The sequence below is a fragment of the Chionomys nivalis genome, chromosome 23 (genome assembly GCF_950005125.1).
Source record: "Chionomys nivalis chromosome 23, mChiNiv1.1, whole genome shotgun sequence".
NCBI lineage: Eukaryota > Metazoa > Chordata > Mammalia > Rodentia > Cricetidae > Chionomys > Chionomys nivalis.
In genome coordinates, this window is record NC_080108.1 from 8,936,949 (window position 1) to 9,059,417 (window position 122,469).

Here is a 122,469-nt window from a genome sequence, read left to right on the forward strand (position 1 = left end):
CACCCCAGACAATTGTTGTCCCTCAAGGACTATTACAAAAGGTTCTTGGAGATGGACAAGTTGGGAGTCCCAGACTGACCTCTGGCTCTTTTGTTCCTATGAAGTCAACTTTTAGTCCAGATGGAGGCTATTTTTAATTAATTGTCTTAGAGACACTATCTGTTATATTGATAATCAAGATATATTGTTTCCTTTGTATTTCCATTATCTTCCATCCATGTAGTTTTGTTGAAAGAAAAAGTAATTAGATTTGTTAAGAATGATTTGTTCTTTGCAAATTGTCTGCTTATTTTGTCAGATTCCATCTTTTTGTTGCTGGGGAACAAAAAAATGTCATCATCATTTAAAATGTAATGAAAGAGAACAAGGATATTCCCACAGAGTCCTCAGTAACACTATGAACTGAAGTAGAGCTGACATTTCTGAATAATACCAAATTTTCATTTTAATTATTTTCATTTTAATTAATTTTATTTTTGAGGTTATAATACAGTTAGTTACACAACTTCTTTCTTTTTCCTCCCTCTAAATCCTCCCATAGACCACCTCTTTGCACTTTTTGAAATTTATAGCCTCATAAACTGTCTCCATCCTCTCCAATGGTCTCTTTCTCTGTCCTTTCCCTATTCCTCCCAATCTTAAATTGATGACCTGCTTTTGATTATTGTTGTTACTTACATGACAGTTTTTTGATTCTTTCTTGGTATTTCTCTGAGAAATGGAAATTCTCTGCCATTCTACAGAGTGGTTCTTAGTGACAGTCCATTATTTAGTTGTTTTAGAAGCTTAGAGAGCAGATCAACATTTAAACCACAGCCTTTTCACTATTTGAAACGAGGCTAATAATTGTTACTTTAAAAAACCCTGTGAACATTCTATATTCAGCATCCTTAACAGATTATGGTAAACAGGAGAAGAAATTCCCACCCTCTCTCCAAGACATCCTTCTCAAAGGCATACCCCTAGGGAAAACAATAATCCGGGGCATGTCATCAGTCCCATGATTGTCTTATCTCAGTGACTGAAATCTGGCCCAGTTCTGAGAACGTTGCAAACCCCACAATTGTCTTGAATATTTTGTTGAATATTTATCTTTCTCAGTATGAGTAATCTTAGAGAAGTTAAGGAAATTTTTTTCAGAGATGCTGATTGTTGAAATTCCTATCAAATACATTAGCAAAATCTCCTTTGCACAAAGAGTTCCCTTTTGACCTTTGCTGTCTGTCCATGAATTAGTTGGAGAGCAACTCTTAACAGAGCTAGCACTCATTTACAGGGCTAGTCACAACTCTTGTACAGACGCGCCCCTTGTAGGACCTTTTATTTTTATTTATTTATTTATTTATTGTTTATTTATTTATTAAAGATTTCTGCCTTCTCCCCGCCACCACCTCCCATTTCCCTTCCCCTCCCCCATCAAGTCCCCCTCCCTCATCATCCCCAACAGTAATCCGGGTTCCCTGCCCTGTGGGAAGTCCAAGGACCACCCACCTCCATCCAGGTCTAGTAAGGTGAGCATCCAAACTGCCTAGGCTCCCACAAAGCCAGTACGTGCAGTAGGATCAAAAACCCATTGCCATTGTTCTTGAGTTCTCAGTAGTCCTCATTGTCCATTATGTTCAGCACGTCCGGTTTTATCCCATGCTTTTTCAGACCCAGGCCAGCAGGCTTTGGTGAGTAAAAGAGGAACATGGGATGTACTCACTCATATTTGGTTTCTAGCCATGAATAGGGGACGTTGAGCCTATTATGCGTGGTCCTAGAGAAACTAATTAAGAAGGTGAACCCAAAGAAAAACATTTAGGCGATGAAAGGAGGCAGAGACAAAGACCCACATTGGAGCACCGGACTGAAATCTCAAGGTCCAAATCAAGAGCAGGAGACAGAGCACGAGCAAGGAACTTGTAGGACCTTTTACAAGTCACTTGTGAGCATATTTGTTCAGCACGATGGTAGAATAGGTTAGCCTACAAAACAGCATGATACCAAGGTTCTTTTAACTAAAGTATCCCGGGAGTCAAGAAAATGTCAATGTGCATATCAATAGTTATGCATTGTGCTATTGAAAGAATGTCAGTTTGAGCTTCCAGAAGGAACATTGTCTGAAAAGTTGAGTGTTTAGTAACAGAATAAATCTCTCTACATAAACTATGAAGACAAAGACAAAGTTTGCATTGGTTTAGCTGATAATGATTAACATTTTGGACTTTACTTCCTATTTGTTTCTGATGCTATAACCTTTGAGTTAAACTGTGATTTTTTTTCTAAAAATTCATTTTTTTCTTAAAATCACATTGCAGCTTTCCTTGAGAATAAATTAATGCCCCAAGAAGTACCTCTACCAAAATTATATCTGTAAGTTACTATCATCAGTGCAAGTGACAATGTTGGTGTTTTACACACTAAGAAAAAAGTTAAAAAAAAATGAATAAAAATGGCAATAATCGAGAAGAATATTATACAAAAAAAGCCATTTAAAATGGCATAGTCCCATTTGTTTTTGCAAAGTCAGTTGCAGACTTGGATAGTTTTAAGGACATCTTTTAGCAAAATCATCATATGTCTACATAGAAATGTAGTTATCATAAAGAGAACTGTAATTTTTTATTATTAAAATTGTTTGCATGGATAGGACTGTTAGAAGATTTATTGACATGACCCCATAATATCTGGAAGAATTTTATTCTCTCTCTCTCTACACACACACACACACACACACACACACACACACACGAGTTTTCTGCTTCCTGGCTGGGCTAACAACTATAATCCATGGATGACCTTGCATTTTATATTTTACCTCCCAAATCCTGGGATGCGCTATCATTTTTGAAAGCATTTGCTAAGAAACAAATCTCTACATTTGATAAAAACTTAATCTACAAATGCTATTGTTTTAATTTTGATGTTAAAATTAATGATGAGAATTCCTTGAACAAATAAATGCAAATTAGCTGAATTTTTAATACGGATAGGATAGAAATGAATAATATCAGTTGCAGCTGATGAAGGACAAGGACAGTTCTCCCACTCTTACGATGTCAGGGCCAGCTCTTTCACCTGAGTTGGGGGTGACGGGGTGGGAGGATATGAAAAGGGGTGTATGTCTTTCTCCCCCATCTATGCCACCACATGACAGATGACTTATTCAATTCAAACCTCAATGAGAAGGTTCCACACCAATATATATACAACAACAATAGAAGAGTCAGAATTGTAATTCATTGAAAAATATTTGAATCTTACAACCATCATTACTTTCCTATTGTTATCATGAAATTAATGAAATTATAGAAGCCATATTATACAGGCTCATATTTCTACATTGTATGATGGCCAAAATTTCAGGGCACAATTTGCACCTGCCACACAGAAGGTGGTCACCTAGCCTTTTGAGACAAACTGATGCCATCCTAAACAAAGGGTCAGGATATGCTAATGTTGTTCAGCTCCTTCTTTATAATTTGGGAATTTTTCTGGGAAAGAGGTGTTAATTCAGTCTATGTGACAGTGCAGGCATACAGAGCAGGCATAGATAAAAAGACATGACAAAATGGACATAGAGAGGTGGGGAACATGACCACAATTATTCTCCTGGCTACCTAAAAAACAGAATGCAAATAAATTTCCCCCTCGGTTTACATTTTGTTATAAAAGCTGTTTGAAAAATAAACACAGGTGATTTTCAGGATGTAAACTCAGGACTTCATAAAGGATTCCTGAAAACTCCCTCCCAATAAAGTCATGTGAGTTGTGTCTTTATTCCCACACCTCCACTCTGGTTTGAGAAATAATTTATGCTGGGGCTAGGCCCTGACATAAGAGAAATTTAGATAGATTACAATACCAGATAGTAAGACACATGCTAGGTATATAAATATTTAGATACAGTCTTTGACATATTGGTGAACTAAAGTGTAAGATAAACATTTAGAAAATTAATATGGTTGTTGGTCTGTTTTGTCCTCAATCAATACTTTCCTAATGCAGTTGTAACCATTGGTTATAGCCTAAGTTACTATGGCAGTAAAATTTTCCCATATATACAGTTTTACTGTATCGAGGCAATACGTTTTTCTTCCTCTCATATTGTGTCCACCAGCCCTGCCTAAAAAAAACTTTTCTGTATGCAGTCAGTCATTTAGGAATCTTTTCCTGTTTGTTCGGGAACATGGATCCTCTTCTATTCGCAGTTTACCAACATAGTTTCGTTTTTGTTTTTTTTTTGTTTGTTTGTTTTTGTTTTTGTTTTCGAGACAGGGTTTCTCTGTCCCAGCCCATGGGAGGATCTATGAAGAGGAAAGGAAGTTCAAGCAATTTCTCCTTGAATGGCTGTGATTACAAAGCTTACCACATCATCTCTACTAGTGTACACAGTCAAATTGCTCCCACCTCCAAGGCAGGTTGGGAAAAGTGGAGTTTGGTTGGGTAGTGATAAGCTCAGATAAACCTCTGTTATTCTACTAGACAGTTGATTAGGGAGCAAGAGCCACCATGGAGAGTTTTATGTTTCTGTCAATTTGTCCTTCTAACTGTGCAGATATCTGTGATTTGTGCATATTTTCTTCAAAGATGCTCGCACAAAAACTCATTTAATTACCACCTCAGCTGAAAACCACAAATGGAGGTAAATACGGTCTTTTACATCGGGCCTGGAAGTTACAAGCCTACCCTGGCCCTGATAAATAATATAGGAGAGTATTGAATTAACTGCAATGAAAGAACCCACGTTAGGAATGTGAAATTGTAAATCACACAGTGAATATGTGTAATCTTGCTGGTGGGAGGAGTTGTCTGGTTAACGAAACTCTACTTCCTCTCTTTGTAAGTGTTTCTGTCATCTATTCCCCCACAGCTTTGACTTCAAGTAGTTGCAAATGGGCCAGTATTCCTCTACCTTGGTGCTGTGTTTCTTGTAACAACATTTTATATAAACTTCTAAATAGCATCCAGCACAGCTGAATGCTTAACATTTGAAATATTTTGTCCTCAGTAGTAATGTTTTCAGTATCATGAAGTATCCCTCTCTAATTTGCTTCTTTCTCTGCAGCATCTAGGATGCTGAATTATAAGTATAGGACATATGGTCCTCCTATTGAGGTATCTGAGTCCTAGACTTTCAGGGATGCACAGTCATGGTCTGCTAAATACCATGCCTTTTTGCCAGTTATTATGTAAGCACCAAGTTTGCAGGAACCAATTTCTGTTTTCTTCAATCTTAAGTATTTTTTTGTTTTGTTTTGTATTTTGAGACTTGGTTTCTCTGTAACTTTGGAGCCTGTCCTGGAACTCACTCTATAGAACATGCTGGCCTGGAACTCATAGAGACCTGACTGCTTCTGTCTTTCAATTGTTGGGATTAAAAAGCATGTGCCACCACACCCAGCCAAAATATTTTATTTTAATGGATTTGAGAAACCTACAAGTTTCTTTATATCACTTTCATGCTTTATATGATATTTATTTGTATGATTTATATATATATGATATAAATGAATTATATCATAATTCATTGTGATTGATTCTTTCCCTCATGGTTACTCAGTTCACAACTCTTTAACGCCTTTCCTTTCCTTGGGTAACTTTTCACTTCATTTTTTTCTTTTCTTCCACTTCAATATGTCCTGTATTATATTCTTTCTTTTATATTCCTTCTCATAAAGCCTCTTTTTTCTTCACCATGGCCTCTTTTCTACTTCCCTTATCTTTACTAATATCTGCTACCATCTAGATATATGTATTTAACACTTAAAAGCTGAGATCTTCATATGAGGGACAGTACACAGTCTTTGTCTTTCAAAGAACAGATAACCTCAATTCATATAGTGTTGTCTAGTTCCATACGTTGCGTATATTTTCCTGCAAATTTCATGATGTTGCCTTCCTTTTTTTCTTTTTCCTTTTTCCTTTCTTTCCTTTATTTTTTTTTCCTGAAAGACTTTCTCTGTATCTCTGGCTGTCCTGGAATTTGCTCTGTAGACCATGCTGACCTCAATCTCACAGAGATCAACCTGTCTCTGCTTCTTGAATGCTGGGATTAAAGGCACGTGTCACCACTGCCTGGCGTGTTGACTTTCTTTATTGCAGAACAAAACTGTTTTGAGTATGTGTGCTGAATTTCTATTATCTATTGATGGACATCTAGACTGATTTTGGGTCTTATCTTTACAGAAATAATATGTAAATGTAAAACCACAAGCTTTGATACTGTACCCTGAATAAAAAGGAACTGTGTCTCTGTCTCTCATAAGAGACACAAGATGAGCATATAGTTAGGGCAGACATGACTTATTCACAAGATGACTAAAATTTTAATGTCTTATTTCTTAGTTACTTCTTAGAGCATTGTCATTTAATCTATGTTTCAAGAATACTTCTAGCCTGTGAAAATGTCAGTTTTCATTCCTACCCTATCACCTTATTTTCCAACTTGTTCTCTAGCAAGTTCTAAGTCAAATCCTTTGACACCCTCTGAAAAGCTAGAGTACAATTTAAGGAGTGCTGAGTTTGCATTTAGGAAACAATCTAACTTTGTTTTATGTTTGAGGTAGTTGCCCATTTGTTCATGGCTAATTTTGATAACTTATATGCATCAGGCTTTCAATACAGAAGAAAAAAATTCTTGCTCCCAAAATATTTACAGCCCAAGTAGAGAAATGACCTAGAAGATACATCAAGAAATATATCAAATCAAAATTAACTGCTCAGAGACACAGCATCACAACAGACATAGGTTCATGAGGAGGCTTCTGATCCTGCTGAGCAGAGCTCTGAGGGCTTCTATGAATAAAAGATGCTTATTCTGAGTTTAAAAACTCAGCAAACTTCACCAGATTGATGTATCATGAAGCAAGAATAGCATGCAGGATGGATGAAGAAGTGAGAAAACAGGATATGTTTGGAAATTCAATGGAACTAAAGAAGCAAGATGGACAGAAACATCTAATTGTGAAAGAATTATTGGAACATAATTTTAGTAAGTCAGACTTTTTCCTGGCTTACAGTTTTTTCACTCAAAGCAATTGCTGAGTATATACTCACATTCCCAGCTGTGTGCTAGACTCTGGGGGAAATAGAAAAGAATATAAATAGACATAGTGTCTATCCTTGGGGAACTGATAACTTCAGAGAGAAATGGACATTAATCAAGGATACTCATCAACAAGTATATTAACATATGACATCAGGCTATGGAAAGGCCCAGTGATATGAGGAAATTTTGTGGCTGCAGTTTCCCTCATAAATACAATGGAAGCAATGAAGCCATCTAAGGCCTTTTTACATTCTGTGTTGCTGTTTGTTTGTTTGTTTGAGGCAGCATCTCTGTACACAGAGACCATACTGTACTCAAATGTATGATCTTCCTGTGTCAGCCTCAGAACTACTGAGGTGACAAGTATCTGTCATATCACATACCTGGGCAAATTTTGATGTTTTCATGTCTCTAAAAATCTTATCATTTAACATGAGTTGTAGTAATTTTGGCTTCCTATTTTCATGATATTTTTAGAAAGTATCATTTGTCATCCTGTGATTGACACTGACTCATCTTACCTTCCTAACATTTCAAGGTTGTCCAAGTGTGCAACCAGAAATGTGGACTTCGGTGGTAGGAATATTTTTTGACTTTTTGGAAAATTTCAGTTTAGAACATTAAAAATAATAGAATTCCACAAGCATTCAGGAATTATTCAGCCAATGGATGTGCTTAGGAAAACAATATGCCAAAAGGAAAAAATATAGCACGCACAATAGACCCAGCTCTCTTCTGAGAACATGCACTACATTGGTAACATGAAGGCCAGCTGGTACATCCCTACACATGGGGAATCACTGTGGAGATTGCACATCTGGAATCACTGTGGAGACTGCACATCTGGAATGACTGTGGAGACTGCCAACCACAGTCATACCTGTGGTATAAAGCAATAGAATTCACATGGAACTTCTGGCTCAATAACGATGAAATGATCTAGAGGGACAAGTAGGAATAGTTGCCTCTGGGAATCTACTACTTAGAGCTGAGGCACCATGGACCAGTTCATTGCTGTTAATGTACCTCTGTTTACTCATTTGTAAACTGAAGATGAAGAATGTTCCCTCCATTGTATGGAAGACACTTGGGGATGAAATGATAAAGGATCCGAAGTCTATTGTGGAATAACTGGAAAAGAAAGAGAAAATTTAGTTTCTATTAAAGTTGAAGATGGTCAATATTTTGTAGATGGTATGTTTGCTGTTAGATTTAAAAAGTTGCTCTAATTATAGAATATTTTGGTTAGTCTGTGCTGGTGGTTATTCATTTACTTATTTTGTAACTCAACGGGTGCATTACTGTGACACAAATGTGTGTGTATTTTATATGCATAAACTGATGTTTAGATCTTAATATATATTTAGAAGCAATAATCTTTTTGTTAATTATATTGGTCTATGAATTTCAGAAGTTTTCACAATTGTTTGGTAAAAAGTTCATCCTAAACAAAAATGGACTATAATTTTTTTTTTAGTCAAGAAGTTTTGATTGATTTTTTTTTCCTGGAACTCTCGACTTGCCGTCACATTGTAAGACTTGTTTTTCAGCACAGCAACTGGTCCTCTAGGGCATGAGAACCTTTCCAACATCTCTGTTCCTTGAGGAGCTGCCCCAGCCCTGTGAGTGCACAGGAGACATTCCTGAGAGATGACTCACATGGTGGTCTGCACTTGTTTTGTGTAGAAATGACAGTGAGTCACTGTCTGGAACTTGTCCCCACTCTTCAAAAGCCTCCAAGCCAAATTTCACTAGCCTTCTGATGAGATTTCTTCGTTGCTAAGGGCCTTAGGGATAAGGAGGATAAAGTACAGTTTTTCCTACTTCTTTACCTGTCAGTTGCTCAAAGGTCATGAGTTTTCTATCAGTTACACAGTACATGGGATAGGCTTTTCCTTGTTTCCTTCTTTTGTCCTCTTGGGAAAACACACACACCATTTTCTTCTTGAGTTTTAATACTACTGTGTCTTGGCAATAAGACATTTGCTAATAAAAGCAGAAAACTCAAGAATTCTTGTCTTCTCTGTCAATTATACTTCTGATATGTATTTTGTGGGTTTCTAAAAGAAATATTATTTGGAAGTGTTAAATTTTTATCGCTTAAAATGGATTTCTTCATAAGTCAAAATCTAAGGCTAACATCTTCAGTCCCCCAAAAAATTATAAAAAGGAAAAAGAAAATTAATATCAATTAATTTAAGTGCAATAATAGTAGACTGAGAAATGACTGCCCCTAAAAGACCTGGTATCAATTCTTGGAACCTATAACTATTATTGTTTAAAGAAAAAAATGCTTCTCAAGGTATGATTAAATTAAGGATCTTGCCATGAGGACATTATATAGCTGAGTTCTGCCCACCATCACATGTGTCTTTAGAGGACAGAGAATAATGGTAGTTGAAGGAAAGGAGAATACAATGACAATGGAGGCACAGACAAGGGCCAGACACACATGAGTCGAAGATTACTGTTCGCTCCTAAAGCTGGAGCGACACAGAGCAGATCTTCTTCTGACACCTCAGTCTATGGTCCTGTCAACACCTTGGTCTTGACTGGATCGTGCTGACTTCAGATCTCTGGACCTCAGAAGTGTGAGGGAACATGTTTTGGTGGTTGGGAATGAAGAACTCCGGAGTCATTTGTAACAGCAGCAGGAAATGAATGCAAGTGTCCACTTGTCACGAATGCCTCCTTTAACTGTGGGAAAGGGGACAACCACCTGGAGGTACCTTTTTCTATCCACCCTTCCTTGTCTGGTTGCTGATAATCAAGATGAGGAAAAACTTTCTTACTTTCCTAGGAAGTTACACTTGATAAAATGGGGTTTAAGAAAGACATAAGGCGAAAGAGGATATCAATATTGTGTCTCATTCTCCCATCGAATAAACATTTTATAAGTCCATTTAATATGTTAAGACTTGCTAAGACCTGTATTAAAACTGAACAAGACAGGGTGTTTATTTAAACAATGCCGAATTTATAAAAGAGATAAACACATGGGTGCGTAAAACGAATCACATAGAGAACACCCAGGGTACTATAAATACAGCAAAGTCATACATCCAGAGGAATTTGTGTGTTTATAGAGAAGAGTTTAATGAAAGCTTCTTGCTTTTTTTTCCTAGACAAAAAGGAGTACAGTAATGCCTGATGAATAAATTTCAGCAATCCTACCCATGTATCCCCACTGAGGACATTAAACAATGACTTCTGTGTTTATCAAGTAGAATATGATAAATCAAGAACATTTATAAAGCCAGGTTTGCGAGGCTTTATAGATGTAAGCTATGTTTATATCTGTAATCTCAACACTCAGGAAGCTGAGGCAGGAAGATTGCAACAAATTAATGGCCTCTTAGGGCCACACAGTAAGACCATATTTCGAAAGCCAAAGGGGGGGAAATAAAATGAGGGAGGGGTGGAAAGAGAGAACAAGGAAAAAGACTCAAGGGAGCCATTATGGAGCTAACAAGAAACCTGACACTAGCGAAATTCCCAGGAATTCACAAGGATGACCCCAGCTAAGACCCTAAGCAATGGTGGAGAGGGTATCTGAACTAGCCTTCCCCTGTAATCAGATTAATAGCTACCTTAATTGTCATCATAGACCTTTCATCCAGCATCTGATGGAAACTGATGTGGAGATCCATAGTGAAGCACCAGGCTGAGCTCCCAGAATCCAGTCAAAGAGATGAAGGAGCAATAATATGAGCAAAGGGGTCAACACCATGCTAGGGATACCAACTGAAACAGCTTACCTGAGCTAATGGGAGCCCACTGACTCTGGACTGACAGAGAGAGAACCAGTAGAGGACCAAACTAGGCCCTCTGTACTTGGGTGACGGTTGTATGGCTGGGGCAGTCTGAGAAGCCATTGGCAGTGGGGTCAGGATTTATTCCTGGTGTTGTACTGGCTTTTTGGAGTCCATTCTCTTTGGAGGAATACCTTGCTCAGCCTAGACATAGTGGTAAGAGCTTTGGTTCTGTCTCAAAGTGATGTACTAGACTTTGTTGACTCCCAATGGGAAGCCTTACCCTCTCTGAGGAGTGGATGGAAATAGAGTAAGGGGAGGGTAGAAGGAGCAGGAGGAGGGGAGGGAGTGAGAACTGGGATTGATATGTAAAATTTCAATATAATAATAAAATAACAACAACAATAATAAATTTAGACCCTCTGTCTAAAGAAATCAAACAAAATCAGCCTGGTCTACAGAGCTAGTTCCAGGACAGGCTTCAAAGCCACAGAGAAACCCTGTCTCGAAAAACCAAAAAAAAAAAAAAAAAAGAAAGAAATCAAACAAAGAGAGCAATCCCTAGTCATGAAGTGCTTTATAGGTAGATACCAAGATGACTGTCACACTGAAAGCCGAATACTATTACAGTCAGAAGCAAAGGTATTTATTACCTGAGTTTTTCTGGTGAAATTTTTAACTGGAAAAAAAGTATTATCACCAGCCTGGTCTACAGAGCTAGTTCCAGGACAGGCTCCAAAACCACAGAGAAACCCTGTCTCAAAAAACCAAAAAAAAAAAAAAGAAAAAAAGTATTATCTTCATTATATTTAAAACACACAGATGGAGCTACAGAACTCTCTTTTCATTACTATGAATGCACATGTGTGTGCCTATGTGTGTGTGCGTGTGTGTGTGTGCTTTTGTGTGTCTGGGAAGGCCTGAGGTTGGGGTCTTTCTTGATTGTTCTCCATCACTTTTATTTTATAAGTCAAACTGTATTCAACTTTATTAAACACACCTTTCACAAATGCTCACGGCTTTTCAGGCCGGACATGGGCAGACAAATATTAACACAATTTAGGTACTTTCAAATTCCCTTTTTAGGTGGACTACAAAATCCAGTGAAATCTGTAATTGATATGCTCTGAACAGGAGACGTTCAGAATGAAGGCAGACATTACAGGCAAGCCTTGTTCAACAACTTTCAGAAGCTACCATTGGCTCCCAGGAAAGGAAATGCAGAGAGAAGAATTATCAGTCTGAAAAACCATAGTCTTTTAGAGAAAGGGCTGCTGCCTGTCGAGGAAGATCATCTCAGTTCTGTCCCTGCAAAACTCAGTCACTTAACACATTAATTTAAACGATTTCAGGAGGTCAGTTCCAAACAAGTATCTCATTTTAAAGGAGTTAAATCTCTTAATGGTGGAGGGTGAGGAAGACGTGAAAAAAATAAGTTTGAGTTTTCCTACACCACAAAGCATTTTGTGCTAAGGTGACCAAATATATCAGCATCAGAGAATGCCACCTGGGAAACAAGAAGAACCTTTCAAAACATGGAGAATGAGGTGTTTCCCCCACATCAATACAACAGAGTAGACATTTTGTTAGCAACATGTTCCCTACCCTGCAAGCAATAAAGTGTGTTCTGTGTTGCTGGGAGCCGATTGGTGAACAACTCCATATTAGGCAATGCAGTGGAACTGTGCCTCTCCCATGCGCAGTGGCAATGATGTGCTTAGGGCCAATCCCGTGGCCAGGAGCATCGACAGGCGCGCATCGGCCAATCCAGGAACGACTCGTTTCCTTACCCCCTATATAAGCAGCCGCTGCTTGGCATTCGGGGGCCCCTCGCTTCCGCTTCCGCTCTCCCTTCAACCAAGAGGCTCCAATAAAGCGTGATTTGCAGATGAATTCTCTACTCGTGGTCGTCCTTCCCTCCTGGTCAGGGAGTGCACCGCACTGTGTGTTAACAGCATGGCTTAAAACAAAGCAGCAAATCAAAGCTCTGCATTTGCATAACACTTGATAACAATAATATTTCAAACTCTACAGTCACCAGAAGCACACAGCTACCAAAAATTCAGACAGTTTCCTGGACACCCCAAACCCCTCAGCTTTCTGTGCTATTGAGCTTTGCATGTCCATTTTTACAGAATTTTTTCTTATCCTTGCCAATGTCAGCTTTCCCCTTTTCCTTTGGGACACTGTCTACCTCTTCTCTGCAGTGGCCTTTGCAAGCCTATGCTCTGGATTTGGAGGAGCAAGTTTCACAGATAACCTTGAAGATGGATAAACCTCAGCTTTCACTTGGGGGCTTTGTCTCCTCTAGCGTTCTTCTGGGCATGGCAATAGAAACAAGGGTAAGTGTTGACTTAGCAGATAGAGTGGCCTTTGGCTTTGGACATTCTCATTTCTTCATGACACTGCTTCTGCACTGTATTTTTAAAAGAGAGGGTTACTCCTTGAACTGGAGTTCACTGCTGACTGGGCTAAACTGGTGGGCCAGTAAACCTCAGGGATATTTCTGCCTCTGCCTCCCCAGTGTTGATATTAAAAATGTAGGCTCCATTCATAGTTTTTTTTACCTAGGTGTAGGAAATGGATGGAAGTCAAGTCTTAATGCTTTGACAAGCATATTACTGAATGAGCTGTTTTACCAGGCCCTCAAAATTTTTGAGGGCAGTCTTTTTTAGTTCCAGATAGCAGGAGCTACTTACATTGAACCTTCTGGCCTAGAGACAATTTCATTGCAAAGAACCTGGTCAATAGTGTTCTCACATAACACATTAGTAACTCTGTCCCACGGGGATGGCTTGCTGTTGTATTTTTTATTTCATTGCATGTCAGTAAAAGCACTTAGATTCAATAACCTCAAAATAATAGAAGTGATTTGAATAATCAACTTTTGGGTGCAGCATTCTCTGGATTACAGGTTGAGTATTGGCTACCCTTTTTACACAATTGATGTGAGTAAATTTCTAGATGACCATCCTAATCTAAACATGTTCCTGCTAAATTTCAGACACTGACCTTTGCATCTGTACAAAAGTTCTCATTGGGAACTCTTTGTGGAGCTTACCTCCTCTAAAGATAAAGAAACAAAAGCTAAATTTAGAAGATTTTTTTTTTTTAAACTCACATCAATTGTGTAAAAAGGGTAACCAGAGGCACATGCCTGGTTTTTTTTCAGAGACGGCACTGCTGGGGGTTTCCACGTGTGACTTCCCTGTGTCTTTAGGTATAACAATGCCAATAAGACTTTAGTAATTACTTACACATAATATGGTCCCAGCCTCCAGCTGGGGAAGTTTCCTGATTCACTCATGCTTGCGACAGATTATATATTAAAATGAGATGATGGAAAGACACATGTGTAGAAGTCAACCAAGACTTGATATGGACCTTTTCCAGCTGCTTTCCAACTGAAGATTGAAATCATTATACGGTTTCTTAAATTAACTCAGATAAGGACACTGCATGAAGTAAGGACAGCATGATTTTATTAAAATTTAGATTCAACTATATGCCACGGCCAGTGTGATAAAACGAATTTTATTTTAAAAGAAAAATCTTGCAAATCACACGATTAAGTCAGGCATGTCAAATGACTTTCTGGCACCTGTGAAGTATATTAATAGTCACTGAACATCGATTATGCTACCCACATTATTTCATGCGGTTAACTGTTTAATTAACTATGCCCACTGCACCCTCCTTAGCGTTCCTTGAAGTTCTGGTATAAGTTTGAGAGGTTTTCTTTTTTACTAAGTTGGCTTTGCAATTAGGCAGCGTAAAGAGTACATTCCTAGAGGGAATCAGGGCCTCCCTAAAACTCCCGATAATGACGTCAGTGTTAACGCTTTGCCGGCCTGATTTGGTGGTTAGCAAAGTCTAGAAAGCTTTATCTCAAGATAAGATGGGATGGGCCAGGGAGAAAGGAGAAGCAAAGAGAGACTGGCCTACAGCTGTGAAGTGGTATTTGTTTGTAGGTAGGGCCGCTCACCTAGGACTGGCGGGACAGAGGACGCTAATACACGAAAGGCTACTTCCGCTCAAATTTCCTTACCAAGTTTCCTTCTTTTTGCTTGAACTTTTTTTTTGAGGGGGAGGGGGACAGAATCATTCCTAAGAAAGTAGGTGTGTGCGCGCCTGGATGCAGAGACCGTTCCCACATTTCCGATTCTTGTTCCCACATCTGGGGGCGGGGGTGTCGTCTGCAGCTGGACAGGCGGGGCTGGAAGCTGCAGGGGACGCCTCCACCTTCCCACCCGGGACGTCCTGAGCCGCCACAACAACAGGCTCGCGCGAGACAAAGGAGCCGGCACGGGGCGGCGCACGGGGCCAGGGGGGACGCGGGGAGGCGAGGGCGCGGCGCGGGTGGGAGCCGGGGCGGAGACCTCCTGCCCGGCCTCCGGACTCGGTCCAGCCTTTGACCCTCGGTCCCCCGCGGCCCCCCTGCAGGACTCGCCCCGGCAACCGCTACCCCGGCCTCAACTCGCCCCTTTCAGCCCCACGCACGGAGCGGAGCGCAGCACCCGGGCGCCGGCGGCATGGCGGTGTCCTGGAGCAGCTGGCTGGCCAACGAAGGGGTTAAACACCTCTGCCTGGTAGGATGGCGGGCCAGGCTGGCTTGGCGCTCTGTCTGTCTCGCAGGGAGTTTGATTCATTATTGGGAGTGTGCACGGGTGGGATAAAAGAAGTGGAAGTTTGGGCATGGGGGAGGGGAAGAGTTGTTTCAGACTTTTTCACCTAGTCTCAACTTGATGCATTACTAAAGATAACTCCTTCCTGCTCAACCTAGAGGAACTTCACTACAGAGTGATGGAGATTCTACGTGGAGGAAGGGGAAGCTAAAGTGGCTTTTCCTTAGCATTTCAAAGGCTTGCCTCCTCCTTTACTCTTCCAATTGCTTTAGTTCCCTTCTGCCATGGTGATGTCTGATATCTTAGTCTCAGTTTGCTCAGGGATGGATTTGCCACCAACCTTTATTTCAGGTGCAGAGTCTGGGTAAGGTCAAATGAGGGTCCTCAGAGTGGCTTTTCCACTTTGTGATTGAGCATGCTTTCCGTGAATGCTGAGGTTGCTTGTACAGTGCTGAGAGTCCGGTGAGTGACTTCTATGGAGTTGTGATTTTTTTGTAATTTTTGATTATCTCCCTTGACTTCTCTAGCTCATTTGGCTGTCCCTAAATGTCCTGCTTTTCTGGAAAACCTTCCTGCTGTACAACCAAGGGCCCGAATACTACTACATCCACCAGATGTTGGGCGTAAGTGAAACTGGGGTGACCTCGAGGAGTGGGTTTAAGGGAGCAGACAGCTACAGAGCTTTGTCAGCCTGCCCATTTCTCAGAGTAATACTTGTGTAAACATGTTTCTCTCAGAAGCGGTTTTCTAAAGACCAGGGGTAGTATCTGCTAAAGTGAGGCGAATGGACCTGTCAGACCAGGCTATTAGTGCCTGAAGGAAATTGCTGCTTTTTTGTAAATGGCACCAGGGAGCCCTGAAGGGTTTGCTTCTCCAGGAGGACCAACCTAGGACAGGCTGTTAGTCTACACTTAGCAAGGCTTTCTGCCTGCACCCAAGTCTGTCCAGAGGATTTCAGCTCTTTTACTAACAGTCCTCACAAAGTGAGCGTTTCCTTACTTCTGGGTAGGTCTCGGCTGGTGTCCTTAGGTGACTGACTGGATATGGTTCAGTCTGAGGACAGTATCGTTTATTTCATTTTGATGTTTCTCTTGGTTGTGCTTCTCACATCACTCTCCCGTTCTATGTCCACCTTACCTGAGCCTGTAAATGTCAGGATTCCTGAAGGACATCTTACTCTGTATAAGGAGACAGAATTTTTGTATGCAACGACAAAAATTAGAAATGTGTTATACAATCCCAGGGCACCTGAAGCAGCCGATCTATCATCGTCACTCCAAAGAGGAGACTTACTGCTTTGTTTTTCATAAATATGTAACTATCTAAAAAACTAACATCACTTGAGATGAGCTCAGGGTAACTGGCTCCCCTCCTGTGCCTGGCATACACACGCTCATGCTTTAGCCTTAGTACTCAGAGCCAGTCATTAGCACATGCCAAGCCTACAGTAAATTCAACTAATAGATATTTTGCAGAACAGACTACTGTATTTGTTATTGGTGGTGACATCTTTTAACATTTAGTCGCTCTAGTTTTAAGTAATGGGTTCAGAAAAATAGTTTAAAAAAACAACAAACGACCTCTTATTGAAGAATTCTGAAGTTAGCATGTTTGCCTTTCTTTCATCTGTCCAACTTTGATCTAGTTATTCAGGACCGCCCTTCAAATTGCTTTTTAAATGGACACAGGGATTAAAATCTTCCCTGATTTTCAAACGCCTTACATTCTAATGGAAACCAGCAACAAAACCCTACAAGCAAACAAAAGCAAGCAAATAGCTGTAGTCTAATAAAACAAATTAAGGAACTTTTCTCCCATGAATTCCCAAGAATGTTCAGCCTTTCATACCCATTTCTTGAAAACTCAATGCTCAAAGTGAATTAATAAGTTATAAATTTTTAAATGTGAGGCTTATTTTACTTAATACACAACTTGGTGGACCACCTGGACAAAATCCTGAGAGTTACACCAACAGAATGTCCTCTGATTAGGGCGCTTTTGTCACTAAACAAACCTAAGATCCGGAAAAGCCATAACTCCTCTTTGGATTTTTACTCTACACAGTGACAACATTTAGCAATTAGCAAACTAATTTTGTCCAAATCCAACAAGGTAGTCTTTATGTACTTGGATGCTGTGTAATTTAACTTCAAATTGATGCTGGTGGCAAATCAAATATGATTAAGATGGCGTGTTCAAGCACATGCACAAAGGAATAGACAAAATCCAACATATTTGAAGGACATATTAAAGTATGATCCACTTTTTTATCTTCATTCTACATTAGTGTTTTTGAGCAAATGATATTAAAAATCAGAGAAGTCCAAGAACTGTTGGTGCATGGCAGGAACTAGACACATGAATGAAAGACTCAACTACTTCCTTAGCTTTCTTGGAAACTCCAGACTAATCGTAGTGGGTGGACCTCCGAGCTACCTAGGCAGGTCTCAACATTTCAACAAAACTCCTTGTAGAAAGGAATGGTCTTTCTTGCCACTTCTCACTTTCTGAAAATTACCTGTTAGGAATTCTGTAGTATTAATTATCTAAACTATTTGGAATAGATATTTCAATGTACATATTAGTTTCTAATGAACAAGGACTTCCATCCATAGTAATACTGTGTACTTTGTAGAGGCATATGTAATGTGACTTTTGTCGATACTCTTTCTGGGCTTACCTTTCTCATCTTACAAAGATGGGGTATGGTATTATAGCGGAAGAACTTATAGTTTCTTCTCTATTACAAATACGGTGCACCAATGAGATACAATTAATTTTAAAATGCACATTTTGGTCTCCATGTTTTATATCTTTTTCATATTACTTGTTTAATAAGCTAAAATTATATATGTGAAACAGTTCCATGATGACACAAATCTAGAAATGCTGAAGGCTATACGGGTATTGTGGTGTTTTAAGCCACCTTCAGGTAAACAATAGGTTTAAACAAAACAAACAAAAGAACATGGTGATATTTCTAGAAATCATTTACATTGCTTTAAATCACAAATGGAGACTGGAAGATGGCACTTCTCCTACAAGCATGAATTCCCAAGTTCAAATGCCCAGCAGACACATACAAAGTAAGGAGTAACCACAAGCTTCTATAAGCCCAGTGCTGTGGGAAGCGGACACAGCAGGACCACTGGAAATTGCTGGATGTTAGTCCAGCTCCAGGTCAGTGAGAGTCCCTGTCTCAAGGGAATGAGAGTGATAGAGCCAGACAGTAAATATCATCTGGTATCCAAATACATGGACTCATGTACTCAAACACAGAAGCTTACAGATCCCATACTCACTTACATACACATAAACAAACACATACCAAAAAGGGGGAAAAAAAGCACTAAGGGAAATAAACCCATTCTCCAAACATTTTGATAATAACATTAAGTGCAAAGTTGCTCTCATTTATCTGTAAAATGTAGTAGCAAAGGTATCCTGGTATCATAAGCTGTAGGGAACCACTGATCCTAAGTACTTATCCCATTGGTTAATATTTTTTATCAGTGTTGTTCAATAGAAATATAATGCACGACAAAGTAAAAAGCTGCAGGAATTAACTGAAAAATACCTTTAGCTCAGTAAACACAAAGTATCATTCTTTTGACATATATTCATTATTTAAAAAATCAAAGTGATATTTGGCAGTTTATCTTGCCAAATATTTATATATTTGTAATAGAGTATGCATTCTATTCTCTTTTACATTATAATCTCATATTGATTCACAAAATTACTAGACTATTATTTAGATTTTACAAAGTTTATAGATAATGAGCAGATTCACACATGTAAATACACACACATAAAATTTTCTGCTAACACACATGAGCAGTATCAACTTTAAATTTAAAATATAGGAGTCAGGTGCCTGTGGCATGTACCTGTAGTGCCTACAGTCTCAACTACTTAAACTGTAGCAGGTGGGTGGCTTGAACTCTAGGTAGCATGGTAGTAAGACCCTGTCTTGAGAATAAAAGTTAATAAAATTACTGAACAAGAATAATAAATCAGTCCCTTATTAATCCTAGGCACAATTGACATACCAAATCACCAGATGTGACAAGTGGCTTGTTTTGGACATTTCAAGTAACAACTTTGGAGGTAGAATATTCTTACTTTGATAGTCATGTGACCTTACCATTCACCAAACTAGCTCAGTTACAGATGCCTCTGGGACCAATGAGATGGCTCAGCAGGAAAAGGGCTTGCTGCTAGACCTGGTGAACTGGGTCAATCTCCAGGACTCACCTGGTGGAAGGATTGAAATGACTTTCCTAAGTTATCCTCCACACACACATGCACGCAGGCATGCACACATGCACGCAGGCACACACACACACACACACACACACACACACACCATAAATGTAGAAACAAAACAAAACAAAAAAATTCATCTAGATCTGAATTTTGGTGTCTTTCTAGTTCCTTCTCCACTGAACAGAAGTTGACACTGAATAGGATGGTGTGGGATGTAATAATTATTGGCCTGGATCATAAAATACTTCTCAGAGTTCTGTGTCATGATCGAAACTTGCTGGTGAGAGCTCGTTAGTGTTATGGGAAAACCAATTCGCAAAACTGGAGTGTTTGTGTTTATGATCATGTGGTTGTTCTTAGAACAAATTTAAAGGTTAGGAAACTTTTGACAGAGAAAATAAGATCTGAACCACTGGAAGATTAAATAAAGGTGAGATTAATATACTTTGGTAGGATTTCTTAGGATTATTTGTTCCCAGACAGAGAGGCAACCTTGTTACGGCTGGTTTATGTTCAAGTTAATGTGCTAATCAGATCATGCACGCCTTTGGAGATGTTTAATTGTGACATGCTGCGTTTTGGAAACAGCCAAACAAACAAATAAGTAAAACCAAGATAACTTCATCCAATCTCCCATAGCAACTTTTAAAATAAAGGATACTTATGAATATTTAAGGTGAACTCTGTTTCCATTTATCTTTTTAAGGATGTAAAAGGTGATTACTTTTTTTTCACCACAATAATGAATACCAATGTGTTATGAGCCACCCTGAGCAAATTAGGTTTGTGTCTTTAGTTGGTATAAAGTCATTGTTTATAGTATTAGATTTCATAAACACAATTTCTTTCCAATGTATCATGTATTAAAAAAAAAGAATCTGGACCGAGTGATGTAGCTCAGTGGTACAGTGCTTGCCTGATATACAAAATGCCCTGAGTGCTATCACCTGCCAAGGGTGTTTTTTTTTTTTTTTGTTGTTGTTTTTTTTTTTAAAAAAAATTGGTATAAATAATATAATGTGAACAAGCACATATCTTCTAATAATGATCAAGTTCTCAAATTTCTATATTGTATTCTCTACGAATCAGTATCTTTGTGCAAAATATTTTCTCTGTAATTGTTCTTAGGCTATGATAAGAACTTTTTTTTTCTCTTTTTCCCCCACAAATATGTTTTAGATCTACTGCAGTGATCTTTTCCTTTGGAAAGCCTTAACTGAGATTTCCATGTTGAAAGAAATTTGTGAGTGTTCAGACTCTTTTTAAATCTCTAGTGATAGCTAAGGACATTTATCATCTCTTGGTGCCTAGGGCTATTCCATAACATTTTAGGAGGCGGCTGTCTGCCTGTTCTCAATGGGGTCTGTGGTCTCCAGGTGAAAAGACCTGGGGTTTCAAGTCAGTGTTAGTTCCACAGCTTTCATTCTGCTGAGGAAGGAAATATATGTTCTTTGAATTTCCAACCCAAGAGGGCTTAATCATTAACTTTTCCCCTTATTCTATAAATTATAAAAGTCACTGTCTAGACTTAGCCATGCATGGATTGAGCTTTCAGTTCAGCCATATCTCCAGGCAAGAGTTTTTGTTGATGTTGAAATGGGAGACCCTGGTCACTGACCAGTGAGATGGTCTATATTGCATTACTTTGACATCAATCACATGTTCTTTATCTGCTCTTACTAGATAGCAAATTTTGGTATTTATTTTTTATCTGAGACTGCATGGCTTCAGAGTTACTGCGTAGCCATGTCCTAGAGATCCTCCCTTTGAGTACTGTGATTACAGCCATGTACCAGTGGTGCCGTGTGTTTGCATGCATTATCGTAGATTTCCTTTTTTATTTTCCCAAATAGAAAATTGAAGTTTGAAGTGGTTCATTCACTGTCGTCCACTGAATCAGTGGCCTGAGCACTATTTAACCTATTGATTCTCAGGCCAGAGTTAGCCCCGCTGGAATAAATAGCATTAATTGGACTGTCAAGATGTCTATATACACTAGGCAACTTAAGTTAGAGCTTTGGTTGCACATGTGGAATGTCTGACCTCCACTCCCGTGCTGTGGCACATTCCACGTTCCCTCATCTCACACATATATCATGTATGCTCACACACATGTACACATGCAGAAACAATAATAATAGCCAAGATTAAAGAGAAAGAACACATTAAACCCCACACTGTGTGGCTACTAGCTTTTTATTTTATATGAAATGATACTTGAACACATATGACAGTTGAGGCAGCTTAGTGACTTGCCTTTGAGGTAAAATATATTTTCGGCCTTGTGCTTGTTTTTCACTCCTCTTAAATTGTTAAAGAAGTATGAGGTATTTTTTGTAGATTACTCCTAATTCCACGTATCGGAAATTTAGGGCTAAATCTTTAACCTCTGCTATATATCTAGCACATCATTCATTTTTATAAATATACAAAACAGCATTAAAGTGGAAGCTGAGATGATCTTAAACATTTTCAAATCTGTTTTCTTCATTTTGTGATGGAAGTAGTAATATCAATAACATTGCATCATTGAAGACTAGTGGAATCTAGGCCATAAATATATCATTTCATTGATTAATTGTTTAATCTTTTAAATTAAACCATGAATTAGAGGTTTTTCAGTTTTTGTTTTGTTGCTGAGAAACTGAATTATAGACTCTTTGACTTGCTAGTCACGCTCTTGGACTATAGCCCAGTGTTTCTAGCGGTGAATTTTCCTTCTTGCTTTTTTTAAAACTAGCTGACAGATAAAAACTGAATATATTTATTTTTCCAACATATTGCTATATATAGAATGGATCAATGAGATGTTTGATATATACATTATTGTTTCATTTTAGAGGCCAGAACAGAATATTTTCTTCGCAGTGTTGAAGAATATGATAGTTAGCTGCTATAGTCATCATAATGCCTAATATATCTCGACCTCTCAAAAATCTTCAGTTACTTCCTAAATAACTGAGAATTTGCATTTTTGAACCCTAGCTTTACCTATTGCCTCTGTTCTGGAAATCATTATTCTGTTCTTTGCTTCAGTGAGTTGATTTTTCTTAGATTCCCAACAGAAGTCAGAGCATCTGGTGGTGTTTGCCCTTCTGTGCCTTACTTGTCTCACTTTGCATATTAATCTCCAGGTTCGCCCATCACGTTGTGCAAGTGACAGGATTTGCCTTGCATTTTGTTTAAACACAGAATACTGTTTCATTGTACATGTTTTCTTTATGTGTTCATCTGGTGACAGAACTTGACCCATTGGTTTTTGGGCTCATCTGTATCTATGCATGGCAATATCAAGGTGGACCACGCGTAATTGCCATTTTTGTGAGTCAGTAACAATTAGATATCAGCTGTTTTGTTCGGTTCAACCTGTAACAACGGCTACCATTTATTGGCCCCACACAATGTCCCAGGTACAGTTCTTGACACATTTGCTTTCAAACATATCCAATCTTATATTTAATTGAAAATTTATAACAATCATAAAAGATAAGAATTCCAACACAATAAAATTTGAAAATCTTAGGTTCACAGTGGTTAGATAATATTCTGCAGATCGCGGTAGCTAAGAAATGTCAAAGTCCAGTCGGAGCCCTCACTGGAGTGACAGGGAAAAGCACAGTCTGCTCATTCCTTCTATTATTCAGACTCTCACATAGACTGTGTTACATATGGGATTCTCCTGTACTATTGTATGTAGACTGTATGTGTGTGTGTTGCGGTTGGGAGACACATCCTGTGGCACATGTGTGGAAGACAGTTTGTAAGAGCGGTTTCTTTCCTGCTAACGTATGCATGCATTGGAGAGATAAAGCTGGTGCCACCAGGTTTGGTAGGGAGTGTCTGTATTTGCTGGGCTCTCTCGGAAGCCAACATTCTCTGTCCTTAACTGAGGTTCATATGCATTCTCTCACAATAGTCCTGAATAAGATTTTTTGGATGTTTGTTTATATATTATGTATTATATCTTTGTATTTGTCAATAAGTACTTGATCAAATGTAAAGACTACTATATTATTCTGAAAATATTTTTAATATTTATTTATTTTATTTTGTTTATGAATGATTTGTCTGCCTGTATGTCTGTGTGCTACTTACATCCTTAGTGGCCACAGAGGTCAGAAGGCAGCATTGGATTTCCTGGGACTACAGTGTTAGAAGTCTGTGGACCACCATGTGGATGCTAGGAATCAAACCTGTGTCCTCTGGATGAGGAGCAAGTGCTCGTAACCACTGAGCCGTCTCTCCAGTCCAACTACCTTTATTTTAAAAAAATGTTCTTCAGTGATCCTTATACTTTCTTCATGTCCTTGAAAATCAAATAAATGAACTCTCCAGGAGCAATAGGATCAACATTTCATTTTGATAGCTTAAATGGCATTAAATGTGACTTCAGGGAACGAGCTTTGTGGATTCTGAAGGGCTGTTTGGTTTCACATGTAGTAGAGACCCTAGATCCGTTCTCTTGAGAATTAGTCAGCCTGCGGAAATGTGAGGGAAGACAGTAGTACTGTGATGTGTCACAGAGACTAAAGGGATTGTTACAGTCTTCCTGAACTCAGAGTAAAACTGAATGTGGGAAACTAATCTTCCAGTCAATGTTTCTTTATGTCCATCCTGCTAACTACTGAGTTTGCCATAGTAACAATTTTTAAAATTCCAGAGCTAATTCTGGAGAGGAAGAATAAAGATTACTTTGTAATTTCTTATTGCAAAGACTTTGGGTTTTAGAATTCTATGGAGATGAGTTTGGTTCAGGCTTTTTTTAATTATTTATTTATTTATTTATTTATTTATTTATTTATTTTTTTGAGACAAGGTTTCTTTGTATAGCCTTGGCTGTCCTGGAACTCGCTCTGTAGACCAGGTTGGCCTCGAATTCAAAGAACAAGTTCAGGCATTTTTATGCATTTAGGATTTGGGTAAACTAATGTTCTGAGACAATCTAATCTTTGAATTGAAATTTAGGTATTGAAGATTGCATAAGAAAAGGCAGGTGTAATGCTTAGCATCTGGTACATAAATGCTTAGAGTATAAGTATTGCTATAAATACTATATAATAGTGTTTAGTATTGTTGGTAGTGACACCGTAGATACCATTAAAGAGTAATATTGTGTATTATTTATGTTTATAGGTATACATGCTAAATGGGGTTCAATGACATAGAGATGAAAAGGATTTGCTGAGCATACAGTACATGGCTTGCAAGGCATGTTGGTTAGTCCCTTTATTCATTATTGTAGTGCTTATAGGATGCTTAGTAAATAGATACTCAGCGATGAGGCAGTGTTTCACTGGTCAGCTGGAACCTTTGACCTCTGCTTTCGTCCCTGCTTCTTTCTGAGAGGAGAAAGTTATGTGTTGCTTTTTGTTATGGTCGCAAAGTTTGTAGGAACTTGACTGATTCTTGGGTAGAATTTCTGTTTGAGGTAGAAGATTTTTTTTATTAGGAAGTCATTAAGAAGACCTATTACTATTATTAACTGAAGTTTTTTAGCAAATAAAAAATATAATTATTTCATGATATTGTTCTGATTCTTTAAACCAAGTTAAAGTAACAGAGCAGTGTTCATGGGAGTCTACTTATGGGCTTGAAATTGGTCTATATATATTTTTAAGTCCTGAATCTTCTTCAACACAGGTCCTATTCATAAGAGGAAGTTAAGAAAAGAATTTAAACATGAAGTATTGTGTTATTTTTAAAATCTTGAAAGATGTCAGTTTCCTTCTTTCCTGTATTCGCTTCCTTTACAGCCTTATATAGTAATTCATATTACTACTGGGTACCCGGGAAAACACAACTATGTTCTAGTCATATCCGTGCTCATGTTACCTTATATGTTATGTGGGTGTTTTGAGCTTTGTCAGATATTCTGGTTTAGAGAAATATGATCTTTGAATTCCATTTTTGAAGTACATTGAATTAGACAAAGTGAAAAATATCTTCTCTTTTCTTCCCCCATAGTTCATAATGTCTAAGGGGAGCACCTGACAAACATCAGTGGTTTGTATTAATGGCTTTCAGCGGCATGGAATGACTCTTCTTAAACCACAGGAATGTAGGATTTTAATGGGAGGTTTTATTCTCTATTTGAGAGATAAGATGGTGTTTGCTGTTGGGATTTGTCTGTATCCCATTTGTTACATCTCACTTTTCTTTAGAGTTGAATACGGGCTTGGACTCTAGAAACTTTCACTGAAACAACTGTTTAGATGTTTGAATTTTGTACATCTTTTCAAACATAAGATAGAAAATCCAATTCTTTGAAAAGTTTAGTTGCTGATTCAAACTGGATTCATTTTTTTTAAAAAAGTTTGTTTGAGTAAAACTGGTCTATTCTTGTAGTTGAATATGTCAAATGTAAGGAGAAAAAATGCATTTTAAAGGAAGATTTTTAGATATATAAAATTTAATTTGTTGAAGTCTTTTTGACATCCATTCTAACTTCTGTTGAAATGAAGTTTCTGCCATTAATGTTTTCTGAGCATGATGTGACTCTTAGTTCAAAGGTCAAATATGGAAATAACTACAGACATCAAGAGTATCAATGGTTATGGTATGATATTGCACAAATAACATAAATTTTTGAATGCTGACCAAGTTGTGAGCTTCAAATTATATTTTATATAAAATTTATTAAAACTACAGGGTCTGGTTCTTCAATTTCCAGTCAAAAATGTAGGTACTCGCTTTGGCTTTTAATTTTAGAAGAATATGGGAAAATTTGAAAATGAATTAATGATAAGGAATGAGACAAGGGTTTGGGATGGTTGTTTTGGATGAAGAATGCCTGTGAAGTCACTCTGCAGGTGATGATTGTTGTCAAATATGTTATGTCTATTCCATGAGAAAATCTGGGCCCTGCTGAGGGTTCAAGTCAATCATGCTTAGCAAAGTCAGTTGTACTCCTGACCATTCCCAGGTCCCAGATTACTGATGTTGAAGGAAGAAAATTTAGCAGTGTTATATAACCAACTACTCTAATTCTTGAAGCTTTTTTTTATATCTTAAAAGGTAATAAAGACTTAGGTGTGGGCACAAACATCATCATCAAAGATATCATAAAAAGAGATGATTCATCTCACTAATGTCTTTCAGCCAAAGAAGTGAAGTCACTTCATGGGTTTACTGTATGCATTTTTGTTCCTTAAAGCCAAGTGAAGGTGGTTTTTAATGCTCTTTAACTTCTTCAGTTCTAAGTCTTAGAAGCCAGTGACCTCAATTGAGGCCACAGGTGTTACCCGAGATCCACATTTTCTTGCTTGGCAGCTGCTGATCTCTTCCTTCAACAGCACTGTTTGTAGAATCTCATGAGCATGCTTATATGCAATCTTGAATTCCAGTCCTGTTGAACTTTAACTTTTCCAGACAGACACAGTCTAGAAGTGAATCACTGTTGTCCTAGCGGTTGGATACGTTAAAAGAGAAGCTAGATACAATCTGACAGAAATATCAAGCTCTGATACTGTTTTTTTTTTTCTGTACTTTAAAGAAAGAAACTTAAATTCTTATGTAATAGCTACATGCTCCATTGACTTGTAATAAACTTTTATGAGAAAAAAAAACATACTTGCATTGAACTTAAAAGGATCTTCACTTTTAGAAAGAACAGAAAGAAATACACTAGCATTCAACACAGGAGGGATTTAAGTTGGCAATAAGGAAATCTGGATACAGAGTAGGCTAGGTTCTTGCTGTTTGGTTATATATTTATTTTTATGAGGAAACAATTCTTAAGCCTGTTCTATTTATTCATTTAGCATGCATGCCTAATTAGTTTGTCTGTGAGTGTAAATGTGCGTGGACACTTTTGCACACGGGCAGAACCCAGAGACTGGAATCAAGGTGTTTTCCTCTGTCGCTCTCCACCATATTTTTTGAGACAAGGTCTCACACTGAACCCGGAGCTCAGCGATTGACAGGAATGTCTGACCAGGAAACTCCAGGGATTTACCTGTCTCTTCACTCTGGCACTAGGGTTATACACAGCAATCATTACACTCAGCTTTTAACAAGACCCTGGCTATGGTGGCAGGCATGTTGCTGACTGATCTCCAATCAGCTATTTCTCTGGAAATGATCACTTGTTTTGGAGATTTTCTTTTCCCTTCGCACTGTTTAAACTGAGAAACCGTGTCAGCTGGAGTCAAATATTATGGGAAAGTTTGAAGTTTCTAGGGCAGCTGGAGGACAGAAGCCTGTTAGCATTATTTGGCCTCAGTTATAGTTTATTGCAGCCTTAAAGATGTGCACTTTCATTTGTTTTATAAGAAGTGATGAATGGAGAATATACATTTTTTTAAACAATTAATCAGTACAGATTATTTTCTAACTGTCCCCCACATGCCATTTATAACTGACTTGGTGAAGCCGTATCAAAATCATTATTGTTTCATCTGATTTTTAACTAACTCATAACTGAATGCCATTTTTGTTTTCCCCATCTGTCACCTGTTTCTCCTTTCCCTCCTCCCACTTCCCCCTTCTCCTTCCTCCTTCTTTCCCTTCTCCTGTCTTACTCCTCTTCATTTTACCCTCTCCTGTCTTTGTCGTCTTCTCTTGTTCTTCCTTTTCTTTGTGGTTCTGAAATCAAGTTTATGGTCTCTCACATACTAAACAATTGCTCCAGTACTCAGCTAACTATTGTTTTGTTTTTAGTGTTTTTAGTGTGTGTGTGTATCGCATACATGTTGTGGTATACCCACCCATGTGTGTGTGTGTATGGGTGTCTTCTGTATCACCCTTGACTTCCTACTTCATTTATTTATTAATTATTTTATTTTGAGACAGGATTTCTCGTTGAACCTCTAGCACACCCACTGGCTTGACTGACTGGCCATCGAGCCTCCGGAATTCACCTGTCTCTTCCTCACAGTGTTGGAATCATAGACATACACCGTCGTGCTGTTTTTTTTTTTTTTAATGGATTTTGTGGTTATAAACTCAGTTCCTAGTGCTCTTGCAGCAAACATTTTACTGACTGAGCCATCTCTCTAGCTCATATTTTCTTCTTGAGTGAAGTTTTGCTGCCATGGAACATCCATTGTGTTCTAAATTCATATCCTTATAATGATTTATTCATTATACAAACTGAATAATGAAACCATTCACATAAGAAAAAAGAATTGATTTATAGGCACAAGAACCACAGTATCACAGGCATTTGAGGTTATGAAAAAGAAAATACAAAAACCTTCAAGATTTTGGAACATTATCTAATCAGCTTCTTCATGGGTTTGTCTTTTATCTCTATTTGTTTGATGACCACATTTTATTTTTGCCTTTCATTGCTCAAACCATGTTTTACCCAGTGAGTACTTATTATACATAAAGTCTTTATGAATGACTATGCATTTTGAGATCACCAGGAATAAGAGGCAATTTAAGCTTTGACATTTAACCTGTACGGACACTTGATAACTTAGGGAGATGTGAATAATCAAATATAAAACAATCTGGCCTGTAATTAAATGCTCTTTGACATAAAATGAGTCATTGAAAAAGGCTCCAGGCTTGTCAGAGTATCTGAAAATGGGAGACTAGATATCAAGGGCAGAGTGAAGTGTTTGCTCTAATAGATCCTCACAGAAAAAGTAAGCCTTGAGCTGGAGTTACAAGGCTGTTCGAGTTTGTCTATTTGTCACGGAGGCTGCATAAGGTCAACTTGCATCACAGATGGGATAGAAATAGTGTGAGCTGTGGATAGGGAATGAGGACTTGTAGTGATAATGTGGACTAATTTAAGCAATGCATCTGGGAGCTAATCTGAGCCACATATGAAAATATAGCCTCATGGCCTTATGATATCATCAATTTGGCTTGTCAAAACCTACTTGTAATATAAATTAAGACAAAAATGGCTTGGACAGACTGACCCCTGTAGACTCATGAAAGAGTTGTAGCTGCTCTCAGATATTTTTATAGACTGGGCATTGCTCATTTCCAGAATTAGTCTGAGCTGCTGGAGACTGGAGAGTAGAAACGACTGGTTACTTTTGGATCATAAGATAGAGCAGTTCTGAATTCTAAGCCTAGATTTGAACTGGATTTCTTGGGTGATCACTTTTTGTTCCCTCTTTTTACTGGTGGAAAAAATGTTGAAGGGCCATCCATTCATTCAACATCTAATAGTTGCTTAGAACTTCCTTTGAATTCATTAGATGCAGATGAGTGAAAGCAAGCTCACCTTCATAATTGTAATGGGGACCCCACTCTACAGAGATGAAGATGAGAAATCTGAGGGAATGGACTTTAGAGAAACTATCTTTTTTTGTGGAGGGCTAACAATGCCTGTTGCTAAGCACCACTACCCTTAATTCTATATCATTCACTTATTACTATATATGCCTTTCTGATGTATGTACTATTGTCTCTTCATTTTTCAAATTCCAGGTGAGGAAAAAATTAGGTTGAGATAGAATAAATATTACGTAAGTTCACACAGCTAGTAAAGAGACTTCTAACTTAATGGCTTCAGAGTGTATGCTGAACTGGGAGAGCACAAAACTAGTTGTGTGTCTTGAGGAACCTACAACAGAGCTTTTTGTTTTGTTTTTTATGTGTGTATGATATAATATATACAATTATGTATGGTATATGCACATTTGTGTGAGGTGTGTGTTCTAGGCATACATGTGTGTGATATAGCTATGTGTGGTTTATGAATGTGTGCATGTATACACATATATGTGCACATGTGTGCCTGTGTTTATAAACTCAAATGCAAATGTGAAGGACAGAGGACAATGTGAGGTGTCCCTCTCAGCCATATTTTCTTGAAACAGATTTTTCATTGGTTGTACCTGGACCATGGCCGGCATAAATTAAGCCCCCATTCTTCTGACCTGACCCCCACTGTGTTGGGGTTGCAGACATGTGATCTCTTCTGGCTTTTTATGAGGGCTCCAGTAGTCTGATTTCAGCAAGCACTTTTAGCCACCGAGCCATCTCTCTAGACTGCTACCCATCATGAGATACAAAACCCAGAATTCTACAAAGGGCATTGAAGGTATGCAGATTTTAAAGTAGCCCATCAGTTCATTGGGCATTTCCCATCTGTAGTCAGATCTGGGAAAGTCTGGTAAAGTCTTCCATGTCAGAATAGGAAACCGTAGGAGTTGAGAAAAAAGGATGAGCGGATAAAAGGGTAAAGAGGTATTGTGCTTCGGAGGGGTACTGGATAAGGTGTGTAAACTCACATTTTCCTCTGCCAGTGTTGTGTAGTTAGGAAATGACAGTGCCTGGAGGGGAGTTCACCTCCCATCCTTGTTTCTTTATAAAATGTTGGTGTAGTTTAATTAAATACAAAAAGAAGAGCTGATGATCTGCCAGTCTATGAAAGATCTGTAAGAATTAGGCATTGTATAGTTTAATATACAACACTTGGTTTAATTAAATATGTTTCAGAGAGAGAAGAATCAATTAAAGTTAACTTTACAGGGTAGAAAAATCACATATATATTGACAAATAGCGAATCACAATACACATATGCTTTATAAACTCTCGTATTTTATTTTTCCTGGAAATGGCTGATTATTGACGCACAAGAGGAAGCTAAGAAAAGGGACCAGTTCTATACGTACTATTAACACTGCCAAGGCCTTTTCAGAGCTCTTTGAGCAACATATTTGTGTAGCCCTTTGTAAGATGTCATATTTCTTCAAACTGTGAAGAAATTCCTAGTTGGAAGAAAAATGCTTGTTTGATAATTAATTCATCAGAAAAAGTACCTGGTGTTGTTCTCCTGGAATTGGCTAATTCGCAGAAATTTTTTCCTTTTAATTTTTTAAAAAGTCTTTTAATAAGATGCCAAAACTTTGGGTAGGAAGCAAACCACATGAATGGAAAGCTTTTAGCTTAGGTAAAGTTAAGAGGGAAATAGGAATGTTGGCTTCACACTCCATGTAATGTAGTGAGCTGCAGTAGGAGCAAATTCTGTTCCTACTCTCTCTTCCTTGTTGTTTTTCCCCCCTATTAGTGTAGAAAAGAAGGGTCATGGCTTCATAGTGACTCCTGGGAATCAGATTTATGTGTCACGAACTCAAGGACAACAGTGCCCTATAATTTCGGATCCCAGAGAATAAGGAATATGGTAGTGATCTTCCTGTGTCTCTTTGATTAATTTATTTAACAGAGGTGCCTGGGGAAGTGTCTGAGATGATAAGCAACTCTTAAAATTATTTCAAGAGTTACAAACGCCATCAATTACTTTCAACATGAAAAAATAATATTGGACCAGGAAATCATACCCTTTTCAGACCCTTTTATCTTCTGTTTTAGATATCCATTTCAGGAAATTGTTATCCAGTGCAGCTCTGTGGGTGGAAGTTACCAGGAAACAGATTTCATCTGCACATAAGAAAATAAAACAGTTTGACAGTGGAACAGACTGCTGTCTCTGGAGGAATTCAAGCAGGATGTTTCCTCTTGGCTGGAAACTCGCAGAGAAGAGATAGACCCTAGGTTAGATGGTAGATGAGGCCCTTTAGGTTTTCTAGTTATAAAAATGTATGTTCTACAACAAGTGATGGTGACAATATAGCCAGGGAAAAGACTTCTTTTATACACCCCTAATGGGAATAAAAACTATTGTCGTCTCCATTGACATCACCACAGAGTGTCCTCAAAACAACAGCAAAAACCCCTAAACACAGAGCTGCTGTATCTTTCCTCACTCTATCCCTGAAGGAATTTGTGTTAGCATACAGCTAAGATACCCGCACATCCATGTATAGAAGCATTAATCACAGTAAGCAATCATGGACTCAGGTGCATCAGAGATGAGTAGATAATGGTAATATGTATGTATACACAGATGCTTACTTAGCCATAAAATAAAATCATTTCATCTGCAGGAAATTGAGAACTGGAGATCCTTAGGATAAGCAAAGTAAATCAGTCCCGTAAAGAGAAATGTTGTTTCTTTCACATATAGGGAATCTAGATGTTTTTTTAAAATACAGAATTGCAAAATAGGGAGAACTAAGGAAGAAACGGATCAGTGTGGGTAGAGGGGAGATAAGAAGGTGAAGGGGACATTGTGAAAGAACGTTATTTATGTGTACTCATTGTCACCATGAAACCCTCTGCTTAGCGCAGTCAATACACGTTGATAAAAATAGAGCACGGAGCCGGGCAGTTGTGGCGCACGCCTTTAATCCCAGCACTTGGGAGGCAGAGGCAGGCGGATCTCTGTGAGTTCGAGACCAGCCTGGTCTACAAGAGCTAGTTCCAGGACAGGCTCCAAAACCACAGAAAAACCCTGTCTCGAAACCCCCCCCCCCAAAAAAAAGCACGGAAAGGAGCTTTAGATTCACAGGTATGCAGATTGCCAGGGGAACAGAAGCTTTTGGGAAGGAGCAAGCAAGAACAATTCACTAAAGGCAATGTATTGACAGGTGGACCCCATCACCAGTGAGTGTGATAATGTATCTTTAAAAGCTGTGCCATTTCTAATTAGTTACTAGAAATCTGTCTTACGAAATGGTTAGATATATTGAGAAAGTTCGTATGCAAGATGCTTACCTTAGAAACCTTAAAACATTAGAAACCTTAAAAATCCAATGGTATGTGTTACCCAAAGAAATGTATATAAGCCATCATTATAGAAACAAACAGTAGGGTTATCATAGTAGTTAGGATTAATATAATTGAGGGATATTTAATATTGTGATGTTTGCTAGCTAGATATAACCATTTGAATTTAAAATATAATTGTTTATTCTGAAATTTTAGTATAATTACATCATTTCTCCCTCCCATTTCCTCTATCCACTTTTAAGAAATTATAATTAACTTATTTTCTACTTACTGAGCAAAAGGAATTAAGATTGATAATTCAAAAGACTGTATATTAAAGATACACAACTCAATTAGTTATGTGTATATACTGTGAAATAACCACTTAAGTCAAGCTAATTAGAATATCTGCCAACTCAATAAAAAGAATTATACTTTAATAAAGTTAGTAACAACATAAATTCCCTGACAAATCCTGGTTATTCCTAACTCCTTTCTAGAGGTAACTCAGACATAAGTGGCTTGTCATTAGCAAAGTTTTATTTTTCTTGTCAATGATATACGGTAACCAAGGTACCGCGCTCTGTCCTAGTTCCTTCTAGTCTGTTCATTGACAATAGTCGTTATTAAACAGCAGTTCCCTTAATGACCACTCTCATCCAAAAATGCACTTACTCTGTGCTGTGTATAGTCTGAACGTATGTAACCTCTACCCTTTCACTCCTACAGTGCTGGGTTTAAGAGTTGAGGCCTTTGGTTAATGAGACACATAGGTCAGAAGGGTAGAGTCTGTGTGACAAAGACTAGTGTATACTAGGTAAGGAATCCCTAAAGAAGAAGGAAAGACTAGTTCATGTCCCATGTCTGTCTGTGCGTCTGTTCATATCTACTGATTTCCGTCATGATGTTCAATTGCACCCTGAGAACAGCCATCTACAAAACAGAAAGATGGCCCTCACAGACACTGAACACCCTGGTAGCTTGTTCTTGGATTTCCTGGACCCAAGAGCAATAGGAAACAAACAGATGCTTTTGAAGTTGCTTTTTTTAAGGTGTGTTGTTAAAGATGGCCAAACTAACCCTGCACAATTATGAAATCACACAACATAACATCTGGGTACAAGTACCTGAGTTTTCAAATATAGGACTTTGCAGCCTAAATTTGCTACTTCCTCTTTATCTGTAGCAACTTAACTGCCTATAAAGCTAATCTAACTTAATATTATGTAACATCAGTTGAATGAAATTAAATAAGACAATATAATAAAAAAACTATAGCATGGTAATAGAATTCTAATTCTTTCTGGAAGGGGGGGGTCTTGATTTCTTTAAGCTGTTGTTTTCCAATGTGCTGAAGAATTTTGAGGACCTTGAGGACTAATGCGTCAATAAATAAACATGGTGTGGGGGGGCGGACAGATCAAGCAGTCTATCACAAGAATTAAAATGTATCTATCATCTTACCGTGACAGCACACCAGAAATTCTCAGTTAATTATGTCTCTGGGACATTGGGACAAACGTGAACTAGGAAAATAACACTGCCCTCTAGTGACCACCAGCTTCCTGAAACGGGGAACTCTGGAGCGTTCATTTCAGAATGTGGATAAGAATCTGCCATTGGAGCCAATGGCAGAATAGGAACTAAATAAAAATGAATAGACTTAGCAAACATACTGATGTAGAATGTTACTCAATAAGTAATGAGGTGAAATGTTTTCTAATAATGCCAATTTAAAAAGACTTTTCTCTGTTTTCTTCATTCTCGACACTGTTTCTGAATGCATGAGTTTTGTACCTTATGAACTGAGGGGAAAGTTTTGGTTTTAGTGTCTTTTTTTTTTTTTAAACCAAGTATATTCAGGAAACATATGTGAGGAAATGAATCATTGGTAAAATTTCCAGTTGGATTTTGCATCATGAAAATGGAAAGGAATTCCAAAATAAACCCTGTCCTTCCCAAAGGTGCATTTAAAATCACTTTGATTTGAATTACTGTGTAGTTTAATGTAAACACAATAATTAAACATTTCCAGAATGAAATGACTATTAATGAGGAAGAATACATATTTTTTATAAAGTATTTAATCCTAAAGGAAGTGGAGAACATTTATTGGTAATTTTAAAGTTCTGAACTTTCATGTTTAATTAGATCTTAGTTTACATATTTCAAGAGACATTATTATCATGGTATATTAATATTGCAGATAAAGCAGCCATCTAGAATCTTGTGGATTAAATTTTTCCTTAAGTTTTTTTTTTCTGCCATATGCTGATGCCAGATCAAAAGAAATAATGGAGCATTTCTCTGAAGGTTCAGATAAATACCAAACCCATAACTCTGAAATGACAATGACTTTCCCGAGTGAGGTGAGAAAATTGTATAAGGCGTCTTCAACAGGCAGTTCAGAGAAGATGCTGTCTTGTGTCCACTCAAGTATATTTACTGAACAGTATCCCTAAGGTAGTCTAACTCCTGATTTGGAATAGTCTAGTGGATACATTAATTACTTTTATCTTTCAAGGAAAATTATTGCTTCTTTGACAAACACCACTTATTATCCCATCACCTTTTGGGAGCAATATTTCATTCCTTGACAACAGCCCTAGCTTATCAGTGTCAATATTTTGCTAAGTGTTAATTTGGGACTTTTTAGGAAACAGATACTTTCAAGACAGGAAACACGTCTGCTTCATATACATTTCTTATTATTTTTAAAGGAGGTTCATTTGGTGATACTTCTGGACAAATGTGCAGTGGGACCCCATCCTTTTTTCTTGTGGGTAGTACTATTTAATAGGGGTGATACTGTTACCAGGATATGATTTACACAAGCATCTGAAAACTATCTCATCAATACAAAAGAGTACTGAGTTTCCAAATATATGTTATACAGTTTGTAATTAAGATGCGTGAATGAGACAGAGATTATCTGTGATGGAAATCCGTTAGTGATCCAGAAATAATTTTCCTATTATGAATATCAGCACTTTATTAAGTTCTTGTTATGTGGCAGGTAAAGAATTAGGTTCCTCCTATATAAAATTTCCTCTGTTTATTTTATTTTGTTACGTTTTGTTGTTGGGAGTGGTGTTGAAGCAGAATTTCATCATAAGGGCTAGGTTGGCTTGAAGCTTTATTATGTTTGCCTTACTTTCCTTGACTCACTATTCTCTTAGTTCTGCCTCCTAAGTGTTTGGGTTATAGACATTCAACACCATTCCTAGCTTCTTGTTTATTTCTAATGCACAGAATCTAGTCACTGTTGATCCTCAGTTCCGAGCACAGTGTGATAGTGTAGGCATGAGGCAAATTTATGTTTTTATGCTAACTAAAGTTCTGGATGTAGATCTATGGGTGCATTTACAATTACAAATGATTTACATCTGTACACTTGTGTATCCATTATCATAAACACGTACTTTCCTCTTTATATCTTGCAAGAGATTCTTATTACTGTAATTGCTGAGTTCTTAGTTTCACTTCTATTGAAACAAAATATTTAGATCTCATATACTACCTTATTATATTTTTTAGGCGTTATTTTGAGCTTTTAATGTTTTGAGAAATGCTCATCTGTGCAGAATGTTTATATATATATATGCTTACCACAGCAGTATATATACACACATCTCTTGAAAATTCATACTTGGTTTTCAATATTTAAGTCTTTAACCATCCAAAAATAATGATTTGAAATAATACGTTCTCCCATTTTTCTCATATGTATAACAAATTTCTATTTTCATCAAACATTCTCTTCCTTTACATTAATCACATTCAACAATTCATATCAGATGCCATAGATCAGTATACCTGTACCTGCCTCTCTGTTTTTTTCCTTTGGTGATTTATCTAACCACAAAGATAATACTCTAAAATTACTCTAACTTTGTAATTAATCCCTTTGTATGGAGGAGATCAAATTCTTCTTTTTCTGTTAGTTTTTTGTATTTTTTTTTTTGCACACATTTTAAAGTTAGGTTTCATTAAAAAAACACTGTTGGGGCTTTGATTGACATTTCATTGAGTTCATAAATCAGCTTGTAAAATACTAGCATCTACATTTACCTAGTTCCCATGAAGAACACAGTGTACATACAGCCTCCACGTCTTATTTTGCATTTTTTATTGTTTGCTTTCATATGCAATTTTCACACTTTTTTGTTAAGTTTATTCCAAGGTAATTAAACAATTATTGGTGATGTAAAATAAAGCATTGCAATTAAGAAATGCTTATTACTTAAATACCAAAAATACTTATACTAGCCTAATGCAAAGCAATTAGCTTTTTGAAATACTAAATGAATGGCCAGTCACAACAGATTACTTGCTTATATTTTACAGTAATAGATTGTGATGCTTTATCTTTGTAATTAATTTGTTACTAATTTCTAAATATTTACTTGTTTTAATATTTATATATGTTCTTTACCTACATGTATGCATGCCCTGCCATCCCCACAATCATACTCACAAAGTCCACAGGATGGCTCCGGGTCTCTTAGAAGTGGAGTTGGATGGTTGTGAGCCAATGTCTGAATGCTGGAAATCGACCCTAGGTCTGAGTCCTCTGAAAGAGCAAGTCCTCTTTACGACTGAGCCATTTCTCTTTTCCCTATTTTGTTTTTTATTTGGCAGAATCTTATTGTTATTTTCATATCTTTTAAAAATGTTTCTGATAATACATTGGTAATATCTTTACATAATTTCCACTCTTCCTCTCCCCCCTCCAACTACTTCTGTGTTCCTTACTCTCTCTCAACTTTATTACTTCTTTTGAAATGATTGTTTTTTCTTTTCTTTTCTTTCTTCCTTTCTTTTTTCTTTCTTTATTTCTTTTCTGTTTTTCTTTTTATAAATATACATCCTACCATGTCCATTTAGTGCTTTTTGGATGCACATGTGTTAGGGCTGGCCACTTGGGATTGGAGTACCTACTGGATTACCCCATTGAAGGCTCTTGCCTGGAGAAGACTAATTCTTCCTCTTTCTGCAGTCATTGATATCCTGTAGCTCTTCACCTACAGGTGGGGCCTTGTGAGGTTTCCTCAACTATGTTGTTGGCATGTCCGCTTGTGTGGTTATTATTTAGGCCTTATTTACACATCTGTATTAGTGAGATTTCATGGGTATAGCCTTTTCATGTTTAGAAGGCTATCTCACATCAGGAATCCTGGTCCTCTGCCTTGTATAGTCTCAATAGCCTTTCTGTGATGAGAGGATGGACTAGTTACATTCTTTTATAATTCCTCTTTTTCTCCTCCACTCAAACCAATGTTTTAGTTTTATTTAGTTTATTTTATTCACAGGAGTGATTAACTCGTGTATCCCTGTCCTTCAAATGTGTGCTCAGTACCTGCAGAAGAGGACTTTGAATCCCCTCGAACTGGAGCTATGGATGGTTGTGCACCCCGATGTGAGTGCTGGGAACTGACTCTGGGTCCTCTGTAACAGGAGCTCTTAACCACAAGACATTTCTCCAGGCCCCTCTCCTTTCATTTCTAAGAAAAAATTGGGGTTAAACAAAGAAATGAGTAATGTAAAAATGTAATATATTTCGGAGAATTCTTAATTTTTTTTCTCCCATGTTTCTTATTGCTTTCTCTTTGTTTTCTTTCTTACCATTCTATCTTCTTTTTTCTTTTTCCTCCACCAAAAGCAGAATACATCAAATGTTAGAAAGAATAGCATTTATGGTGTAGAAAATGTCTTCTATTTTACAATAATTTGTGACTCTTCTCCTTACAAGATGCTGCAGATGAATAATACAAACATCAGAAAGTAGAAATAACTTTTCTATGTCTGGAGAGAATTGGTAGTAGTCTTTAAATTCTGACAACTTTGATTTGAAGGCCTGTAACTTTTAAAATGTTCTCTACTGAGAATTTCTTCTTCCCTCTTCTGATTTGTCTCACAGTCTTACTGGATTTAATTATGTCCTTCTTAACTAGATTTCAATCTTAAAAAAACCTATTAAAATAAGCATTTGTGTTGATTTATGTGAGATATATTTACTAGAATTTTTACACATTCAATCACTTCACAGATTTATCTAAGGCTGTCTTAATGCATGGATTTGCATATGACTTCTGGGGGTTACAATAAGAGAGTTATGGCAGTGCACCTATGTAAGTTTGTAGCTTTTAAAAATATATTTCTTCTTTCTTTATATGTGTATAAATATTACTGCATTTCATGTAGAGAGATGATATCTTCTGATAATAGTGGGACTTTCATTGACTATTCAAATTATTTTCTGTGATACCGTGAACTTCTCAATGTAAATTTACTGTTAGATACACATACCTTATGAATAAAGACACAAGGAAACATTGCTAATAGTAAGATTGCTATCAATGCATGGTTTATGTCTGGATTCAATTAAATTTTGCTTTTACAGAGTACTGCCATCATATTAGGCCTGAGGTTAAAATTCTGTGAAGACCAGTCATTGCTTCTGAGAAACATGGGTGTGATGACAGGAAAAAGTCAATGATGTAATCCTGGAGTTGAAAACCAGTTGAGAGAGTTAAGGAGAGATTAGTTGATATAAAGATATTGTTTCCCTCTCTGAATGGCTTTGTGAGACTCGAGGCAATGCAGGGGAAATTCAGGTTTGATGCCTAAACAGACACACATCCATTTATGAGTGTCCTGACTGAAGAGGAGGTGGCTCTGGCTAGAACTACAGTAGTAAATCAGAACCCAAGCATACAGTGAAACACCCAGGCTTGATGGGAGATGAAATTCAAGATCTTGACTTGGCCAGTGAGTTGTACTGGCAACTGTGACATAATGGAGGTGGCCCATGGGAACTATTGGAGCTAACTTATTACATTTCACGGTTTTCCTCCCATAGTTTTTGATGCCTTTTGATTCCCTGTGTTTTTAATATGAGATCAAAAGGTGTAGTCTGGGTACAGAATTTACTTCCTTGAATTTCTGTGGCTTTGGGCAAACTACTTGACTTCTTCAGATTCCTTTATAAATCATCTGCAAAATGCATGAAGTACTTTCTTTCTTACAACGGTTTGTAACATAAGAAAACATCTTTTATTCATCCAGCTTCATTTTGTGCATCAGATTATCAAGCAGTGGGCCCAGTTGCTGTGATATATGCTGTGTCAGCTTTAAAGAGGTGACATTGCTGTCACTTCTTGGTTTTATGTATATTTGGAATAATTGCTTTTATATTTCTAATGAAAATTGAGTTTTGAAGTTAAATTTGGCCATACATTTGGGATTATGCATTTACTTGTTATAATTTAATGGTTGCCTTCATTTCTTACCTCATAAGCAGCACAGCTTAACTAAGTAGTTTAAGATTGTGGTCTTCAACCAAGGCTACACTGTTAGAGTTATCTGGGAAAATTGTAGAAAAGGTATCCAGATACTACCCCAAACCATGTAGCTGAGAATTCCTAGCTGAATATCTCTTCTTTTGTAACAACTGTCATCTATGAGGGGTCAGAGCCTAACTTATGGAGCTGATCTGAGGATCACAGTAACAATCTGTTCTAAAGCAACCAATGCAATGCGATCTTAAAGCATTTAAGAAATGCCGTGCTCATAGGGACATCAGCAGGCACCAAGAGAAACAGGAAAAAACAAAGGAAGTCAAAGGCAGTCATACGTCCTAGAGCAAAGGAAAAGTGTGTTGGAAATCCCATCTCCACCATACCATTTTTAGTCCCTTGTCATGAATATGTCCTTGTGGCTTTCTCTAGTACTACAGAATTCATACCTCAGGCTTCTCTAATGATTAAGAGCAGGAATAAAGACCATCTTGGGAATGGACAGCGTTATGAGAAGGAAAGACATCTAGGGTGGTTTTCTAAAACCACTGAGTTCTAATCTTCAGTGATCAATCAACAAAGTATTTATTGTCTGCTATTTGCTTCTGTTCTTTAACGTCAAGCTTAGGAGGTGGTGTGTGCAGTGGTTAAGAGCACCGGTACTTGAGGCAGAATCTTTAGGATGGTGTTTTGGTTTTATAAATTTCATGTTGTTTTTGTTGCTGTTGTTGCTGCTGCTGTTGGTGGTGGTGGGTAAAATCTTAATATCAGAATGACACATTCTGTCATATAGAAGAGATATTACTAGCAATTACATTCTAAAGTTTCAGAGGGAGATTTAGAGTTAATAAATGCAAATTGAACAGTAAAGATAGGTAAGTGTGTTTACTAACATCTATAGGATCTATTCTATATAATTCCTTTATTCAAGCATGAAGAAATATTTTAATGGTGATCAAATGGAAATGAATTTCTTTTAAAAAAGTTAAAACACTAAAACAACAAAAGACGCTATATATTTAAACAAATGAATAACAGTTTTGCTAGATATAGTCTTATTTCAAATTGGTAATTTGCAACAACGTATTGAACTTAGAGTGTTCTTAGTCAAGTGAGCCACACAGAGAAGAGAACTATCATGGTGCTACTTACATGTAGAATCTAATAGTTGAATTCACAGAACCAAAGGGTAGAATAATGATTACTGTGTCTTGCAGTGGTGAACTTTGGAGGGAAGATATTAGTTAAAGATTATTAGTAGATGGGAGAAACAAATTCCAATGACCAGTTGAGCAATGTGGCAATTGTAAGTCAGTAATGTATTATGTGTTTTACAGTGCAGAATAGAGTGGAATTAGTGACCTTAGTACAAACAAATGGTAAGTGTTGATGCAAAGCAGGAAGTGACACGTCTCTGTTAGTGTAGTGTGGTCATCTTACGTTGTGTGTTCATGTAAATATTTCACCTTATACCTAATGAATGTGTACAGTACTTATTTGTCAATTAAAAATAAAATAAGAGTTAAAAAGAGGTGATTGGAAGAGTGTCGAAAACACGATGGGACAATACGAAAGTAACAAGAGTCCTTGTCTCACTGGGATAACTCCCATCTTCAGGCCAGGGCGGTAGCCATAATTTAAGGTGAAGCTGGGAGAGGAGTAGAGCAGCTGGAGTGAAGACTTGGAGACGATTGTCTGTGAATTGGTAGGCTGTGTAAAGATGGAGGGAGTTCCAGAGAGAGGGCAGACTACAAATGTGGTTCCTTTTAGAACTCTCCTTAGCTTATCAGTGAGTTCAGATTCCTGTGATGCCTGATCCTGGGGTTATAGAACACATAATGTTGAGACCACAGGCTTCTTAAAGCCAGGGTAGTATAAGAAATTGATCCACAAATGCAAAAATATGTTAAAGTGATTATATCATTAGCAGAAAGGAGAAAAGTCAGTTTTATGGCCATTGGGAGCAGAAAGATTTTCTTTTTCTCTCAGGAAGCTTTAGTGAGATGAAAGGAACCCCTCAGGACTCTTGAAGGACTTGGCATTTGTCATGGTCCTTAGAAAGCATGTCAAGGTTGCTTTTCATTTATACTCGACTCTGTTTTGACCCTTGTCTTGTTTGTTCAGGTAGGATTGTGTCTAAGCAGAGCCTCTGCATCTGTCCTGAACCTCAACTGCAGCCTTATCCTTTTACCCATGTGCCGGACTCTCCTGGCTTATCTTCGAGGATCACAGAAGGTATGAAATGTTGTAATAAGAGCGGCAGGGCTGCATCCCCAGCACCCAGCCGCCCGCATGGCTAGCTTATGCCCCGAAATAATTACACGGAAACTGTATTCTTTTAATCACTGCCTGGCCCATTAGTTCCAGCCTCTTATTGGCTAGCTCTTACATATTGATCTAACCCATTTCTAATATTCTGTGTAGCACCATGAGCTGGCTTACCAGGAAAGATCTTAACCTGCGTCTGTCTGGAGTGGGAGAATCATGGCGACTCCTGACTCGGCTTCTTTCTCCCAGCATTCTGTTCTGTTTACTCCGCCTACCTAAGGGCTGGCCTATAAATGGGCCAAGGCAGTTTCTTTATTAAATGAAAGTAACTCCTCCATCAATGAAAAAATATGTTTATGAATTTCTGTGGAAAAATCAAGTATAAGGATCATGTTAATTTTGCTGGGTTTTTTTAATCGACTCCTTTTAGAATTTTACTTCTCGGTGATGGTAAGGGACACAGCCATTGTAAAAGTGGTCAGAAAACTATTCTGCAAAATTAGTACAGGATAGAGAATTGCAGACGTATTATCAATCATGTTTGCAGATACTATTTTTTGTACTTCAGAACTCTCGTGACTCCTAACAACAACTCTGCAATCAGATATCACTGGTCTGTTTTAAGCTTGAGAACCTGAGGTATAGAGAGTATGGCTTGACCAAGATCAAAAATGCGTGAATGACAGAGTTAAAAGTTAATTCCAGTTCTGAGCTCTTTTCCACTCTATCAGACATCATTGAGGTCTAAATTTTTCCTTAACAAAGTTCACATGAGCAAACCTGAGTCCTGTAGCCTTTGAGTATTGTACAGATTGATAATAAGTGCATTTTTCATTGCTTAACAACACATGACTCATTTTGAGCTATGCAAGAGGCTGAAATAGATGCCTTTATTGAGTAGCAATTCTCATCTATGATGCTTACTTGTTGCAAAGTGAGAGAGGGAATAAACAAATTCTGTGTCATTATTGAAGAACTCAACTACAATTTTTTTGGGTTTGATTAGTCCTTTTCATATGTGTGAGCATGAACATGTTTGCATGCATGTGTTGATTCTTCACCAAAATAATCAGGGATACACGGGTAGATAATTAATTATGTTTTCAGAGCTGTTGTCATTGATCTGTGAAGTGTACAATGCTGATTTACTCTAGCAAAACTTTTCAGATGTTTTTTTCAGGCAGTTATACTTGAAAAGTCTTTATCTTAATGCAGTCATTTATGAAAATAACATTCCCCAGGTTGCCAATATTCCTAAATGCTAGGATTTGGTCCCTCTGGCTGGACATTGGCTTGGCATGAAGAGAAGGAATATAAGTGGCAGAATCTGAGAAGTTCCCTCCAGATTTCTCGGTAGATAGTAGCCTTAAAGAGTTGTTGTCCAGTACGAATCACAGTTATTTAAAGATTCTTGGTTATTATGTTTCTACAAATCTAGCGGGTATTTAAAACCATAGATGTGATTGGCCTGACTAAAAAATAACCTTACTTTGCAACAAAAAGGAAGTCATGTATTCTATCAAATTTAAATATTTAAAAAGTATGCCAAGTTATCAGTTTCACCTATGTTGCTGACAGAACTGTGCTGATGAGAGTTGGAGACAAATGTCAGCACAGACTTAAGTACAGTGATGTTTGCTTTGAGCAACGTAAGAACACAGTGTGGTTCTAATCTTTTTATCCAACAATATGTCTTTCAGTTTTTTACAGATCAATAGTATACTTTCTTACATTCATTTGAATGCCTTCAGTGAATCATTATGCCATAATTCCCTCAATTTTGACTAGTAGGCTTGTGCTGTATTTTCACATTTTTGATGATATTAGCAATGGTGTAATGAAAAAAATTATACATATTTTGACTGTTTGTATTACTCTTACCATATGAATTTGTTTTTATTTAGGTTCCAAGCAGGAGAACAAGAAGATTATTGGATAAAAGTAAGACGTTCCACATAACCTGTGGCATAACTATCTGTATTTTCTCAGGTGAGAAAGTGGAAAATCATCGTTCTTTTCAGAATTGTCCATCTTACCAATGCAGAATATTTGATTTCCTTCTGTATGTTTTCTCCTACCATGAGCTTATTTAGTGACTTTCTAATTAGGTATTTTAGTCACTCTTTTTGTGAGTCTGGAGACAGTTGTGAAAGGAAGTAAGAACATAGGTGTTTCTTTTTTTATTGATTTTTATTGAGCTCTGCTCCCCTCTCTGTCTCTCCCCTTCCCTTCAACCCTCTCACAAGGTCCCCATGCTCCCAATTTACTCAGGAGATCTTGTCTTTTTTCTTCTTCAAACATGGGTGTTTCTTATGGCATTTTGCATTAGGTTGTTCAGAGGCTGAAATCAAGGTCATAGTGACTTTCTATAATAATAAATAATATCATTTGTAAAGGTTAAAGTAAGGAGACTAAGCATTTCCAAGCTCAAATGTAATATTGTATGACCATATGTGAATGAAAATTAGAATGTGAGATTTTTGTTTAAAAATATGATTCTAGCTCAAGATATATTTGACCAGCATTTTTTATATTGACAATTGAGTAGAAGAATAGAATTTAAATGCGTGTAATTTTAGTAAGTTATCTACATTCAGGTGATTTTTATTTTGTGTTTTAGAATAGTTTCACCCAGATATTTTGTTGCTTAGATAACTATTGGAGTTTGTTTATGGAGAACTTTTGACTTCTACACAAAGAACATGCATTGAAATCCCCACTGACTTATCCCTGGTGTGGTTCCATAGGTGTGCATGTGGCTGCCCACTTGATGAATGCCCTCAACTTCTCAGTGAACTATAGTGAAGATTTCCCTGAACTGAATGCAGCAAGATACCAAAATGAGGTGGGTGGTCCTTGCCCTTCCATTTTCCTTTTGCTTGTCATTAGATAACTAATGAGGGTCTGTGATTTTTACAGAAAATTTGTACCTTGCTGCTCCTTTGAGTGCTTTTAAAATGCGGTTGTCAAGTTGAGTTTTATTCCCTTTCAATAGAAATTGCAGGTAATTACTATTCTATAGTTTCTCCTGCTGAAAAATGGGAGTTTGCAGTGTCTACTTTTTATATCCTGCCGTATTCAGAAGGTTGCCACTCAGATCTACTTTCTGACTCCCAGCAGCTTTTGTCTAATTCCTCTCGGTTAGCCGAGAGTGACGACGGTGCCAATCTCAGGTAAAAATACTTTAATAACTCCCTTACTGTGCAGGGGGAAAAGGGCACAGCTGCAGGCTGATTATTTGTGGATACTAAATAATGAAGTTATTTGACTTAAGGTGTTAGTGTGTTTTTATGATTCTTTTGTTTCCATGAAATAGATGACCTTGAGCTGAATTTCCTAGCATGCATTATCTGACTTAGGGGATGCTGTTCCTTCATTTCATCTCTCTGTTCTTGAGATGACATTGTGTGTGGTCAGCCAGAGTAGATGCGCCGCACATGCACAGCCCTGGCTAGGTCTCTGTTGCTCAGTACTTTCACATCGTCTTCCCAGGACCAAGGCTGCAACCAAGCCAAACTGCTCTGTCTCCATGCCCTTTTATGATAAATGACAGTGACTTGCCCTCTTATTAAATGTTCTCCTCATTCCATACTCCATTTAGCCCTTCACATACCATTAGAGCTTTCTCGGGCAACACCACTATAATCATTTGTTTGACTGTCTTCCTAAAAGGAAACAAATGACAAAACAAATTGTAAAACTGAATACCTCAAATAATGTTCAATGAATCTGTTGCCTCTAGGACCATATGTAAACATCAGTATGATTCGATTAGTATGACTAGGGCATGGGAATTGCTACTCTTAAAAGGATGATCAAGTGATTATATACCAAGTAAAGCCCTGAGATTCTCTGTCCAGTGTCAACTCTTCACATGGCATGTATCAGGCTGAGTTCTGTTTCTCTGTCTCCACCAAACTCCCTGTGCTATTTTTTAGCCTTCCCTCACATTATCAATATTTGCTTCTTTCTAGTTCTCACTCTTATCTCCTTAGCGTAGCATTCCCTTTTATGCTCCTCTTTCTATAATTCATACTTCTTCAACACCTACAGTACTTTTCCTATTTTCTTTTTTTTTTTTTTTTTTTTTTTTCGGTTTTTCGAGACAGGGTTTCTCTGTGGTTTTGGAGCCTATCCTGGAACTAGCTCTGTAGACCAGGCTGGTCTCGAACTCACAGAGATCCACCTGCCTCTGCCTCCCGAGTGCTGGGATTAAAGGCGTGCACCACCATCACCCGGCTAGTTTTCCTATTTTCATACTATCTGCTTAGTTAGTTGTCCAATATTCCACTGTCTTGGCCTTTTTTAGTCTTTCAGATGGCAGATCGTGAGGAGGTGACAGGACATGTCTGTGTTTCCCTGGCTGTACTGGAACTCACTTAGTAGACTAGACAGGCCATTAACTCGCAGAGTTCCACCTGCCTTTGAGTCCCTGAGTGCTGGAATTAAAGGCATGTGCCAAAATGACTGGCCCGTGTTTTAGAGTTAAAAATTATTTTTGGGGGGCATTGAATGCAGAGTATTTAAAAGCTATCTTATTTGTAGAGTCTGGACGATAATAAATTTCTAAACTTACAATATTCTGGGCAACATAGTGAGACCATAATATATATTCAATTTTGTAATATAGCTTAAGCTGTTGAGTCTCAATGTCATTGAAGAATAAACATTACAGACAGCCTGTAATCAGATCAATGGTCAGGCCTTCTACCTTATCCAGCGCTTCCCTTTTCTCAGACAGGAAGACTTCTCTGATTTTGCTTTATATAATGCAAAAATGTCCTGAGACTTAATTGAGTTGTTATTCACACTGTAAGAGTGCTGCTCTAATTCCTAATACACGGCCACAAACTTGAAAACTTCTTGCAGAGGTTTATACCATTAGCATTTTATTTTCTAGTGAAATATTTTATTTTTTTCTTTTCTCAGGATCCTAGAAAGCTTCTCTTCACAACTGGTAAGTTGTTATTTGTTGTTTTTCCTTAGATTCACAAAGGCCTTTGGAAATTAGCATAGTCAAATCCTCACATTCTATAAGTGATGTTAATAGTCTAGCTATGATGCTGCAGTGCCGAGGGAAGGAAGCAGGTAGTTTGGAGCTCAAATATATAAAGAGTAAAAGCAATTAGTGACATGGGTTTGTTGTACATTCTTTGACAAGTTCTTTGAATGAAAAGACTATAATGCCTATGCCCCCAGAAGGCCTGCTTTGAACTGAGACTGGTGCTGTGGAAGGTCAGATACATGTCCTGAGTACCTGCTCTCAAAGTTTAGAGGGAAAACACCAGACTCTTGGCGTCAGTGCAGTTCTAATAATTGAGTCATCTTACACTGATAAGCGAGATTCGATCTTAAAATCAATAAGCAAGATAGTTACTTATGTTTTGGGTCTGTGTTACCTTTTCTATTTGTGATTGATTGTTCCTTTTCAAGACTATCCATTCAAGGTCATTCAGACAGGGCAGTTTGGTGCAATTATGCATTGTAAAGGTTACTAATTAATCATTTTCATATGAATAGATGTAAATAAATAAGAATACATGTGCTAATTTTCTTTCTCAAAAATACAAGTATATGTCTTTATTATTTGAGGGGCTCAAGTACTTTCAGATAAATAAGGATAATTCATGTGAGCAAGTTTATGCAACTGGACTAGTGATTAATTTTAGTCTGTTTTTCCTGTGTTTTAGAATTTATGTCCACAAGCGTCTAATGGATTAGAACTTAGCTTAGTTGTTAGCCAAGAATGTATTAGAAGCCATTGAATGTTTCAAGGATAACTCTGTGTTTATCACTTAGAGTCCCCTGTGCTGTATTTTCTATGTTCTTCAATCTGACTGGATTCACTACTGGACCAAGATTTTTTTTTTTAAGACTAAACATCCAATGATACACTTTAAAAGTCCACCAATATTTATCTGAAAACAAAAGCCACTTGTTTATCTCCTTAATTTGTTGCATACATCTACCCCAAATCCCATGTAGTAAGAAACATTTTTTGCCTATTTACTTGCATTTACTAGGTCCTGGGTTCTTTAAGATAGTCTCAACCCTTGCCTTTTTGGTCATTGTAATTACAATGGGTTTGGGTATCTTTACCAATTGTATATATTTCTTCTTACGTTATCTGAATGAAATAATCTACTTTATATGTTTTGATCAGCAGTCAGTTTTGTGAGTCTGAATCCAGGGCTTGTACATTCTGGGTAAAAAGTCTGTGACAGACCTTCGTACTCAGTATGAGCTATATGGACTCTTAATCATTTTGAGAGACAGAAATGTGCACATACATGTTTTTTCTACATTATTCACAGTATCTAAGAAACGGAACCATACCAGCTAAAGAAAATATAGTACATACATGTGATTGAATTTTATCCATCCTTGGAGAAAAATAAAATTATGACATCTATAGAAAATAGGTGGCACTGAAAGTTATGTCATATAAAATATGTCAGGGATAAAGCCTGTGTGTTATCTCCCACAACCAAATCCTACTTCAATTTGTGTGTGTGTATGTGTGTTAGGAAATCATGGAGGGAGGGTTAAAACCCTAAGGGGTGGAATGGGGAAAAGCAGACAATAAAAAGTATTTGACATGAAAGTGGAAGTGAGTGCCTGGGAGAGCCTACGGGACCTGAGAGAGGAGAACAGGGGGAGGAAAACAGGGAGATTCAACAGGAACAAAATATGACTGCAGATGTTCTAATGAAACCCAATATGTTGTATACTGGGTTTAAAAATACTGCAAAAACAAATCAGGTATACAGAAAATAAAAGCAACAACAAATTTTACATAAAAAGATAATTTTTGCCGGGCGGTGGTGGTGCACGCCTTTAATCCCAGCACTCAGGAAGCAGAGGCAGGCAGATCTCTGTGAGTTTGAGACCAGCCTGGTCTACAAGAGCTAGTTCCGGGACAGGCTCCAAAACCACAGAGAAACTCTGTCTCGAAAAACCAAAGGAAAAAAAAAGATAATTTTTATCAAGGGATTTAAAAATCATTGAATTTCTTCTCTGTATAGTTTTCAGATGAGATTCAGTAAGCTTATGACTTTGCCAGAGGAATAATTACAAGACCGTAATGTCAGACCATTTTGAAGATTGGCTGGGTGGTCATGGGCTTCTCGTTCATCTTCCAGTGACAAGAGTTAAGCCTGCTATGTTCTCTCCCTCTCGTTCCAAATTTTTCCTCCATGTTTTCCTCATTCTGCTTCATGCAGGACATTCTCTAGTCAATTTTAGGAAACGTTTGAGCCCAGTGCATCTTTGTAGTTCTTCTGAGATGCTTTACTGCACTAATAAGGCTTGTGACTCTTCAAAGAATGCTTCCGACTCTTTTGAGAAACAGAAGTGAATATCTTACTAATAGAAAACTGTGGATGTATTCCAAATTACCCATTAAGATGCTTTGTAGACAGATATTTATTTATTGACCAATTGTGGCAGGTCCAGACTACCACAGGAATCCTCCAAACTATATACTTAATGAAGGCAGATTGAAATTATCAGGGAACTCCATCAGATCCCAAATTTTATAGTATGTAATAATCACGGATTCTAACACTTACATAGCTTTTGAGGCTTAAGTAGAGGGTTTTGTTGTTTGTTTGTTTTTCAAATCTTTCCACATCTAATTAACATTCACTAAATTACCCATATATATGGAAAACACATTCTTTGATTGACTTTAATATGCATATGAGTTAGTCTTTACCAAAATCAAGACTTCAATTATTTCCATTACCCTGCTCCCAAATATGATCCTTAATCTCTCTTATCTTCTATCCCTTCATATGACTCAGCTGCTTTCATAACTAAAAGGTAGCATGAAAATTCTAGACTTTTACATAAAAATTAATCAGCACACTTTTACATGTTAGTGGATGGAAAAACTTTACATCTTTTACTCAATCTAATAATTTGGGGGATTCATTCATGGTGATTCTTAATCCATCAATACTTCTTGTTATATTGCTTATTAATTTTCCAGATATGTGTAGCAATACAACTATTTCTCTACTTATCTGTTGATGTTAATGTAATTATCTATATTCACGACTATGAAAAACAGCTATGAATATTCTTAGAAGAGTATTTGGGTTGATATAGACTTTCTTCTTTGAGTATATATTCAGGAACTAGGCCACTTAGGGATACTGCTTTCAAATAGTCTACTGTCTGTCCTTCAGGGTGAGGTGGACTAATTTCCTCCCATATGGTTGGAAAGTAATCATTTACCAAGAGGAAATGGAAAAGGTGCCATGAAATGAGTAACATAGGAAAAAAAATTGCTCAGAAGACATTGTTCGGGTTAGGTGCACAAGGCAAGGGCAGTTTTTTCGAATGGCACTAAGTCTGTGTATTTGGAAAAGAACTCAAAATTTTAAGTGCCAGAGATTAGATCCCTTGTTTTATATGTGACTCTTTAAAGTGAAATTTGTTTCTAACATGGCGAGTATTCTGATATCATTAATATCTAGTTGTTGCAGACACGCTGGAATCTGAATGATGCCTACATGCACCCTCCTACACGGTTTCCAGACTGGTTGTTTTGCTTGTGGTTACCTGTCAGTGAATGCTTTTCTGTCCCATAGGTGATGCCTGAACAAAAAGAGAAGTGAGAAGTATATATACTGCTCCAGATAGAATCGGTTGGATAATTCTTCCTTCTGATCCAATTTTAGAGTCTCATATGGGAAATTTAGGACTTACTATTGTTTACGTGATTTTATGAAATTAAGAAATGTAGTGAGATAGGAAGAGTAATTAATTTTACAGTAGTAACATAGTAAGGGATCTATTTACATCTTACCTTAGATGTTATATATCTATTCATTCTAGTCATGGTGTATGATCTAATGCTAAATTTGTAGCTATAAAATATTAATTTTAACATGTCTGTGGGTTTTCTTTTTTATTTAAATGAATTTTATACTGTATCAGAGCATTGGTTTTATATTTTGTAGACATTATTTGTCTGTGGAGGGTTCACAGTGTTTGGGTATGAGGGGGTAGATCAGAGGACAACTTGTGGAAGTTTTTCTACTTCCACTGTGTGAATTATGGGGATGAAACCTAAATTGTCAAGCTTGATGGCAAGCAGCTTTATCTGCATGCTATCTCACAGCCCCTATCACGTGTTTGATATGAAGAGAAAATACATCTAGAAGCATTCCTCAAACACCAGCATACTTAGGGTATATCATCAAAGATGGGGAAAACAGATTATAAGAACCTTAGGGCTAGAACATTTATTTCAAGGTAGTGTTTTCTATATACAAGATGGAAGCTGCACCCATGATACCTCAACAATATGATTGTCTAAACAAGATCCACATGATGACATACCAATATGGATGAGGGAACTCTTACTTTCAAATGAAGAGCTACAGTCAGTTAATGGCAGCTTTCATTAAATACTATTTCCTTTAAAATTATTCTCCTCCAAAGACTCAGGGATCCTTGCTGAAGAAGGAGTTAGAAGAGATGGCCAACTATGAGGAAGCAGTGTTTTCTGAGTCCAGCAAGGCAGATGCATAGATGAACTCACAGAAATTGTAACAGCACAGTCAAGACATGCGAAGCCTAAAATAGGCCCAAATCCTACCATACAGAGCGGAGTTGGGCATAGAATTCCACCCCCAGCCGAGTAGCTATTGGCAATTTTTTGCTGCTGGAAAAGAAAGGATCAATTTTCTCTAAAAGTATACTTCTGATAAGTCAACCATCTTCCAGTAGAAAACCACAGATCTGTGAATCTTTCAGTAGCACAAATTGGCCTTGTTGGGAAAGCGGGGGAGATGAGGAGTGGACACAAATTGTGGGGGAGGGGAAACAGTAGGTCTGGAAGTTGGGGTGGAGGGTAAATAGAAAGACAACACACTGCACAAGATTCTCAACGCACTAAGAAAAGGTGATTCCAAGTAGTGAAGTCCAAGAAGTGATACAGAAGGGAGTTAGTAGTTCCATACAAGGATAGATCAAGTAAAGGAGGTGAGTATTGTGGTGGGAATCATGGAAACAGGGTGCTCTTGCATTAATGAATCTCATTTGGTAGGTTATGTATGTGCAGAAATAGGTATGCCTTCACCATTATGAGTACAACGTCCGGCAATGCTGCTCCAGGAACGAGAGACTGCCTTGTCTGAAATACTTTGAAGCTGTACTGGTTTTCTTAACAGCTGTTGGAGGGGTTGTAACACAGAGAAATACGATTTGAATTTGGCTTTCTACTGAATGGTGTACTATACTTTAGACTTTAAGGTCATAATTTTTAAAAGTTCCTCCCAGTATTAAGTTAAAATGCACTTGTAAATGCTTTCACAGTTCCAGGTCTGACGGGTGTCTGCATGGTGGTGGTACTGTTCCTCATGGTTACAGCTTCTACCTATGCAATAAGGTAAGTGTCAGAGTGACCGTTTCCTTCTTCACCTGTCCATGGTGTCCACATTTCTGTCCATTTATACTCATTTCCATGCAGATAGGAAAAGTCTTGGGTGGCTAAAGTATTTAGACAGTGCAATTATTAGCGGGTTCTTGTGGGTTGGCACGGTTGCAGTGGAGACATTTCTATATTTCTTTTCCAGATTTTGAAAATTACGTTTTACTAGTCAAAAGGAATAATATATGGGAATTTCTACTGAATACCTTGGGAGGCAGAATTCTTCAGGATCTTTCCTATTAAACATAATTGGATATAGCCCTGAATTTGACTGCCTACCCACCGAACTTGAGAGTTCCCAGGAATATATGATTTAAAAATATTTTGCAGCTGGTAGTTTTTGGTTTTGACTATAATATAAAATAGTGTTTTAAGTAGAGCCTCTGAAACAAAACTGACACAAACTAAAATATTGAGAAACATGATTCACATTGATTTTTCAAGTTAAAATATTGTGATGAGCTTAGGAGAAGACCCAGTTGGGAAAGTGCTTGCCACCCAAGCATGAGGTCCTGAGTGCAAATCCATATTCTCAATGTATTAGTCAGGCATAGTGCTTATCTGTGACCCCAGCACTGGGCTGGAGCTACCTGTAGACCGATGGATAATGGAGGCTTTCTGGACAGACACACCGACACATGAGCACACACAAACACACTGTTCTCCCACCTCTCCCTCCCACACACCTCGAAAAGTGTCAGATATGTGTCAGGAGCACTTGCATGTATTTTTTTTCTGAGTGAGCACACTCCATTTCAGAATAGAAGTGTCTCTCATATCAGTCAAACTTTTTGCTTGAATAAAGGAAAAGAGAGAAAAAATATCTACAGGTCTCATAACTTAAAAATATTTAATTATTGCATTGACTGAGATTTGAAAATTAATGAACAAATAAATGTGCATACAATTTTAAAATAATTTAAAAATGTTATTTTCAAAGGACTCTATTTTCATACTTTCATATACATCTACTCATAATCATACTCACCTCCCAATCACCACAGAAGATTAGTTCTGCCGTTCTTTGGTTTATTTTTCTGGACAAAACCCCTTACTCTTGATTGTTATGTGCCATTCCACCAACGGAACCTGGACTCACATAAGAATTTTAAACATTTTCCGTGTTAACATATCTTACCTTTCCATGTCACCATGCACATAACATAGTATTTTTTAAAACCTATGCATGTTGAGCTTTTGGGGTTAACTTGAGGTTTTAAATAGTAAATTCTGAAACAGCTACCTGATATTATGTTTACATACATATTTAGATATAAAACACTTGGCTCAAAAAGTAAGTGTATTTTTAAGCTTCTTATAGAAACTATAAATTTTAAAGTCTAGGTTTGGGGAAAATAGGCTGTTCTTCCCTATGAATGGGCCTGAAATAGATAATTTTTAGAGAGCATTAGATACTTATTGAAAGTATTAACATTCATGTAGTATTTGACCTAAATATAAAAACAAATTAGATAGGCACAAAATTCATATTATGAAGATTTTAGTGACATTCTTTGGGGGAAGCAAATGCTATAATTTAAGCAAATGCAAAATAATTAACTCTTACTTAAAGAGGGTTTTTAAAGGTTGTTAGTGAAATATTAAAGTCATTCAAAGAACTCTAACAAATATCTACCCTCTACCTCTAATATTTAATACGTAAATATTTACTCTAAACTCATGAAATAAAATAAATCTGTGTGCCTCTCACATATATTCAACAAACGATGCTTATTTTATATTCTGTCCTCCTCCAGAGCAATAACACTATCTTAGCTAGGGTTTCTATTGCTATGAGAAGACAATATGAGGAGGAACGGGCTTGTTTCCGCTTAGGAGCCTCAGGTGTTACCCTCCATCACCAAGGGACATCTGGGCAGGAATTCAAGGCAAGAACTTGGAGGCCACTACTGAACTGGCAGCTGTGGAGGAGCTACTTATTAGCTTCCTCCCTATTTTCTCAGCCCACTTATGCAATTTAGTACTACTCGCCCAAGGTGGAGACCCTCCACAGTGGACTGGGCTTTTCTGCATCAACCATTAATCAAGAGAATGGCCCCACAGCATTTCCTACAGGCAATCTGGTGGAAATCTTTCCTCAATTAAGGTTTGTTTTCCCAAAAACACTAGCTTGTATCAAGTTAATAAAACAAAACAAATAAAAGCTAGAACAATTGGCCGTCTTGTGAAATTGACACATCACTGTATTACACAATGTATTACTTTTCTTTATTGTTTATCCTCAAGGTCTCATCTTCATATCTATTTTTTTATTATAAAATGTGATTCTTCCATTTTTAAAATTCAATTTTTAAAGATCCAGTCTCTTTAAACTGTCCGAAGTTCCTTTAAATTCCAAAATCTCGTCATTGTATTCTGCAAAATCAAAAATAAATTGCTTACTACTTCTTTCAAAAAGAAGAACCTGGGAATGGTTCAAATGAGATCAAAGTAAAAACCATTGTTCACCCGTGTAAAGCTCTGTGTCAGGTGGGCTTCAAAGTCCTGGGCATCCCCACTTCTATGGTCCTGCCATCAGCATTCTTGCAGATTGTCTTACAGGCTCAAGTTTCCTTCCACACTTGCTGCAGTCCTTGGTTTCTCCCCATGCATCTCCAAAATGCTGGGGTGCAACGGGGCCACACCTTAGCTGGTTTCCTTTCTTGGGCTCTAGTTAGCGACTCTGGCCCTGTCACATGATGCTCAGCCTCTGCTTCTTTCTAGGATTCCTTCAATCCTGGAGCTTTTATTACAGCTTTGTCTGTTCCTTTACCAGTGGTTTCTCCAGACCTCTCACAGTGCCAAAACTCAGCTGCTCTCCATAACCCCTTCATGCCTCCAAAATCAGTACCACCTGGGAAACTGTTACACATTACCCAATTCAGTTGGCAGCCTGAACTTGGCCATTTCTGGACCATGACTTCGAAGTTCTGACCTGGAGAAAATATTTCCCAGAGGATTTCTTTTCAGCGATTATGGTCTCTTCTTAATCAAGGCCTGTTTTTCACCACTGGCTGACCAGAACCATTTACTCTTAGTCCAAAATATGGATTATCCCAGATAGAGTCTTTAAGGAACTCTCAAACTTCCCTCTGAAAATTTATATGCCAGACCGACGTTGTCTGCAGTGTCTTTTGCATTAAAAGTTCCCACAATAGCTCAGTATACTCTGAACATCCATTTTTTTTTCTATTCCAAACTTCCAAGTCTTTGCACAACTACCCCCACCACAACCCCAGAACGTGCTCAGGTGTGTCAAAAAAATCCCAGTATCGTGATACCAGAACTGTCTTAGATCGTCTTTCTGTTGCTGTGATGAAACACCATGACCAACCAAAAAGAAAGGATTTATTGTGGCTTCCAGTTCCGCATCACAATCTATTGCCAAAGAAATCAGGGTAGAAACTCAAGGTAGAAATCTGGAAGCAGTGACTGAAGCAGGTCAAGGATGCTGAAATTTTAGTGATAATCTCATTTCTTTCCATTTGAGTTTTCTTTGAACTTCTTTAAAACATCCTTTGAAATCAGAACAGTATTACATTGGAAAATACTTGACAATTTAAAATTTTAATACATTAAAAAAAAGAGCTTACATTGTGGTGCATGCCTTTGATTGCCACATTCAGGAGTCAGTGACAGGTGGGTCTTTGAATCTGAGGCCAAGCTGGTCTACAAAGCGAGTTCCAGAGTTCCATAGAGACATCCTGTCTCAAAAATCAAACAAATGAAAATGCTACTGAAAAGGACAGAAAAATTCTAAATCAGACTACATCATGGTCTTTATTTGAATTCAAATGGTAAGCATTACTCATGAGTTTTGATAGTTACCTTGTGTAGACCCTGATCTCAATAGACGAATATTAGACAATTGACAGTTCAGTGTTCTTCAAATATGATTTTCAAAATGAATGTTCCTTTTATGTGACAAAGGTATAGTCAGACTGAGATAAACTGCTTTGCTTTTGCAGAGTTTCTAATTATGATATCTTCTGGTATACTCACAACCTCTTCTTTGTCTTCTACATGCTGCTGCTCTTGCATGTTTCAGGGTAAGTAAAACAATTTGTGCCGGCAATGCATGTTCTCACCTCACCTACAGCAGAAGGGAAACATTTGTGGAAAGGGTGAGCCTCTGCAGGAGCAATCACCTTGTTAGCACCCCCAGGGTTCCACAAGTGCCCTCAATGCAGTCAGTGCCCCACCTACTAGGAGCTGAAGTCCTGATCTATGAATTATATTTTACTTTCGTCACTTTCTTCTAGTTTAGGTAGTTTTCACAAATCATAAATAGTATCGGGTAGGAGTACAACTGGCGCCCTCCCATTATCTCATGTCAAGTTTTTCCAGGGAAAGAGAGCTTAGAGAAACAGACCCATTGACGTTATATTGTTTTATAAAGTAATTATCAAGCTGTTAGGTAATTTATCTAAATTATTTAGTTATTTCAGGGTGCATGTTCAAAATACTCATTCCCTCCTCTCCTCAGTTTTGGATGTCATTGGTATGGACAGGAATATTAACCAACTTTGTTCCAACTGGAGTGAAAAATTTTTTTTGATACCCCAACTCTAGAACATAGAGATGTAAGGCTTCAGAAACTTGACCACTTATAATAATCATGAACCCTGACCAATCATTGCTGCTCAAAAGGGGAGGACTTTGATAGATACAACTGAGAACTGTTTTTGTTCCTATGGTGGAGGTGCATTCTGTGGAGTCTTCGGCTGCAACAAAAGCGTTGGGTACAGTGAATTTCTTTGCATTTTCTCCTGGAAAGCAGCTGTGCTTATACATGAACGCACCATGTGCTCTCGCCTTTAAATGGCTAATTTGCGAGTTCAGAACTGTGGTCACGGAGGAGACATTGGATCAGCATATTCTACTCAGGGTGCCAGTAATTTAAAATACAGTTATTCATATACAATAGGCCAACCATAAAGTCCAATGTTTTTAAATATCTTCTGACATAAATTCTCAGGATTTTAAGAAGATAATATTTTGAAAGCTCCAAGTGGGAAGCTAAGGTTGAGAAAGATTCAGTGACTTTTCAAAATTTGCTTAATTAATATAAACTTGATTCAGACATAGACATTTTGAAGTTTCTTTTTTACTGCTAGACAATACACACACATATGACATGCATATTTTTGAGAGCTCGCCCTTTTCATTATGTGACTCTCTATTGTAATGTTTCTTTAAAGTTTATCTGGCCTTACTTGGGACTATAATCTCTTTGTCACTATCTCTTCATTGTTTAGTTCCTTTTCGTCGTCCTTTCCCCTTCTTTTCTTTCTATTTGGAAAGAGAAAACATAATCACTTACTAGTATATACAATTATTCATTTTGCTTTTATGCCTTATTAAATAAAAATTATGAAAAAAGAAGTTCCATTGCAATTCAAAACAGTGGCTTTTTATGGTTCAGGAGCTCAAAGAGTTGTTACTTTAAAGGGGGATTATAGTAAGACCTTTTTAACACAATCTTTTTAAGAAAAAGATCTGTTTAAAAAGCTCTTTTTGTAGAACAAATATCATAGCAGAAGAAAATTTTAATTTATATAAATACCATCAGAAGAGCTACAGAAGAATTGAATATAAAAATCTATTTTATAGTTGAATTTATAATGAAATGAAAGAGATTGTTATAATACCAGAGTGTCATTTATATCCATTCACTATATAATAAGCACTATACATTACATATTGTTTTTTATTGAACTTTAATTTTCATTGAAGTATAGACTGTTTCTGACATGAAGAAAATGGCTACTCGTAAATTTTTCAGCTTGTTCAAAGTTTTCTTTTTAATTAACAATTGCACATATGTAGGCAAGTTATTTTGCATTATCTTTTGTGCCATTTCTGGGAATTCAGACACATTTTTACTCCTAAAACACATACGTAATATCATCCTCCAATCTTTTTTTAATAGGAAGGAGGTAGAGTTGTAAGAAACAAGATTCATGCATGCATGTTAAGATTTCTATTTAACAGTATACTGTAGTCTTGATGAGAACAATCTTTATGTGCTGGGCACCCACGCCCCTGCCCATCAATGTACTGAATACTTGAGGTAAAGAAGAACAATCTACCATAGGATTTCAGTCTCCCAGGAGATAATTGATTTGAGATTAAACAAAGTCAATAAAGAGCCTCAGACTGTATCTTTGAAATACAAGCATTTATTTACAAGAATTATAGCAATTCAGGGAATAGATGAATCCATATTGACTAGAAATTTTAGAAAAGATTTGGCTTCAAAGAAGAGGTGATTCGATTGTTTTGGCCACTTTTTCTGCTTACATAGATTTTCCAGGAAAAGGGTTGATTACATCAAGTGATTTTGTTAGGTTTTGTTTAACCGTAGAATTTTCATATGTACTTTGAACTAGCACTTTTTTCTTAATGTCAAACAACTTTTCTCTTTAAAATTGTGCTTCCTATTTAAATGATTGATAGTAATTGTTTATGTTTATGAATAATGATATGAATTCTGATACATATATACATTCTTAGTTGATAAAGCCAGGTTTCCCTGTGTCTATCATAGATTAGCCTCAAATGTACTTCTGTTTTCTGAATAGCTGTGTCCCTATGGAGTAAATGCCAAATTCTGAAAATGCTCCTTTTAATGTGGCAAAGCTCTAATTCCCACACAGTTCCTTCCTTTTAGATCCCAAATTAATTTCCCTAAACTTTAACCCAGGGATTTAAACTCTATACACACCATCATTCTTAACCTTCGTCATTGGACATGTTATCAGTTAACACTGACTGAGCGCTAATCACGTGTGTGTGTGTGTGTGTGTGTGTGTGGTGTGGTGTGGTGTGCTGGGGATTAACCCCAGAGCTTCAAGCATTAGCCTTGTTGGGTGAATACTCTGCCACGGAGCAGCTATATTATTTTTTTGAGTTTCCCCAACAAGCTGACAGTTGGTTGTTCTTCCTTTCACTGCTTATCTGTGCAAGCAGTTACACAACCCAGGGTTGGTGAGTTGGCTGAGAGGGTAAAGGCACTTGTTCCTGAGTCTGGGGATCTGACTTTGATCTCCAGAATCCATATTGTGGAAGAAAAATACTGACCCCTGCCAGTTGTCCACCAGCCTCTTCATGACACATGGGTGTGCATGCTTATGGGCAAGTGCACATGTGCATACAGGCACATGCACACACACACACACACACACACTAAAATAAATGAAGATTGAAAGAAAAGAAAGAAAACATTCAGATCTCAGGAATCAACATAGCAAAATAAGAAAGCATGAAATGCCCTTGTAAATAGGGTTTCGAGCTATGTTCATTATGAGCTTTTTATGTGGTTTTGTTTATAGCGAGATTGAAAAACAAACAGCTTTGGGATTTAATGAGTATGTAAAAATTGTTTTCATAGATGCAACAAGCTCTAGCTTTTGATGCCTGCTATTTTTGTTTACTATTTTTCCATGAACCATGAAGTCTGTTTTATCTAGTCTTATCCAGATCAAATATGATCCGTCTGTCCGTCTGTTTTTCTTTAAAGCTTGGGGATGTATAGCAGCGGAGCTATTTTTACAGTGTTGATTCAAGTGAAAACTTGTAAGTGGCTGTACAAATGCCTGATAGGAATCAAGTTTGTCCAACTCAAATAATATCAAGAAGCTTGAACACGCTTTCCTCTATCGCCTATGCATAGCATTTGTGTGGAGAACTAAGCATTTTCCCCTACCTCTTAGTAAAGAGAATTTATTTAAAATTTAAGAGATTTTAGTAGTTCTGGAATAGATCACATATGGAATACCTTTTATAAAAGTTTATGTAAAGCCAACAAGGAAAAGGAAATAATTGTTTCCCTTTACCCAATTTCATCCACTGACTCGGCCTTTTTCCCATCTCCTTGTTTTGATCCAATTTAACATAGTGGGCTGTTGAAGTATCAAGCCAATTTAGATGCCCACCCTCCTGGCTGCACCAGTCTTAACCGGACCCAGTCTCGGGATGCTTCCTCCCCAGACTATATCGCGGAACATTTTCATGGATCTTTGCCTGAAGGATTTTCAAAAATAGAAGATCGTAACCAGAAAACACTTGTGAAGATTTGCCTGGAAGAACCCAAGTTCCAAGCTCATTTTCCACAGGTTAGACAAACTCTGTGTTTAAGAACTGCCAAGTCTGTGGCTTCACATGACTGATATTACATTTAAGCAAGTCTCCGAACTGTGTTTTCAGATACCATGAGATTTTTGAGGACATTTAGAAAGTAAATTGGTATTATTTTTGTAATGTATCTAATACTTCAAGGCAAAAGACATACAATTAGAATATGGAAAAATGTCTAGTTATACAGTTTTACTGAAGTATGCTTCTTCTAGAGTTTGCTTCCAAAGACTACATATTTATTCTAAAGCTACTAAGACATGCAGATTGAATAGGAAAAAGTGTAATACAAAACAAAAACAGCTACCAATTATAATACAGTTTTTCATAATAATACTAAAGATTATAAATAGTGAAGTTGATTTCTTGAAAGCTTGCTGTGATATTCTTGGCACTACGCTGAGTTGCTCTGTATTCACGACTTTCTTCAGTATCCACAGTTTAAAATTTAAACCCAACTATCAGCTGAAGACATTGAGCTTAAACGTGTTTCCTGACTAAAGCCTATAACAAGTGGTGGATGAGTAGTGTGTAGGTGCAGGTCTTTAACTCAAATGCTGTTCTTGAAAAGCTCCCCAAGGAATCCACAAATACTTCAGTAATTTCTACTCCCCTCTTCCCATGACACACACACACACACGCACACACACACACACACCCCTCATGTCTGCCCTTGTGGCTGAGGGAACTGTCAACATCTAAGTGAGAACTCTATTCTGAATATGAAATGGAGGACTGGATAGACTTAGGAAATTCTGCTTTCAAGAGAAAAAAATAGAAAAGTAACAAAGCTAGCATGAAGTTTTAGATGACTTTCGAGTCAGCTGGCCAGTTTTCCGAGTGTCATATAATAATGAACATCATATGAGGTAAACATGGCAGTTCCATCTTACTAACATGGGCCTTAATTATCAAGGAGTGATTGGCTCAAAGTTGCAAGATCACTGCACTGCAGACCTTATCCTGCCCTGCTTACTCTTCAGAGCGTCACATTCATTGTCATAGTTTGCAGAGCAGGAGCTAGCTGGCTTCACTGAAGGAACAATGTCTGGAACAACTGTGTAAATAAGGTTTCTATGAAGAGTCGTTAAAATAAGACTGAAGGTAAAATGGAATAAAAAGCCTGCAAACCTGTAATCAAGAGGCAGAGGCAATAGCATAGCAAGTCCAAAAGCGTGTTGTACTAACACAGTGAAGCTTGTCTCAGATAAACAAATAAAATAAACATGTCTATAAATAAAATATAATTCGGTCGGAAGCTTTAAAGAGATGTGGAGGAGATAGTGTGCCCTTTTAGGGGAAAAAATCGTTCTCATAGGTATCTGAATTTCCCCATTCAAAACTGCCAGTTTTTATATAAATGTAATTTTGACCATGTTGTGTAAAAGTTATAATAAAACATGTTCAGTGCACCCTAATTTCAAAACTAGGAATGTACTTACATTTAACATTGTTTATGTAAATCATATTTGCATCTACATATCTATGTTATGTTAATTAAATATCTAGGGCAATATTTTATTTTACTAAATATTGAACTGGTTTTATTTTTCTAAATAATACTTAAATAAATATGAAGCTTTAGCTTGACCTTTGTTTGAATGAATTGCTGTGAGCATCAGCTGTTTTACTTATTCTTACCAGTATCTTAATGTTTTAAACATACATTGAAATATTATTTATCAATTGTTTATACAGTCATCTGTTCTTGAAGCATACTTGTACTAATTTCTCTTAGACCTGGATTTGGATTTCTGGACCTTTGTGCCTATACTGTGCTGAGAGACTTTACCGATGCATCAGGAGCAACAAACCTGTTACCATCATCTCAGTAATCAATCATCCCTCAGATGTCATGGAACTCCGCATGGTCAAAGAAAACTTTAAAGCAAGACCTGGCCAGGTGAGCCAGCGGTTAGTGGCTATGCCAATATCCTTTATCGTTAGGTACCTTTTGAACATTAGTAGACAGATGTTTTAAAATAGTTTATTTCTCTTTTGATCATTTAAAACATTATCTGTTTGTTGCTTTTTTAGTATATTATTCTACATTGTCCCAGTGTATCAGCATTAGAAAACCACCCATTTACTCTCACGATGGTAAGACATACATTTCTTGAATTTTAAAAATTTTAGAATGCAGAGCAGTTTTGTGTGTGTGTGCATGTACACATATGGGCATATGTATTTGTGTATCTGTGTGTGCATACATGTCTGTGTACACATGTATGTGTGTCTATACATGTGTACATGTCTGAGTATATGTATGTATATATAGGTGTGAGTACATATGTGCACCACATGTGTGTATTTGTGTGTGTATGGGTTTGACTTCACTCTAAAAATTATTGGAGTAGGATCATAGTTCCCTTCATGTCTTAGTTATCCGTCTTTATTTTCTTTATTTGTTTTGTGCAAAGAACTGTAGTTTTCTGTTCAGAAACTTTGTTACTCTTTGTTTGCCATTGTTTTCTCATTCTTTACTCTTCGGTATATATTATACTTATTTAAAACTTTATAAAACTTACTAATTTAATGCGCAGACAATTAATAGTTTCATTCTTCCATGTGTGTATTATGGACGGGGGATGTTGATAGTTGTTAAAGTGCTTTTTTTGTATGCATGAAACGCTGGCGGGTTCTCTCCCCAGAACCTTGTGCCCTGCACATGCTGGTACATGCCTGCGGTCTCACTGCTCCAGAGACGGAGGCAGGAGAATCCTAAATTCAAGGTCCTTCATGGCAAAAATAGTGAGTTTAAGGACAATGAAAAAGGCATGAGTTTCTGTCTCCAAAAATATTTTGTGGTGTTCCGTGTATGAATCATGCTTAGAAATCAGGTATGTACAGTAGTTTTAGAGAGCTGGAATAGCGGGTGATGTGGAGGTATAAAAGATATAGATAGTGGTAAGAGAAGGCGAAATCAAGTTTAGTTGATAACTCCACAGATGAGGAAGACAAAGTTGGAGAAATAAACTGCATAAATAATGTAGATGTCTAAATAATTCTGTCATTAATTATGCTTAATCTGCATTAGTATAATTATATATTTTTACCAATATAGGTTAAAATTTCACATCATATACATATAAGGAATTTCAAAAGTCAAATGTATGTATTACATGTCAGTGTATCATGTGTTATGTTCATGTGCGTCCACACTGGCCTGTCCTACTCAGTCCTCAGCCTTTCTTCTTGAACTATTTCATGCATATATAGATCAATGGTTTATGTTCTGTGTAAAGTCTAGGATCTACAAATGAGAGAAATAACCAATACACCATTTTTCGGTATCTGAGTTATTTATTTATTTTAGTATGCTGAGATTCTTTTGGTCGCCTTGTGTATTGAAGATGGGGCTCACACTTATGATCTTGTGCTGCTCCCAGATCATGGAACATATACGCCTGCATCAACTTGTACAATTTCAGCTTTACATAATTCACAAATATCAGAGAAAATAGAAGGATTTTTAATTTTTCTCTTCTAAGTCATTTTCTCCATAATTTGACGTAGATAATTCCAGATATGTTGTTGTCTCCTTCAGCATATGCAAACGCGGCCACTAGATTATTTCACTAAACACTACACAATGGACAATTTCCCATTCTACCGCTGAGTTGGTATGTGCCTCATTCTTTTCAATACATGGTTAGAAAACTCAGTTTACTTAATATCCCCTTTAATGACTGATGTTTAGTTCATATTCATGTTTATGATATAGATAAGAATAAATTATCACAATAAATGTATACAAAAAGTGAATTCAAACATGCTAGAGAAGTAGAAAGAAAAAACATAATGACAATATGAACTACTTACGCTTGGGGTTGGAGTTTTGCAAGTGACTCTTAGATTATGTGAATTAGATTGAAAATCCATAACGCATGGATATGCCATTTTACCTTTTAGGACATTTGGCTTTCAATATTCTATTGTGATTAAATCAGCTCCAAATAATAGATTTGTAGGTTTGTGGGGGTTTAGTGAGCCGCGAGTACAGCATAAAGAATGGTTGTGGGAACGCAGAAAACATTAGACCTGTGCATAATACCGCTCTGGTTTTCATTTTCAGTTTGAGCTTATGTAAAAGCTTATTGACAGCTAATTGAGACAAGGAATTTATACTCAAAGAATGAAAGGAACCAAAAGCATGTGTCAAATTATTAGAATAAAACCAGGGGTCATATATTCAAAATGATTTTCTAAAAAAAATGATACTTTTGCTTTATTTATTTCAAATTTTGTATTATGTCTGTGAGGACGAAACTTGTTTCCCATCATCAAAGAAAAGTAGTTTGTTATCTAGTGACATAATGAATGATATTTACGTCTGTCATGAAAGATGGCCGCACTGGCAGAGCACAGAGATGGATTCGTAATTACTTTCCCTGGAACTATGGGGGCGTTATTCTCAATACTCTTCCATGTGCTGCTGTATGGGCTTTGAGTGGAAGGGGAAGCATTTGTCACGAGGAATAGTGCAATCTCAGATCTTCACATGGAATATAAAGCCGGACTGCTGGAGCCCTCAGGACACAGTTCCTATCAGAAACCAGCGTGCTGTGTCTCACCCATTAGAGTTCTGGGGTCGCGTATGCTTTACCAGGTTCCAGAAATATATCCGATTAGCAAATATTTGGCAATAAAATTATACCTAAATCATATTTGCTTATGACAGTTTTAAGGCATATTTTTATTTTTCAGCTTGCGTACATCCATTAAACACGAGGGCAGGGAATTTGGAATGCTCTTCAGTATCGAGAGGGAGGGGGAATGGAGTGGGGGGAGGAGAAGAGGAGTGGGGATAGGGGGAGGGGAGTGGGGGGAGGGGGCAATGTGTGGGAGGAGGGAGAGGGAAATGGGAAACGGGGAGCTGGTGGAAATTTTAATTAAAAATTAAAAAAGAAAAAAAAATAAATATATGTGAAATTTTTAAAAAAAAACACGAAGCTGTTATCAGAAGATAAGGTAGAAGTTGAAGAGGGAGAAAATACAGAAGGAACTTTGGTTGGCTTCAGAGATCAAGCCTATACTTACAGTCATTAGAAACAAAAAAAATCCTTTCTTTTTGTGTGAGAGTTTATTTTGAAATTTGTTTCATCAATGTGGTAAACAGAGAACATGGGATCTGGGAAGGCATCTACTGAATACCAACTCCAGAGATAGTAATATCTTTCCATAAAAATATTCTCTAGAATGTGCTAATATGGAGAAACTAGCATAACATCAACCAACTTCAACAGAAACATAGAAGGCCCCTCACCTTTTTAGGGTTTGTACTTTCAGTAAAAATTTTTATATTTTCACAAAAATATCATGGCAGGAGTTTTCACCTGACATACATAGTTTGGAGGCTTCTAGATCAAACTTATCGCTTCTCCAGGCTCCTTTCTCAAGCCACGTTGAGAAACGCTCAAGAAAACGGGGTGCAGAAACCCGAGAGGCTTTTAGCTTGCCCACAACCTTGAGTGTGCTGCCTTTTAAAATACAATTTAGATCAGCACACTCAGGTGTTGCTCCTATTAATTAAAACAAAAGTGTACTTTTGACGTTTTTTTGCTTTTTTTGTTTATTTTAACATCCTGCCTGCAGTATCCTTTCCCTTCCCTCCTCCCAGTCATTTCCACCTATACCTCAAATCCACTCCTCCTCAGTCTCTCTTCAGAAAATGTCAAGTCTCCCAAGGACATCAACCGGCCTTGGCATATCACATTGCTGTGAAACTAGGCACCTCCTCTCTTATTAAGACTGGTTAGGCAACCTGGTAGGAGTGTGTGTGTGTGTGTGTCTACTATGTGGGTATAGATGAATCTGTGGAGGTGCCTACAAAGACCAGATGTGCCAGATCCACTGAACCTGAAGTTAGAAAAGATTTTGAGCCACCTGACAGTGGTACTGGGAACTGAACACCGGTTCTCTGCCAAAACATCAAGTATTCTTAAGCAAGAAAGCAAGAGCCAACTCCCCTGCAAAGTGGCCTGCTCTGGAGAGCCCAGTCCCTATTCAGATAGGAAAGAAGCAAAACCAGTTGGAACAACACCACAAAATCCAACAATATGTTGAAGCATCCTTAAAAATTAATTAAAACTTTCTAATCCACCACCATTAACCATAAGGGAAAAACCCCCAGCAAACATAATATACACCATGCTATGAAATTCAAAGAATTTAAGGTGAATGTGGAGATAATGGAATGGACTGGAAAAGAAGGAAATGTAAGAGAAATGAGATTAAATAAAATAAAGGAAACAGCAGACAATTGGTAAGAATATTAAGGAGAGCGGAAAGAAGAAAAAATAAAATAGCACAATAATAAAAAAGCATTTGTAAAGACAAGTAGATAGATGCAAAGAAAAAATAGGTAAAGCTTCTAAAATGAAGACCATGAGAGATATTGCATGAGGTTAGTTTGTTGGGAACTATGCTCAGGACAGCATCCAGGAAGGCTTGATGTGACTGGAAGACAGCCAGAACTTGAACTGTGCGGTAGAGTAACAGAAGAGATCTCAAAGTGGCTAAGAGTTCTCCAGATGACTTTTCATTCCACAGTTGTCTGACATGAACTCAGGGGCCCCAAACTTTTTATCTCCTAATTTACCTGTTCCTGAATTTGAGGTGCCTCCAGGACAAGGAAATTAGACATGGATGAGGAATAAACTTTTGGAATGAATATAAGTTTCTGGGGAAAGTCCCAATAGAAAGCCATCCCCACAGCCAGGAGAGTTACTGAATGCTTGGATTGTGAAAGTTGAGAAAGATTGAAAGGAAAGTGAAAAACCTGGGCAGCATAACATGTCAATCACAAATTTCATCTCAAGATAATATTTTTTGCAAAGTAATTCCTTCTTTAGAATCTGAAATTAATCATATAGATCCCGTTTATTAATATATTTAAGCTCCAACATCTCCTGTCCAAGTTACATTTGAAGGATCAAAAATAAAAATTGTTGAAGGGAACAAAATCATTGTAGAATATAATTGATAAGAAAAACTTATCAGAATTCAAGTTTTATGATTTTTCCCTCATCAGACCTTTGTTGACTTAATACCTATATAAAATTTTACACTTGGTTCCTAAGCTACTCAGTGAGTCTTGGCAAGTGTTTCCCAGCTGTGTTCTGTAATGATAAAATGTTTGTATTTTTCTTTTGCCAAAACTCTATGATGTTTTTTTCTAATTTACAAAATTAAATCCAAAATGAGTTTTCAAAAGCCAAGACTTAAGAAAGCATAAGATGTTCTATTTGCTACAAAATATAGCATCTCTTCATTTTTAGCTGAGGTAGATTTTATGTCCCTTGATACTTTTAATCAATTCTCATTTATGGAAATAATTCACAATCGTCCTTTTCATAGTTAACTCATTGAAGCATATGTGAATACATCCATGTCCTTTCAGTATTTTTATTCAGTAATAAACATGCTTTTCTGACATCTGTAATTTAGGTTATATTATTCCTTATTTTTTAAGCTTGAATAACCTGATTTCACATAAGTTTTGAGTCAGACTCCAGTGGCGGTCCTGTTTTTGTCTACACTTTACATAGCATGCCTGCTTTTCCATCATTTCTATGTGGCATGTTTTTTTATCTCCTAAACAGTTACTTTTGAGAGTATTTGTTTGTTTGTTTGTTTTTCGAGACAGGGTTTCTCTGTAGCTTTGGAGCCTGTCCTGGAACTCCCTTTGTAGACCAGGCTGGCCTCGAACTCACAGAGATCCGCCTCCTCTGCCTCCCGAGTGCTGGGAGTATTTTTTTATTTAAAGAAAATAAGACAAAATTTTATGGTTGTTAATTATCAAATTTTATGACACTATATATAATTAGAAAGTCTGCGTCAAATACTTTGATTGTTTGTCTTAATCTCATCTACTTAATTCTTAAACCTTGTTTTACTTTTATATTCCCCAAGTCTTCTTTGCTCTAGAAACTAAGCTGGATGAGGAGAAGGTAGAGTGCCAGGAGCAATGTGTCATTATGTATTCTAGGCACAGTGATGAAAACCACAGACAGTGATTAGTATCCAAGGAACCCAACAAAATGTTTGAGTTTTTTGAGAATTAAACATCAGCTAACTCCTGCTCTTTGGCTGTTTTCCAGGAGAAAAGAAATGTCTCCTCAGAGGCTAATCCTGGCCCCTATGATAAATGTGATTTAAATAATGTACCATGTTTGGAACAAATGAACTGGTTAATATTAATTTGATTAATTCAGTAAATAGGGTTTTTTTTTTTTTTGGTTTTTACTGTTTGTTTGCTTATAGTTTTTTATTTTTTGTTTGTAGTTTTTGTTTGTTTGCTTGATAGGGATTCACTGTGTGGTCTTGGCTGTTCTAGAACTCTCTCTGTAGACCAGACTGGCCTCAAACTCACAGAGATTCTCCTGGTTCTGCCTCCCCAGTTCTGGGATTAAAAGTCTGAGCTACCACCCTTGGCTTGGTCTATAGTTTCTGATACTTCTTTCACCTCCAGGTATCAAGAAAAAATGCTGAAGATACTTTCTTCTTGACTCTGTCCTCTGGCTACTGTCCCACGTTTCAGCTCGTCAGATTTGATTTACCTCTCTTAGTCTTTTACTTACCTTCAGATTTGTCCACAGCCCTATTCCCTGAAGATAATTCAAGATGCACACTGCCCTCTTACTGTTAAACACAGTAACCATTTTCCAGAACTTAATGGTCTTCAGAGCTCGGCACCTTTTTATGCAGCTGACCATTTTATTGAAACACTTAAAATTTTCATTTTGTTTCCAGGACATTGATTTATCCGGCTTTCTTCCTCATTCGCTGACATTGATTCCATGTTATTTCTTTTATTCTCCTTGTCATCCTCATGAGCTCTAGAGATCACGATGCACTGAGGTCCATTCTCAGAACCCCTATTACTTTACAGTTGTGCATATTTCTCCGGCGACCCATCTGTGTTTCCAGTTCTGAAATTCTGGTTCCCATCACAAAGTGTTTCCCAGATATTTCAGGCCCTTTCCTTTGATTGATAAACCATCCACCGGAGAGTCAGAATAGATAAATGATGTGCGATGACTTACTTTTTTATTATTAATTAAATTTATTCATTTATTTTATACCTGACTGCTCTTCCCCCTTCCTCCTCTCCTCCTATGTCCTCTTCTTACTTCTCTTTTGTCCCTGTTCCCGCCCCCCACAATCCACTCATTTCTGTGTGTGTGTGTGTGTGTGTGTGTGTATGGCTTACTTTTGAATAGACTCTGTTTGAGTTTGAGGCTAGCCTGGCCTACAAGAGCTAGTTCCAGGACAGGCTCCAAAGCTACAGAGAAACCCTGTCTGGAAAAACCACAAAAGAAACAAAAAAAAAAGAGTAGGCAAAGGAACAAGAACATAAATAGGAAGGTCATCTAGTAGAGGTGTGATGACTGCTTTGACCATGGTGGTGACACTGGAGATGGTGAGAGGGGCCAGCTTCTGAATCCATTTTCATTTGGAAGTGTAAATGGTCAGGACTTGCTTTCTCCCCCCCCCCCCCCCGAAACTGGATTTTAATTGAAGCTTCGTATCTCAGTTTCTGCCTAAACAATTAGAGTTCTATTAACTAAAACAGACAAACTCAGACTGGGGTCCAGGTAGTGATGGGAATTTTAGGAACACAGTTTCAATCATAATTTTTGGAAATTACATGCAGTATCTTGCATTACTTATTCAATAAATGAATGGCAGTGCATTCTTTGTTTTCAATGGACCATTAATACCCAACCCAGTCCCCTGTGTGTTTTGCCTCTGCTTGCCTTAGAGTTTGTGGAATGGTACTTTTCCTATTTTTTTCCCTCTGGGAGAGATGAGGTAATAAAGAAATATAGACAGAAACTTTTAAATATCTTTGAATCCGAGCTCTTCCTGTCTCAGAGAGCTAAGATTCTCCAGTATATTTTTATTAATTTTTTGTTAATTAATTAATTTTTTGAGCCCAACCATATTTTTACCTCCCTCCCTCCTCTCCCCACAATCTTCGCTCTCCCTCACTCATCTATTCTTCTTTCTTTGTTTCTTTGTTTCTCTCTCTCTCTCTCTCTCCCTCCCTCCCTCCCTCCCTCCCTCCCTCCCTCCCTCCCTCCCTCCCTCCCTCCCTCCCTCCCTCCCTCCCTCCCTCCCTCCCTCCTTTCTTTCTTTCTTTCTTTCTTTCTTTCTTTCTTTCTTTCTTTCTTTCTTTCTTTCTTTCTTTCTTTCTTTCTTTCTTTCTTTCTCAAGAAAAGGGCAGGCCTCGCATGTATCTGCCAGCCATGGCATACGAATTTTCAGTAAGGCTAGACATCTCCTCTCCTACTAAGGCTGGATGAGGCAACACAGTAGAAGGAAAGAGTTCCCCAAAAGCAGGTAGTACATCAGAGACAGTTCCCTCTCCCAGTGTTAAGAGTCCCACAAGAAGATCAAGTATAGCTCTAACATATGTTCAGAGGGCCTAGGTCATTCCCATGCAAACTCTTGTGCTTGGATCTTCAGACTCCCATAATTGTTCCTCCCTGTCTTTCACAGGATTCCCTGAAGTCCATTAATGTTTGACTGTGGGTCACAATATCCTTTTCCATCAGTAGCAGAGTGAAGTCTCTCTGATGACAATCGGGCTAAACAACAATCGATGAGTTTAGCTGAATATCATTAGGAATCATTTTATTGACTTTTTTTTCCCAGTCATGTTTGTTCTATCCTAGGTTTCAGGGTCCTCCAAGCAGTATTAGGGATGTAGTTCTGCTCATGGTATGGGTCTCAAACCAGACATTGTTTGGCCACTCCCATAATTTCTTGTCATCTTTACCCTGGCATATCTTGTAATCAGGGCAAATTGTCAATCAAAGGTTATATGGCTAGGTTGGATTCACAGTCCCTCCATTTGAAGTCTTTCCTGGTTACAGGAGATGTTCAGTTCAGGTTCTGTATTTTCCATTGCTAGGTGTCTTAGACAGGGTCACCCTCATTGATGGCTGTGAGTTTCCATTGCCCTATGTTTCTAGCTCATCCCAGAGACACCCCTGGTTCCAGTTGTCTTTCCCAGTACTCTCTCCAAATCCCCCACACCTGATTTCTCCTGCTCCCATGCCCACCCCTATCCAGACCCTTCCCCTTCCATCTGTGATGTCTATTCTATTTCCCCTTCACAGTAAGATTCGTGTATCTCCCCTTGAGCCTTACTTGTTAGTTTTTCTGTGTCAGTGAGTTATAGCATGATTGTTGTTTACTTTATAGGTAATATTCAAACATAAGTGGGTACATACCATGTTTGTTTTTCTGGGTCTGGGTTACCTCACTCAGAATGGTATTTTCTAGTTCCATCCATTTGCCAGCAAATTTCATGATGTCATTGTTTTTAACAGATGAAATATATTCCATTATGTAAATGGACCACATTTCCTTTATTCATTCTTTGGTTGAGGAACATCTATGTTGTTTCATTTTTTGGCTATTACAAATAAACCTGCTAGGAATATAGTTGAGCAAGTGTCCTTGTGGTATGATAGAGTATCCTTGGGTATATATGCCCATGAGTGGTATAGCTGGTTCTTGAGGTGAATCAATTCTCTCCATTTATGTTTTGTTTATTGCTTCTATTTCCATTTTCAGGTCTTGAACAATTTCCTTCAACTGTTTTTCCCCCCTTGGGATTATTTAAGGGATTGTCACAGCAAAAAGTTTACAGTTTACACCCTGTCATAACTTCAGGCTACTTAACACTACCAAAAGAATTGGGGGAAAATATCCAGTATCGAAAAATGTTAAATTGGGGGATTGTAAATGAGCAATTAGCAATCTGGAAAATGAGGGAACTATTTTCTCATCACTGGCTGAAATGTGTTCTGGAACCATAGAATAATCCCTTTTTACCTGCATTTTGAAACTCATTTGTCCCTACCGGTGTCATGCAGATTTTTTTCTGAATTAAAGACAAAATGTATTAAATGTATTTTGACCAGTGCCACAGTGGACATGGAAATTCATATCGTATTTAGAATTTTTTGCTCATTGATTTCTCACGATGCAAAATATGTGAAGCCTTTGAATATGACACACAAATATCATTATTCTTCAATGCTTAGTTCTTCCTTATGGCTCCTATATTTTGCCTCAAAAAATATTTTAACAGGATTTATAGTTAAATACAATATGCTATTAAATTTTGTCTGTATTTTTGTTTTATATGTTATTTATGGATCTTTAGAGCAATTCAGATATGCAAATGATCAGATAGCATTGCTTTTTCTATCATATAAATTTTATACTGTTTTTCTTCTATTAGCCGTTGATCTGGGGACTTATTATCAGAATAAAAGTTTTGATCAGATCATGTACTTCTAATGTATAACAATTAATCCAATTTTTTTTCAGTGTCCTACTGAAACCAAAGCAACATTTGGTGTCCACTTTAAAGTAGTAGGAGACTGGACAGGTATGTACCATTTAAGAGTTTTAAATGCCTCGAAAACAATGGAACATAACAAAATATATCAACAAAATAAATACTCCAATATATGGAAAATTACAGAGATATTGAGCAGTTTAATTATTTCTTTGCTTATTTAGTTTTAATGCCTATATTATTTTCGTATAAGATTTGTTTATGGAATCAGAATAATATGAGTATCAGTACTTATAAATAACTTGTTATTTATAAGATTTCCTACTGACAGCAGTAAGAATGCTAAATTTAATTTTTGAAATCATGACTTTAAAATTCATGGTGGGTTTGAACCTCAAAATAATCAGCATTTAAGTCGAAATTTGTTTGAGAAGGCAAAGGTGCCTGTTGTCTAACTTGAGTTTGACACTCAGAAATCACTTGGTAGCAGGAAAGAATCCAGTTCCTCAGTTTTCCCTCTGAACTTCATACACTTGTAATAACTGACATACAAAGGTGTAAATTTTTAAACACCTTTAATTGAGAACAAACAACTCTAATTTTTTTTTTTTCGAGACAGGGTCTCTCTGTAGCTTTGGTGCCCATCCCGGAACTAGCTCTTGTAGACCAGGCTGACCTCGAACTCCCAGAGATCCGCCTGCCTCTGCCTCCCGAGTGCTGGGATTAAAGGCGTGCGCCACCACCGCCTGGCAACAACTCTCAATTTTGAATGACCTTTCTGAATGGCTGTGACTCCATAGCATTTTTAGAAAAGAAGTTACTTTTAATAGCAGTATATTTTAATTGGTTATACTATAGACATATATTTAATAAGTGTATTTATTATTTGAGGGATGCATTATATTGAGTCCCAAGCAAATGAATGAAGTATTATTTGTTATTATATTGCCTTGATCCAGCAGAGCAGATGCCAAATACTTTCCTAGAAAATGTTGGTCTTGCAGGGCAAGCAAGGAGAAATAATAAATACATGCTAGTTAGACAGTGGTCTTGTGTTCATGGGGCTGAGTAGTTGGTTTATATTCAGAGGTCTTGGGAGAGGGGGAGCTACAGACACACACACGAGATCTTTTGGCTTTTGTTCCAAAAAAAAAAAATTAATGCTAAGCCAAAGGAACTGGACTTTAATTTCTGTCCTAGGGCCGATGAAGAATCTTTACCTCACAGACTGCGCTCATTGTATATAATTTCTCTCTTGTCATCAAACTGTGAGCTGAGAAAATTCTGTTAAAATATTTTTTTCTGTTCAGCATGATCAATCAAGACCTTTTCAAAGACTGAGCTTCTGAGTTGGCCCTTAAATCCTGGGCAGAATTTGATTAAAGACCAGCACTAAAAGAAAAGAGGTCCTGGCAGTAGGAAAGCAGATGAAGGAGGAATTGGGGGGCTTACGGAAAACTGTCCAGTCCACTATAACAGCATTATTTACTTGCTGCTCTTCCCTGATGCAGATTTTCTTTAGGCCTTGTCTATATCCAGTGTGTCCTATATTTAAGAACACACTGGACACACTGCTGGGTTGGTTTTGATAGATTTTGAAAGAGCATATACTTCATGGTATTAATTTTCATAGCCCAGGTTTTAGGCAAGAACACTTTAAACACACACACACACACACACACCCTTGCATTTTCTTTGAGCCCTGAACAAAATTGCCTATTCCTTTTTGAATGTGCGCATAGGTAGTATTAGAGTTTGTGCTGAAAGCCAAAACTGAATTAGTATCAAGCTGAGCCTTGATCCTTTTGAGGTGTTATTTTTGTTCAGTGCCAACACTGTTTAACAATGTATTTGCTGTGACAATTGTTCAGTAGAGCATTTTCCTTAAAAGGTGGATTGTGTTGAAGGAAACTTAGTAGCAGTAATGTGTTTATCCAAGAGTGCCTCTGATAATTGCTTTCACTCTTCTTAAACCTGTGTTTTCTTTCTTGCCCTTGTCAGTGTTTTTCTTGTTACCGCATAGCCTCCACAGCAATAAAAGAGAATTTACATCTTAGGAGAAATCCATTTATAGACAGTGAATCATTGATGTGTTTAGAGGCCAAGAAGTTTGTTTGTAGTTTCCAAAAGCTTATTCCGTGTTTTTAAATTGTACGCTTACCAAATAGGAAGCAGAATAATGGGTCCAGCGGGGATAGAATTTTATCACTGCTTCCCTTAATAGTGGACGGGCCCATTGAAAATAGTTTTCCTTCTTATAATACTGCGTTGTCTCCCTTCAGACTTGTGGTGCTGAAATGTCACAGGTGTGGTGTCATGCAGATGTTAGGTGTGGTTTATTCTCACTATATAATCCTTAGACTAGAAGAAAGGGGATAAATACTTGTTCTAGTGCATGAACTGGCTCTTTGGAGCCCATTCCCTGTAGAAGGATGCTATGGGATAATGCTCTTATACAATTTAAAGATTTATCACTCATAATTTTTTTTTAAATAAAATGCTGATTTGCTGTTAGTCAGGCAGGAAGTATAGGCAGGGTGACCATACTAAGAATTCTGGGAAGAAAGGCAGAGAGTCAGCCACCAGCCAGATGCAGAGGAGGCAAGATGAGAATGCCTTACTGAGAAAAGGACCAAGCCATGTGACTAAACATAGACAAGAATTATGGGTTAATTTAAGTTGTAAGAGCTAGTTAATAATAATAATAAACCTGAACTAATAGGCCAAACAGTTTATGATTAATATAAGCCCCTGTGTGATTCTTTGGGACTGAATGGCTGTAAGACCAGGTGAGACAGAAACTTCCCATTACAGAGGGATAACTTGCTCAGTCTAGATACACTGGGGAGGGCCTTGATCCTGCCTCAAGTGATATGACAGACATTGTTGACTCCCCATGGAAGGCCTCATCCTCTCTGAGAAGTGGATTGGAAGTGAGTATGATGGGAGAGTTAAGTGGAGATGGAGGAGGGGAGGGAGAGGAAACTAGGATTGGTATGTAAATTAAGATTGTTTTTAGAAAGGAAAAAAAAGGGAGGGAGGACAAATGAACAGAGTGCTTTGTCTGGAAAGAAAACTGTACAAACCAAGAAATCAAAAAAAAAAAAAATACTGGATGGCAGTTTGATTCTGCAATGCTTCTGTGTGGTTTTTTTGTCTCTACATCTTGCTAGCCAGCAGACCTGTGGGTTGTCAGGTCCTGCCTGATGTTTAGTTTCCTTGCCCACAACACACAAATTCTTTCTAATATTTCTCTGCTCATTATAGATGTCACATTATAAATCTTTTCAGAGAGGCAAAGGCTAGAATTAATATCTTAACTCTATCGGAAGTATTAGTGAAAGTAGATACCTTTTCATATAGTTGAGAGAATCTAAAAGAAATGTAGTTCAGGAGGTATGGCCAGAGCAGGGAGGGTGTAACGCCTCTTCTCAGGTTGAGCTGGTATAACTCAATTACTAGCTCTGGTTACACATGTTTTGCGTTTCTGTTGTCTTCTGAAAAGTATGTTTTGAGTATGTTTTGCGTGCCTGTGTATAAGACAGAAGAATAAGGTTTTGTTTTGTATTGTTTTCACAATGACTTTGATATTTGTGGAAAGGACGTTCCATAAGAATCCAAACAGGCAGCTGACATTTTTATTCTAAAATTGTTGTCTATTTCCTTTTGAGTTCTGTTAGAGAAGGTTTGGCTATAGATGTAAAAAGAAAATGTTCTTTCTCTAGATCTAGATTTCTTGATCTATCCAAAGTAGTCTATTATGGATGCTTTTAATGTTATTTTGAAAGCAATACTTTAAATAGAAGCCATTGTTGTTCAGCACTAGTTACCATGGTAATGAACAAAGTTATTTGATTTAAACAAATTCTTCAGAACAGCAAATTTATCCTCTATCTCTTTTCAGTTTATTTGGCTGTCTCTAAGTCTGCCCTTTAATTTCCATTGTTAGAAGTAATTGGTTTTGCTAAGATTAATGTGCATATTTTTCCTAGGAAAATAAACATCAAAACTTGAAAACCATTAATTTGAGTTACTAGAAGTAATGCTTCTCTTTCCCTCTTTAAGTAATTTAAGTAATTTTGTAAGTCCCTTTAAAACCCCATCAACACATGTCTACAACGACTGTGAAATCGTTTTTGTTTTGAGCATTTGTTTCTGCAGTAAGCAGAGTTGCCTTGATGAGAATTTTCTCTATTCATAGAATGTGCAAATAAGAACCATTCAGTAAATGTTTTGTTGTGAGGGAAACAAATGTTTAATGTGAAGGAATTTCCAGCTTACCTAAATATTGATCTTACTCTCAACTGTCTTCATTTAGGGTTTGTTGGCCTTTATTGATGAGGGAGAAAAGGGAGAATTTTATCAAATATATTTAGCTTGTCTTGTAGTTCCATGGATTAGAAGGGTTTCTTCTATGGATATCCTAACACTTTACTAATCTTCTTTTCTCTTTCTTTTATTTTATTTCTTAATAACCAACATGTTCAAGAAGCATGTTCAGCAAAGTTTGCAGTTCTGAGCTTACAGAAAAACAGAGTTAGCATTGACGAATAAGTGGGTGTCTTTCTATAATGCCTTATACTTTGCTTTTTACTCACTGAGTCCCAGATACAATGTCACAGGGAAATCAGGCAATCAGGCTCTACTCTTAGATTTCTAAGTCTAACGAGTAAGAATGGATTCAAAAGGGAGTTCAAGGACTCTAGTAAAAAGAGTGGTTTTGATCATGCTATAAAAGTGAAGGGAATTGCATTGTACGAACCTCTCGGCCATATCAGATAGTGGCACCTGTTCCAAGGAATCTGTGTCTGAGAAGACTTTTTTTTTTTTTCAACAGTGAGCATCTGAATATACAATTCAGATGTTTACGAAACATCTGGAATATGGGAAATAGTTCATTCTTGACCTTAGTCCTTCTTCGTAGCATGCAAATGTGTTTCATCTAGTATTTTGTATTAAAACTTGACAAATATAATGACTTCACAGGAAAAAAAGCACAAACCATATCCTTCCATTATAATACATTTTAAAATCACAATAAGAGCATAGCCTGGTGGGAATACAGTATCCTTCACTAGACCATAGTGATGTCTTCACAAACACTCACTGTCTGGGTTCCCAGCACCCCAGAACCACAAGTTACATAGCAAAGCACAGTAGAAGGTCAGGAGTAGTGAGATGCACCTCCAATTCCAGCACTTGAGAGGCACGGGTGGAAAGGTGGCAAGTTAGAGATCAGCCTGGTCTGCAAAGAAAATTCCAGGTCAGCCAGCATTACATACAAGACCCTGTCTCCAAAAACAGATGAAAAGAACACGGTGGCAACAGCTATTCACTCCTTTATAAAAGGGACTGGACTCAGAATTCTCCAGGTCAATCCCATCTATACTCTAATTCTACTTAGTCATTTTTAGAAAGATGTCAGCTATGAGAGGTTCAGCAAGATGTGAGAAGCACAGAAGAGGTGAGTCAGAGGGACAAGGGGACAGATGAGCTCAGGTCTCCTCAGAATTCACCTGACAGAGTACAGACCCTGGTTCCAAGACCTGGGCAGAATGCAAGCCTACAGAATCTACTCGATGGTTTTTGTGACATGTCGATACGCAGTGCAATCTTTTGGTTTGGGGATAGAATTTAACCTTTGATCTTGTGAAGGTTGTGCAGCTCTTTCCTGGGTGCGCTCACAATTCCAGATCCTGGTTGAGTCTGCCGGCTGCTTTGTATTTGTGAGTGTCCTGTGTATTTCTTTACATTTCCTTCTGGGTTCTTTTAGCACACAATCTGAAAACAAAGGTAACATGAAACTGGGGCATAGTAAATATATCAAAACAAAATTTCTAAATTGGGAAATATTCCTTCTAATTTTGTTCTTGAATAGCTATATTGTGTCATAAGTGATTGTCTATACTGTGCACATTAATGTAATTATGTATAGGCTGGCCTCCAGGCCCATTTTGTTGATTGAATTAGAGAGAAATAAAAAGAAGTTGAAAGTCTGTAGAAGCTCGTGTCAATTAAGGAATTCCCGACTGGTGGAAAATCACCTCCAAACATCTCTACCTCATTAGTCAGCTCATCACAGCATCATGGCAGCAAGTCCCTTGGTTCTTGTCAGTGGCTTTAACAACTTCCTCTAAGATGCCTTGTGAAAGGCCTGAGCAGTAGTGTTGGGAATCGGCTATTTTCTAAGAAAATCATGTGTCGGCTGAATAAGTACGTTGAGTTTGGCATTTTACTTTTCTTTCTCGGCAAATGAAAAATCAAAGTATGTTTCTTGTGGAATCAGATGAAGAACGGGATGGCCGTTGATAACTGATGGCAGGAATCTGAGAGGCTGAAGCATTTTCGTTTTAAGCAAGCTTGGAAATCAGTCTCCAAATTTCAAAGCATCCTTTTAGCTCCCAGTGAATTCTGCTATACGTTATAGAGAAAACATTCTTTTACATGGTAAAATAAAAACTTCTTGATTTCTTTTAATCTTAAGTTTCATTTTCAGGATTCTATTTTAGAAAAGGATTGAATAGTAAAAGTATTTGGAAACAGGTAAACATTGAGAAGTACTCCTTTAAAATAAAAGGCAGGGTCATGTGTCATCAAATAACAAATGCCATAAATTTGAAAGAGAGCAAGTGTTGTAAATAGAAGGGTTTGGAGGGAAGAAAGAAAAGGGACAATGATTTAATTATAATCTTACATAATAAAAGAAATATTTTTAAGAGAAGAAAGCAGACAACTTTCAAAAATAGTTGATATCATCCTACTGGAACAAATAGTAACTTCATAGATTAAACATAACAACCCAGCAGTAGTTAATGTTTCATAAATTTTCAAAAATTTGGATGCAAATTAAAGAGTAAATACAAAAGGAAAAAAATGAGCGCTTCAGCTTCAGAACTCTACACTTCAAAATAGAACCAGAAAATATAAGGCCATTCTTGGATCCCACTGTTTCACCCCCACGCGTGTTGTTGTAAAGACTGTGAGACAAAGGCAAAAATAGTGATGGAAAACTGAAATGATTCTGATTGAACATGTGCAAAGAAGTTGTATGCCTCTTCTCTCGCGAATCCTTTGTGGCCTTCTGTTATGCTTACAAGTGATATAGCATACAGTAACTGGGAAGGAGCATTGTCGTCAGGTGTAGATTTTAGTATTTCAGGGAGAGTGCTCACCTCTAGTGGCAATAGATTTACAGCAGCATTGGCATTTTAGGTTGGCACACGGCTGCAGCTTGGTTGTGTAAGTTGGTCAAAGTACTCATTCTCTAGATTTACTGGTTGAGACAATGACTCAGCTGTTCACTATTGAATCATGGTATTTACCTTGCCCAATTTTGCTACAGTAAATACTTCAACAATGCAGGCACTGAGGCAGTGTTAGCATTGCTAAGGTAGCATTTAATATAATTCATGCCTCTTTTCTCTGTCATATCTTCTCCTTGCCTTCCTTATGAATTTTAAATGCCCTAAAGTCCATTCATCTAAATCTTGGTTCATGACCTCCACTCCTCGTTTGACTACTCCAAACTCAGTCATTCAGTTATCATGATAATATAATTAGTACATTTGAAATATTGAGAAACATTCATTCGTTATAACATAATTAGTGCATATGAAGTATTAAAAATTACTCACAATGACCTTTTTGCTTCTTCATTACTGAATACATCTAACTCTTCCTAAAAGTTACCGTGAAATGGAATAGACTGCCTCATTGTCTTCATTGGTTTCTTTGGCTTTATATACACTGTGCTGACACAATGCATTATTTCATTGCTTTCTATCTCTATAAAATGATACTTTGTGCATTCCCATCCTCAAAAGTTCACAACACGATTCGGTTTGTATCTACAAATAAAAGCATTCAGTTTACTTCTATTAGTAAGTGTTCTATTATCCAAATAGAATAGGTTTCTTAGTCTCATGTTTAAGAGAAATTTAGCTATTTCTGTTTATGATTGTTATAAAAATGTTGCTTTGCATACCCTCATGCTTTCTACCCAGTCACACTGAAAGTTGCTACAGGGTATGGACTAGAAAGATTTAACAATAGTCAATGCAAAGTTCACATTTCCAGAATAACCCTAAATCACTCTTACGAGCTCTTATAACTGCTCTTTATTATCAGCAGTGTATAATGGCATGCTTAGTTCCAACATTGATCTTATGACACCCATTGTTGCCAAATGCCTGCCACATAACATGAGAGCTACGATTGATATTTTCCAACTCATATAAGTAATAGCAGTATACATCTCTAATAATTAATATCATTGTGTGTTTTCTGATGTTTCAGTGATAAGATTTTACAAGTCTATACCAAAGAATATACTTTTTAAAAATATTTTCAGTTACTTTATTATTTTAGTCATGAAATACATGCAGAGAGTAGAAAGAAAACCAATTTTATTTTGAAATTATTCTCTTGATGAACTTTTCACAATTTATAATTACTTTGTTTTCTTTCGACAGAACGATTCCGAGATTTACTACTCCCCCCATCTGGCCAGGACTCCGAGATTCTGCCCTTCATTCAGTCTAGAAATTATCCCAAGTAAGTAGCAGGAGTTTACTGGGTGTTGAGAAGAGAAGCACTAGATATTGGCAGAATTTGATGCAAGAAAGCAAAATGTAATTATTCTGTGGGCTTTGTAAAGATCCTGAGTAACTTAGCCAAACCACTTAATATCTCACTTATAATGTCTGATCTTTGGCTCCTCAGAAGTGATGCAAAAGACCAATCTCTGCTTCTAATTACAATGGACTTTGTGTGACTGGGGAGTTGCTCCTCTGTGCAAGCAATGAGCCTCTTGTATAGTCATGCCATATCATCAGCGGATGGCTCCTAATCTTATTCTCTATTTCCTATTCTTTAAATTAAAGAAAGTATATTTCCATAGAGATTGTCCTCTTAGTTTTCTACTTCCTTTGCCGATTAATTGCAGTAAACCTTTTTTGTTTAAAAATATGCCTTATGACCTAAAACACAAGGTAAAAAGCAACTTGTCTGCCATATATTATATACAAAGGCTAATATTTATGAAGCCTATTATATCCAACATAGACTCACAATACTCTAGCTAATGCATGTTGTGGGATTTGGGGTGGACTCTAATTAGGTTGCATGATTCCTTTTAATTTTTAGCATTCTTTGAACATGAAAAATCTAACAATAGAGGATATAAAAATGTCTTCAGGTGAAATAAACTCATGTGGTAGAAAAAGTGACTCATCAATGAAATGTATGCTTTATTATATGACAGAGGAACAGAAACATAACTAAAGAAATATTAAGGGAAAGTCGTTTGAAAAACAGTTTCTAATAACTCTGGAAAACATGGTTCTAAATAATAACAAATTTTCTTAATCACGTTCTTAAATTTATGAACCACTATTTGACCCATTGCCAAAAATAGGGACACCCGTTCTCCAGAAGTCAAGTGCAGACATTGTTCTGTAAGAGTTTTCAGTATGAATAAATTTGGCGGTTATGAGAATAAAACAGAGGACTCAAAGAAAGGAAAGGACACTCACTGTGAAGCACATGTGGAAAGGAAGCACATGTGGAAAGGAAAAGGACACTCACCGCGAAGCACATGTGGATGTTAGGTTAGAGGAAATAAACAGGAGGGACACATCGAATTTCTCAGTCTCTGTTCAGCTCACCATCATGATGTCTGAAAAGATGTTGGTTTATGATATGTTTTTAGAGGATTTCTATATTTATATTTTATCCTTATTTAATGTGCAAAATGTTTGAAGAAATTTCACATAATTTAGACTAGAAGTTTAAGTGGATCATTAAGTCAACAAAACATGTCACAGTAGCTTTGGAAGGCTTAGTGTGGGTGTGGACAAAGTATTGTGAAAATGCAGAAAAACTTATTTCCATTTTCTTTTCACATGGATTAAGTCCTATGAGATGCTAAGCACCTAGATAAACATGCCCTACTTATAAATAGGAATATTATTTATAACAGAAGTCAGAATTATTGTTTTGCTTGACTGCCAAAGAACAACCTTAATTATTTGGATAGTAAGATCTATGTTTCAACCCAATCTCATTTCCAACTGGCTGCTTAAAAATGTCTTCAAGTCATAATATTGTGTAATATCTCTAAAGCACAAGTCCTGAGATGACCTTTCAGGTTTCATCTCTTAGCAAGGTAGTCTTCCTTTCTCTTCTCCATGTCCAGAGTCCTATAGCTAGAAATTCCCCCTCTGTAGTAGCTTTTGTTCACTTAAGAGTAATATATTTTTTTTTACCATACTTTTATTATCACCCTAATAATGAAATAATGTTAGTAACATACATATATTTGTGTGTTTGGAATTATATTATACCTTTAAGTGAATAATTCCATGAAATCTTTATCATTTTCCTGGTATTATTATTTTCCAGAGGATTGAGAAGAAAAAAATTAAATATCATAACCAAGTAATGTGCTGCCATTGATTCTCAAACTCAGATCTCTGTTATTCCAAATTATATTTAATCTTGTTATAAGGCTCTCATTCATTTATCCACCCATATATTTATCTAACCATTCGTCAAATGTGTATTGAATCTATGCCACATGACACTTGATCATAACTACCAATAATATAAAAATGACTAAGGTACAGTGTATTAGTTGAGGGAGCTAGAATTCTTAGAGGCAAAAGCTTAATGAATAAATAATATCAATGTGTTAAGGCATATGTGGAGAAATATTAAATTATATTTAAAAAAGTATATAAAGTTAATTTTGTCCTTGAGTAAAATGTCCAGATGAGAGGTTATTTAGTCAAAACCAAGAGTACATGGCATATGAAGCCACTGAAATGCTTGAGGAGCACTCGAGCTAACAATAATTGTGCAGTACCCACGACTGTAGGCACACTCTAGGCAGAAGAATATAAAGATAAATGAAGGTGACTCAATTTGGTCTGCTATTTAACAGAACTTAGACTTTGTTGCAATAACAGTGGAGAATAGTGAGAAGGCTTTAAGCAATGGGAAGAAAAGCTAACCTATATTTTCATCCACTTACCATGGCCAAAAGTAAAACATGAAGCATTGTCTCAGGATAACATAATCTCCATTCAAAATCCATAAAGGATCCATGAGGTGCTGGTGATATGAACTGTTCAGTGACTATCATGGGATGTCAGGAAGCATAATCCACAAAATGTAGTGGTGACTGACTAGATGGAGGTGGAGAGGAGAGAAGAAGCAGTCTGAATTTTGGGTGACTGTAACCTCTTTTTACTGCCCTCATGATGGGAAATGAGTGACAGTGTCTATGAATATCTTTCTTTACTCCTGTGTTTTGATTGGAAATGGCAAATATGCTTCCTTGCTACATTAATTTGAGGAAGGCACAGTGTCTGTGCTAATTCCATTTTACACAGCTTTGTGGTATTAAAGAAAAGGATGTGAAACCCCAGGCCTGTATGAAGAAGTCATTTCTCATCCTATTCCTCATTTCTCTGCATTCTGCACTACCTCAACCCTATGCCTTGCCTCCGAGCAGCATGAAAGCTCTGTGTGAGGTCTGATTACCATTTTCCAAGCTTGATGCTGTCACAGGGATTACTGTGCTTCCCAAGAAAGATGTCCTGTTCATAGGATCTCTTTGGGGGCGGGGGGTGATTAGTCGGGTTGAAGCTCTTTCTGTTGTGTTCCTGTTTATGTGATATGAATGCTCTCTGGATGTTTCCACAGCCACAACTATGATTTTCTTTACAACAAATAGACCCCCCCCTTTTTTTTTTTAACTTACATTGTTGGTATAATAGAAGTGACTCAATGGTTAAGAGATGCAATGTTCTTGCAAAAGATCTGAGTTTGGTTCCCAGTATCCACATCAGGTGGCTCACCACAGTCTGTAAGGACTCCTGCACTCACAACATGCACATATACACAGACATATAAACACACAAAAATTAAAAAGAAATCTTTTTAAAATGAAAAGACAAAACAAGAATTATTGTCTCTTATCTACTCCTCCCTACACTAGGTCATCTTTACTAGTGGAATTCTAATACCTAGCTGACAAGATAGCTAAAAATGTAAATTTTGGACTTGTTTGTAGAATTGAATCATGAATATTTCTGATGCCATTGGTATTCTCTAGTCTAGGGAAGCAATATGTCAAAGGGGGGTTATTCTGTTAATATTATCAGGTAGTAAGTCCCACAGCCCCTAACATTCAACTCACAATTAAAATATACTCTTTAGAGCTTTAGAAAACTAGCAGACCACTAAAATAAAATGATTTTCCAAAAACTGAAGTATTGCTAAAATTTTAAGATTTTCTTTAAGAGATACGACAAGTCGAGAAGCTGGTAGTTCAAAACCAATAAACAAACAAGAGGACACCTATGTAACTCAGACATACTCATAAGAACCGGTTCTAGAGGAGCCATGTGAGTCAGTTGACTGGAGGTTTACCTGATGCCGCTAACATTCTGCTGATGCACGCGTGTCTAAGAGATATGTATGTATGACTTAGCATCTGCGTCCTTGAGTCCTTGAGAGGCTTTGCTGGTTTGTCCTCCTCTGTTGTTATTGCCTGCCAGACAGACACCTTTCAGTGTCAGTGGACTTAAGGTTTGTGAGGTTTTTGTTGGTTGGAGACTTTTTTTGTTTTTGACTAGTAGATTGTCCTGAAATTCTTCGTTTGTGAAAAGATCTTAAAAATCCAGGTTGAATTTCTTTCATTGATAAGGTACTACCTGGAGTTTTTGAACCTGTGCCTTTGATCCCCAACATGGAAAGAAGAGAAAAATAAATCTTAAAAATCCCATGATAGAAACCACCCACCCAGAGTATTGTTTGTTCATTGCTCTTCAAAAGTATCCTCAACAAACAGAAAGATATCAGAGTTAATTCATAGCCTCAAAAATAGTTGATGAATATGTTTTATAGATGAGCACTAAAATGAAAGTTAAAAGCTACTCTTAAACTAAATGTGTCAATCCATAATGGATATAAGAATATAATTTCAAAAATATGCTTTTTTTGGTAGTTCCATTCCAGAAAAGTCTTATCCTTGCAGATCCTTAAGTGATGAATGGTTTCTGTCTTCAAAGGTTTACTTAATGTTTTGCTAGCAATGTTTCTTTCCTTACATGTATATTGCCATCCAAATCTTCTAGCAAGGTCTGTGCTTGCTTGTTTTGTATCTCCATGTTTCCAGGCTCAGTGGCTCCTAGGTGGGCAAGTGTTTTACTGAACTTTACCACTGAGTTAAGTCTCCTGCCCTCTACAGAGTTTTGATCCAAATGTTATGGGCTTCCAGGACCTCCCATGATCACTGTATGCAAAATCATCATCTGCAGTAGTATAGCTCTGCTGGGGATGTCAGGGATGCTGTTAGAGCATCATGTCTTAGCTTTATCCAGAATATTAACCTTGAATAGAGAGTCTAGGGGTAGGGCCGAGATCTGCGTGTGTTAATAAACCCTCCAAGAAATTCCATTCGCACGTTAGTTTACAACCCATTAAAGCAAGACAGAGTTTGAAGACCATCTCAGTCTTTTAATGCTCCCTCGCCACTTTTTATGGATTTTACTGATGTAATTATCTCTTGAGTGTTCTAAACTGCAAATCCATCTTCTCCTGGGGAGTAGTTAATCATAATCATTTTTCTCCCGGATGAAGAAGAAATTGTTACCTGATGGATGGTCTAGGACTACATGCCCTTTATTTTCCTAACCAAAATAAGTGGTGATTGGCTGGTGTGATTAATGTCTAGTCATTAAGGAAAGGAATGCTGGACATAGATTCAAAAGGAATTTAGGATTACCTAAATAGAAGTTGTGGTCTAGGGAAAATTACTTGATGTTTTGCCATTTAAATTCTCGTTACAATTAAATGGTAATTTATTATGCCTACTTTAAGTTATTTTGTGACTCTGCAGTGACGTTATATATAGAATAATTAGTACAGCTTCTGGAGGAGATTAAATTTTAAATAAACAGTTTTTATTTTGATGATATCTTGTTTTAGACTCTGAGGTAAAACGTAAGTATTTGTTGATTTTCTTAATTTAAATCTTTTAAGAAGAGAAGCCTTAAGAAAAAAAATCACATGTGACTCTAGTACCAGTGCCTCTTCTGGCCTCCAAGGGCCACTGCATATCTGTGGCATATAATGACATGCATGTGCACACACACCCACACATACAATCACACACATGTAAATTTAAATAAAAATTCTTTAAAGATTTTATATGGCTTAAAAATTAAAAAGATATATAAATAGTTTTCAAAGTAAGCATGAAATGGTTGTATACAGATCATAAATATTTGTCATCAGTAACAATATCATGATTTTTTAAAGTATGTTATATGTCAAAGTTCCATGTTAAAAGGCTTCTTTGGTTCTTGAAGTAGAAATGTATTTTGAATATAATAAAGTAGAAATATAAATTTGATTTGATGGGTTTTTTTTTCTTTTTTTCTATATACATTACCCAATATCAGGAATTTGATTATAGAGATATAAAGCAGACTGGGGCATACCACATTACTTACATGAAGCATAAATTATAGATCACGGGAAAAGATACACTTATTTATGGCTTTCGAAGGTAAAGTCTTCAGAGCAAGCGGTGTGGTGCTTGGAAAGGACTGAGAGTCAGAAGTGTGATGATTATCATCTACTGTAAAAACGTAGTAAGGACATTTACTATTTACACAGAAACTTTCTCCTCAAATTGTCAAAGGCAATTGTAATATCAGTCTGGTCTTGAGAGGCAACAGCAAGTGCCTGAAGAGAATACTTTTAAAATATCTCAACTGATTCTTTAATCAACTCCATTTTTAACAAACAAATAACACAATTTAGAAGCACTGAAGAGAATTTTTTTTAAGGGAAACGTATTAAAATGTAGAATATGCATATGTAGTTTGGGGTAAACCATGGAAATTTATAGGTCCTTCTCTTAGATATGCTGTCCTTCATAGTAGAATGTTCCATCACTTGTCAACTGAAGTTTAAAATTATGTCCATAGCTCACCTGCAGTTTTATAGAAGTGAAGCCTTGCATTTAATATCCATAATCTTGTCACATATAATGTAATTGTAAAATCTGGTACTAAAGGTTACTACTACTCATAAATGAAAACCAAGTTATTTTGCACATTAATGAAGTTAATGTGTAAAAAATTAGATTTCTTGTTTTTTTCTTTTCTCTTTCTACCTCTCATAAAAAAAATCTAGGTCTCATCAATTAAGGAACCAGTCACTAGTGATTTTGTAATCTTTTCCCTTCACCACTATTTGGACCGTGTGTATATGTGTATGTGTGTGTTTGAATTCTATGTGACTGAGCTGATTTAAATATTTCATAGTAAATTCAGTTTTCAAAATATTACATGGGACCTCATTTATATGTATTAATTTGTAACAAATTTTAAAAACTGTTTCTAATGAAAAGCAACTGATTATCAGAGATCCATCATAATAAATCCTTAACGATTCCCACCTTGTATTGAGCTTAGTCCACTTCTTCAGTTTATATTGCGCCTCATCCCAATGGCATACTATAAATACACTGATGTCATATGTAGAAACGATCTCTGGTGTTTGGGTTGCATTCTACAATTCCTAATGGTTTTCTCTGTCTCATCACATCTTGTCTCTTTTATGGATGAAGAAAATGGAGTTTAGCAAGGTCAAGTAGCTCATCGGTGATCTCATTCCTAGTAAGTGACTGGAACTTCAAGTTCTAGTGTTTGTGTTCAAAGCTATTACAAAACACCAGAGAATAGCCATGTGAGGAGGGAGGAGGATGTGTTGCTTTGGAAGCAGACAAATAGCAGAAAGGTCTTTTTCATGATTCCTCTTACTTATTTGTTGATGAAATAAAGTATAAATATTATTGCTGAAATTTGCAAAGACAGTATCGTCTTTTTAGGTATCAATGCATTCAATTAATTTATTTGTTATATAACTCATTCAATGTGGCATAGATGAAGAGGCAAAAATTTATAGGGTACGTCTCAAGTCATTGTTAGTCTTGAATCAAAAACATCATCATACAAATAATTCACACATATTTCATGTTTGCTGACTAAATTAAGATATGAGTTAAGTAGACAGAGTAAGAATTGTACATATGTAATTGTATAAGATATGTCGTCGTAGGATGTCTTCCTGTATTAGGCATATCAATTTTGATGCTTGTTTGTTGAGATAAAAGGGGGTTTTAATTTCTTTCCTATTAGATACAGTATTTTTCAAAAACAACATTTGCAAGTGTTCTCTCAGGAAAGCACACACGTATCTCCTAGGATGGCCTAAGTTCTGTCAGTGTGAATAGTTAACCTTGCAATAGCACTGAAGGTGGTGCAGAATGGTGAAACACGAGTGGAACGTGTTTGTTTCCTTCATATGCAGCGTCTTCCGTGGAGGCACTGAATCTCTAGGATGACATCCTTCAAGCAACAAGGCAGAGATTCAGTCTGTTTCCCATTTCTGGGACAAAACATGGTTTTTAGTTACCAGTGATGAGAAATGGCATTTGCTTGTCCCAGAAATAGCAAATTGCTCCTATCTGGAGCTCAATAAATAGAAGTATCCCTGTGACCCAATATACTCACAGATACCTGAAATAGAAAGCTAGTAGCATGAAAGTAAAAAACATTAAATATAAGCAATGACTAAGTATCTTAAAGGCTAGAATTCTAAAAACAATGGTTGTTAATGATTTTATTTTACAGACATTTAACAGACACCTAACTATTAATTTACACATGTATAGTCTTAAGTGGCCTTCTATTTAAATGACCTCCAAACATGAAGGTAGACAGCCTTCTATACAGGTATTCTGTATGAAAAAAAAATACAATGGAAAAAAAGTTATAGAATGGCAGCTTCTTTTTAAAAAAACAATCTTTCTTTTTTTAATTTTACATACCAATCTCAGTTCCCTCTCTCTCCCCTCCTCCCAACTCCCCACCTCATCCCAACTCCACTCCCTATCTATTACTCAGAGCTGGTAAGTCAATAATGTCTGCCTTATCGTTTGAGATAGGACCAAAGCCCTCCTTCTTGTATCTATGCTGAGCAAGATATTCCTCCATAAGGAATGGGCTCTAAAAAGCCAGTTCAATGCAAGTGTCTTTTATACATAAGGCCTATCTTTCTTTCCTGTCAAGATGCTGAAATCACACAAACCATAAAAATATGGTTATTCTGCAATCATCACAGATAACTATTTGACCATAAAAATAGACCTTTTAGAAATCGGGGATACAGGAGGAAGGGTGAAGGGGAAGAGTCACAGCACCCAAGTGAGTCAGCTTCTCATAAGAAGTCTTTCCAGCCGGGCGCTGGTGGCACACACCTTTAATCCCAGCACTCGGGAGGCAGAGGCAGGTGGATCTCTGTGAGTTTGAGGCCAGCCTGGTCTACAAGAGCTAGCTCCAGGACAGGTTCCAAAGATACAGAGAAACCCTGTCTAGAAAAATCAAAAAAATAAAATAAATAAAAGAAGTCTTTCCATTCCAGATTCACTTGTTCCACATCGGCCAAAATAGCCACACAGTCAAAACAGATGAATGGAATCTGAGAAATGTGGTGTTTTGGCTGGACATTCGCTTCCCTGAATAAAATTAATGTGCTGTTACTACGAAAAGAAGGATGGATACTAAGTAGACAATTCGTGATTTCTGCTTACAGTTAAAGATGTTTAAATGTACACACACACACAAGCACTCACAGATCAAGGACAATTTCTATTGTGATTTCTTTTAATTCCTATACTTAATAATTTATCTAGAGCAAGAGAGGGAACAATAAGATTCTTCTACTTTTTCTGATTTCCAGTCCATATAGTGTATATGTGAGTAAATATGTGTGACAGAGTACTTGCTACTGAAGGGTACATTATTAAGTTTCAAACATAGTGAAGAAACTGGTATTTTCATTTGGTCAGTTGTCATAGTGAAACATTACCAGAACTTTAGCCAATAACTCCTTTACAGAATAGTTTTTCCTATGCTTTCCTAAACTTTTGGTTAATGTAGAAATGGAAGGAATTTCTTCTTTTGCTATCAGTTGTTCAAAACAAATTGCTTTTTTCTTATGACTTCTCACTGTAAGTAACAAAGAGATAATGCCTGAGATATCACAGTACATAGAATTTGGATTCAGCATGAATAGTAAATGTTATAAGGAAATTAACTTATTTTCATTGTCCACCTTCTCTATAGGTTGTACATCGATGGTCCATTTGGAAGTCCATTTGAGGAGTCACTGAACTATGAAGTTAGCCTCTGTGTGGCCGGAGGCATTGGGGTCACTCCGTTTGCATCGATACTAAACACTCTGCTGTATGTCACTTTAATCTATTTTGTTACTCCAAACAGAGAAGTACCAATATTCAAATAATTCTAGTTTATATATGAAATAGTTCTTTACAGAGTTTTCTTATTCGCTATTCAAAGAAATTTCATTTCCCTACTTAGTGAAGTGAAAAATTCTGTAACTCACAGTCCATGAGCTGCAGCACCCAGCGTGCTCCCTGGAAAAAGAAATCCATCTTCTTTTCCTATTAAGAATTACACACCCTAGGCCTTCTTACTTGACCTCCTCACAGTGGTGCCATTGTTCATTCATTTTGTGAACAGTTACTTTGGGGTGCCTTTGTGCCAATTAATCTTAGAGTTACTGGGGGTGAAACAATAAATGGAAACATAGACTCTGCTGTTAGAAAGTCAACATTTAATTAGAGCAACTTAAAATAAAGTAACACATTTATAAGGCGAATTGTTTCTGAAAATATCAAATCCAATGAAAAGCTCTATAAGGATCAGAGAATATTCTAGAACAGGGAGGCAGAAAGAATAGATATTATAGAGACCAGGATTGAAATGTCCTCTTCTGGACAAAGCATAACCATTGCAATCATGCCTTTCTGAGTCTTCAGAAGTATGAGCACATCAGTAGTAAGGGATTGATGAAGCCATTGCCAAACTACATGCTACTGGTAGACTCGGGGAAAGAAAGTCAATGTCTTTAGTTTTGTGCCCACTGGTGACCACAGCAGGCTCCAATGGTTAATTCAATCCTGTGGTCACAAATGGCTCTGGTAAAGCTAAATGGACCACAGAACAAAACCAAAAGTCATGAATCTGGGAACAGGATTGATAGCGAATTAAGGAAAGATGATAGTGATGGAGGGAGAGAAGATAGGATTGGGGGGGGGGGGATAACCAGAATGCATTATATACATGTCTAAAATTAATTCATAAAAACTTTTTAAGCAAAAAAATGTTGAATAGATTATAAAAATAAATGTCTGGGGGTAATTATAAGAGTATGACCAGGGAAAGCTCCTTTGAGAAGATGATGAACACTTCATCACCTCAGCCCTTCATTTATTAGCAAATTTGTAACAAACTGAAGAAAAGAAATGTCAAAGTTGAGATTGCCCGAATGGGACATACTCTCAGTACTTTAGCTCCAGAATTATAAACAAAGGTTGATTCATCACCATAAAAACACACAGTAACAGCAAAAAAAGGTGATTCCAGATCACTTCCATTCACTTCTCAAGTAGACAAAATTCACTTTAAAATGTTTGAGGGAATATTTTAAAAAGAAGGAGAAGGAGGAAGAAGAAACAGAGGGATCAACACTCCTTTGGATTAGTTAGGAGTGTCACGAGTTCAAAATAAGTTTGGGCTACATAGCTAGACCTTGTCTCAGCACAAAAGATAAATGAAAGATATTTTTGAATAATATTTTATTTCATTTCAAGTATTCTACTGGATGTGATTTGGGGACATGTTGGAGACTCTTACAAAAATAAGCATGTTACAATCCATAAATCATTTGTTTCTGACAACATATTACAAGTTATTTTGATATTTAGTATTATAAAAATAGGAACATTTTCTTAACCTCAAGTCTGCTTCATAGTCATAAGTAGGCATCGTGACTTGGAATTGAGAGTGAATGGAATGTATTACATAGTGTGTGGTTGTGAAATTTTTATTAAGTGAGTATTAAGAAAGGGATAAACAACCAAGTTTCTGGAATGGTTTTTGCCTAAAAGTGAGGGCAAGGCCGAATGACCTTTTGATTCCTGCACAATGATACAGTTCACTGGAATAGAGAACTTGTTTTTCTGAGACTCATGAGCCAATGCTCTTCCTATCCAATAGATCAGTTTATGGTCTCAAAGTGGAAGCAGGTGATGTGTATATAATACTGATAAATTTAGCAGCTGATGACATCATAGAGTCAATGTATTGTTTACAGTAACTGACAGTAATAGCATATAGTGTATAGCATGCTGACATGGAAGTGACTGGGTTTGGGACGTCTTTGTTTGTCTCTTAGTGGTTGCTTATGAATGAAAATGTTCAAGAATAGGTGAATTTTGTATTGTTCATCCAGTTCCAGTCACGGCTTCACTCTTGATTTTCAAGGGACGACTGGAAACCATACAAGCTAAGAAGACTGTACTTTATCTGGGTGTGCAGAGACATCCGGTCCTTCCAGTGGTTTGCAGACTTGCTCTGTATGTTACACAACAAGGTACTATTAGAATGGTTATTATGTTTTAGTTATCTCATTTTCTAAATTTTTTTTATTCTTTTTTTAATTAATATTTCCACCTGCTCCCTGTTTCCCATTTCCCTCCCCTCCTCCCAAATATTGCCCCCTCCCCCACTCCCCTCCCCCTATCCCCACTCCTCTTCTCCACCCCCCAAATATTTTTATATTTTAAAAGCAAGCAATACCCATTATAGAATAAAAAGTTCTATAGTATCTAAAACCAGAGGTAATATCTAACAAAAACAGATGTACATCCTCTCAGATATGAATGTTTGCAAATATATGTGTGTTCCTGTGACATTCTTTAACATGTGTTTCTGCATTTTAACATAAAACACTCCACATACATGTATATGCACATGGCTAGAAGTGATGAGAAAAGAGAGAAGAGGGATGAAGGGACCACCACAGACACTACATCATGTTCTAAGCTCACTTATAATAAGATTGTCCCATATTCTTGTTTTAATGTTATAGCAAGTTTCATGATCCATTATACATGATTAAGAATCAATTTTTTATTTCTTACTCAGAAATAGTAATATGCATTCTTCACCTATTCTGTCATTAATACCTTCCATTAATTTTTATGTATAAAGAGATATACAGATATAAATTATATAAATAAAGCTATAAATACTTCACATCAATTGAGTAAAGTCAAACCTCTCTTACTAATTTACCTATATAAAGTCTATATCGCTAGAATTATGAAAGTTCTAGCATGTTATTTATGTTTTTCTTCAAATCATTTGAAAACTTATTTCTACATCATAAATGTTCTTTTTCTATGAGTGAGCATAGAATCAATTTGTTGTCTTTACTGCTGTGGAGAATTCCATGGTTCACTGTTACTGACTTGTCAATTCCTTAATGTTGGCACTTTTTAACTGTAAAAAGTTCTTCAGTGATCATCATTCACATGCTTCGTTGCAATATTTTTTTCTACATGGAATCAATCTTTTATCATCCAGCAAATATCATTAACTGCCAACTGTGAATTAGGATCTAAAGATATAGAAGGTAACAAAATATAGCCATGTTTTCATCTTTCTTATATTAGTAGTAGGACAGACAACTAAACCAATAAATATGCAGTGTGTCTGATTCTGAGATTGCAATTTGGGTCAAAAAGAAAAGGACATAGAAGTATATCAGTGTTGCTGACAGAGTGTCTGTTTAAGGAATGAGTTCAGGAGTATCCACTAAACCAAATGCAAGAAATGCAGCAATAGAGTTGTGTTCACGTGTGCATATGTGTTGCATGCATGCATGTGTATTCATTATGCATGTATGCGTGTGGTACTCTAGATGAAGGTAGACTTCAGACTTTATGTTAGGAAAAAAAGTTTTAAGTACAAATCTAGTGTTATTGAAGATATGGACTTGCACAAAGTGTTTCTAGAAGCATTCACAATGTTCCAAACATGCAAACATCTCATTTGTGCCTGATGAAGAAACAAAATACAGTGTGTTTGTACACTAAAATTATTTTTAACCTGAAAAAGAACATTCGGACACATAGTAAAATGTGAGTGTACCTTAGAAATACTCTCTAATTGATGTGATGTAAGCCAAATATGAAGGTAGTTGGAATAGTTAATGGAGAATAAATGTTTCCAGGTGGGAGAGGAAAAGGAAAGCTGTTGCTTCACTTTTTCTAGGTTGCTTCTTTGCTGGTTGCCTCTTGTCCCCTACACTTTTACTTGAGGAAAGTCGGCAGTGAGTGACCGTAAAGCAAGGCACATGTCTACTTTTTATTGTTTTGATTTTTCCCTATGATGAACATCCTATATCTTTATTGTCTTTTTAAATGAAAATTATGTTTATTGATGAGTGAAGCCACAGGTTAAAATTTAGGGCCTCGCAGAAAATAAAATAAAGGATATTTAAAGGGGACTAGTAGGAATAAGATGGTGCTTAGAATGACTTATACTGTATCTTAAGGTGTACATATTTTTTTCTGCCATCATCATCATCCCTAAATATCAGCATTAGATCAGAGCAAGGTATGAATATAAGAACCTGTCACCTGTCGCTTGTCTATCTGTGTATTTATTAATCACTTATCAACTCCATGTCTACTTTCATTTTACAATGATAAGCCAAATTATCTATTGTGTTATAGAATCACATATGCTAGGTAAAACCTGAGCATTTGGAAAGAACTTAAATGAGTCTATTCATTGTCTTGTTCCTCTCAGTTTTGGCAGGAAAACAGACCTGACTATGTGAATATCCAGCTGTACCTCAGTCAAACAGATGGGATTCAGGTATGTGGCTGGATGTTATTGTTAATTAAATGAGCCCCTTGATAATGGAAGATTTACTAGAAGAACTGTGCTGGAAAAAAAAATTACTGCAGGAGGTTTGAGCAGAAGTGTCCTAAAGGAAAACCTCTTTTGGAATCTGTCCAGAAGACTCATTACTTGTCCTTGAAGTCAACCCTGTTGTGCCTTTCAGTTCCCCTCACAGCATGCTGAAGCAAACCTTTTGATTCCATCTTTCCTTTTGCGGTTGATTTGAAGTTCTTTGTCTCTAGGGAGACGGCAGCAATAAGCGTCCAACCTTGTGATTCTTTTTCCATAGAGGGCAGTTTTGCTATGGTGAGCAAAGACAAAGCCATGCCCAATTAAACTTGGTCCATCGCAGAGGAATCTAATGTAGAAACAGTTAGAGCTACCCTGCCTTGTTTACGATAAGAGAGTGTGCTGAGCATTTCCACACAGCATTTGGTGTCATCTCAACTCATTGGGACAATGTCTGCTCTTAGTGTTGATATTTTGATGTGAAACAACTAATGTTTAAAAATATCAGTTCGCTGTATAAAATGTGATGAATCTTGGGGCAAATGTTTTTTTTCCAGATTCAAAAAAAAAAACAACTCTCTATGTGTGTGTGTTTGTATGTGTTTCTTCTGACTATTGACTGACAATTAAAAAGAGTGTTTTTGTTTGTAAAATGAGCCCATTAGAGCTCAGCTGTTTTGGGATGTCTTGTCTGCAGTTATTTCCGAAATTTTGTGATTAAATTGTGTTAATTTACTCATATAATGAGCATAATTTGACAACTATCCTTACATACAAACATATGTCAGTGACATTTAATTTTGAGCCCATTTAATAGTATGTAGTGAACTGGAATTTGTTCTTTATCTTACTTTGAATTTATTAAAAATGAAACAACTAAAATTTAGGTATGTCAGCGATTTATAAAAATGGCATACAAAAGGATAATGAATTTTAAAGGGAAAGAAAATGAAAGTGACATTTTGAAATAGTTGTACTTCATATATTTCCATTTCTTACCTTCTGTCTTAGCAATTGGGAAGTTAAGATATGGTCCAGGTGAATTCACATAAGAGAAATGTGTGTTTATTCAAAACTACATCTTATAAAACATGTGCTTCCTTTTTGACAGAAGATAATTGGAGAAAAATATCACACACTGAACTGTAGACTTTTTATTGGACGTCCTCGGTGGAGGCTTTTATTTGATGAAATAGCAAAATGTAACAGAGGGTAAGTAATGCGCCTCATAAAATTGACAGAAGGCTGAAGAACAAATTAAAATCTTTCTGGAGCTTTCCATGAAATGTTTAAAGATGAATTGCAATATGTTTTCAAATCACAAAGTCATTTGAACATTCAGTCAAAGGATGAAGTCAGATATTTACCACCCTAAAAGCAGGGAATACCAAAAAATTAAAATTTGATTTAGAAATGGTTAGTAATTAGACTCACCTATTTTTAAATCTCTGTACTCACTTTTACTTGGATATTTATTTATATGGTATATGCCAGGCAACTGGAGTAAACAATTTTCAATGTCATTTTGGTAAACAAAGGAATGTCACCAATACATCTAGCAATGGTTACATTCAGAAATTAATTTGTTATACTTTATTATCAGATTGAAGTTTTTTCAAAGCTTTTATTTTTATGTTAACTATTCAAACAAGAATTATTTCCAAATGCATTTTTCCTTTTTAGAAGCCGAGGTTCTACGAAGAGTCTTAGTGTTATAGATGTGTCTGTGACCTGCAGAATTAACGGTGGGAGGAAAGGCATTTACATTAGAACAGATGAACCAGTCATATATGTTCACTGGAACTGCCAGATTGAACTGCATTAGCCATGAGATACCGAAAATAGTTTGAAAGCTGTGTGTCCATGAACATCTAAAATTTAGAACATGAGTTTAATTTTCAGATGTTTTATAAGTTGTACTAAAAATTTTGCAGATGTGGACATTTTGCAATTAATTACTTTAAACATATATCCTGGAATAGAAATATATTAACTCCTTGGCTATGAAAATGAAGAAGCTCTTGTTAGCAACTCAGAATTCAATTTACTTTATACCTGAAAAATGTATGCCTTCATTGCTAAATTGGTATTACTTCTATATCATCAAGTATGCATATTAATTGTAATTGTGTTTTTAAAATTTCTTATCCTTCTGGAGTCTTTGATGGAGTTGAAGAATGGATACATAGTTGTAGTTTTCCTTAGTTATGATAAAAGATAAAATAGATATAAATATTGTAACTGTAATTCTTGCTTGATAACTATTTTGTTATATGTAATTTTACTATGTTAAAATAAAAGCCTTCTTTTTTGTTTAAACAAAAAAAGGGGAAATGATGGAGGAGGGTCATCTTTCTATCTGTTGCTTTCATTGGTTAATTAATAAAGAAACTGCTTGGCCTCTGATAGGGTAGAAATTAGGTAGGCGGAGTAGATAGAACAGAATGCTGGGAGAAAGAAGCCGAGTCAGTGAGTCGCCATGATTCTCCCACTCCAGACAGACGCAGGTTAAGATCTTTCCTGGTAAGCCAGCTCATGGTGCTACACAGAATATTAGAAATGGGTTAGATCAAAATGTAAGAGCTAACCAATAAGAGACTGTAACTAATGGGCCAGGCAGTATTTAAAAGAATACAGTTTCCGTGTAATTATTTCAGGTAAAGCTAGCCTGGTGGCGGGACACAGCCCCGCCGCTTCTTAACACTACAATGTATGACAAATCTTTGATTGAAATTCATTTTGTGGTGCATGAATGTAGTTGAAAATTTTGTAATTTTAAGAACGCATCTTGATATATACAGAGGGTATTGATTGATTTTAAGTGCATAGACCATCTTGAATGAGGGTAAGCTTTAAAGAAGACCTCCAAGCCATGAATGCACAGAGGATAAAAGTATTGAAAAGACCATTAATATTGGTGGGTTACTCCCACAAGCTGTGTGCCACCACTGCGCTAATCTGTCTTGCAGGCAGGATGCAGTTGACAGTAGAGGGTTTGTAGCTGACTTGGAGTTTATGTTTCTCTTTTGGTAACATGTAGAGTGCCATCTAGTACTAAGAACACTAGCCCCTAGGGGTACAGTTTTTAGGTAGGCACTAGTTTGTTTTCTCTATGTTCAATGAGTTGTGTAGTTGTTGGTTTCAGCAATGGGACCTGACTATGAGCTGAGACGAGCCAACTACAGTCTTGCCGACAACTTGGTTTATGTGGGGAGTTCAAATGGATACTTTTTGGCTAACAAATCAATTAGATATTTATTACCCAATCCTGGTACTGGAAACTTCATTTCGATACAAGAATAGTCCAGGTGCAGCTCTGTCTCCCTGTTATTTGGTGATTTCATTTAGATCACCTTCATATATCCTACTTGAGGATGTTTCTACCGTATTAGGTTTCCATACTACTACTCAAATGGTCCTTAATTTTGTCTGTCTCTCCCATATGTCCTTCCTCATACCCTTTTTCATCCCACTCCTCAGCTGGTGAGCTTGGAACCTTTTTGAGATATGGGCAAGTATAAGAAATTCAGGTTATTTAAGGATACGTTCAAGATTGGCAAGGCAAGTAGAGATGACAGATCCTGTCTCTGTGTTCACTTGATACCGGAGTGAGAAAAATTCACTTTCCACTGTGATTGTGCATCTCCACTGTCAAGTTGGCAGGACTTAGAGTCATCATGGAAACAAATCTCTGGACATTTATGTGAGGAATTTTATAAGGTTTACTTAAGATGGAAAATGCCACTCTGAAAGTCACAACATTTCGTTGGCTGTTGTCTTGGAATGAATGGTAAGGGAAAAGGAGTTAAGCAGCCACTTTCATTGCTCCCTGATCCTTGACTGTGAATGTGATGATATTCACTACCTCAAGCCCCTACAGCCATGTCTCTCCTACTATAATGGACTGTGGCTGCAAACTGTCCGATTAATAAGCCTAAGTACATTTTCTGGAATTTAATAAAGTTTTTAAAGCAATGAATACATTAGATAGGTTCAAAAACAAAAGAGAAACAAAATGAAAACTATAAAATTAGAATCTATACAAATCAAATTCTGTAGAAAACAAAGACTGAGAAAAATATTACCAGCGAACTTGGGAATAACAGCAACTATTTTAACATGTGCAGCTGATGCCCCGGTGGGAGAGAAGACAAAGACAAAGCTGAGGAATTAGCTACAAAACATCCCTCAAATTTGCTGTAAAAAAAAGCCTCACAACCCATAAATCCATGAATCACATGAACCTTAAGAAAATGCTGAAAATAATACAACAAAGAATAATAAAATAACTTATTAATACAAATAATACAAAAAACTTAGGTATACCTAGCAGAGAATAAAAACCCATGTCTTATGCATCATAAACAGAAGATGAAATGCAAAATTGTCAGTATTTGTCTCAAAACATGTATGTAAGATTGCAGTGAAGAGACATCTCAAAGCACCAACAGACTAAAATGTCAACTCTTGTATGACCAACCAACTGTAGACTTCCTAGAAGAAGCTAAATGTTACCAGATGGTATCCTGCTGAGCCTTAATTGTCAACTTAACACAGCTTAGAGTCATCTGAGAGGAAAGCCCTGCTACAGAAATTTTCTCAATCAGACTGACTAGTAGACATGTCTTTGGGGATTATCTTGATTATTATTGGATTCAGGATGGCTCAGGCTATAGAAACCTATGGGTAAATATTAACCATGATTTTTTTATAACTTCTAATCTCTTTAATACTTCCTTGACTTTTGAAACAAAGAACAAGCAAAAAACTAGGAATGACGTTTATAGCCAGGTGAGGTGACTGGCAGCGACAGAAAACTGTCTGAACCCCTGTTTTACATGTGGCTGTTCTCTTTCTGCCTCTTCATATGACCTTTTCCCCCAATTCTTACTCAATACTTGTGCTAAAATTCCATCTAGATATATTACTTACATTGTATTCAAGCCAATTCTTCATGTTTAATTTTAACTTAATCATCTTCTTAACAGTCCTGTGGCCAAAAATAGTCACAATCTTAGGCACTGAAGTTAGGATTTTAACTTAAGAATGGAGGGGAACAAATCAGTCTATAATAATTCTAAGTAAATTTTGTCTTTCCTTTATATTATTGTGTGTGTGTGTGTTTTAGAGAGAGAGAAAGAGATGGGGTATATGCTGAACACGTGATGTAATATTCACCTATCTACTCAGGCCCTTCTGATAACATTTAAGTTCTGCCCATTTTAAGGTTTGGATGCTAAATGCAAAATATAGTTTTTCTTCTCAACTGTATTGGACTTGCAGCATACAACTCCACTACTTTATTTCAGTTTGCTCTTTTAAAGATTTCCTGTGAGATTTCTTAGTACAGAAGTAGATCAGTCTGAAGAGTAAGGCTAATTTTATCATCTTTACTAACTACCCTTTGCAAATAAGGGGAATCTTAGGAACATGACCCAGGTACCATGAAGCACATGTCTTTCCGTTCCGGTTTGTGGTTTTAGGAGTTCTCCACAGCACTCTCCCAATGTGGAGAAGTGTTCGACCTAGTGATCTCTTGTAGTCTTTTGACTAAATTTATATGGTTGAAAATGACCAGATGATTTTTCAGCCAGGTATTCGAGGTTTCTATTTTCCAGAACTTTGGAGCTTCTTGCTGTAGATCTATCTCTTCTTTATTTTGTTACATGGCTTATAACTGCTTTGACCTCTGTAAACTCATTTTTTTGTCTTTTTAACCCAGTGAGACTTTTGAGGTTTTGCACAGTGTTTTTTGGCATACAGATTTTTGCTGGGTAATAAGCAATGATAAACCTAGGCTTAGTTTGTTTCTTTATTTTTTCCCCAAGATCCTAGTTATGTGTTCAGTTTCTGAAACACTTGCTTCACACATTTTTGGATATTTGATAAAGATAAAGCATTTGAGAATTTTACACATATATCAGGTGTGCTTTGATTACCTCTGCCTCCCACTCCTCCTAAGCCCTCTCACATCCAACTCCTCTTCTCCCCGATTAACATCCTCTTCAAACAGCAACACCGAGTCCAGTGTGTGCTAGAGGTTCTAGTGGAGCATAACTGATGTACCAGGGACCAGACCCTTAAAGAAAACTGTCTGTCCCTCTCCAACGTCCATCAGCTGTCAATAACTCCTCAGTTCAGGGTAGCAGTTCTTGAACCCCACCTCCACGCTGCGATGTTGACCTGCCTGTACTTGAGTAGGTCTTGTGCAGACAGACACAGCCACCATGAACTCATGAGTACAGTAGTCCCTCATATTCAGAAGAGTTTTAGCCAAGTTCTCCCTGTACTTTGGCTCTTAAAATCTTCCATTCTTCCATCATGGGCCCTGAACCTTAAAAAGAGGGTGTGTAGAATCGATGCCCCATTTGTGAGAAAGTCCTCCCTAGACATCAATTCTCTTCACTTTGCCAGTTGTAAGTTTCTACTTTATCTACCAACCATTGCACCATCTCCTGCTGAGTTTTGAGACCTGAACCAATTTATGAGTATAAAGATATGAGTTGAGTGGGCAGATTAGTACTATGTTCATTTAGCAGATTTTGAGTATTGGGTTCATCTGTAGAGCCTGTGAGCTGCCCTGCCTTGGTTTCTTACCCAGATTTATAGTACTAGGCATGCATTCCTCCCTTGAAGTGGGTCTTAAATCTAATCAGAAAACAGTTGGTTACACATTTTTTTTTTTTTTGCAAATATTGCAACCTTGGTCATATCTTGCCAAACTAATCCTTATTATAGCTCTCAGAGTTTACAGCTGGGTAAGACTGTGGATAATTTATCTCAAACAACGAAAGCTATCTATCTCAGGGAAGGTTTGCCAAATTTAGCACTGAGCTTTTTATTTGTCAGCCTGTGGCTTCCTGCAGTAACAAGATCTCCAATGTGTAAGTATTATATAAACTTCACATTTATATAAATGCTCATATATATATATGAAGTTTATACAATAGTAGGTTTGTCATAATGGCGGGGTTGGAGATCAAAATTAGGGCTTCCCATTTGCTAGGCAACAACACTAACCCTGAGATGTACCTATAGCCCTTTTTTTTGCTTCTTTAATGGAAGAGGATGCCTCCATTTTACCATCATTGCTGCAAGTAAGTGTTCTATCTTCACGTTTCTTAATTTAATTTTCAAAGTGAAAAGTATTAATATAACTGTTTTCTGTATTTGTATGTTTCAATAAATTTTGGTCTTTGTCTTTTGCTCTCCATTATACTGGGGTAATGGGGGCTTTCTGCATTTGTCTAAGTTGGAATAGGTAATTTTAAACATTTTATATCCTAGAAGGAAGCCAGTGTGCATCAATAAACCTTGGAGGGAAATCACATTGAAATATTTAATTCTTGGAATTTATGTTTTCTATTTGTTACAGCTGCATGGTTTTGATTATTGCAGGAAGTTTTATGTTAGAGAATAATAAGCCCATTTGTCATTTTTCATGGATATAGCAGTATATATATTCCCCCCAGGTCGATAAAAAATGCTGCTTTCCAACTGGTAGTGATTTTCAGTCTCTTTTTTTAACTACGGCTCATGCAACTCCGTGTGAAAAGTTTAGAACAACATTCATAAAACGCCAATTAAACAGTTGTCACCTATTCACCCTTTCTCTCAGTGTGGTCACCACTGGCCTGTGGTGAAAGTATTAGATGCATGCATAATTTCCACCAGCCAATTTATGCTCACAGTTGTTCTGAATTCAACCATGAATGTCATAATTGGAAAGTTGTTTTAAAATGTAAAGCAGCATGAAATTAACTTTTCCAATACCTTAAACCCATGTTCATACAGCTCAGTGCTTGCTGTGTTCTGTCGAATTTTGTACCTGATTACCCATTTCTTGCCTTTCCAGGAAAACAGTTGGAGTTTTCTGCTGTGGACCAAGTTCGATTTCCAAAACTCTTCATAATATAAGTAACCGGAGCAACTCATATGGGACAAGATTTGAATATAACAAAGAATCCTTCAGCTGAAGCCTTAGGGAACTAATCTTTTGAGGACTATAAAGAAGGAACAGTGCAATTTCTAAGACTTGGAAACTTAGCTGAATCAAACAACTGTGCTACGCCAAAGAATATCAAGGTTTTATTATTTATGATTATTTAAAATGAGATTGCAAAGAATGTTGCAAAATGACATGTTTAATCTGCGAGCCAAAGAGGCCCTGAAGAATATTAGATGTGGTGATTCACATTTTGATGGGCAAATTAAAAAGAATGCTGTTAGATGCACACTGTTGATTTTTATGGGAAATTCAAGAACTCTCTTGCGAGGAGCTGAACTCACTTACTCTGAAGCTGATAGCCTCAGTCTTCCTTAAATTGTTTTTTGGTTGAGCAGATTCAAGATTGAACAAAATTAAAAATTCATTGAAACTAAACTTCATTTTCTCCGTTTTGCGTAAGAGGAGTAGCTTTCATTTGGAAAGGATCCTGGCCAACCCTTGGAGTTGGAAGAGGCAGCACAAAACTTTGTATCGATACGGGTACTTCATGTCCACTGATAATTTTCTCTGCTCACTCTATTGTCTCCCTGTGTTGTTTGTACTGCACAGGCTCCCAGGCCATCTGCCCATGTTGATACAATATCTGCTTTCTTATTTTTGCACCTTATCCTCTACTAGGGAAATATGCATTCCCTCAGCAGGCCTTCCACACAATGATTTAACTGAACGATCTTATCACTAATTTGCTCAATTTAGTGCTTTTGCATAGTAATGAAAACTCCTAAAGTGCTTTGCTTAGTTTATGCTTAGACACCAAAGAGCAAATCGTAGACACCAAAGAGCAAATCTTGCAGGGAACAATGAAGCACAAAACCTCTCTCCCCCTTCTCCCTTTGCTTTCAGATAGAGATGTTGAAGTTACATTCCTGCAGTGCGACCCTCACTTTCCTTCCTAGAAACGTGGGACTATTTCACTATTTATTCAAATTTAAGTTAAGAATCACTAATACTGTTTTTGCACTGTTTCATATCATGGTGAGTTATTAGATTTAAATTTCCTATTCTTGTGATCCAGTCAGTTCATTGTTTAATATTCTTGAATCAGAAGGACAATCTACTTTACAAACTTAATAATTAAGATATTCGTACAGCTTGTCCGGTACCTAGCTCTTAATGCTATCAAGTGTAATACATTGCTGTAATCAGTTCCTTGCCTTATTTTTGATAGTCTTTTGTATGTCACGTAACAATGGTAAATGCTGTTATTATTTGATTTTGGTATGATTCACTACTAACAAACAAGTATACTAAAACAGCTAGAGTCAAATGACCACATGTGTATTTATTACACATATTTTTTTTTCTTGCCTTGAAACACTTTCTTATCATTTATATGGGCAATGTGCAATGCTCATGTAGATTGAGCTCTGAAGACATATATAGAGAGAAACATACACACACACACACACACACACACATATAAAATCATTACATCTTGGTAATGCTCAGACACAGATCAGAAAGAACTCATAAAAAGAAACGAGTTTATTCAGGCTTGTATACAATAATGAATCCTTATTAATCATGACATTCATGTGATTATGTGAATTCATCAAATTTCAATAATTCAGATCAAACATTTTGAAAAGAACAATGGTATTTCAGAGCTTATCTGCCATGAGGGATGGACCTCCTTGCCTGATCTAAATTCCAGTGCATGTTCAAGCATCTGTAAGTTAAAAATAGTTTTATTTTAGCAGGAATATAATTAAAGCTTTATCACACATATAGAAGACAGCTTTGTTTGTTTTGACAAATTCTTTCTATGGTGGTGGTTATTTTCATGTATACTTTAAATCCCTAATTTTAATGGCAATAAATATAAAGTTGAAGTGGTGTCCATGAATCTCTTTTATAACAGATATGTCTGCAATTTGTTACGATAACCTTAAGAATTTGGATTCTGCAACTATAAATGTTATAGTCTAGTCTTATAACTCTGGGTTAAGATTTTTCATTTGGGTTCAGTTAATATTTGTAGTACTTTTTTTAAATTTGCTTTGAAACATTGTTTTGTATAGAAAAACTGTTTTCAAGTTTAAACAATTAAAAAATTGTTTAAGGCCAAAGTTAGCTTTAAACTTCTTTTTCTCCTGTCTCTTCTTCCCAAGTATAGAATTACAAGCATTACTGCCATACAAAATACAAATTATTTTATGTAAGATATCTATTTGAGAACATAATGTAAATCATGCTATGATATATAATATATTGAACATAATATGGGGCCACACACATCCTCAAATGGCACGATCATATATCAAAGAACCTCTGGAGAACATGATTTCTGCTTTGGGTCATTCTCCTTGCACATTCCCTTTACTTTTTGAAGAAATTATCAATAATTTATAGATTTATACCATAAATTATAGTATAAATATATAGTTTTCTTTGTGGAGAGAGAGAATGCTCTTTATATGCTGCTAAGTAAATAATTCAATGATGCTTTGTATTAGGTTTTAATTTTGCATCTCATTTAGGTGAAGGGAAGAGGCTGTCGTTTTACATATAACTAAGACCAAAAAGTTAGGTTCATATACATACATATATATAAACATATATATGAATTTATATATGTGTGTGTGTCTACCACATGTGTGCCTTTTGTCTGTGAAATCAGCAGGAGACATCAGATTCCATGTATGTGTGCATGCATGTGTATAAACATATACCACACCCTATAAATAAGGTTATTGGCTGGGCTTCCCCTACAACACTGAGGGAGAGGGAGAGGGGAGGTTATACCCGTACACATGTTTGAGGCTTAGTTCTCTTTTCAGGGTTAATTTCTGGTAAGAAAGAAACAGTGCACAATTCCTCATTTGTTGAATCAAAAATATCAGTTGAGTAATTGTGAAAATATAGGCACTCTTAAAAGGCATGTTGAACAATCCACATGTTACAATGTTTTCTGCATAGCTATGTGATTATGACTTACCCAATCAGTGATTCCTTAGAACACTTATCAAAAAAGTAATAAATTTTATTTACAGACATTGTTGGAAGCTTACTAGAGACAAAAAGGTGACATTGTCATCAGTAGATAGTACAATTACACTGATGCTAAATAATGTTCATCATATTAAAATATTTTTGTATTTAAATGGTATTTTATTTTTATATAATATCATACATGCATACAATATATTACCACATTTATCCTTTTTTCCTCTCCCTACATCCTCCTGGGTCTACCTCCTACCTTCTATCCCCCACTCCCAACTTCATATCCTCTCTTTTCTTTTACCCACTGAGTTCAATGTGTGCTACTGTTGTATGGCACGGTTACTGAAGAGACATTAATAAAAATGTCTGCTCACCCCAGATATGGAGTTCAAGTTGGTGAACCAATGAGTATTATTGGAGTTTCTCACAGGAATTTGAGTGAGGGGTTACTTACAGGAACCAAAAGCTCCTCCAACACGGATAACAGCTCCTCATCCCTAGGATGTACTAGATTTCTAAGATGCAAAAGACACCTGGAAGTCCAGCTCTCGCTGCAAAACTTATTGTTAGTTTGACAGTAGGAAGGGTGCATTTTGCAGTCATCTCAGTTGGTCTTAGCATCTCTTAGGAAGCTCATCTTCCAGATGTCTTGGCTCCTATGAGCATCTTTTAGTCAACGAGTTTGACTCAGAGTTTTGTCCCTCAATAGTCTTTTACAGTTTATATGTGCTTGGGGACAGAGGAACCTAGTAAATCTGGTCTGTTTTACTGACTCCCTAAAGCCTTTGTGCCGCTTGCTTCCTGAACTTAATGAGATTTAATGTGTGAAGGAATATTTAACCACCCTTTATAATATTCTGAGCTTAGAATCTTTCCTCCAGGAAGAATTGTTTTATCTCAGAGGAAATTGCTACACAACAGCCACCCGTATGGACACAAGTGTGGAGCCACCCACTGGAGAATAGCTTATCTATTAGGGACTACACTTATAAAGAGAACTGACCCAACCTCCTCTAGAAGCCGTAAACTGTCCATAGTTAATCATCTAGGGGTGGGAGCTCATGAGTTTCTTTTACCTTCGTGTAGAATGTTGAGTGACATGATCTTGTGCAGATTTTGTATAAGCAACTCTACCAGCCCTGAGTTCATGAGAACATCATTCCTGTCCTGTCCAGAAGACCGTTTTGACACCATCCTCCCCTAACTTCTGCCTCTTAAGTATTCCTGTTCCCTCTTCCACAATGTTTCCTTCATTTTGAGGAAAGACTCATGAGATAGATGATGGTCTGTTGATATCTGAGCACTCCACAGATAATGTGACCAATATGTAAAAGCATTTGCCACGGAAGCCTGATGATCTGAGCTCTGTATGTAGAACCCGTACAGACACACATCCCAGACCTCCTCCATCAAGAAAGCAGGCATATACAGGAGTATTCCCAGAAACATGTAGGATAGTTAACCTGAAGTATGTAGCACAAAAGAAATGATAAAAAGGACTGTCTCATCAGGGTAGGAGGAGAGAACTGATTCCCAAAAAGTTTTCCTCTGACCTCCACAAGTAGAGCACAGCATTCATGTGCCAATCTCTCTCCTCCCCCTCTCAAATAATAAATATAACGATTGCTAGTTATGAAAAAGTTTCCTTTTCTTATGGTAGCTGTGACATTTCCACAGTCAGTTATGATGTAGTATTATAAAATGCTGACGTTAGAACTCTTCTTTTGTACTTAAACTGGTGCCCAAAGAGAGCATGCAACATATTTTAAGATATCCATTTATAGCGGAATTCAGTTTTTAGAAATCTGCTGACAAGCTCTTTCCACTGTGCTATGAGATCGACATTCAATTGAATATCTAGTCCTATTTTCCTGAATCTCTCTATAAATACCCTATTTCATTTGAGGTGGGGCATGACATGAGGAAGATCCCGTTTTCTGTCATTGGCAACTAACTACGCTAAATGGCAAGGTTCTCTAAAGCTTAATGTTGGAAAATGAAAAATAAGCTTTCTAGAAACCTTAATATTAAAACTTTAGTTTTATTTTTTTTATTTTTTTATTTTTTTTTATTTTTTTATTTTTTTTTAGACTCATAGTTGCAAGACATAATTTAGCCAACTTTCTGGTCTCCAAGAGACAATTTGATATGAAAACACATGATCAATCTCCTATCTTTTTGTTATCATAACTTGCTACGTGGCCAGCAGAGCCAGCTTTGTAAACTAGTGAGAAAAGAGACATCACAGGACAGTGAGAATCATTGTTGCTTTAGATATAAATTATTCTCCACCCCCCAATTTTACCTCATTGTGTATTATTTTCAATGAATAAAATTTGAAAAATCTAGGTTTCCTAAAGGAAAATATAAGAATTCTAACAAATTGCAAAGGAGAATCAATTAAGGAAAAAGTGTTGCATATTTTTAAGTTAAATATTTGTTTGAGTTAAATATTTGAATAGATATTTTCATTTAAATGCAAAATGCTAATTTTTATGCTTAGGAATTGGTCAGTTCAGAAACATTCCTATAAGAATAGTGTTTGAAACTTGTACAACCAACCTGGACATTAGTATGGTGGTTTCTCAGAAAATTAGGAATCAGTCTACCTAAGGACCCATCAATACCACTCTTGGGCATATACCCAAAGGATGCTCAATCATACTATAAGGACATTTGTTCAACTATGTTCATAGCAGCATTATTTGTATTAGTCAGAACCTGGAATCAACGTAGATGCCACTCAACCAAAGAATGGATGAAGAAATTGGTACATTTACATAGTAGAGTATTACTCAATGTTTAAAAAGTATAACATCTCTGCTATTGCAATTAACAAGAAATTTTACTTTCTTTTAGTTATAATTGTTTTTGAATCAGTTGTGATTTAAGAACTATAATTATTTGTGCTGCTCATATTCTCTTAGATGTGTAGCTTTCTACTGCAGAATGTCCCACCCAACAATGACTACACCATTAAAGAAAACTGATTTTCCTTCTTTCCATAACTCACCAGCCAGGGGTAGGACTTCTTGCCCCCATCCATGCACCATGCTCAGAGTTTTGTTGGACTAGAGCTCGTGTAAGTTTTGTGTATGCTACCAACAACTGCTGAGAGTCCGTGGAACAACTGCCCTGCTGTGCCCAGAAAACGGTATTTCTGTTTAATCATCCTCCACCTGTGACTCTTAATTTTTTGCACTTCCTCTTCTAAGCACTCAGAGGAGAAAAATGTGGGAAAGTGGCTGTCTATAAGATGTCATATCAAACTTCCTTTAGCTTATAACTGAAATAATTCTTATTATTTAGCTTATAACTGAAATAATACAAGAAATATGTAATACATTGTGACTTCTCTTTCTCTTTAGAAAGAACTAAAGACAATTTACAAATCCTTTACTCTCACCAAAGATACTTTGCATTATGTCATACTGTTTTTTAAATTTTAATATTTAGATTATATCTGTAAGGACCCAGATGATGACCTACAAACAAAGCAAGGAAATCACCTGGTCACAGAAGAGAAAAAGTACAGAAAGTAAGAAGGTGAGTGACCATCACTAGAGAAACTGGGTAAATGATATATTAAAAATGTATTGGGGTTGGTAAGCAAATTTCGTGTTCATCTCTTACCATGGTATCTTCAGGAAAGGTAGGGCAAGAATTTAGACAAGCTTCAGTTCTAGTATTGTCATTGTTTATCCACAATGAAGGAGCTTTGCGTGTTGCTTTGACCATGGTTTACAGTGGATATGTATCTTTATGGCTGAAGGTAAGAAGCATGTTTGACTGAAAATATATTGATGACACTTATGCAGTAACACTTTCCATACTTCATAGTAGCATAATGGTTAGCTCCAAGCTGAAGAAAACATAATCCTGTAATCAAAACTTTAGGTGCGTACCGTGTCATTTAATGCTGTAACAGCTATAGAAAGCAAGTGAAGGATCGCAAAAAGATTTAATCTCCCTCTATTGTAAATTAATTTTGTATTCTGTGTGGAAAATCACATGGAATTTCTAGCAGAATATAGAATCTTGTTTTTGCTGTTTCTGATCTTGAAATGTTGAAATTCTAAGACTTTAGTTTTATTTATTTGAGGTGTTTATTTTGTTATGGTCAATTCTAATATTTGTTTCATCAAAAGTATAACATTAAATATCAATGAAATTTTGAAAGTGAAACCTAAGTATATTTTCTGCGAAGAAAAAAACAATAATCTCTAATGTGCTCATTTTGAAATCCAGGTAAAATTTTCCATTTGATCATCATGAGCTCCAGCTTCCCCAGATTCTGCCATATTGTCGAGTTCCACGCTCTTCCAGCCACCACCAGTTTCCTGTTATGCAAATGAGGGATAATATAGTAACTCCCAGTTTCATCTGGCATTTTTGGGTAGGTGGGAAATGAGACATTTGCACCAGTTTGCCTGACATGTTCTAAAAATCGATTTAACCCATCAGTAAGTTGATGACCAGAATTTTCTATATAAATAATTCTATTTTGTTTCTGTATGCTGACTGAATTTCACAATAATCTGTAATTTACAGTTAGCTGAATGAGTAAACATGCTTTAGTATTCATGAATATGGTGACCATTAGATCTTAAAATGTACCTCATATTGTACACAAACTTGGAATGAGATGACTCCTTTGTTTAAGAAGAATGAAGGAACTTTCACTTCAGAATAAGAGACTTTATATTATTAATGTTCCTAAATAAAAGTCTTTACATTATAAGAGTATGCCTTGTTTCTAGTTTAAAAGATACTCCTGTGTCAATCAGAATTGGCTGTGTTTCAGTGTGCAGAACATTTTAATAGTAATGATTGGGTTGTAGGGTTTAAGCAGGTTATTTCTTTATGTGGTACTGAATTCTTTTTTTCAAATTAATTTTTGCATGTGGCAATCTTTCAATACATTCAATTTCAAAGAACCTGCTTCCCTGAAATGAGGCCTTGCTCCTTCTATTTACAAGGCTGTCACACCATCTGTCATGAGCATTTCAGTAGGTCGAGCTCAAATGCATTTAGAAGACGAACCCATCAGTTATGTGCATACATTCTCCATCCACATTATCTGCTTTGTGTCACGGGGGGGTCAGGAGTACATGCATTAATAGCATTAGTGTTATGAAATCATCCTGTAAGACAAAAAACAAAAGATAATTGGGGGAAAATGGCTTTGGGGTGTGTGCATGTACAAATCAAGGAGCTTTTGATGCAAATCTAAGTACTGATGATTAAAAGTGTTTCGAAATGCTTCATTCTATTCGTATTGATTACTAAAGCCTTAAAATATAAAAAGATGCAGGAAGTTAGTGTCATCAGGCTTTCTTTAGTGCAATAAAACTGGTTAGAATTTTTTAATTGCCTGTGTGTTTCGATTTGGCAGGGGCCATGTTTATAGCTTTCTGTCGAGTGTGTGATCATCAGTGAGGTAGGAATGGGCACCATGGAAGTGGAACACATCACAAGTGCTATTTGAAGAATGTGCTTTACTTAGAACAATGACTAATTATGACAGATTTCAAAGTTACTTGCCATCGTCTGGACAAAGCAATTTCTAAAATTAAAAATTCTGTTTATTCTGACAAAATTTGGTTACAAATTCACAAACAAATTCAGCTTTCAAGATGCTTAACTCCCAGTGTGTCTTAAATTTCTTTACTATGGTATTAATAGCTAACTCATTGTGTTCTTTCAAATTACACATTTACTCATTAGAGTACTACTCGGTTGTAAATACAATGACATCTTGAATTTTGCATGCAAATGGATGAAATTAGGAAACACTATCCTGAGAGAGGTAACCCAGACCCAAAATAATGAATATGGTATGTACTCACTCATAAGTGAATACTAGCTATAAACAAAGAACATTGAGCCTATAGTTCATGATCCTAGAGAAGCTAAGTAATAAGATGAACCCAAAGAAAAACATATATACACCCACCTGGAAACTGGAAACAGACAAGATCGCCTGACAAAATTGGGAACAGGGGAGTGGGGGGATAAGGGAAGGTAGAAGGGAAAGAGGAAGGAGAAGGGGAGGGTTGAGGCGAACTTGAGGGAATGGGATAGTCAAGATGGAGGAAGGACAGAGATGAGATCAAGGAAAGAGATATCTATTATAGCAGAAACCTGGCTCTAGAGAAATTCCCAGGAATCTACAAGGATGACCCCAACTAAGACCCTAAGCAATAGAGGAGAGGGGACCCGATCTTGACTTGCCCTGTAATCAGACTGATGATTATTTTAAATATCACCACAGAACCTTCAACTGATGGAAACAGAGGCAGAGACTCACATCAGAGCACTGGACTGAGCTCCCAAAGTCCAGTTGAAGAGTAGAAGAAATGAGAATATGAGCAACGAGGTCAAGACCATGATGGTTCGTCCACTGAAACAGTTTGCCTGAGCTAATAGGAGCTCACCAGCTCCAGGTAGACTGAGAAGGAACAAGCATAGGACAAAACTAGTCCCTCTGAATGTGGTTGACAGTGCATTGCTGGGGCAGACTGAGGGGCCACTGGCAGTAACACCAGGATTTATCACTACTGTATGTACTGGCTTTTGGGGAACCTACTTTTTGGATGGATGCCTTGCTCAGCCTAGATACAGTAGAGAGGGCCTTGAACCTTCCACAATACAATGTGCCTTACTGTCTCTGAGGATTAGATGGGGGTGGGGTAGGAGGATGTGTGGAGGGGAGGAGGGGAGGGAGTGGGAACTTGGTTTGGTATTTTTTTTTTTAAATCTAATAAATTAAAAAAAAAGTTTTAAAGAAAGAATTGTTATACAGCCAGTATAGTGGCTGTTTGATTTTTTAGAATGTCTTTTTTATTCAAGCTTCTTCCTCATTAAAATAAAATAATGTGCTAATGCCTAGTGTTCACATGACAAGTAGCAATTATATAGAGTAGTACTTAGAAATGTGTACAATATATAAATGATTAAAGGGATTCTATTGTAACCAGTGGTGGTAGTGCATGCCAGTAGGATTTGCTGAAGGAGGCAGAGGTAGTAGGCTCATGAGTTCAAGGCCAGCCTGGGCTACACATTAAAAAGGGGGGGAGGGAAGAATCTATTTTAATTGTTTTAGAAGAAAGTAATCCAATCTAAAAAATATGTCTTAGATTAAGGATATTTAATCATTTTTTTCCTATTTTATGATCAAATTAGGGATATTTAATCATGTTTTATGATCTTATTTGTTGTTTTGTGTTTAAATATTGCTCGAGAGTGATATTATTTCCATCATAATTTCATAAGTAATTATCTACTTGTCTATTACCTCAATTGATTCACATTTTTCGGTGAAGCATATAGTTTATGGATTTTAATCATCTTTATAGTCCCAAATCCTAGCAACATATCTGCTTGTTGTTAACTCTGACTTCATTTTGTCTTTATAAATATGACATAACAACTTGGGCATACTTTTTCTTTTATCAGTGGCATATATTTATTGTATAAAGGAATGAGTTAATTGTGACATCTTCAGATGTTCTTTAAGAGATGAATGGATAAAGAAACCATGGCATATATACATGACAAAGATTTGTTAGTCAGAAAGAACTAAATTATGTCATTTGCAAGAAAACGGATGGATTTGTAGTATATGCTGCTGAATGCAATAGGTTACACTCAAAGGAAAAATAACATATTTTCTTACACACTTGTAGTGTGTGTGTGTGTTTTTGAAAAATGACCCAAAGATTCTCTGAATTTTCTCAGTGTATTATTATATCTTCCTATTTATTTCTTTTTGATTAATTTGCATATTCTATCTCTGCCTTTTAGTTAGTTGGAAAAGGCATTGTTTATTTTGTTGATTTTCTCAAAGTACCAACTCTTTGTTTCATTGATTCTTTGTATTGTTTTCTTTGTTTCTATTTTACTGATTTCAGCCCTCAATTTGATTATTTCCTGTCTTCTACTCCTCTTGGGTGAGCCTGCTTAGTGCTTTCAGGTGTGCTGTTAAGTCACTTAGTGTGAGATATCTCCACTTCCTTATATGGGCACTTAGTGCTATGAATTTTCCTATTAGTGCTGATTTCATAGTGTCCCATAAATTTGGGTATGTTATGTGATTCGGGCAGTGATGTATGTTGTGAATATGTTTTATTGCCATTGGTTAATAAAGAAGCTGCTTTTGGCCAATGGCTTAACCTAGTAAAGCCAGGCTGAAAGGGATCTAAAGAGAGAGTAGCCCCAGGCAGAAAGAAGCCCTGTAGCCACCACCAGAGACACACGCCTCCACTGGAGCCTGCAGAAAGTTTGCCGGTAGGCCACAACCTCGTAGTGATGCACAGATTAATGGAAATGGTTTAGTTTAAGAAATAAGAGCTAGCTAGCAATACCCTTAAGCTATTGGCCAAACAGTTTTGCAATTAATACAGATTTCTGTGCGATTATTTCAGGAGTCTGGGCTGCAGGAAAAGGAGCAAGCAGCCTCCGACAACAATTATGCATTTATTTGCATTGAATTCTAGAAAATCTTTAATTTCTCTCTTTGTTTTTTTTCTTGATCCAAGGGTGATTCAATTGAGCATTGTTAAATTTCCATGAGTTTGTAGGCTTTCTGCAATTAGTGTTGTTGTTGAATTATAACTTTAAGCCATGGCGACCTGATAAGATACACCAGGTTATTCCAATTCTTTTGTATTGGTTGAAGTTTGCTTTGTTACTGAGTGAGTATGTGATCGGTTTTAACTACTGCACGTACTGGCTTTGTGGGAGCCTAGGCAGCTTGGATGCTCACCATACTAGACCTGGAAGGAGGTGGGAGGTCCTTGGACTTCCCACAGGGCAGGGAACCCTGACTGCTCTCTGAGCTGATGAGGGAGGGGGACTTGATTGGGGGAGGGGGAGGGAAATGGGAGGCAGTGGCAGGGAGGAGGCAGAAATCTTTAATAATTAAATAAAAAAAGAACCTTCCCCCCCCCCAAAAAATAAAGAAGATTCCATGAGGTGCTGGGAAGAAGGTATCTTCTTTTGTGTTTGGGTGAAATGTTCTATAGATGTCTTGTTAAGTTTATTTGAATTGTGACATCTGTTAGTTCTCTTCTTTTTCTGTTAAGTTTCTGTCTGGCAGACCTGTCCATTAGTGAAAGGGGGATGTTGAAGTTTTGTACTATTAGTGTGCGGGGTTTGATGTGTGATTTAAGCTTAGTAATGTTTCTTTTACACATGTAGGTGCTTTTGTATTTAGGACACAGATGCTCCTAATTGAGACTTGACCTTGATGGATTTTTCCTGTGATGAGTATGAAGTGTCCTTCTCCATCTCTTTTGACTGATGTTAGTGTGAAGTATATTTTGTAAGATACTAGTTTAGCTACACCTGCTTGTTTCTTAAATCCATTTGACTGGAAAATTTTTGCCTAATCCTTTACTCTGAGATAATGTCTGTTGAGGTTGAGGTGTATTCCTTGTATACAGCAGAAAGATGGATCTGCTTTTGTATCTGTTCTGTTAGCCTGTATCTTTTTATAGGTGAATAGAGTCCATTGATATTAAGAGATATTAATAACCAGTGATTGTTAATTACTGTTATTTTTCAGTGGTGGTGTTTGTGTGTTTCCTTTCTTTGGGGTTTGCTCTTGTGAGGTTATCTGTTGCCTGTGTTTTCATGGGTGCAGTTAATTTCCTTGGGTTGGAATTTTCCTTGTAGTACTTTCTATAGGACTGGAATTGTGTGTATGTATTGTTCAAATCTGGTTCTGTCATGGAATACCTTTTTTTCTCCATCTATGATGACTGAAAGCTTTGCTGAATATAGTAGTCTTGGCTGGCATCTGTAGTGTCTTGGTGTCGCAGCACATCTATCCATACCTTTGGCTTCAGAGTTTCCATTGAGAAACTGGGTGTAATTCTGATAGATCTGCCTTTATGTGTTACTTGGTCCTTTTTCTTTGCAGCTCTTAATATGCTTTCTTTATTCAGTGTGTTTGTGTTTCGATTATTATATGGCAAGGGGACTATTTTCCTCCAGTCTATGTGGTGTTATATAAGCTTCTTGTACCTTCATAAGTATATTCTTCGTTAGGTTGGGAAACTTTTATTCTGATTTTGTTGAACATATTTCCTGTGCTTTCAATATGAAGTTCTTTTCCTTCTTTTATCCCCATTTTTCTCAGGTTTGGTCATTTTTTAGTGTTCCAGATATCCTGAATGTTTTTTTTTTTTGGTTTGGTTTTTTTTTTTTTTTTTTTTGGTTTTTCGAGACAGGGTTTCTCTGTAGCTTTGGTGCCTGTCCCGGAACTAGCTCTTGTAGACCAGGCTGGCCTCGAACTCCCAGAGATCCGCCTGCCTCTCCCTCACGAGTGCTGGGATTAAAGGCGTGCGCCATCACCGCCCGGCTCTGAATGTTTTGTATTAAGAATGTGTTCATTTTAACACTTTCTTTGACTGATAATCTATTTCCTCTATCGTATCTTCAATTTCTGAGATTCTCTCTTCCATCGCTTGTATTCTGTTGGTTATGCTTTTATCTATAGCTCCTGTTTTATTACACAGATTTTCCATTTACAAAATTCCCTTGGTTTGTTTCCCTTTCTTATTGCCTCTATTTCAATTTTCAAGTCTTGAATTATTTAAGCTGTTTGCTTCACCTGTTTAGTTATTTTTTCTTGATTTTCTTGGCTTTCTTTAAGAGATTTATTGGTTTCTTCAAAATCTTTTTAATTTTTAATTTTTTCATTTCTTTAAGGGAATTTTTATTTCCTCTTTAAGGATCTCTATCATCTTCATAAAGTTATAGTTAAACTGTTTTCTTTACCTTCTTCTGAGTTAGAATGTTCAGGTCTTCCTGATGTAGATTCGCTAGGTTCTGGTGTTGTCATATTCCTCTTTAGAGTGTTGAGTGTATTCTGGCATTAGCAATTACCCATCTCTTCCTCTAATTGGTGCAGTCAGTGTCTTTACCTCTTGGTCCGATCATTGCCGTCAGTGTCTATGTCTCAGGAATTCTCTCTTAGACCAATCATGATAGTTGCTGTCTGTGTCTCAGGGAGCCGCTCTTGTTTTGCTCTGTGAAGTTGTCTGTGTCTCTGGGATTACAGGGTCTGATGGGGGTGTGTTGGTGCAGCCTTCATGCAGGAGGCTTGCTTCTGACTGGCTTTGGTAGCTGAGTTAGGGAGGGGAAAGGCACAGTGTTTTGCCCTGGGTCTTCAGGCCTATGGACTGGGCTGACCAGCTGAGGGGTTGGCCACTTACCTCTTGGTCTTAGAGAGCACTGGTCACAGGGTATAAATTATTCATTCTTATTGCTGATTTACTTGTTTTCTGCCTTTGAGTATTACAAATGTTCATAAGCAATTCTGTGGAAAAAATATGGTTAGTAGTATTGAAACAATTGAATGTCCATTTCCAAAACATGAACTTCACTCTTACTCTTTTGTCTGTTGTAAAAACTCAAAAGTTAATTGAAGTTTATAAAATTATTCATTTTCAAAACATCTTTATAACCTAGATTTAAGCAAATATTTCTTGGGTGGAAAAGAACCATAAATAATGAATAGGTTCGTAAATATGGCTTTACTAATATATATAAAAAACACACATTTATTTTTTGCTTTAAAAAGTTCCTTTCAGAATGAAGGGACTATGTACAGTACAGAGAAAACATTTCCAGCTAGGAGCTCAACAAAGTGCTTGACTGCAAAATGTGTAAGTAATGTTTGAAACCTAACAGTGAGTAAGCAAACTGTAACTACCAACTTGGCAAAGATCAGACTGCCATTTCATCCTGAGCTATATTTGCTCAAAACAAGGAAATCATGCCTGTCACTGGAAACCCAGAGAACTACTCAAGACTAATGAAGTCAGGAATTTTGGAGGAAAATTTTCAACTGCCGATTTACTCAACTAGCATAATCCCTAACTACTATCTAAATGTTTGTCCTCTCTTCGCCTGATGAAGGTTAATATTCAGGAGGATGCCTATATGTTTTTCTCTGGGTTCACCTTCTTATTTAGCTTCTCTAGGATCATGAATTATAGGCTCAATGTCCTTTATTTATGGTTAGAAACCAAATATGAGTGAGTACATTCCATGTTCCTCTTTTTGGGTCTGGCTTACCACACTCAGGATAGTGTTTTCTATTTCCGACAGTTTGCATGCAAAATTCAAGAACTCATTGTTTTTTACTGCTGACAAAATAAATTTATTAAGGAGGAAACACTGGAGAAAAATCTGAAAGATGTAAGAAGTTAACTATGGATATATTTAGAGAAAATGTGTTTTAGGCAGAGGTAAAATCTGTGTCTGCAATGTCCTATGACAATATATGGTGATTGTCAAACAAATAAGCCAGGAAAATGTTCTCTTTCAAATTCATGATCTCTCTTTTTTATTAATTATTATTGCATGCATACATGTTTATGAAATACACATATTCCTGACTACAACTGCTCAGTCTGTATAACGTTACTTGTGTGTATGCTTTCTGCTCTGGCCGTTGTGCATTGGATAACCATTTGCTGTGCTCTTTCCTAGGAAAGACATTTCTCCCACTCTCAGCATTCCTAAGTTGCCTGCAGTTCTTTCTATATGGTTGAAGCCTCCTGGCTTTCCCTGTTCACTTTGGCATGTGACTGCTATTGCCCTTGATTAGCTCATGTGAGTAGTCATGTTGGAGAAATTTTATGAGTATAACTTCTATCATCAAAAGGGTCTCACAGCAATCTTCTGATCCTCTGGTTCTTACAATCTTTCTTTCTTTTTTCTTCCCCAAATTCTGCAATAATCCCAGAGTCTTAGATACTAGACTTATTTTCTTGATGTACCCATTGGAACTTGAATCCATAACTCTGCTTCTATTTTAAAGTTTACTTTTCTAGACTATTTTACTAATTTTTTCTTACAATATATATGACCATGTTTTCTTCTCTTAATTCTAATTCCTCTCAGATGCCCCCTACCTCTGTCTTCACCCAACTTTAAATTCTCTCTCTCTCTCTCTCTCTCTCTCTCTCTCTCTCTCTCTCTATCTCTTTCTCAAAAAATAGACAAAAATAATACCAATCAAAAAATGCACACAGAAATATAAAAACAAAAATTGAAGTAAAAAACAGATTTATAAGACAAAAATGCCCAACTAAGCAAAATGAGACAAAATGTCTACAAAAATATCATTGAGTTTGTATTGTATTTGCTCAAGTACTCCTGGCATCACATCTGCCCTACAGTATGGTTAATATACCCAGTAAGACTTCATGGGAAAAACTATTGTTTTTCTTTGCCTGCAGGTATCAATTATAGATAGTCTCTTGGTCAGTAGTAGGAGCCTGTGTTCATTGACCCTCTCTGGTCTGGTACCCTCTCTGGACTGTGCATGCTGTCACAGTCTCTGAGTTCATTTATAAGTATCTTATTAATTTTTTGAGAATTTTTAGAAACATATTTTGGTTATATCCTTTCTCAACTTCCTTTTACTCTCTATAACTCCACCCCTATCTTACTGCCTCCTCTTCTTCATTTCCTCTTTTCTTTTTATTTAATAACTCATTGACTCTATCTTATGTTGTGCATATGGTACTGGAGTATAATGGGTTTACCCGGAGATATGCTTGTGAAGAATAATGACTGGCCCTCTCTCAGAAGCTACAAACTGCCCAAAACTCATCAGTTAGGGGCTTTGGCTGAGGACTTCTTACCTACTCCATTATAGATGCTATTACAAAAAGGTCTAAAGTAATAAATCTGAAGCATATAGAATTTAAAAAGCACATTAAAATCTATATAAGTTTTTTATTGGCATATAGTTTTCAACAGCTATACAATTTGAAAACCTTGGTGGTTCTCATAGCCCATTTTTAATTTACTTTATATTATATAAACTGTCAAATGCTTTAAAGAATAAGCAATACAAGCTTAAAAACTGCCTTTTGCATAATTGTGTCTCATACCTTCTAGGAGTCTAACTAAAGGGAAGTAGAACTTCATTCTACTGACAAACCCTCAAAATAACACAGATTCACCATAGATAAGTAGATGGCCCAGAGACTTCTCTTCCCCCCTCCCGTTGTCAAAGAAATTGTTCTCATAAATCAAAGCTTTTGCTACCATGGAATGGCAATTCAACAACAATGATCTATGACCATTGTCATCTAGAGACACAGGCTGAAGTGATGTGTATCCATCGTAGATTCATTTCTACAGACAGAGAATTACATGTTTGAGTTGTTGAAAATATAAATACTAAAATTACACTTTGTAAAACATAAAGCCCATGGGGTGGGGAAAGTGAATAAAAATAAAATAATGCCATTTATTTCTTCATAACAAAATAAGGGTTAAAGTGTAACAACAGACCAATTTCATGATAGAAAATGAAGCAGTCTATAAAAGCCATACAATTAGCAAGTTTAAAGGGTACAAAGTTGAAGCGAATTTAATGAAATTGTTAGAGAGTTTGAAATCTTAGTAATATAATTTTGTTGTTTTGATTAGAATCAATATGGAATCAAAGAGGTGGTATCTTTTATCAGAGACATGGCTGATACATGAATAGAGACTTTGAACTCATAGAGAAAGAAAACAGTATTCTATGATGACATGCCATGGGATAAGAGGGAATTACATTGTGATAAAGGGGAAAACTGAGTTTATAAAGATCCCTGTCAGTTGTAGCAAAAATTACTTGGGTGAATTTTTACGTAAATGTTTTGTAGAAGAGTGTAAGTGAATGTTATCATGGCCTGTGCAAAGCCATGGATTGATTTCCAGTACTACAAATAAACACACATAAAATTTTAAATGTGATTAGACAGTCATTCAGGACTAAGAATTTACTTTCACAGCTGTCTTTGGTGAGTCATGTTAAGTCCAACTGTCTCAGAGCTGACCCACACCAATCCATGCTGAGACTGACCCACACCAATGTGCCCTGAGATTGACCCACACCAATGTGCCCTGAGATTGACCCACACCAATGTGCCCTGAGATTGACCCACACCAATGTGCCCTGAGAA

At 36.8% G+C, this 122,469-nt stretch overlaps 1 protein-coding gene across 5 annotated transcripts; it reads left to right on the plus strand.

The window, feature by feature from the left end:
- The first annotated feature begins 15,023 nt into the window (after positions 1-15,023).
- On the plus strand, positions 15,024-106,499 carry Nox4 (NADPH oxidase 4). Of its 5 annotated transcripts, none has more exons than XM_057756059.1 (18): positions 15,024-15,374; positions 15,938-16,033; positions 42,621-42,731; positions 44,669-44,753; positions 45,512-45,609; positions 47,694-47,721; positions 53,094-53,166; positions 57,177-57,257; positions 61,109-61,325; positions 63,083-63,247; positions 63,382-63,444; positions 73,696-73,756; positions 82,138-82,219; positions 91,873-91,992; positions 94,096-94,204; positions 96,430-96,498; positions 97,646-97,746; positions 104,390-106,499. In XM_057756059.1, the coding sequence occupies exons 1-18, from the start codon at positions 15,318-15,320 to the stop codon at positions 104,508-104,510; spliced, it is 1,737 nt and encodes a 578-aa protein (XP_057612042.1). In that variant the 5' UTR covers positions 15,024-15,317; the 3' UTR covers positions 104,511-106,499. The 5 variants fall into 5 exon arrangements, with proteins under 5 accessions (XP_057612042.1, XP_057612043.1, XP_057612045.1 ...); XM_057756060.1 differs by having other exon boundaries at positions 97,649-97,746; XM_057756062.1 differs by lacking the exon at positions 104,390-106,499 and adding an exon at positions 101,663-101,727.
- The last annotated feature ends 15,970 nt before the right edge of the window (positions 106,500-122,469 follow it).

Bases quoted from the DNA above. Each gene is read 5' to 3' on its own strand.
- Nox4 (XM_057756059.1), top strand. From the start codon at position 15,318: ATGGCGGTGTCCTGGAGCAGCTGGCTGGCCAACGAAGGGGTTAAACAC. The intron at 45,610-47,693 runs GTGGGTGGTCCT...TTCTTTTCTCAG, and splicing joins CAGCAAGATACCAAAATGAG to GATCCTAGAAAGCTTCTCTT. The intron at 97,747-104,389 runs GTAAGTAATGCG...TTGCCTTTCCAG, and splicing joins ATAGCAAAATGTAACAGAGG to GAAAACAGTTGGAGTTTTCT.